Genomic DNA, 120,883 nt, shown 5'->3' with positions numbered 1-120,883 from the left:
CCTGACCCCCTCCTCAGACCTGCCCAGACTCCAGTGGGCCTCAACCCTGGCTGCCCTCAGGGGCAGGAGGCAGGGAGGTCATCGGCTCTCCACGTGGGTCCCCTCTAGTCCACACAGGAGCGGGTCTAGCCTGGGACAGCAGCCCAGCGGGCTTAGCCTGCTGCCCCTCCCCCCACCACGCCACCATCTGTCTGTCTCTGTCTCTCTGTCCTCTCTCTCTCTCTGACAATACTGGGGCTGGAACTCAGAGCTTTGCACTCTTCCTTGGCTTTTTCAATCAAGGCTGGTGCTCTACCACTTGAGCCAGACCTGCACTTCTAGCTTTTTGCTTGTTAATTGGAGAGAAGGGTTGGATTTTCCTCCCTAGGCTGGCTTTAACTGTGATCCTCAGATCTCAGGCTCCTGAGTAGCTAGGATGCCAGGCCAGAGCTCTCAGTGCCTGGCAGATGCTCTTTGCTCTCTGTCTCCTCTGGACCTGTTAGCTTTGATTCAGAAATGCCAGTTCTGGCAGGGCGCTGCTAGCTCACGCCTGTAATCCCAGCTACCTGGAGGCTGAGGATCTGGAGGATCAGCCCAGTCAGGAAAGTCTGTGAGACTCTTGTCTTCCATGAACCACCAAAAAGCCAGACCTGGAGTTGTGGCTCAAGTGGAAGAATGCTAGCCTTGAGTGAAAGAGCTCAGGGACAGTTCCCAGGCCCCAAGTTCACCACAGACACACAGACAGACAGACACACATACACAGACAGAGAGAAAGACAGACAGACAGACAGACACACACACACACAGAGGCACACATGTCAGTTCTGGAAAGAGCTCCTATCTAAGGTGTCCAGCTTTTCATGGAACAGATGAAAACCCTGACCTTGGGGAGAAGGCTTGACCTTGTCCCCAAGGTTGGCCAGCATTGGCCTTACAGGGCCCCGGCCTGACACCACGCCGGCATCTGCACACCTCCTTGTCCCTGATCAATGGAGCACTGAGTGACGGCCACTGGAGATGTCAAGCCTGTCCCTTCCAGAGACACAGACAAACCAGGTCTGACAGACACGATTCCACTTAGGGCAGGTATTTAGCAGGTGGAAAATTCCAGACTCCCCCCATCCCCTCCCTTTTGGAGGCTGTTGGTTTCTTGAGACAGGGTCTTGTTATAAAGTCAAGCCTGGTGTGGAACGCAATGAGTCCTCTTGCGTCCATGCCCCACGCCTGTTTGGCTCACAGCTGGCGCTCTACCACTTGAGCCACAATTCCATTCCTGGCTTTTTTTTGGTAGTTGTGGGCCTTGAACTCTGGGCCTGGGCGCTTTCCCTCAGCTCTTCAGCTCAAAGCTAGCATTCTACCACTTGAGCCACAGCCCCACTTCCAGCTTTTTCTGCTTATGTGGTGCTGAGGAATTGAACCCAGGGCCTCACACATGCAGGGCAAGCGCTCTATCACTGAGCCACCTTCCCAGCTCCAATTTCCGGCTTTTTGCTGGTTCACCGGGAAACAATGTCTCACAGACTTTCCTGCCTGGGCTGGTTTTGAACTGTGATCCTCCATATCTCAGCCTCCTGAGTAGCTAGCAGACTTTACTGCCTGGGCTGGTTTTGAACCGTGATCCTCCATATCTCAGCCTCCTGAGTAGCTAGGATGTGAGCCCCGCTCCCCCCCTAGCCCCCTTCCCCTCCCTCCCATTTGCCATGCCCTGGGCCCCTGCGGCCTCAGGCTTTTCAGAGCTGGCAGGACTGCGCAGGAGGCGTTGGTGATGCGCGATGGTGTTTAATAGAGTCATCTTGCGCAGACTCAGGCATGAGGCCGCTCAGGTGTGGGGCGAGTCGGCCGCTTCCTTCGGGGAGGCCGCCGGCTTGCCCGGCTGCTGGGGTTCCAGCTTTGGGGGCCGCTGGGGGTCCGTGGAGGAGATGAAGACATTCTGCGGAATGCAAGGTGACTCAGACGAGGACGGTGCCCCATGTCCAGGGACCCAAGGATCCACAGCCGAGGCCTCCTGACTTCTGACAGATTCCCAGGCTTGTGATGCCACAGGGCTGAGCAGGTCCCCGATGGGGCGTCTGGGGTTGGGAGGCGCCCAGGGTTAGGTGGGAGGAGCACGCACAGGAGAGTGTCAGACAGAGGAAGGGTTTGGGGTGGAAGTGGGGGACACACTGGGAGGGTGCTGAGCGCCGGCGCGCACGCCTGTCATCCCAGCCACTCGGAGGCTGAGAGCTGAGCATCGCGGTTCCAAGGCCGGCCGGGAAGGAAAGTCCATGAGACTCCTATGTCCAGTGAACCAGCCAAAAGCCAGACAAAGCAAAAGAGCTCAGGGACAGCAGCCAGGCCCTGTGTTCAAGACCCAGCACCGGCACAGAACATAATTAAAAAGAGTCCACAGTACTTTCTATCATGAGCGAAGGATGGAAGGCCCTGGAGCAGGAGAATCCAGGACCGAGGCTGAGCCTGGGGGGGAGTGTGTGCGGCTTCCTGACGTGGGAGCTCAGCCCTGCGCTGCCTGGACAACGTAGCCACGCTGTCACTGGGAACTGGGCTCGAACTCAGAGCCTTGCGTGTTCATATGGCTGGTGCTCGACCATTTGAACCACAGCTCCACTTCTAGCCTTTTGCTGGTTCATTGAAGAATCTCATGGATCTGTCTGCCTGGGCTGGCTTTGAACTTTGGTCCTCAGATCTCCGCCTGTGCGGAGCTGGGATTACAGGTGTGAGCACAGGACCTGGCCACAGTCACCTTGAAGCAATCCTTGGGGGAGTGAGGGGGGGTGGGAGAGAGCAGGGACAGAGCTCCCTCTCCAGGAGCTGCCCCCATGTTCCTCCAGGCCCCGGTCACCTGAACCTCTGGACTTCTCCTCTGGGCCTGACTCACAGCCGGGTCTGTGAGGACAAGGCTGGAGGCATGCCGAAAGCCGTGTTCCTGCTCCTGCAGCCGCGTGGCCAGGTCCTGCTTCTCCCGTCCCCAGCGCCGCGCCGAGTCCTCCAGCTGCACACACCAGACAGGCGCTGCAGAGGCCCTGGCAGTGCGGCCCATGGCACACAGGGCCGGGCCTGCGCCCACACCTGCGCCACCCCAGCACACCCATGGGAAGCCGGACAGAGGCCATTCAGCCAGGGCTCCAACACACAGACAGACCGTCTCTACAGCCCACAGCATACTGAACCCTCAGCCCAACTCTGATCACAGACAGCCTGGAGAGGGCTCACACACTAAGCCCTGACCCTGGTCACACACTGAGCTCTGATTGTGGTCACACACTGTGCCTTGATCAAGGTCATTCACTGAGCCTGATCTTGGTCATTCACAGAGTCCTGATCCTGACTACATACTAAGCCTTGACCCTGGTCATACACGAAGCCTTGAGAGTGCTCACACACTGAGCTTTGATCCGTGTCACACACTGCACCTTGATCCTGGTCACAGACTGCGCCTCAATCCTGGTCACATACTGAACCTTGACCCTGGTCACCGACGAGCCTGGATCCTAGTCACATACGAAGCCCTGGTCCTGGTCACCTACTCAGCCCTGACCCTACTTGTGTACTGAGCCTCCATCTTGGTGGCAGGCTGAGCAGTGAGCCAAGGCTCACCTCACCCACCAGGTTTTCCAGGGCCAAGATCCGATTCTGAGCGCGTTCCAGCTTGGCCAGCAGGTTAAACTTGTCTGAAGAGCTGCTGCCCAGGAGATCCTGTGGACAACGCAGAAAGTCAGCTGTGCAGCCGCGGCGGCCGGGGGCCAGGCCAGCTCCTGTGAGCTCTGGCGGTGCTGAGACAGCCGGCTCTGAGTTCTAAACTCAGCCTTCTCCACACAAGCACAGGCTCTGGCCTGTACCGAGATTCTCTCACAGATCGGCACCTTCCCAAGTTGTTGGCTGTTTTTGATGTGGTGCCAGTACTCAGAGCCTGAGCATTCTCCCTTGGCTCTTGTCTGCTCCAGGCTGAGGCTCTACCCCTTGACCCACACTCCACCTCTGGCTTTTGGCTGCTTATTGGAGAGAAGAGTCTCTTAGACCTTCCCGACTGGGCTCAGCTGTCAGCCCCGTGAGTAGCCTGGATGGCAGGCGTGAGCCACGGGTGCCTGGCTGGCCTCTGAAGTTGCACACATGCATGTTTGCATGTAAACAACAGGTATGAGGGAGCTTTCTTTCATGCCCACAAGGGACTATGTGGAGAACGTTCTGGAAGATCCTGTGAAGAAGCCAAAACGCCCGTCCCTATGGGGCAGCTGGGTAGGCATCTGGAAGTGTTTTCCAGGCAGTGAGCCCAGAGTGTCCCAGCCCTGGCTGTCATCCCGGGCCCCGCCCTGAGCTTGCGCAGAGCTGAGGCCTGGCCCTGGGCCCACCTGTGTGGACAGGGTCTCTGGCCATCCATCTCCCGCAGCCTCTCTGCGGCGTCTCCACCTGCTCCCAACTCCCCAGGGTCCACCTGGCATGGGGGGGGGGGGGGGAAGGGCTCTCCAAGGCTGTACCAATCCCAGGGAAGGTTCTAGAAGGGAGTTCTGGGCGGCCTGGGTGGGGTCCAGGTAGAAGTTGGAGGAGGGTCAGGGGTCCTGTGGGGCTGGCTCGGAACCTGGAAGTTCAAGGCGAGTGAAGGAGGAAAGTTCCGATGCACACGTGTACCCCCTGTACCCCGGGATCAAAAGCACGGTGTGCAAGTTCACATCCCAGGGGACACCTAGAACCCCACTGAACCCAGAGCCTAGCATGGATGTTTTTCCCTCTGGTCCTGGGGCTTGAACTCAGGGCCCAGGTGCTATTCCTGAGTTTCTTTAGCTGAAGGCTAGCGCTCTACCACTTGAGCCACAGCGCCCCTTCCTGCCCCGCCCCCTCCTGGGGAGTCTGCCTGAGAGATGGCCTTAGACAAAGTGCTTCAAGGAATCATGCCTGCAGGAAGAGGGTGTTAGTTCAGACTTCCCACTCACTTGGCTGCACCTTTTTTTTTTTTTTATTGTAAAGATACTATACAGAGGGTTACAGTTACATGAGTGAGGTAATGAGTACACTTCCTCTTGAACATTGTTACCCCCTCCATTGTTTTCCCCCTACCATCCCCTCCCTCCCTCCCTTCCCCGAGGTTCTTTTTTTTTTTTTTTGTGATTGTGATTAAGTGATTACATAATTTCCGGAATTTCACAGTATTGTGGAATAATGATGCTCATTTAAAGTCACAAGCTCATTCTAACTTTCCTGGAGCAAATTGTCTATCACAGTCTGTAACATATAACGGTGTTCACATGTTATACACCATACATGCGATCAGCAGCATGGGGATATTTAGTAGTGGTTGGACCAGATGAGTGGGAGTTCTTTGTTTCTTAAATCCTGATAATTTTGTCGTATCACCTAACATTTTGGATTTAGCATCCACTTATCAGGGAGACCATGTACCGTTAGTCTCTTCGCTCTTGGCTTACCTCGCTCAACATGATTCCTTCTAGCTCCATCCATTTCCCTGCAAATGCCATTATTTTGTCATTTCTAATGGCTGCATAATATTCCATTGTGTATAGATACCACAATTTTTGGATCCATTCATCTGTGGTGGGGCATCTGGGTTGTTTCCATATCCTAGCTATTGCGAACGGTGCTGCAATAAACATGGAGGTGCACGTGTCCTTGTATATTGGTTCCTGTTGTTCAGGGTAGATGCCTAGAAGTGGTATGACTGGGTTGTAAGGGAGGTCAATCTTTAGCTTTCTAAGGACCCTCCAGACTGCTTTCCAAAGTGGTTGTATGAGTGTACATTCCCACCAGCAGTGTAATAGGGTTCCTCCTTCTCCACATCCCCTCCAGCATTTGTCGTTGGCTGATTTGTGGATGTGGGCCATTCTGACTGGGATAAGGTGGTATCTCAGGGTTGTCTTTATTTGCATTTCCTTCACCACCAGGGATGATGAACATTTTCTCATGTGTTTCTTTGCCATTTTTATCTCTTCTTCTGAGAAGTCCCTCTTTAGTTCCCTTGCCATTTTGGAATTGGTTTGTTAGGTTTGGGAGGGATTAGTTTCTTGAGTTCCCTGTATATATAGGATGTTAACCCCTTGTCTGATATATTGCTGGTAAATATTTTTTCCCAGTTAGTCGGTTGTCTTTCTAGCTTGGTTGCGATAGATTTAGCTGTGCAGAAGCTTTTTATTTTAAGGTAGTCCCATTTGTCGAGTCTCTCTCCAACTTGTTGTGACCCTGGGACTCTGTTCAGGAAGTTCCTGCCTGTGCCTATTAGTTCAAGTGTTTCTCCTACTCTGTCCTGCAGTAGTTTCAGAGATTCAGGTTTAATGTTAAGGTCTTTAATCCATTTTGAGTTGATGTTGGTGCATGGTGATAGGCTGGGGTCCACTTTTAGTCTTCTGCATGTGGCCGCCCAGTTTTCCCAGCACCAGTGGTTGAAGAGGCTGTGTTTCTTCCATTGTATGTCTTTGGCTCCTTTGTCGAATATCAGCTGGCTGTAGGCCTGTGGATTTATTTCTGGATCTTCTATTCTGTTCCATTGGTCTTCGGGTCTGCTTTTGTGCCAGTACCATGCTGTCTTTGTTATTATAGCTCTGTAGTAGAGTTTGAAGTTCGGCATGGATAGCCCTCCCATATTGTCTTTATCCCCTAGAATTGTTTTGGCTCTTCTAGGTCTTTTGTTGTTCCATATGAATTTTTGGACTGTTTTCTGTATTTCAGTGATGTACGTCATTGGGGTTTTAATAGGAATTGCATTGAGTTTGTATATTAGTTTTGGAAGTATTACCATCTTTACTATATTAAGTCGGCCTATCCAAGAGCATGGCAGGGATTTCCATTTCCTAGTGTCTTCTGCAATTTCTTTCTTTAACTTTTTATAGTTTTCATTAAATAGTCCTTTTACATCTTTGGTTAGGAAAATTCCAAAATATTTTATTTTGGGGGAGGTTATTGTGAATGGGGTTGCTCCCTTTATTTCCCTCTCTTCTTGTACATTGTCAGTGTACAGGAAGGCAACTGATTTTTGTGGGTTTATTTTGTATCCTGCTATTTTGCCGAAGTGATTTATGATTTCTAAGAGTTTGGGGATGGAGTTTTTGGGATTGTGAAGGTATAGTATCATGTCGTCTGCAAAACGGGATAGTTTAACTTCCGTTCCCTATTTGGCTGCACCTTTATAGCCTCTACCTTTATTCTTACTATCTTCTTGTTGGCTGTACATTCGTTGCCTTTATTCTCGTTTTGGCAATTTCTCTATTGATCCGCCAACAGAGCATGTTGCATCTTTCCAGTGCAATAGAGACAGGCTTCTCTAAGTGGTAAAGACTAAGGCCAAAGATTAAATGTGGCAATACTCCAATCAATCTATCATCTGAGGTGACCCTGCCTCCAGAAACTCCTACAACTTCACAAGCAGTTTTGCAGCTCACGCATAGTAAATATAGAGACTTAAAATTTCCAGATATGTCCATTAGACAAAATCAATGAATTAAACTAAGTTAGAAAGAGTTATCCCAGTAGTTCAGAGAGTTCTAAAAAAAAAAGGGACCTCTGATTATAAAAGAAAAAGAAAGATTCTCCCAACAGTTATGATTAAGTTTAGTCCAACTTACGTTATAGGGAAGAGATGGTGGTTTCCCACAAAATATCAAGTTAGTAATGTCATATTTCCTGAACCAACCGAAGAACCATTTCCTTATACAGGAGCTTATAAAGATCAAAATAGTTGGATAAAAATAAAAATAAAAACAGTACAATATAAGTACAGCCCTGTCTTAGGTGTATTAATTATTAAACATAAAAAGGCCGAATAGATGATGCATTCTATTAAACAATGAGCTAGACTCGGTTCACACCACTTCGCTTAAACCGTTGGTGGGAGAGTCATCAATTTTCATGTAATTCATCAATGCTCTGCCTTTTTAAAAATTGATTACATGCTTAAATAAACAAAGGATCTATGTCACAATCACACACTGTATAAAAATATTAATTCTCCTCAATGAAGATACACTCAGACGCAACTCTTTGGAGTCTGTGTCTGTCTGTCACTTGGCCGACTCCTTGCCCACCTATCCCGAGATCCCTGTCCCGTCGGTCCCAGTGCTCCGGCTGAGCTGGTCCGTTGCAACTTCCAGCTCTTTCTACTTTCCGTGGAGCTGAGGAATCCAACCCAGGGCCTCATGCATGTGAGGCAAGCACTTTACCACTGAGCCATCTTCCCAGCCCTTATTATTATTTTTAACCCCAGGACTGAAGATAGAACTCAGGGCCTAGATGCTGTTCCTTGGCTTTTCCACTCAGGCCTGGAGCTCTACCACTTGAGCCACAAGTGCCACGTGTGGCTTTTTGGTGGCTCTTTGGAGATAAGAAGTCTCCCCGCAACTCTGGACTGGCCTCCAACCATGATCCCCAGGTCTCAGCCTCCTGAGTGGCTGGGAGGAAAGGCACAGGCCGAGGATGCTCAGCTTGGACCTTAAGCTTGGCTGGTGCTCCTGGCCGTGGCTGGTACCTACGTAGGCAGGTCCAGGCCAGCCTTGCAGGAGGCTCTTACCGGCAGGGCCTGTTGCTGCAGGATCCTGGGGGCCGACTGGTGGTGGTTCTTCTCCAGCTCTGCCCGCAGCCTGGTGTTTTCAGCCAGCAGCACGGAGGAGAGGTCCGCCGGCAGGTTCTCGCCTGTGGGCAGCAGGTGACCACAGATGCGGGATATGGAGGAGGCTGCCAACGTGGCCAGGGGTGTGTGGGCCTGGGCCTTCCTGCCCCCATGTGTCTGCCCTGCTCTGCCTTGAATGAGCTTCCATTGCACTCCTCCTCGGCTCCACACCCTAGGCAAACACCCAGGACAGGTGTGTTGGTGGTTGTGATGTCTTGGTGTGGGAGGGGCCTGCAGAGGACGAGGCGGAGGAGCCGGCCTTGAGCTAGCCTTTATAAGCACAGCCCTGAGGCCCGAGGCCGCTGCAGCGCACCTCATGTTTCCCAAAGGCTTTCCTGGGCGCTTGGTCCTGGTGCAAAGCTGCCAGCCCGCCTGGGGCACGCGCCGCCAGAGCCCCGGGCATCCCGGCGTGCCAGGCCGAGGCACGGCCACCCTGTCCACGCCCTGGCCGCGTCCCTTCCACGAGATCCCGTCCCCCGGGGACAATGGCTGGCTGAACCTATTCCGCTTCTGGAGGGAGGAAGGCGCCCAGGGCATCCACCACCACCACGTGCGAAGCTTCCAGAAGTATGGGACCATCTACAGGTGAGCCCGGCCCGCGGGGCTCAGCGCTGTGCTCCTCTCCTCACAAGGATCTGCCCTGGGTCCCCCCACACTGCCTTCTCGTTTACAGAAGGAAAAGGCCTCTGGGTTTCAGGCACTGAAGACTCAGCCTCACCCTGCGCACCCATGCTAGAGATGGGGTGCCCTCCCTTCTTTCCTCCCTCCCTCCCTCCTTACCTTCCTTCCTTCCTCCCATCCTTCCTTCCTTCCTTCCTTCCTTTCTTTGTTCCTTCCTTCCTTCCTTCCTTCCTTCCTTCCTTCCTTCCTTCCTTCCTTCCTTCCTTCCTTCCTTCCTTCCTCCCTTCCTTCCTTCCATCCATCCTATACTGGGGCTTCAATTCAGGGTCTGGGCACTGTCCCTTAACTTTTTCACTCAAGGTTGGCCACTCTGCCCCTTGAGCCACACCTCCACTCTGGCTTTTTGTTGGTAAACTGAGAGATAAGAGTCTCGTGGAGTTTCCTTCCCTGAGCTGGTTTTTTTTCTCAGCTGGTTCTGATCCTCAGATCTCAGCCTCCTGAGTTTCTAGGATTCCAGGCGTGTGCCACCAGACCCGGCCAAGGACAATCTCTCCGCTTTTTTTTTTTTTTTTGATGGGTCATAGGGCTTGAACTCTGAACCTGGGCGCTGTCCCTGAGCTCTTTTGCTCAAGGCGAGCGCTCTACCACTTTTAGCCACAGCACCACTTCCGGTTTTCTGGTGGTTCATTGGAGATAAGAGTCTCACGGATTTTCCTGCCCAGGCTGGCTTTGAACTGTGATCCTCAGATCTCAGCCTCCTGAGTTTCTAGGATTCCAGGCGTGAGCCACTAATCCTGGCTGAGGACACGCTCTCTTAATACTTCTTCTGCACTCTGGTCTTCAGAACGGCTGTAAATGAAGTTTGTGAAATCCCACAGTCAGGGAGAAGACCCTGGCTCTGTTCCCTCTTCCCCTCTGGGCCAGTTACACTCCTCGGCTGTGGGGTGGGGTGCTGGCTCCCCTTCCGTACACCAGCAGCTGCTTCTGCTCCTGTCTTTGCAGGGTCTGGAGCCTCTGCTGTGCAGCCTTAGGCGGTGAGGCCTCAGGGTCTATGGCTTGTTCTGGTGTAGCAGGGTCTAAGGTCGGCCATCTTCAAGCTCTGTGTGTGTGTGTGTGTGTGTGTGTGTGTGTGTGTGTGTGTGTGTGTGTGTGTGTGCCAGTCCTGGGGCTTGAACTCAGGGCCTGGGTACTGTCCCTGAGCTTCTTTTGCTCAAGGCTGGGCACTCTACCACTTGAGCCAGAGCACCACATCTGGCCTCTTCTGTGTATGTGGCACTGAGGAATCGAACCCAGGGCTTCATGCATGCTAGGAGAGCACTCTACCACTGAGCCACCTTCCCAGCCCAGGGCGCCATGTTTGGAGGCTGTGCGTTCACAGAACAGGGTGGAGGTTCTGTTCGCAGGCCAGCATGCTGCCTCCTCTCCACCATGAGGCCCGCTGGTCACCAGAGCCTTGGGTTGTGGCCCAGGGACTGGGGAGCTAGTTCTAATCTACTTGGAAAAGCATGGAGAGAATTTTCTGGAAGGTTGTAGGCAAGCCGAAGACAAGACTGGTGGAGGCAGGTCCCAGGCTCTGGGTGACACAGCACAGTGAGCATGGAGAAAAAGCCGGGCGCCGGTGCTCACGCCTGTCATCCCAGCTCCTCAGCAGGCTGAGATCTGAGGATGGTGGTTCACATCCAGCGTGGGCAGGCACGCTCCCTGGAGATGAGACTCTCTCCTGTCCCTCCAGGGAGAAGCTTGGGAACATAGAGTCTGTGTATATCATGGACCCCGAGGACGTGGCGGTGTTGTTTAAGGGGGAAGGGCGTCACCCGGAGCGCTACCTCATCCCGCCCTGGGTGGCCTATCACCAGTGCTACCAGAAACCCACCGGCGTGCTGCTCAAGTGAGTGCGGGGGGGAGGGTGATCAGGGGGCTGAGAGGGGGGGCTGAGACTCACTCTGATTGAGGGGGGGACAGAGGGGGGCCTTGACTCCCTGGCTGAGCTGACCAGAGACTGTTCATGGATAATGTGTGCGTGGAAGACTCTACTTCCAAACCAACCAGGAAGAAGCTGGGCTGGAGGCGTGGCTCAAGTGGCAGAGCCTCAGCTGAGCAAGGAAGCTGAGAGCGCACGGGGCCCTGAGTTCGAACTTCAGTACCAGCCCACGGGCACACAGGCACACGCGTGCACGCGCACATGCACACACACTCCATTTCCCGCTTGCAGTGCGCACAGCAGAGTTGGGAGGCAGTGCACTTGGGTTATTATAATCATAATTATTATTATTATTTTATTCTCTCTCTTATTGGCCAGTCTTGGGGCTTGAACTCAGGGCCTGGATGCTGAGCTCTTCAGCTCAAGGTGAGCGCTCTACCACTCGAGCCACAGCTCCACTTCCAGTTTTCTAGTGGTTGATTGGAGATACAGACTTGTCCCATGGCCGGGCGCTGGTGGCTCCCGCCTGTAATCCTAGCTACTCAGGAGGCTGATATCTGAGGATCGCAGTTCAAAGCCAGCCCGGGCAGGAGAGACCATGAGACTCCTATCTCCAATAAACCACCAGAAAGCTGGAAGTGGCGCTGTAGCTCAAGTGGTAGAGTGCTAGCCTAGAGCTGAAGAGCTGAGGGACAGCGCCCAGTCCCAGAGTTCAAGCCCCAGAGACAAAAAAAAAAAAAAAAAAAGACTTGTCCCATGGACTTTCCTGCCCAGGCTGGCCTCGAACCGTGATCTTCAGATCTCAGCCTCCTGAGGAGCTGGGATGACAGGCGTGAGCCGCAGCGTTCGGCTGTCTCCTCCTCTTGCTCTCGGGGCCTGGCCCAGTCTGGGGGTGAGGGGTGGGGGTCAGGCCCAGAGTCTCTGATTCTGGGGCCCTGGGGGTGGGCTGTCCTGCTTCTTCAGGAAGTCGGAGGCCTGGAAGACAGACCGCATGGTCCTGAACCAGGAGGTGATGTCTCCGGAGGCCATCAAGAACTTCGTGCCCATGATGGAGGCCGTGTCTCAGGACTTTGTCAGACTGCTGAACAGACGCGTGAAGCAGCAGTGCTCCGGAACCTTCTCAGGGGACCTCAGTCACGACTTGTTCCGCTTTGCCTTCGAGTGTAAGGGGCTGGGCTGGGGAGGGGTGGGGTCCCCTCTCCCCGGGACCTCGCTCATCTTACCCTGAGTCCCTGCTCAGACCCCGCAGGACCTGTATCTGCATGGCTTTCTAGAGATTGTGTGGTCAGGGGCTGGGGGAGGGGGGTAAAGGCGGGGTGCTCTGAGCTTGGTATAATTCACACTCTTTCCCAGTCAGACTGAGTCTTGGAAAATGGATTACCCAAGGATTTGGGCCCTTAGTCTCCCTTCCCACTTATGGAGAAAGTGTATAGCTAATCTAGTCAATCAATAAGGCACTCTCCTAGCTGGGTGCTGGTAGCTCATGCCTGAGATCTGAGGATCGCCATTCTAAGCCAGCCCAGGCAGGAAAAATCTGTGAGACTCTTTTTTTTCTGTCTGTCCTGGGGCTTGAACTCTGGGCCTGGGCGCTGTCCCTCAGCTCTTCAGATCAAGGTGAGTGCTCTACCACTTGAGCCACAGCGCCACATCTGGTTTTCTGAGTGGTTTATTGGAGGTAAGGATCTTAAGGACTTTTCCGGCCCAGGCTGGCTTTGAACCCCGATCTTCAGATCTCAGCCTCCTGAGCAGCTAGGATGACAGGCGTGAGCCACCGGCGCCCAGTGTCTGTGAGGCTCTTATCTCCAATAAACTACCAAAAAGCCGGATGTAGATCTGTGGCTCAAGTGGTGGAGCCTGAGCCTTGAATGAAAAATCTCCAGGGACAGCGCCCAGGCCCCGAGTTCCAGGCCAGGCGCCGTGGGAGGGCTGCGGTGGAGGCTGGTGGATAGGAGGCCAGGGGCTCCCCTCACCTCGGCCTCCGCCGTCCCTTCCCCGCAGCGATCACCTCCGTCATATTCGGGGAGCGGCTGGGCATGCTGGAGGAGATAGTCGACCCGGACAACCAGAGGTTCATCGACGCCATTGAACACATGTTCCACAGCAGCGTGCCCATGCTGCACCTGCCGCCCGGCCTCTTCCGCCTCCTCCGCACCAAGATCTGGAAGGATCACAAGGAAGCCTGGGACACGATTTTCAACAAAGGTGGGGGCTCGCGCTGCTCCCCTCCCTGGGACACACAGGGAGGCTGGGGGGAGGGGCTGCTGGGGCCTGGAGGAATCTAAGGTCCCTTGGGTCCCTTCTGCCCACGTGACCACGGGCAACCCTGTCCTCCCCCCAAGATGCCATCAAGGCTGTAAAGATGGGGTGGTGGGGAGGCAGACGCCCTTGGCCTCACGCCTATCATCCTGGCTACTCAGGAGGCTGAGATCTGAGGATTGAGGTGCAAAGCCAGCCCAGGTAGGAGAGTCCATGAGACTCTTTATCTTCAATGACCCATGAGAAAACCGGAAGTGGCGCTGTGGCTCAGAGTAGGTGAGCACTGGTCTGGAGCTGAAGAGCTCAGGGACAGCGCCTAGGCCCTGAGTTCAAGCCCCACAATGGACAAAACATAAGGGAGGAGGGAACTCTCCTAGAAAGATCAAAGGACTGGCTCAGGTGGTAGAGCACCTGCAAGGGGGAACGCAAGGAAGAGAATTAAACGATAGCTACGAAGGCTCAGCACAAAGTAGCAGCTCAGTGACACGGCCGCCCCTGCCCCGGCCCTCCCCTGTCATCCGCAGCCAGCAACTACACTCAGAACTTCTACCTGGACCTGAGACGGAGAAGGAAGGTGGACAGGTACCCAGGCGTGCTCCACAGCCTCCTGGAGCAGAACAAGCTCCCGCAGGAGAACATCGAGGCCAATGTCACGGAGATGCTGGCGGGGGGCGTGGACACGGTGAGTCAGGCCCGGCAGCCACCGGGGCCTCCTCAGCCAGGCGCCTCCCCTCCAGCCGTGGGCCCTGAATCTTCCACCAGATCCCCCCCAGCTGCCTCCCTCTCCTGGCTCCAATCTCCTTGAAGAGTGAGGCCCAAGGGTCTGAGGCTCATCAGCCTTCTTATTTCCTGTGTTGGGACCCAACGTGGACAGGGAGGTGCAGGCTCTCTGTGTGTGGGTGTGTCTCTGTACTGAGACTTGAACTCAGGATCTGGCGCTCTACCACTTGAGCCACATCTTCATTTCCAGCTTTTTGCTGGTTCCCTGGAGTGAAGAGTCTCATGGGCTTTCCTGCCCCGGCTGGCTCTGAACTGGGATCCTCAGATCTCAGCCTCTTGAGGCATGTATACTAGGTGTGAATGGGAGTTCAGAAGGAGGGCCTAGGGGCTCTCCAGAACATTCCAGCCTTTGGAAGTTTTTTGTTGTTGTTGTTGTTTTTTGTCGGTCCTGGGACTTGAACTCTGGACCTGGGCGCTGTCCCACAGCTCTTCAGCTCAAGGCGAGTGCTCTACCGTGCTCTACCACTTGAGCCACAACACCACTGCCGCTTTTCTAGCGGTTTATTGGAGATAAGAGTCTCAGGGACTTTGCTGCCTGGGCTGGCTTTGTTCGGGGATCCTCAGATCTCAGCCTCCTGAGTAGCTAGGATGACAGGCTTGAGCCACCATGCCCGGCCTTGGTAGAATTTTTTTTCTTTTTGTACATTTGCTCTTGGGCTGTAGGCTTTGCCTTTGCAGATGGTGGGAAAAAGTGAAAATGTGAGCCAGGTGCCGTGGCTCACGCCTGCCATCCCATCTACTCGGGAGGCTGAGATGGGAGGATCTGAATTTGAAGCCAGCCTGGGCAGGGAAAGCTGTGAGACTCTGATCTCCAGCAGAACCAGCAGAAAGCCCCGAGTTGAAGCCCCAGGATGGGCTTGTGTGTGCACACACGCGCGCACACACGCACGCACACTCATCCCATGTCTCCTGGCAGACCTCCATGACGCTGCAGTGGCAGCTGTACGAGATGGGCCGCCACCCGAAGGTGCAGGAGCAGCTGCGGAGAGAGGTGCTGGCCGCGCGGCGCCAGGCCGGGGGCAGCATGGCCGCCATGCTCCACCTGGTCCCGCTCCTCAAAGCCAGCATCAAGGAGACGCTGAGGTGAGCCCCGCGGGCCCCTCAGGCCCTGATCCTGGGCCTGGAAGGGATTTCCAAGCCCCAAGTTCAACACCAGCGCCAGCACAGAGTCTGGAAGGGGGAGGGAGACACAGTCCTGCCTCTGTTTACCCCAGGGGTCCTCCCCGGGGGCGGAGGGGAGGAGCAGTCTGCGTCCAGGCTCTGTGTGAGTGTGGGGTGGGGGGGGTCTGTCAGTGTCTGGTGTCTTCTTCCTGCAGGCTGCACCCCATCTCTGTAACCGTGCAGAGATACCCGGAGAACGACTTAGTGCTCCAGAACTACAAGATCCCTGCCAAGGTCGGGGTGCTGGGAACTGGGGCGCTGCCTGTTGTGGGTGGCGGGTGTGATTGGGGACAGATGGGGTGAGGGGGTGGTGGGTGACCCCGAGTGTCATGGAAATCCAAGGAAGGGCCGGACAGGGGGGCTGGGGAGGGAAGTCCTTCCTGTGATCTGCCCAGCTGCTTGGGCCTTCCCAAGGGCTGTGAAGGACAGGGCCTCGTGCAAGGTCACAGGGCCCCCTTCAAGGTCACGCCGTGGCCAGCGAGTCCTCCCCTGGGTCTCGGGGGTGCTGTCAGGCGAGGCCAGCCCCCCTGTGACCTGTGCCCTCTGACCGCCTGGGTCCCCAGACGCTGGTGCAGGTGGCCAACTACGCCATGGGCCGGGATCCCAGCGTCTTCCCCAACCCCAGCAACTTCCAGCCCGCGCGCTGGCTGGAGAAAGACAAGGCGGCCACGCACTTCCGGTTCCTCAGCTTCGGCTGGGGCGTGCGCCAGTGCCTGGGCCGCAGGATCGCAGAGCTGGAGATGGCGGTGCTGCTCATGCACGTGAGTGTGCGCCAGGCCTGCTCCTCCTCCTCCTCCTCCTCCTCCTCCTCCTGCTCCTCCTCCTCCTGCTCCTCCTCCTCCTCCTGCTCCTGCTCCTCCTCCTCCTGCTCCTCCTCCTCCTCCTGCTCCTGCTCCTCCTCCTCCTGCTCCTCCTCCTCCTCCTGCTCCTCCTCCTCCTCCTGCTCCTCCTCCTTGCTCCTCCTCCTCCTGCTCCTCCTCCTCCTCCTGCTCCTCCTCCTCCTCCTTCTCCTCCTCCTGCTCCTCCTCCTGCTCCTCCTCCTCCTCCTGCTCCTCCTCCTCCTGCTGCTCCTCCTCTTGCTCCTCCTCCTCCTGCTCCTCCTCCTCCTGCTCCTCCTCCTCCTCTTTCCCTCCTCCCCCTCCAGCTCCTCCCCTCCCCTCCAGCTCCTCCTCTTCCATCTCCTCCTCTTCCATCTCCTCCTCCTCCTCCTGCTCCTCCTCCTGCTCCTCTTCCTCCTGCTCCTCCTGCTCCTCCTCCTGCTCCTCATCCTCCTCCTGCTCCTCCTCCTCCTGCTGCTCCTCCTCCTCCTCCTCCTGCTCCTCCCCTCCTCCTCCTGCTCCTCCAGCTCCTCCTCCTCCTGCTGCTCCTCCTCCTCCTCCTCCTGCTCCTCCCCTCCTTCTGCTCCTGCTCCTCCTCTCCTCCTGCTCCTGCTCCTCCCCTCCTCCTCATGCTCCTCCAGCTCCTCCCCTCCTGCTGCTACTCCTCCTCCTCCCCATCTCCTCCCCTCCTCCTCCTGCTTCTCCTCCTCCAGCTCCTCCCTCCTCCTGCTCCTCCTGCTGCTGCTGCTGCTCCTCCCCTCCTCTTGCTGCTGCTCCTACTCCTGCTGCTCCTCTCCTCCTGCTCCACCTCCCATCTTCCTGCTGCTCCTGCTCCTCCTTCTGCTCCTCCCCTCCTCTTTCTTCTCGCCTCCTCCTCCTCCTGCTCCACCTCCTCCTTTCCTCCAGTTCCTCCCCTCCTCTTCCTCCTCCTGCTCCTCCTCCAGCTCCTCCCCTCCTCCTCCTCCAGCTCCTCCCCTCCTCCTCCTGCTGCTGCTCCTCCTCTTCCTCCTCCTGCTCCTCCTCCAGCTCCTCCCCTTCTCCTCCTCCTCTGTTCCTCCTCCTCCTCCTCCTGCAGCTCCTCCAGCTCCTCTTCCTCCTCCTGCTCTCCCTCCTCCTGCTCCTCCTCCACCTGCTCCTCCTCTTTCTCCATCTCCTCCTCCATCCTCCTCCATCTCCCCCTCTTCTTCTTCCATCTCCCCCTCCTTCTCTCTCTCCCTCTCCTCCTCTATCTTCCCCTCCTCCAGCTCCCCCTCCTCCTTCTCCATCTCCTCCTCCTCTTCCATCTCTCTTGCTCTCCCTCCTCCATCTCCCCCTCCTCCAGAGCTGCAGATGACTGTGCTCATTGATGTGTGGCTGGGCTGGGCCTGGCCCTGAGGAGTCATCCAGCCATCTCCCAGTTCATCATTCCTCTCTTCTATCTCTTCCCCCTCCCCTCCCCCTCCTGCTCTTCCTCCACCTCCTCCTCCTCTGCCCCAGGAGTACAGGGCCAAGGACATCTGTTTATTTTTATTGTCTGGGTTGGTCATGGAGCTTGGACTGAGGGCCTGGGCAAAGTCCCTGAGCTCTTTCACTCAAGGCCAGCGCTCCACTACTTGAGCCAAGCTCCACGTGTTTTCTGGTGGTTCACTGCAGATAAGAGTCTCACAGAGTTTCCTGCCCCGGCTGGCTTTGAAGTGTATCCTCAGATCTTTGCCTCCTGAATAGCTTGGGATTCCAGGCATGAGCTACTGGTGCTGTCTGTGTGTGTGTGTGTGTGTGTGTGTGTGTGTGCATGTGTGTGTGTGTGTGCACGAGCATGTGTGCATCTGTGTGTGTGAGGGGGCTGTTCACCCCCCTCTGTGGGGACGGGCAGGGTTAAGGTGTGTGGGGGTCCAGGCTTAGGTTCAGCCAACCCAGCAGCCAGCAGCAATCATCTGGGACCCAGGGTGGGGGGCTGGTTTTGGGGTGGTGACCCACTCTTTGGAGCTGGCCCCTGCCTGTGGCTGAGTGGGTGACTGGCTCCCAGGAGAGACACCCCTTCCCTCCCCAGCCCACGCTGTTCCCCCCTCACCCCGTCCCTCGCCCCCAGGTGCTGGAGAACTTCCGCATCGAACTGCAGCAGCTCAGCGAGGTGGGGACCAAATTCAGCCTCATCCTGGTGCCGGACAAGCCCATCCTCCTCACCCTCCTGCCCCTCGCCCCGGCCCCCGCCCCGCCGATGGCCCAGGGGGACCCCTGAATCTCCAATCCCCCCACCCCAAGCTCAGCTCCGCCTTCTGCCCTGCCCCCTCTGCCCTGACCCCAGGAAGCCAATAAACAGTAGACCTCCACTTGGGATGTTCATTTCCAGCACATTCTATCCTGGGGCCCACAGAGGCTCAGGAAGCTGCAGGGCTGACCCCCAGGCTCCCCCAGGGCTGGGGGTGAGGCTGGCCTCCATGTCACTGGCCAGGGCCAGCCCTGCCTCGTGGGTAGGACCACCCCCCCGTGGAGTGAGGCCAGCTCTGGGCTCTGCTCCATCCTGGGGTGTAGCCAGGACTGTGGTCCCTGGGGGTGAGGGGCTGGTGTGGGGTGATCTGCTCAGAAGAGCTGCAGGCTTCTCCTCCCACCTGCCTGGCCTCCAGCGGGCCTGGCCTGGTCCCCCTCCCCCTGACCCCCTCCTCAGACCTGCCCAGACTCCAGTGGGCCTCAACCCTGGCTGCCCTCAGGGGCAGGAGGCAGGGAGGTCATCGGCTCTCCACGTGGGTCCCCTCTAGTCCACACAGGAGCGGGTCTAGCCTGGGACAGCAGCCCAGCGGGCTTAGCCTGCTGCCCCTCCCCCCACCACGCCACCATCTGTCTGTCTCTGTCTCTCTGTCCTCTCTCTCTCTCTGACAATACTGGGGCTGGAACTCAGAGCTTTGCACTCTTCCTTGGCTTTTTCAATCAAGGCTGGTGCTCTACCACTTGAGCCAGACCTGCACTTCTAGCTTTTTGCTCGTTAATTGGAGAGAAGGGTTGGATTTTCCTCCCTAGGCTGGCTTTAACTGTGATCCTCAGATCTCAGGCTCCTGAGTAGCTAGGATGCCAGGCCAGAGCTCTCAGTGCCTGGCGGATGCTCTTTGCTCTCTCTCTCCTCTGGACCTGTTAGCTTTGATTCAGAAATGCCAGTTCTGGCAGGGCGCTGCTAGCTCACGCCTGTAATCCCAGCTACCTGGAGGCTGAGGATCTGGAGGATCAGCCCAGTCAGGAAAGTCTGTGAGACTCTTGTCTTCCATGAACCACCAAAAAGCCAGACCTGGAGTTGTGGCTCAAGTGGAAGAATGCTAGCCTTGAGTGAAAGAGCTCAGGGACAGTTCCCAGGCCCCAAGTTCACCACAGACACACAGACAGACAGACACACATACACAGACAGAGAGAAAGACAGACAGACAGACAGACACACACACACACACACAGAGGCACACATGTCAGTTCTGGAAAGAGCTCCTATCTAAGGTGTCCAGCTTTTCATGGAACAGATGAAAACCCTGACCTTGGGGAGAAGGCTTGACCTTGTCCCCAAGGTTGGCCAGCATTGGCCTTACAGGGCCCCGGCCTGACACCACGCCGGCATCTGCACACCTCCTTGTCCCTGATCAATGGAGCACTGAGTGACGGCCACTGGAGATGTCAAGCCTGTGCCTTCCAGAGACACAGACAAACTAGGTCTGACAGACACGATTCCAGTTAGGGCAGGTATTTAGCAGGTGGAAAATTCCAGACTGCCCCCTATCTTCCCCCCCTTTTGGTGGCTGTTGGTTTCTTGAGACAGGGTCTTGTTATAAAGCCAAGCCTGGTGTGGAACGCAATGAGTCCTCTTGCGTCCATGCCCCACGCCTGTTTGGCTCACAGCTGGCGCTCTACCACTTGAGCCACAATTCCATTCCTGGCCTTTTTTGGCGGTTGTGGGCCTTGAACTCTGGGCCTGGGCGCTGTCCCTTGGCTCTGCAGTTTTTAGCGCTCTACCACTTGAGCCACAGTCCCACTTCCAGCTTTTTCTGCTTATGTGTTGCTGAGGAATTGAACCCAGGGCCTCATGCATGCAAGGCAAGCACTCTATCACTGAGCCACCTTCCCAGCCCCAATTTCCGGCTTTTTGCTGGTTACCTGGACCAATGTCTCATGGACTTTTCTGCTTGGGCTGGTTTTGAACCGTGATCCTCCAGATCTCAGCCTCCTGGCACCCCCCCCCCCCGTACCCCCATCCCCCCTTCCCCTCCCTCCCATTTGCCATGCCCTGGGCCCCTGCGGCCTCAGGCTTTTCAGAGCTGGCAGGACCGCGCAGGAGGCGTTGGTGATGCGCGATGGTGTTTAATAGAGTCATCTTGCGCAGACTCAGGCATGAGGCCGTTCAGGTGTGGGGGAGTCGGCCGCTTCCTTCGGGGAGGCCGCCGGCTTGCCCGGCTGCTGGGGTTCCAGCTTTGGGGGCCGCTGGGGGTCCGTGGAGGAGATGAAGACATTCTGCGGAATGCAAGGTGACTCAGGTGAGGACAGTGCCCCATGTCCAGGGACCCAGCGATCCACAGCCCGAGGCCTCCTGACTTCTGACAGATTCCCAGGCTTGTGATGCCACAGGGCTGAGCAGGTCCCCGATGGGGCGTCTGGGGTTGGGAGGCGCCCAGGGTTAGGTGGGAGGAGCACGCACAGGAGAGTGTCAGACAGAGGAAGGGTTTGGGGTGGAAGTGGGGGACACACTGGGAGGGTGCTGAGCGCCGGCGCGCACGCCTGTCATCCCAGCCACTCGGAGGCTGAGAGCTGAGCATCGCGGTTCCAAGGCCGGCCGGGAAGGAAAGTCCATGAGACTCCTATGTCCAGTGAACCAGCCAAAAGCCAGACAAAGCAAAAGAGCTCAGGGACAGCAGCCAGGCCCTGTGTTCAAGACCCAGCACCGGCACAGAACATAATTAAAAAGAGTCCACAGTACTTTCTATCATGAGCGAAGGATGGAAGGCCCTGGAGCAGGAGAATCCAGGACCGAGGCTGAGCCTGGGGGGGAGTGTGTGCGGCTTCCTGACGTGGTAGCTCAGCCCTGCGCTGCCTGGACAACGTAGCCACGCTGTCACTGGGAACTGGGCTCGAACTCAGAGCCTTGCGTGTTCATATGGCTGGTGCTCGACCATTTGAACCACAGCTCCACTTCTAGCCTTTTGCTGGTTCATTGAAGAATCTCATGGATCTGTCTGCCTGGGCTGGCTTTGAACTTTGGTCCTCAGATCTCCGCCTGTGCGGAGCTGGGATTACAGGTGTGAGCACAGGACCTGGCCACAGTCACCTTGAAGCAATCCTTGGGGGAGTGAGGGGGGGTGGGAGAGAGCAGGGACAGAGCTCCCTCTCCAGGAGCTGCCCCCATGTTCCTCCAGGCCCCGGTCACCTGAACCTCTGGACTTCTCCTCTGGGCCTGACTCACAGCCGGGTCTGTGAGGACAAGGCTGGAGGCATGCCGAAAGCCGTGTTCCTGCTCCTGCAGCCGCGTGGCCAGGTCCTGCTTCTCCCGTCCCCAGCGCCGCGCCGAGTCCTCCAGCTGCACACACCAGACAGGCGCTGCAGAGGCCCTGGCAGTGCGGCCCATGGCACACAGGGCCGGTCCTGCGCCCACACCTGCGCCACCCCAGCACACCCATGGGAAGCCGGACAGAGGCCATTCAGCCAGGGCTCCAACACACAGACAGACCGTCTCTACAGCCCACAGCATACTGAGCCCTCAGCCCAACTCTGATCACAGACTGAGCCTGCAGAGGGCTCACACACTAAGCCCTGACCCTGGTCACACACTGAGCTCTGATCATGGACACACACTGAGCCTTGATCCCGGTCACACACAGCTCTGATTGTGGTCACACACTGAGCCTTGATCAAGGTCATTCACTGAGCCTGATCTTGGTCATTCACAGAGTCCTGATCCTGACTACATACTAAGCCTTGACCCTGGTCATACACAAAGCCTTGAGAGTGCTCACACACTGAGCTTTGATCCGTGTCACACACTGCACCTTGATCCTGGTCACAGACTGGGCCTCAATCCTGGTCACACACTGAGCCTTGACTCTGGTCACTGACGAGCCTGGATCCTAGTCACATACTAAGCCCTGGTCCTGGTCACCTACTTAGCCCTGAAACTATTTGTGTACTGAGCCTCCATCTTGGTGGCAGGCTGAGCAGTGAGCCAAGGCTCACCTCACCCACCAGGTTTTCCAGGGCCAAGATCCGATTCTGAGCGCGTTCCAGCTTGGCTAGCAGGTTAAACTTGTCTGAAGAGCTGCTGCCCAGGAGATCCTGTGGACAACGCAGAAAGTCAGCTGTGCAGCCGCGGCGGCCGGGGGCCAGGCCAGCTCCTGTGAGCTCCGGCGGTGCTGAGACAGCCGGCTCTGAGTTCTAAACTCAGCCTTCCTCCACACAAGCACAGGCTCTGGCCTGCACTGAGATTCTCTCACAGATCGGAACCTTCCCAAGTTGTGGGCTGTTTTTGATGTGGTGCCAGTACTCAGGGCCTGAGCATTCTCCCTTGGCTCTTGTCTGCTCCAGGCTGAGGCTCTACCCCTTGACCCACACTCCACCTCTGGCTTTTGGCTGCTTATTGGAGAGAAGAGTCTCTTAGACCTTCCCGACTGGGCTCAGCTCTCAGCCCCGTGAGTAGCCTGGATGGCAGGCGTGAGCCACGGGTGCCTGGCTGGCCTCTGAAGTTGCACGCATGCATGTTTGCATGTAAACAACAGGTGTGAGGGAGCTTTCTTTCATGCCCACAAGGGACTATATGGAGAACGTTCTGGAAGATCCTGTGAAGAAGCCAAAACGCCCGTCCCTATGGGGCAGCTGGCTAGGCATCTGGAAGTGTTTTCCAGGCAGTGAGCCCAGAGTGTCCCAGCCCTGGCTGTCATCCGGGCCCCGCCCTGAGCTTGCACGGAGCTGAGGCCTGGCCCTGGGCCCACCTGTGTGGACAGGGTCTCTGGCCATCCATCTCCCGCAGCCTCTCTGCGGCGTCTCCACCTGCTCCCAACTCCCCAGGGTCCACCTGGCATGGGGGGTGGGGGAGGGCCTCTCCAAGGCTGTACCAATCCCAGGGAAGGTTCTAGAAGGGAGTTCTGGGCAGCCTGGGTGGGGTCCAGGTAGAAGTTGGAGGAGGGTCACGGTAATGTGGGGCTGGCTCGGAACCTGGAAGTTCAAGGCGAGTGGAGGAGGAGAGTTTGGATGCACACGTGTACCCCCTGTACCCCGGGATCAAAAGCACGGTGTGCAAGTTCACATCCCAGGGGACACCTAGAACCCCACTGAACCCAGGTGCCTAGCATGGATGTTTTTCCCTCTGGTCCTGGGGCTTGAACTCAGGGCCCAGGTGCTATTCCTGAGTTTCTTTAGCTGAAGGCTAGTGCTCTACCACTTGAGCCACAGTGCCACTGGCAGCTTTTCTGAGTAATTCATGGGAGATAAAACTCTCACTGGGCTGGGAAGTTGGCTCAGTGCTAGAGCGCTTGCCTTGCATGCATGAGGCCCTGGGTTCGATTCCTCAGCACCACATAAGCAAAAAGAAAAAAGCCGTAAGTGAAGCTGTGGCTCAAGTGGTAGAGCGCTAGCCTTGAGCTGAAGAGCTGAGGGACAGCTCAAGCCCAGAGTTCAGGCCCCATGACTGGACCCCCCCCCCCCAAAAAAAAAATACTCTCACTGACTTTCCTGCCCATGCTGGCCTCAAACCATGATCCTCAGATCTCAGCCTCCTGAGTAGCTAGGATGACAGGCATGAGCTACCAGCTCCTGGCTGCATTTTTCTTTTTTGTCAGTAATGGGACTTGAACTCTAGGCCTGGGCACAGTGGTTCCTCAGCTCTTCAGCTCAAGGCGAGTGCTCTACCACTTGGGCCACAGCACTACTTCTGGTTTTCTGGTGGTTTACTGGAGATAGGAGTTTCACGGACTTTTCTGCCCAGGCTGGCTTTGAACTGTGATCCTCAGATCTCATCCTCCTGAGTATTAGGATGACAGGTGTGAACCACCAGCACCCAGCTTTCATTATTATTATTTTTTATTGTTATTTTTGTTGGTCGTGGGGTCTGGGCGCTGTCCCTCAGCTCTTCAGCTCAAGGCTAGTGCTCTACCACTTGAACCACAGGACCACTTCCAGCTATTTCTACTTTCCATGGTGCTGAGGAATCCAACCCAGGGCCTCATGCATGTGAGGCAAGCACTTTACCACTGAGCCATCTTCCCAGCTCTTATTATTATTTTTAACCCCAGTACTGAAGATAGAACTCAGGGCCTAGATGCTGTTCCTTGGCTTTTCCACTCAGGCCTGGAGCTCTACCACTTGAACCACAAGTGCCACTTGTGACTTTTTGGTGGCTCTTTGGAGATAAGAAGTCTCCCTGAAACTCTGGACTGGCCTCAAACCATGATCCTCAGGTCTCAGCCTCCTGAGTGGCGGGGATAAAAGGCACAAACAGAGGATGCTCAGCTCTAGCTTGGACCTTAAGCTTGGCTGGTGCTCCTGGCCGTGGCTGGTACCTACGTAGGCAGGTCCAGGCCAGCCTTGCAGGAGGCTCTTACCGGCAGGGCCTGTTGCTGCAGGATAATGGGGGCCGACTGGTGGTGGTTCTTCTCCAGCTCTGCCCGCAGCCTGGTGTTTTCAGCCAGCAGCACGGAGTAGAGGTTGGCCGGCAGGTTCTCAACTGTGGGCAGGCGGGGGATATGGAGAAGGCTGCCAACGTGGCCAGGGGTGTGTGGGCCTGGGCCTTCCTGCCTCCATGTCTCTGCCCTGCTCTGCCTTGAATGCGCTTCCATTGCACTCCTCCTCGGCTCCACAGCCACCAATGGCTCTGTGTGTGTGTGTGTGCGTGCGTGTGTGTGTGTGTGTGTGTGTGTGTGTGCGTGCGTGTGTGTGTGTGTGTGTGTGTGTATGTGTGTGTGTGTGTCCTGAGTCTTGAACTCAGGACTGGAGCACTCTCCCTGAGCTTTGTCACTTAAGGCTGGTGCTCTACCAATTGAACCACACCTCTATTTCTGGATTTTTTTTTGCTGTTTCATTGGACAGAAAAGTCTCATAGCCTTTCCTACCCTGGCTGGCTTCAAAAGACAATCCTCAGCCCTCAGCCTCCTGAGTGTCTGGGATTTCAGGTGTGAGCCCCTGGCCCCCGGCCGTGGCTTTCCATTGCTGGTGGCAATCTGTCTGTCCTGCTGGGCTGTTTAGAATCTGACTCTGTTGTTTCTCCTTGTACTGTCCATCCCATCTTTCCTGTGTGCCACAGACAGCTCAGCTCCTCTTCCTGGGTTCCTGTATAACTGGGGCGTTGGGGCATCCAGAAGGCAGGGCAAAAGCTGGGAAGGGGCTGGACACCCGTCATCCTAGCTACTCGGGAGGCTGAGATCTGAGGATCACAGTTCAAACCCAGCTGGGGGAAGGAAAGTCCATGAGACTCTTATCTCCAAGGAACCACCAGAAAACCGTAAGTGGCGCTGTGGCTCAAGTGCTAGAGTGCTCACCTTGAGCTGAAGCGCTCAGGGTCAGCGCCCAGGCCCAGAGTTCAAGCTGGGGCGGGGACAGGGGGGTCCATTCATTCCTCTCTGCTTCAGGGGGTGGACCCACCTGCAGTGGGCTTTCCTGGTGGCCAGCTTGAAGGAGGCGGCTCGCTCCTCTCGTGGAGCCTGTCCTCCAGCACCCGCTCCATCTTCTCGATCACCTGGCAGCACCAAGGCGGGGGCTGGCCTGGGACCCCTACCCCCTCTCTCCCGCCCCCCCACGTCCCCGGGGATCGCCTCCTCCCCCCAGCACCTGCCTTCTCCTGGTGCCGCACGGTGTCCTCCAGGCCCTTCATCTTCTGCATCTTGTCCTGGTAGTGCCTCAGCAGGGCGGCCTGCGGCAGCTGGGCCTGGCATAAGCGCAGCAGCTCCTTCTCCCGGTCGTTCTTCTGTGGGGGGGTGGGGGGGTCACCTTGGGCCTCCAGGGGCTCTGCTGCTGCCTGCAGGGCGGCTCCCCCTCCCCGCTCCACGTTCTGCCCCAGCACCCCCCTGCCCCCCTGGGCCTTGCTCACCCGGATCAGCTCATTCTGTAAGTGCTGCACCTTATCCCTCAGTTTCCTCAGGTCCAGCTCGCTCAGGAGCAATTTCTGCTTCATGGAGGCTGCTGGGGTGGGGGAGGAGGCTGAGGGGGGGGCAGCTCCTGGGGCTGCAGGCGGGAGCCCCCCTGGCCCTGCGTCTCCGGGGTGGGGCTCGGCTCTGGAGCATGCCTGCTGGGCAGGGACTGCGCATGCGTGCCTGTGTACACACACGCACGCGCATGCGTGCGTGCCTGTGTAGGCACGTGCTCGCATGCGTGCGTGCCTGTGCCCGCACGTGCGCGCATGCGTGTGTGCCTGTGCCCGCACGTGCGCGCATGCGTGTGTGCCTGTGTAGGCCCGTATGACGCGCGCGCATGCGTGCGTGCCTGTGTCCGCGCGTGCGCGCATGTGTGCGTGCCTGTGTCCGCGCGTGCGCGCATGCGTGCGTGTCTGTGCCCGCGCGTGCGCGCATGCGTGCGTGCCTGTGCCCTTGCGCACGCGCGAGCTCCCGCCAGGCCCCGCCCCCCGCCCCCGCCTCACCCAGGGCCTCCTCGGCCTCCTCCGGGCTGGACTCCTCTTCGGCCTCCGGCGGGGCCACCTGACCCCTGAGCACGCGGTTCTCGCTCTGCAGGATGCCGACCTGCCTCCGCAGGGACAGGATGTCCTCCGCCATCTTCTGCATGGCCCGCCGGTAGTTGTTCATCTCCTGAGGGTCCAGAGCCCAGGGTTTGCCCCCTCACCCCTGGGCAGCTCACCCCCCAGATCAGCGGGTCACCCCCCCACTCACCCCCCAGATCAGCGGGTCACCCCCCCCAGCTCACCCCCCAGCTCAGCGGGTCACCCCCCAGATCAGCGGGTCACCCCCCAGCTCAGCGGGTCACCCCCCAGATCAGCGGGTCATCCCCCCCACTCATCCCCCAGATCAGCGGGTCACCCCCCAGCTCACCCCCCAGCTCAGCGGGCACCCCCCCACTAACCCCCCAGATCAGCGGGTCACCCCCCCACTCACCCCCCAGATCAGCGGGTCACCCCCCCAGCTCACCCCCCAGATCAGCGGGTCACCCCCCCAGCTCACCCCCCAGCTCAGCGGGTCACCCCCCCAGCTCACCCCCCAGATCAGCGGGTCACCCCCCCCAGCTCACCCCCCAGATCAGCGGGTCACCCCCCCCAGCTCACCCCCCAGATCAGCAGGTCACCCCCCCAGCTCACCCCCCAGATCAGCGGGTCACCCCCCCCTCAGCTCACCCCCCAGATCAGCGGGTCACCCCCCCAGCTCACCCCCCAGATCAGCGGGTCACCCCCCCAGCTCACCCCCCAGATCAGCGGGTCACCCCCCACTCACCCCCCAGATCAGCGGGTCACCCCCCCAGCTCACCCCCCAGATCAGCGGGTCACCCCCAGGGCCCAGGTGCCCCAGGAGCCCCAGCTGTGGCCCCTAAAATCCAGACCGGCACCGGTGGCTCAGGCCTGTCATCCTAGCTGCTCAGGAGGCTGAGATCTGAGGATCTCGGTTCGAGGCCAGCCTGGGCAGGAAAGTCCGTGAGACTCTCATCTCCAATAAACCACTCAGAAAACCCGAAGTGGCACTGTGACTCAAGTGGTAGGGCGCTCACCTTGAGCTCAAGAGCTGAGGGACAGCGCACAGGCCCAGAGTTCAAGCCCCACAACCGACCAAAACTAAGTAAAAAATAAATTTAAAAAAGCCAGCAAAAGCATGAGACCCCGAGTTTAAGCTCCAGTACCGGCCATGTGCACACGGGCACACACACACACACACACAGCCCAGACCCCATCTGTCCAGGCTGCGTTTGGCTTATCTAGACATATTCCCGACATTCCTGTGAGCACCAGGGCCAGCCTTGCACTACGATCCTCCCAATCCCTGCCTCCTGTGTGGCTGGGGTTACAGGTGTATGCACCATGTCAGGCCTGAGACTTTTCTTAAGCCGTGTGATCCAGCCATGACTCCCCTCCTTCCCCCCCATACAAAATGCAAACAGGACACAAAGAATGATTAATACCCATGTGACCCAAGTTTGGCAAACATAATAGGTCTGCTTGTAAATGCACAGGGCGATGAATAAACTGTGCTCACAGGCTTTCTTTGGTGTGTGTGTACAGATACTGGGGAGTCCTTGATCTCAGATGGGGTCCCAAGAAGAAGAGCTCAGTCCTCAGCATCCACCTGGGCCCCTCCCGCTGGGTGGTTCAGCCTCTATGAGGCATTGACCTCTACAAGGGGGCACTGGCTTCTGAGGGAGGGGGTCCCACACACCAGGCTTGAATTCCCCAGCACCCACCCCGGCTTCACCAGACCTCAGATTTCAGCCTCCTGAGTAGCTGGGATTACAGGCATGTGCACCAGCACCCAGCTTCTCTGGGGGCCTTGACCTCAGCACCGACCCTGATGCCCATCTAGTATCCTCAGATCGCTAGTCCTGGGGCTTGAAGTCAGGGTCTGGGTGCTGTCCCTGGGCTTTTTGCTCCAAGCTAGTGCTCTGCCACTTGAGACACAGCTCCACTTCCAACCTTGTGGTTCACTGGAGAAGAGACTCTCATACCCCTCATCCCTAGGGCTGGTAAAGAAAGCGAAGGCCCCACTGGAGAGTCTCTTTGGAGAGAGGGGACGGACAGTCTTTATCCCAGCCCCAATGTGGTTACCCTCTCTGAGGCGTTATAGGGGAGGGGTGAGTGGGTCCTTGGCCTCCATTTACCCCCTCCCCCACCCCCCTCCTGACCATCACCACCACAGAGCTGTGGCCTTGGCTGCACAGCTGGGCTGAGAGGGCTCAGACTACAGGCGGCAGCGGCTTCATGTTCAGGGTCGCAGTCTGCGTCACAGCTGAGCCTTGAGGGCCAGGGGTGTGTGTGTGTGTGTGTGTGTGTACATGTGGTACAGCACACCACATTCTCCTGGGGTCCCGCCCCCCTCTACTGCCTGCTCCAGGGCCAGGAGGGGCTGGCTGCTCTCAGAGATTTTTTTCCCCCTCCATTCTGTGTTTCCTCTGCTCCATAGCTAGCAATGGCTACCCCCCCCCCCTTTTTTTTTCATTTTAAATTTAAACCAGTATGGTGGCTCCAACTCAGGGCCTGGACGCTGTCCCTGAGCTTATTTATTTATTTATTGCTCCAGGCTGGTGCTCTACCACTTGAGCCACTGCTCCTACTTCTGGGTTTTTGCTGGCTCATTGGCGATCAGGGTGGCTTGGAACCGTGATCCTCCAATCTCAGCCTCCTGAGTGGCTGGGATGACAGGTGTGAGCCACCAGGCACAGCCTTTCTGGAGACATTGGTCTCAGTGCGCGGGGCAGGGCCTGGGCACCCTCCTCGCCCCATCGATACCCCTTCCCCCAGCACTGTGGGGAGGGAGGGATCTGAGGTGGGCCAGGCCTCAGGCACTGGCAAGAACTGCTCCCTTCTCTGCATGCCTGGCAGTGGCCTAGTGGGCAGTGGGCATGGGGGGGGGGTGGAATCCTCTATGGTTCTCCAGTGTTAAAGGGGTAGACGCCCATTTTCATAAAGAAGTTGGGGGGTGGTCTCCCAAGAGCCTGGGATGAGTGTCCCACAGTGGAGTCCGGGCCATCATCTAAGTGGGGGCTTCTTGGTCCACTTGTGGCTACCCCCACTACACTGATCGGGGAGGGGGGGGGTCTTGGGCCTTCCCACACCCAGGGGGAGGCTGAGGCTGTACCTGGAGCGGCCCAGCCCCACGGGAGCTGTCAACACCCCTGCCTTTGTGTGCTGTGCCACTGGGGCGGGCACACTGCCACTCTGGGCCATAGGCATGGTTGAGCCCCCCCCCCCCACACACACCATGGTCTCCTCTTGCCACTGGGGAGACAGGAGGAACAAACTGGGACAGGAGGGGTGTGGCAGGAGGCAAAGGGCCCTGGAGATGGTGATTGCCGGATACGGTGGCTCACACCTGTCATCCTAGCTACTCAGGAGGCTGAGATCTGAGGATTGTGGTTCAAAGCCAGCCTGGGCAGGAAAGTCCGTGAGACATTTTTTTTTTTTTTGGTCGGTCGTAAGGCTTGAACTCTGGGCCTGGGCGCTGTCCCTCAGCTCTTTAGCTCAAGGTGAGTGCTCTATCACTTGAGCCACAGCGCCACTTCTAGTTTTCTGGTGGTTTATTGGAGATCAGAGTCTCCTGGACTTTCCTGCCCGGGCTGGCTTTGAACCATGATCCTCAGATCTCAGCCTCCTGAGTAGCTAGGATGAGGAGGCGTGCCCAGCTTAATTCTGAGACTCTTCTCTTCAATTAACCAGCAGATTAAAACAAAACAAAACAGAAGTGGTGCTGTGGCTCAAGTGGTAGAGTGCTTTCCTTGAACTGAAGAGTTCAAGGACAGCGTTCAGGCCCAGAGTTCAAGCCCCACGCCAGACCAAAAAAACAAAAAAAGCTTTGGGACAACACTCAGGCCCTGAGTCCAAATCCCAGTACACAGACACACACAGACACACACAGACACACACACACACACAGACACACACACACACACACACACAGTGCCAATTGCCAGAAAGTGGGGAGGGAGGGAAGGGTGGTGGGGGAGGGTGGGGGGGAGGGATCAGAGCCTCTGTCCTCTCCTGCTCTACCCCCTCTGCCCCGTTGCTGCTAAACCTCCAGTTCCGGCCCCCAAGGTTCCTGGCTCCCAGGCCCAGGCCACTTGCATGTGATTTGTCATTACAGTCACCAGGGGGCAGCCTCGTCCCACAGACGCTTGGCTCCAGCCTGAGTCAGTGGGGACAGGAGGGAGGTGTGTAAGGGGGATGGGGTGAGGTAGTGTGTGCGTGTGCGTGTGCGTGCCTGTGTGTCCAGCCCTCAGCGCACACGTGTGCCGGTCCTACAGGCCTTCCTGGAACTTCCGTCTCAAAGGTTCTGATGGGCCCCCTGTGCCCGGAAGGTGTCACAGGGCAAGTCCTCAGTTGGCTCCCCGCTTCCTGGGCCTGTCCAGGGGAGGATGCAAGGCTGGGGGGGTGGGACTTGAGGGGACCCCAACCCTTTCCACTTGTGCAGCTGTAGACACCTGAGGCTGAACCTCATGTAGACAGACAGTTGCAAGACAGACAGACAGACAGACAGACAGACACACACACACACACACACACACGTGCACACTTCTCCATTGCAGAAGGGAGAGGAAGAAGAGGAGGAGGAGGCAGTGGCGGTGACTGCATCAAATCAATGGTGGCTTTTCTAGTCTTAGATGACGTGGCCAGGCCTCTTCCTGGTTGCCATAGCTCACAGGACAGGACCAAGAGGCCATTTTACTCCCTCTGAGTGAAGGGGGTAGACCCACCCTGGAAGGGGGCATCTCAGGGAGACCCCCAAGAGAGGCAGCTCTCTACCCACAATTCCTGACTATCTAGTTCCATGGATCCGTGCGGCCTCCTCCTTCAGGCAGTCTTCCTAGCTTGCCATCTATCTCCCTTCTGGGCAGCCTTCCTCTTGGGAGCCAAGGTGAGTAGGAACCATAGAGAGGGTTCTAGAACCAGGGTCCGGCTCACCGCAGATTCTGTTTCCTGAAAAATTCCAGCTCTAGGCCAGGTGCCAGTACCTTATACCTGTCATCCTAGCTACTCAGGAGGCTGAGATCTGAGGATCGCAGTTCAAAGCCAGCCCAGGCAGGAAAGTCCAGGAGACTCTGATCTCCAATGAACCACCAAAAAAAAAAACCCCCAAAAGTGGCAGTGTGATTCCAAGTGGCAGAGCGCTAGCCTTGAGGGAAAGAGCTCAGGGACAGCGCCCAGGCCCTGAGTTCAAGCCCCACGGCCGACAAAAGAAAGAAAGAAAAAGAAATTCCAGCTGCCGCTTTTCCTTTCGTCATCTCCTTGGAGAATGATCGGCCGGGCTTCGCAATCAGCACAAATCAGCACAAACCACCGCTCTAACCAGGGTCCCCGCTTTATGGAGGCGGGCTTCATTGTTCAGCCCAAGGTTGCCAATGAAGAAACAAAAGGCGTGCATTTCCCCTTTCTCCCGCTCTTTCTTTCCCTCCCACCAGCAGCAGTGGAGAGAAACCTGGGTCTGGGAGCTTTTGTATTTGACTTTCCCCACCTCAGAGGGGCAGCGGCAGGGCCTTGGCCAGCTCCTGACCTCTCTCCTGTCTAATTGGCCCCTGCAGGAAGCAGGGCTGGCTAATTGGGCCTGGTGCGCACAATGAACAGGGGGCAGGGCCCCGGGCAGGCTTGGGGGCGGGGCTTCCAGGAGGATGTTGGCTTTTCTTCCTCATCCTCGGCTCCAAGGCCTCCCTGGGCCTTGTCCCCCACCTGGTCCCTTCTTCCTTCCTCCAGGAAGACCCCTGGGGTCACCCCCAAACCTTAGATTTCCAATCACATGGCTCAGGGTCCTGCCCCTGCTGATAGCAACTTGGGGCTGGCACTTAAGAGGGCTGGGGAGGGGACAGAGCTAGGGGCCAGTGGCTCACTCCTGTAATCCCAGCTACGCAGGAGGCTGAGGTTGGAGGTCATGGTTTCAAGGCATTCTGTGAAGACTCTTGGCTTCAATTAAACACACACTCGAGCGCACGCGTATACACACACACACACACACACACACACACATTGTCTTCCCCGTGAGCTGTCCCCACCCCAGGCCCAGATTGAGGGGAGAGGGTGATGCTGGGGGTCTACAGCCAAGCTGCCTGGGCCACAGCTGTCCCCGGGGGATGGGGTCCCTGCCCCTTCTGGAACCCCTCAACCATCCCGGTGTGCAGGACCCAAACCTTCCCAGGCTAGCCCAGGCTGGAGTCTGGGGCTGCGTTTCTAGGGGGAGGTATTTTCGCAGAGGCCCCGGCCAGCTCCCTCGTGGGTTGGGGTGGGGTGGGCCTGGGCTCGGCCGGTGGCCCTCCCCCACTCACCTCCCACTCAGTACCAACGCTGCAAGTGAGGCTGCCATTGCCTAGCAACACAGCCCTAACACACCTGCTGCCAGCAGGTGAGCGCCACAGACCCATCCTCCAGAGCCAGCGGGCTGGGTCAGGGGACTTACAGAGGGGGACTTACAGTTCGACCCAGGGCAGCCTGGGGGGGCGGAGAGGGCGGGGCCCCAGGCTCCCCCATCCATGCGTGTGGCCAGAGGTCCCTGTCCCCAAGCTGGGTCCCTGGAGACAGTTGCTACCACAAGTACCTGCCAGGCAACAGGCCTGGCCCCGTGTGGGGAGCAGGCAGGGGCTGCGGGCTGAGGCTTTTATGTTCCAGGGTGGGATGGTAAATCAGGGCCGGGGGAGGGGGTCCTGGATTTCTGGCAGACCCTCCCCCTTCCCTCTGTCAGACACCCCATCCCTCCGTCCCTCACCAGACAGCCCACTCCCACTTATTTTGTGTATGTATACCAGAACTGGGGTTTGAACTCAGGGCCTGGGGGCTGTCCCTGGGCTTTTTCACTCAAGGTTGATGCTCTACCCCCTTGAGTCACAACTCCACTTCTGGCCTTTTGCTGGTTCATTGGAGATAGGAGTCTCATCGACTTGCCTGCCCAGGCTGGCTTGGAACCGCAACCCTCAGGTCTCAGCCTCCTGAGTCGCTGGGATGACAGGCGTGAGCCACCGGCACTCAGCACCCCTCCTAATTTGTCCTCCACTTCCACCCCTCACCCCTTCCTAGATCTGAGACTCTCCCCATGTGTATTCCTCCAACCCCACTCTCTGGACTCCCCTGAGCCCCAGCTGCCCGATCTGGGACCCTGTAGCTTCACAGGGTGGGGTGTGCTCAGTGCACCCCGCCTGGCCCCCTGGGACCCAGCCCTGCTTTCCTAACATCTGGAATCATGCTTTCCTAATATCTGGAAAGATCTGGAAACAGCGGAGGTACGCGAGGAGGTTTTCTAAAAACAAATCCAAACACACAACCCACAGCTTAGAGACGTCCTGGTGGGGGAAGGGCAGAGCCCGTGGCCCCTCTGCGTGGATTGGATGAGGGTCCCAGAGGTGAGGGAGGGGCTTGCCTGGCCCAGAGTCTTCCAGAAAGTCTACCATCAGGACCAGCATGATGTCTGCCCAGAGGCGGGGTGTCATACATATTTGGTCACTTGTCCCTGCTCCCCCCACCATTTTAAATTTATTTTTTGCCAATCTTAGGGCTTGAACTCAGGCCTGGGCTCTGGTCCCTGAGCTTCTTTTGCTCAAGGCTAGCACTCTACCACTTTGAGCCACAGCGCCACTTCCAGTGTTCTGGTGGCTAATTGGAGATAAAAGTCTCACAGACTTTCCTGTCCGGGCTGGCTTTGAACTGCGATCCTCAGATCTCAGCCTCCTGAGTAGCTAGGATGACAGGCGTGAGCCACCGGTGCCTTTTCTTTGGGCATTCTCCCCACAAGGAAGAGGTGTTGGGGGGGGGCTGGGCTGGGCCCCCCTCACCCAGCTCTGGAGCTCACATTCAAGCTGGCCTGGTGCAGTCAACCCGGTGGGCTTTGCTGCTCAGGAACCTGTGCACCTTGGACCACTTGCTTCCAGTCTCTGAGCCCGGGCCTCCCACTCTGTAACCTGGGGCACATCCTTGTGCTCATTTTGTGGAGATGGCATGGGGGAGTATGAATGTGAATCCGTTCCCCACCCCCCAACCCCAGAGACGGGCCCTCAGCTACCCCATCCTTCAGATTCTCCACCAGGGATGGGAGCTGCTGCCCCCTGCTGTAGGATCCTCCCCTCCCCCAGACCCTGAGCCCCAGAATGAGGGCACGTGCCACAGAAGGAGGCTCCCCCACCTGCCCAGCCTTCAGCCAGCCCTCTCTGCAAGCCATCCAGACCTCCCTCGCCTACTCGGCCTCCAATCGATTGAATACGCTCCCGTCCTCGGGCAGGCCATGAATTTTTCATCAAAGGTCTGTAGACTTTGGGAAACGTACAATTAGAGGCAGCATCAATAATGCACCACGTGTTAGCATCTGAGGCGCACAGCAGGGGGGAGGCAGGCTGGGCACGCCACCAGCCTGTGTGCCCAGAGGCAGGGAGCACCCCAGTGCCCTGCCCCAGTGCCCCCCGAGAGGCTCATCCCTGGACATCGGGTGAGTATGGAAGGCCAAGCGGGGTACGGGGCACCCTCCAGCTGCCTGAGCCTGTCTGTGGGCCCAGCCAGGTCTTGGGCAGTTCATCTGTGAAATGGGTGCTAAAGAGCCCTCTCCTAGCCTGGTGTTGGTGGCTCACCCCAGCTACTCGGGAGGCCGAGGTCTGAGGATCACGGTTTGAAGCCAGCGTGCACAGGAAAGTCCGTAAGACTCTTACCTCTAATTAACTAAGCAAAATGCTAGAAGTGGAGCTGTGGCTCAAGTGGTTGAGTGCCAGCCTGGAGGGATAAAGCTCAGGAACAGCGCCCAGGCCCTGAGTTCAAGTCCCAAGACAGGCACCAAAAAAAAAAAAAAATCCCCAAAACCAAAGCACGGTGGATTTACAACACCAGAAAGCCGGGGTTCTGAGAAGAGGGCCGGGCGCCAGGCTGGGATGAGGGAGAGGAAAGGCACAGGGAGCCCAGGGACCGTCCATGCTGCTCAGGGTCTTCAACTGGCCTGGCTGGAGACTTCCCACCCGCGCAAGCCACGCCCCCACGCAGCCTCGCAGGGAGCCACGCCCCCAGTGTCCCCAGGAAGCCACGCCCCTGCCTAATTAGAAAGCCACGCCCCCACTCCACCTCACTGGGAAGCCCCACCCCTACCTTATCAGTAAGCCCCACCCCTGCCTCATAGGGAAGTCCCGCCCTGACTCAGCCACCTCCAGTTCCTGGGAACTTTGGTGCCCTCCCAGGCCCTGCCTCTCCACCCAACACTCTCTTCCTTGCCATCTCTTCTGTAGTCTGAGCCAGCAGGTGACGCTGCCTCACGGTGGTCTGGGCATCATTCCCAATGGCTTTTGTCTGATTTATTATTATTATTATTATCATCATCATCATCAGAGCTTGAACTCCAGGCCTTGTACTCTCAATTTAGCCTTTCCTGCTCATGGCTGCCACTCTACCACTTAAACCACTCCTCCAGGCCAGCATTTTTGGGTGTTTTTTCTTTTTGCTGATGAATTGGAGATGAGTCTCTGAGAATCGGGGCACTGTGGGTCACACCTGCCATCCTAGCTACTCAGGGGGCTGAGATCTCAGGATCACTGTCCAAAGCCAGTCCTAATCCATGAGCTGCCTCTGCAATAAGCCACCAGAAAACTGGAAGTGGTACTGTGGCTCAAAGTGGCAGAGCACCAGCCTTGAACAACAGAGCTCAGGGACAGTACCCAGGCCCTGAATTCAAGCCCCACGACCACCACCACCAACAAAAGTCTCTGAGGTTTGTCTGCCCTGCCTGGCTTGGCACCAGGATCCTCTGATCTTAGCCTCCTGAGTAGCTGGGCGGAGGGGGGTAGGGCGGGGGTTATGAGAGCCTCAGCCCATGCGTGGCTCACCAGGGTGAGGGGCTGCAGTGGGAAAGGAGATGAGCAAGACTCTGTCTTCAGAAGTCCTGGATGGAGGGAGGAGGCAGTGTCTGGCCTCCAGGAGGCCCAATCTGGGGTGAGGGGCAGTATGACCTTGTGGAAGGAGTAATATGACCTTGCCCTGGCATCTTTAATGGATACCCTGAGAGAGAGAGGACCCGTTCACTCCTGTGAGGACACATGAAAAGAACAGATGGTAACAAGTGGGAATTAATTGAGCACGGCCTGTGTACACAGGCTGTGTGAGCAGGCGGGCTGACAGGCTGGTGGGGGGAGCGGGGGGGGGGGGGGGAAGGAGCGGGGGGGGGGGGCGGAACCGGAGGGGCGAAGCCATAACGAGCACTTATTGATGTCTCCTCGTCTGCAACCCCAAGCAGTTATCGACAGCGCCTGTCTATAAATCTCCTGCATTAGAAGGCCTCATTACCCTCTGCACCTCTAGTTGTGGGGGCCACCTGCCTGAGCCCCAGCTTAGGGACACAGGGACATAATTTGGAGCAGGCAAAAGACTCAACCTCCAGACTCAGCTTCTAGGCCAAGAGATCTCTGGGTTTATGGTTTAGTTGTGCCAGTTACTCTGTGAGTGTGTGTGTGTGTGTGTGTGTGTGTGTAAAAGGAGGCTTGATCTCAGGGTGTTTAGGTTCATGCCTCTGTTATAAGGGCCTGGGTCTGGGGAGCTGCAGAGGAAATTCTGGGGTCTTTCTTGAGGGAGGCTGGCATGCTGGCTTGTTTAGGGGTACTGTGCCCTTTTTAGATTGTCTCTTAGGAGTCATGGCTCTCTACCCTTGCTGTCACCAGCCCCGATCACAGCTGCCCCACCCCCACCACCCCCAGTGTTGCTGGAAACTTCCATATCTGCCAAGTTCCACCTCACCCCATAGCTTCACAGAATGCTTTTAGCTTTTGGCATCAAGAACTAAGCCAGCCCAGAAAAAAAAGTTTGTCTGAGATTCTTCTCTCTAATGAACCAGCCAAAACAAAACCCCCCCAAAACAAAAAAAAAAACCAACAACCCCCCCCCACCACCACCAAAAGTGGAGGTTTGGCTCAAATGATAGAGCACCAACGCTGAGTAAAAAAGGCAAAGGAAGAACTCACAGGCTCTGAGTTCAAGCCCCAATACCGGCACACAAAAGAAAGAACAATAAGAAGATGGATGTGGTGAACTGCGATCTTTGAGCCGTGAGCCGCTCTGGTGGGCTGGGTGTGAGTGGAAGGTTCTGGATTCTAGTGAGGGCTCTGGGTGAAGGATTCACAGGTCCCCAGAGGTTCAGCCACAGGTGGAAGAGCCAAGGAAAGATACAGAGCAGGGCTGTCCATCTGTCCGTGTCAGTCTGGGCTCTGGCAATCCTGCACTCCTCCACCCAGTCCCCATGTCCTGGCAGGAAGCCAGTGCTGGTGGCTTACATCTGTCATCCTGGCCACTCAGGAGGTTGAGATCTAAAGATCGCAGTTTGAAGCCAGCCCGGGCAGAAAGGTCTGCCTCTTCTCTCCAATAAACTAGGCACGAAAAGCCAGAAGTGGCGCTGTGGCTCAAGTGGTAGAGTGCTAGCCTTGAGCACAAAGAGGATCAGGGACAGAGCCCAGGCCTTGAGTACTGGTATACACACACACACACACACACACACACACACACACACACACACACACACACACACACACACACACACACGAGGCGGGAGGGGGGGGTTCCTCACCCTCATTACCAGCAGAGCGGGGCTCAGAGCTGGGAAGGGGCTCTCTACTCAGCCTGCGGAGGAAGTGTGAGACGGCTCCAGTCACCAGCCCCCCCCTCCGGCCCCCCCCAAATGGGCCCTACGCCAAGTGTGGCCCACAGAACCCCTTCAGCCACGATTCAGCCATCCTGTGCATTTGCATATCTGAAAAAAAGATTGTGCTCCAAGGCTGAGCATCCAGGCTGGGGACCCCTTTTGTCTGTTTGAGCAGGAGCTGGCTGAGGGCGAAGGATAATTAGTCCCCTGTGGACAGTGCGGAGCCCCCCTCCCCTCCTGGAAGATTTAAAGGCACAGCTCCCACACCCAAGATGGCCCAGACACCGGAGCCGGCAGCCGCCGCTCTGCGCAAAGGAGCCGCTCATCTGATTAAACGGGGAGCGAGCCGGCAATTCTCTATTATCAGTGGCTTGATTGGATGTTTAGCACGTGTGTGTGTGTGTGTGTGTGTGTGTGTGTGTGTGTGTGTCTGCAGCCTGGGATCTTCTAATGTATGTCAGGAGGAAATTGGGTTGTCTTAAAAAGCATTTAATCTGAGTTGGGGGGTGGGGAGCACCCTCATAGACTCAGCAGAGCTGGGGGGGAGGCTGGGCCGCGGGGCAATATGGTCTGTGACTCCCCCCCTCCTCCCTCCTCCCCCCCCCCCCCTCCCCGCACTCCAGAACCCCTGCTCAGGGCTTCTTTTGTTAGTAGGTCTTCTTGTGCTGGTCTCCCAGGGATTTAGTCCTCTTCACTCATGGGGTGAAGAGAGGGGAGACCATGAGAAGGGGCTGGGGGTGGGGGACAGAGGCTCCCCAGAGCCTGTGCCCCTTCCAGAGAGATCCAGAGTGCCCCCTCTTTGCTGCTCTCATGGGCTTGGACGTGCCCGTGCGAACCAACACCAGCCGCTCATGCTTGTCATCCTAAGCTGCTCAGAGGCTGAGATCGGAGGGTTCAAAGCCAGCCCGGGCAGGAAATTCCATGAACCAGCAAAAAAATAGTCATAAATGGAGCTGTGGCTCAAATGGTAGAGCCTTGGGTAGAAGAAGCTCAAGGACAGCACCCAAGCCTTAAGTTCAAGCCTCAGGACTAGCACAACAAACCAAGTCTCAGGGTGGACTGAACCGAAGCTCAGGGGACTAGGAGAAGGGCAGGGGGAGGAGAGGAAGGGGGAGGAGAGGAAGGGGGAGGAGGGAGGGAAGGAGTGACGGGAGGAGGGGTGGGGAAGAGGGATGCAGGACGGGGGGGGGGGGGGAGGGGGGGGGGAGGAGGTCTGGGGAAGGAGGGGCAGGGTACAGAGCTACTTTCACATAACCAGGCTTAAATGCCCAACTGGAACCCCAGATCTGGGGTGGTCGAATTTGGGGATTGGCTCCAAGGCCAGTGGGGCCCGTGGGTTCCCTCCCTAAGCTGGACAGTCCTGTTTTCCTTCCTAGGTTGATTGAAAAGTAAATGAGGCTGGCACAGTTGCTCACACCTGTAATCCTAGCTTCTCTGGAGGCTGAGATCTGAGGATCACAGTTCAAAGCCAGCAGGGCCATAAGAATCCACGAGGCTCCTCCTTCTCTCGCGAACCAGCAAAAAGCTGGAAGTGGAGCTAAGGCTCAAGTGGTAGAGCGCTAGCCATGGACAGCACCCAGGCCCCGAATTTAAGCCCCAGGACTGGTGCACCCACCCCTACACATCCACCTGTACATATACATGTGCATGCACCCACACACGCACGCACACGCGCGCGCGCCACACACACACACACACACACACACACGATAAAACAAGAGGATAAGTTCCTTCAGGCCAGGCTTCCTGGGGAGGGGAGCCAGCCCCCCCTTCCCCCCCAGCTCCAGGGCTGTGGATGTGTGGGGTGGGGGAAGAGCTGGCTCAGCCCTGCGCCCCCTGCAGAGAAACAATAAATCGACAAACACTTAATCTCTCTGCAAATTGAAACCGAAGCCATAAATATCCAGCGCACCCCGCCGCTGAGTTATGAGTCTGGTTTATTAATCTCTTTAGTCTCAGGTGATGGATGGAGGAGGAGAATGGCCGCCTGGGAGGTGGGGGGGGGCGGGTGAGGGGGAAGGGAGAGGAGGGGTCAGGGGTCAGAGGGAGGGGTCTCCTCCAAGGGCAGCAGCGAAGTGGATGGCATTGGCCACCCATCTCCCCAGGGGTCTTCCCTGTCACGAGGACAGTATTCAGAGATGTGGAATGATTTCTCCCGGGTCACACAGCTCCATGGGGTGTGTGTGTGTTAGAGAGAGAGAGAGAGAGAGAGAGAGAAGTTGGGGGAGGGGGGCTTGAATTCAGGGCCTAGGCATTGTCCTTGAGCTTTTTCATTCAGGGCTAGCAAGCGCTCAACCACTTGAGGCACACCTCCACTCCTGTCTTTTTGCTGGTTCATTGGAGATCAGAGTCTGAGTTTTGTTTTCTCCCCCTGGGCTGGCTTTGAACCACCATCCTCAGCTCTCAGCCTCCTGAGGAGCTAGGATTACAGATGTGAGCACCGGTGGGTGGCCGGCCTCTCCCTGTCTCTTAATCTTGAGGGCATTAGCAACCATTCATTCTCTGGGGTTACTGATGGGAAAATGAAGGGACAGGGACATGGGTGAGTGCAGGGAGGCACTTGGGCTGGGAGGCTGGCCTTCTGAGGCTCATCTTCCACCTCCAAGGCTGTGTCTCCCAGAAGCCACAGCTCCTGGGTCTTTGTGCACACTCACAGGACTTAATGGGGTCAACACAGCACCCCCCTCCCCCGCCAAGTTCCACAGAAGATCCTTAGAAGATCCACAGGGTCATGAAAGGAAAAGAAACAAAAGCGGCTCTAGGTGGGGAGGGGAGGGGAGGGGAAGTGTGTATGTGGGGGGGGGGGGGGGAGCTTTCAAAGAAAGAAGGAAAGAAATGAGTTATTTCAGCCACGCGGGCAAGGCAGGAAAACTCTGCTGAATCTTTAAACAACCCTTGTCAATTATTCATCTTCTGGTATGAGGGCCTGCTGGTCTGCCACACATCTCTGAACAAGGCAGTGGGAGAGAGGGAAAAGGAGAGAGGGAGGAAGGAAGGGAGAGAGGGGGAGAGAGGAGAGGAGAGGGGAGGAGAGAAGAGTCTCACAAACTTCCCTGCCCTGGGCTGGCTCTGAATTAGGATCTTTCCAATTTCAGCCTCCTTGAGCAGCTAGGATTGCAGAAGTGAGCCATCGGCGCCCGATATACATTGGTATTATTATTATTATTATTAGGGACTGGGGATTGAACCCCAATGTGACACTTGCCAGGCAATTACCCCCGAGCTACATCCCGGCCCAACATTGTTTCCGTTCTGAAGACAAAGTCAAGGCGAACTGACCCACACCCCACAGATCAGAACCTTATTTGAGAAACGTCTTAAAGAACTTTCCACCAGAGCTGCCCCGTAAATAAAGCCCTTCACCCCCTCCCAGCCCCATTTCACCATGACAGGATGATCACACAGAATTCTCTCTATGGTCCAGACCCTTAGACCCTGGGTCCTTTGCCCAGCTAAGACACGTGACTGCCGTGCCCAGCTCCTGCAGCGAACACAGGGTCTGGGCCCAGGAGGGCAGATGTGCAGCCCATCTGCTCCCAGAGCTCGGGTGGGGTGCAAAGGGGTCCTCAGACTTCAGGCTGAGGTCTGAGGCCTGGTCAGTGGTCCCATCCTGGTTGGACTGAAGTCAAGGCTGCCCTAAGCTGGGGGCGGGTGATGGTGGAAATGTCCTCATTTTCCCTCCAGTCTTCCCTTAGTCCTTTGGCTTTATTCCTTGCCTTCCCTGCCCCCCCCCTTTTTTTTCTTTTGTCAGTCATGGTGCTTGAATTCAGGGCCTAGGCGCTGTCCCTGAGCTCTTGTTGCTCATAGTGCTCTACCACTTCAAGCCACAGCACCACTTCTGGTTTTCTGGTGGTTCACTGGAATAAGAGTCTCATGAAATGGGATCCTTAGATCTCAGCCTCCTGAGTAGCTAGGATGACAGTTGTGAGCCCCCGGCGCCCGGCTTCCTTGGCATTTTGAATAACCTCCTCCCTTTTCTCCTACACTATCCTGCTTCTAGGCACAAGAAGAGTTCTCAGGCCAGGCTGCAGAGGGCTGAGCAATCAATAGATCACTGCTATCAATTCCCAAAAGTTCTCAGGACATGTGTGTGTGTGTGTGTGTGTGTGTGTGTTGGTACTGAGACTCAAACTCAGAACCCGGGTGCTGGTATTCATGTCTGTACTCATAGCTAGTCAGGAAGCTGAGATCTGAAAAATCATGGTTCAAAACCAGCCTGGGCAGGAAAATTCTTACAACCCTTACCTCCAATTAACCCTAAAGTGGAGGTGTAGCTCGAGTGGCAGAGCGCCAGCCGTGAGCGGAAGTTAAGGGACAGCACCCAAGCTCTGAGTTCAAGCCTTAGTACCAGCACTCTATATACACACACACCACACACACACACACACACACACACACTCTCTCACACACACACACTCACACACACACACACACTCACATGCAAGTTGCCAAAGGGGTATGTTTCAAAAAGAAATCATGCAGGGCTCCATTCCAAAGAGAAGAAGCAGAGAAGAAAGAATCCAGACCAGCCATTGGTGGGTGGCCTTGGTGTCCCACCCCCTCAGGCAACCACTCACCGTGTCCTGGGGCAGCTCCAGCACCTGGGGCTCCTCTTCCAACTCCTGGATCGCGGATGGACTGGCTACGTTGACTGACAGCTTGGACCAGGACTCACGGATGGAGCCCAGTTTCTCGTCGAGGATCTTCAAGTCCAGGATGGGTAGATTCTTGACGATGCCAGGTGTCAAGAAGTGTTCTGGCCTCTAGGAGAAGACACAGAGAGTCTCAAGACAAGGACTTTCTCTACCAGCCTCCGGTCCTCCTGGCTGTGGACCTTGGCCTTCCCGCCTGGGTCCTGGGTCTTAGCCATGCTCTTCTGCTGCTCCGATCATCCCAGCTCCTCCCTTGCTTCAAGGCCTTGACATCTTTCTCTGCGCTTCTGATGATGCCTTTCTCCTTCTGTCTCCTCCTCCTGCTCCTCCTCTTCTTCTTTCTCTTCCTCCGCCTCTTCAGTCCCTCGCTTCCATTCTCATCTCTGTGTGTCTAAATCCTCACCCCACTCCAGCCCCTCCCCCAGGAAACCCAGCCACCTAAGTCCACACTTGCTGACAATTTTTGTCACCAAACCAATTTCTTTGTTTCCCCCCAGCCCAGCAGTTTGGCTGTCTGTCTGTGCTTTCTGATAAAACCTTAAGTTCCTTAGGCCTAGACATATGTCTGGGCTCCTGCTGAGGAGGAGTCACTATAAAACTTTTTCTTTTAGCTGAGTGCTGGTGGCTCATGCTTGTAATCCTAGCTACTCGGGAGGCTGAGATCTGAGGATCCAGCCAGCCTGGACAGGAAAGTCCGTGAGACTCTTATCTCTAATAAACCACCAGAAAATTGGAAGTGGTGCTGTGGCTCAAGTGGTAGAGCGCTCACCTTGAGTTGAAATGCTCAGGGACAGTGCCTAGGCCCAGAGTTCAAGCCCCTTGATGGTCAAAAAAAAAAAAAAACAACCAAACAACAAAACCTTTTTCTTTTATCCTGTGGTATTGGGTACTAGGGTCTTGAACTCAGGGCTCAGGAACCACAAACATCTGACTAAACTCTCTGTCTCTGGTTAGCTGCAGAAGGACTGATACTAAGTGCTATACTGGATGAATGGATGGATGGATGGATAGAAAGATGTATGGACCAATGGACAGACAACTGCACAGATGGATGAATGGATGGATGGACCAGTGGACAGATGGATGAATAGAGGAAAGATGGATGGAGGAGTAGATGGATAGGTGGAAGATGGATGGACAGGCAGACCAACCAATGGATGGACGGATGGGTGGACCAATGGCTGGATAAATGGACAAATGGATTGAAGGATGGACAGATGGAAGACTGGAAGGACAGACAGATCAACAAACAGCTTGGATAGATGGGTAAATGGACAAACAGATGGAAGGATGGATGAATGGACAGAGAGCCAACAGACAGATGGACAGGTGGACAGAGGAAAGCATGAAGGCAAAGGCCACCTTCCCCATGTCCAGGTGTCTCCCGGGGCTTGGATGAGATGGTAATTCAAAGCACGTAATGACATTTCTCCTCATTTCCAGGCGGAAGGCCAGTCTTGATGCTCTGGATTTCATAGACTGCCGTCTAATCCAGTTAGGGGAGGAAGCAGAGGTAATGCAATCAGGGGAAGTGGCTGCCGCCAAGACAGCACGGCAAACTGTTACTGAGAACAACCCTGAGAGCAGGCCTCTGGTGGGCAGAGGTCTGCGTGGAGGAGGAGGGGAGGGGGAGGAAGAAGAAGGGGAGGGAGCAGGTGGCTGGGGTGGGGTGGGGTACAGACCCACCCCACGGGCCTGTTTGCTTTTCTAGTTGACTGCCAAATGGCCTTGTCCGTGGCTACAGCCCACCCTGCTTCATTAAGACCATCACTGGAGATGGATTTTGAACGCTCAAAGCTATGCACAGCCATGAACATGTTTAGACCGGGCAGGGCCTTTGTGCGGTGGCTGCTGTCCACGTGGATGCCCTCCCTTCCCCTCCCCTCCCTTCCCCTTCCCACCTTTTCCCTCTTTCTCCCCTGCTGACCCTCTGAGCTCCCAGCCCAGAGCTGGGGTCTCTTTGGAGACTGATCAGGGCCAATAGCGTTCCAAGCTTGTGGCTTTTCAGATCATCTGTTTCTTCCCTACCCACCCCCCACCTCTCCACATGCTCCCCCCCCCCCATCCTGCTGTAGCCTCTCATCATGTAAAATGCAACACCTCCCTCCAAAGCAAGCCTGCCCGGGCAATTACAGGCTAGCCAGGCCACTGCCGCCGCTGTCCTTGGTGCTGAAAAAGAAGTCCTGCCCGCCCCTCGCATCCCTCCCCAGCCTTCCAGCCGGGGTTCTTAATTCAATTAGCCGGCCCAGAGCCCTCCCCAGGGAGCCGGGAGCGGAAGCTGACAAATTCTGTTTAACAAAGACATTTGTCCCCCCACACACCCATCGGCTTTGGGCTCTGTTCCGTATCTCTCACTCATTAGGTATCTAACAAAGTGAGTCCCTGGATCTGCTTCCAATCGCTAGTAATTCAGGAGGCCTGACACAATTTTCTCCCTGATAAAGGGAGGTAATGAGGCCCTGGACAGCGGGTTCCTCGATTAGTCTCGGCTTTGTCATTTCCTGGGGCCTCCACCACCGCCCTTGTGGGTTCTTATCGCTTTCTGCGGTAGGCGAGGCTCAGACAAACCTCCTCCCCTGCCCGCCCACCGCCCCAAGCCGCCTGGCTGGTGCTCTGCAGGCTGCTTTTATGGCAGAAGCTAGGGAGCATTGGAGCCCTGTCTCCCAGCCCAAGGTCCCAGGGTCATTACTTGGTGAGGCCATACTTTCATTTCCTGGAATAGGGTGTCAAAAGCTTAATCCAAAAGCAACCTGTGGGGTCAGGGGAGGGGGAAAGGTGAAGTTTTGTTTTGTCAGCCATGGGGCTGGAACTCAGGACCTGGGTGCTGTTCCTCAGTTCTTTTTACTCAAGGCTAGCGCTCTACCACTTTGAGCCAATACAGCTCCATTTCTAGTTTTCTGGTGGTTCACTGGAGATCAGAGTCTCTCAGAATGTCCTGCTCAGGCTGGCTTTGAACCGTGATCCTCAGATCTCAGCCCTCTGAGTAGCTAGGATGACAGGCGTGAGCCACTGGCATCTTTATTTTTGTATTTCCTCCCTGACCCGGCCAGCTCTGGTCAAGACACAGTGGGCCTTTTCAACAGATCTGGCATCCAGAGAGATTAATCACCTGTCTCTTTATTTCTCCATTGTCTGAAAAATCGCTGAGAAATCAAATGGGCTGCGGGTGACTTGGTTTCTCCGTGGCGCATGATGAGGTCTGGGGGCCTGTCTGGGGCGGATATGAAGCGGCAGAGCAGCTGTCGGGAGCGGAGAGCTCTGAGTGATGGATTGGGGGCTCCACAGGAGCCCCAGAGCCTGTGCAAGGCCCTGGGGGGCACAGCATGCTTTGTCAGCAGCTAAGGTGAACCATATGAAGAACCTCCTGACTGACGGACAGCCAGTCCCTGCCACCTTCCTGGCTGGTGGGGATGTGAACCCCTTTTGTGGATGAAGAAATTGAGGGGAGGTCCAGGATGCAAACCCAAGTCTGGGGTCTCCTCAGAGGGGCCTCAGGGGCTGCTCGGCCCCTCCCTCCAGGAGGGTGGCATGGACTGAAAGTGGTCACTACTCCACCCTTAATCTCAGCCCCTCAATTTCACCTCCCTGGAGCAAACCCCAGGATGGTGCTTGGTTTCTGGTTTTCCTGGGGGACTGGGGGTGTCAACCAGATCCAGGTGGACCAGACTTTGGAGAAGCTGGAGATGAAGCCGCTCTTGGGTGTTTATTCAATAGCTAACAAGTCAGCAGAGCTCATGGATGCACTGTTCATCTTATCCAAGTCATGGCATCAGCCAGAGGCCTCTCGATGGACCAGTGGATCAAGAAAATGTGGAAGAAGCTGGGGCCAATGGCTCATGCCTGTCATCCTAGCTACTCAGGAGGCTGAGATATGAGGATCATGGTTCAAAGCCAGCCTGGGCAGGAAAGCCTGTGAGACTCATCTCCAGTGAACCACCAGAAAGCCAGATGTGGAGCTATGGCTCAAGTAGTAGAGCATCAACCTTGAGTAAAGAAAAGCTCAGAGACAGCACCCAGACCCTAAGTTTAGGCTCCAGACCTGCTTCAAATAAGAAAGAAAGAAAGAGAGAGAGAGAGAGAGAAGGAAGGAAGGAAGGAAGGAAGGAAGGAAGGAAGGAAGGAAGGAAGGAAGGAAATGTGGAGTAGATACACAATGGAATTTTACTCCTCCATCAGGAAGAATAATCTTATGTCACTTTCAGGGAAATGGATGGACTGGGAAGAAATTCTATTAGGTGAAGTGAGTCAGGCTCTGAGAACAAAAGCACCTGTGTCCTTTCCTAGGTGGAAATTAGATCTAATTTATACATGCATATGTAAGCATGCAGAAAGTGACATGCACGCAGACTCTAACCTATTGACTCCAGTATGTGTTCCACGGCAGAGGAGTTCAAAGGTGTAAGTCCTTTGAATGACTAACTTAGAGTAGAACAAAAATGAACCCCAGGAAGCGGGAAACTGAGGGGTGTGTGTGTGTGTGTGTGTGTGTGTGTGTGTGTGTGTTGGGGGGGAGTTAGATGAATGGAGAGAGGAAGGGTTGGTGAGCGCAGTTGTAATTTTCAGTGCACATCTGTGTAAGTGGAACCAGGAAAATTGCAGGGAGGGGCGGGGCTGGGGAGACCCAGGAGTCTGCTGGGAGGGGTGGCATTGATCAGGATGCGCTGCCCTGGTAAACTGACATGTTGAATTGAAACCCCTTTGTACAACTAAAGATAATAAAATAAAGAATTAAAAATAAATATATACGATACACAGCAGAAGCTGGAGGGCACCCAGACCGCCAGATCATTAAGAGAGGCTGCTGAGCCAGGAGCAACAGAGCCTCCCAGAGGACCAGACTCCTCCCTTCAAAGAGAAGAGGCTGAGATCAGAGGCACAAAGGAGATCGGAGGCCGGCCAGGCTTGCGCTCGGGTGGGCTAGACATGGCCTCAGGCTCCTGGATTCTCAATGTGTAAAGATCTGTGAAGGCCAAACCTCCACTGGCTGCCAGGGAGAGAGATCTTTCTGTACCTGTGTAATTCTAGCTATTCATGAGGCTGAGATCTGAGGATCCTGGTTCAAAACCAACCCCGTGCAAGAAAGTCAGTGAGACTCTTTATCTCCAAATAAACCAGCAAAGGCATGAAAGAAAAAGAAAGCCAGCTGGGAGCCAATGGTTCATACCTATAATCCTAACTATTCAGGAGGCTGAGATCTGAGGACTGCGATTCGAAGCCAGCCTGGGCAGGAAAGTCCATGAGACTTATCTCCCATGAACCACCAGAAAACTGCAAGTGGCGTTGTGGCTCAAGTGGTAGAGCGCTCGCCTTGAACTAAAGAGCTCAGCAACAGTGCCCAGGCCCAGAATTCAAGCCCCATGACTGACCAAAATAAAAAAAGCCAGAAGTAGAGCTGTGACTCAAGTGGTAGAGCGCCAGCTTCGAGAGACATAGAAGATGAGGGACAATGCCCAGGCCCTGAGTTCCCTAGCAGGAGCCGCATAAAACAAGACAAACAAACCCAAAAAATCAGAATTATCAACATAAGCCAATTCTCAGGCAGAATTCCCATGCAACAGCTGAGCCACAAAGAGATCTGCATGTGCCAAGCGAAGTGTGAAGCCGCCTGTCACTTTACACACGTGTGAGCACGCATGCTTGGATGCATGTACAGATGTGTGTGTGTGTGCACGCGCATGCGTGGATGATCAGCTAGTCCTTGTGCGGAATCTGCATGTACAATGAATTCTTGGCTGTTGGTTTTGAATTTCCCCTAGTGCCATTTTCCTGGCGCCCCCCCCCCATGCCCTGCCCCCCAATCTTCAGCTCTCGTTCTCTTTCTTGGAAATCCATGTTCTAAAAGGTGTTCCCCAACCCCCCCGCCCTTCCCTGCCACGAGGGGAGGAGGCTGAGGAGAAGGTGGAGGCTCCAATCACCAGCCCCAGATCAAACCCCTCACTGGGGGAAATGAATTCAGGGGAGCGCTCCCGCATGACTCCCACAGATAATTTATTGCAGCCGCCAGCTGCAAAGGGAAAGAATTAATCCTGCACTTAGCACAGATCCGTGAATAATTCATCACGAGGCCCAGCGCCAAGCCCTGGGTGTGGGGAAGGGCTCTGCCTGCCCGCCTGTTGCCGGCCAGGCTCTCAGTCGGACCATCATTCGAGCCTTATGGAGGTCCAGGGAGGTAAGGAAGGGCCCGGAGAGGCCAGGGAGGTTGAGCTCTGATCTGGGAGATGTGGGGGGAGATTCTTCTCGAAGGACCCACTTTTTTGGGAGCCTGTCTGCTTCTCTGGTGACCTTTTCCCAGGCAGGAAGTTCCTGTGTGGCTCCTGTTTTTGGCCTGTGGTAAAGAACCAACCAAGGCCCGGCACTCGGAGCTACTCAGGAGATCTGAGGATCATGGTTCAAAGCCAGCCGGGGCAGGAAAACCTATGACTCTTATCTCCAATGAACCACCAAAAAGCTGGAAGTGTCACGTGGTTATACCTCCTCCAGCCTTTTTTTAGGGGGTTATATTTTCAGTGTCTTGGGCTTTTTGTTTTTGTTTTGCCATGTTCGTCTTCCTGAGTGGCTGAGATTACAGGCTTGCACCACCACACCTGGCTTGTTTGTTGAGATGGGGTAGCCCCGCCTCACCTGAACAGAACCCAGGACAGTGGCCCAGGATGGAAGGCCCTAGTCTAGAAGATTCTCTGCCCTCAGCTCTCTCTCTCTCTCTCTCTCTCCCTAATCTCTGCTGCCTGGAGCCTTCAATCACCTTCAGACATTTCCACCCAACGCAGCAGACTCCCCCCACCCCCCACCCCACTTTCTGGAGTCCTCTTGCCCCGACTCTGAAAGTGAAGGGCTGCGGTTGGCCTTGACCAAGCCCCGCTTGAAGCCTTACCTCGGAGGAGATCAGCTGCAGGGAGAAATCCACTGTGGGGGCTTCGCCTGTGATGGTCTTCAAGCCGGTGTCCTGGGGGGAGGAGGGGCTGTCAAGGCTCCACCCCTGCTCTGGCCCCTCCCACCCCAAGGTGGAGAGGGAGGGAGGGAGGAGGCAGGAGCTCAACTTCCTCCCCGACTCCGCCCTTCCCAACCCCACTCTACACCCGACCTCCAGGCTCATCTGCTGATGGCGCGGGAACTCTCCCGCTTCCCCCACCCCTCCATCCCTGTGTGAGTCCTGGGGTTTGAACTCAGGGCCTGCTCATCCCCAGACCATGACTCTAATGACACATCCTAGCCATGTTCTTCCCTTCTCTTCTCCTTCAGCCTCTTGACAGCCGGGACTACAGGTGTTTGTTGCCACACCCGGCCCGTCTTAAAAATGACTGAGCTCAGAGAGATGGTGCAACGGGACCCCCTGGAATTGTTTTTCCCTGTGCTTTGTAGTCATTATCTCCAGGACCCATCGGAGCAGGGGGTCTCTGGGTCTTTAACCCCAGGGGGCCAGACTGGTGTTTGGTATTGTGGCATTCCCTGACATATACAAGGGTTGGGACCCAGCCAGGGTCAGGACCATCTCCGATGGCCTCCAGGGGACAAGCACACGGGCAGCCCCCCCAGGGGACAAATCACTCCATCTCTGTGACCTGAGTCCTGACTTTGAAGACAGAAGTGCAGTGTCAGGGCCGGGCATGGTTGGATCCACCTGTAGTCCTGGCCTTCAAGGATGAAGCAGTTAACCATGCTGTGTTCTCTGGGGTGTGCTGAGGTGGAGTGGGGGGGCAGGGCTGGGCTGGGGGGGGTGACCCGTTGGGAGGGAGGTGGGGGGGGACTCACACTGATGGGAAGCCGTTCCACGTGCAGCCCACTCAGGCCTCGGCCTGTCAACATCTTGCGGTACAGACGGTTGTTCAGCGGCAGCACAGAGATGCCCAGAGGGGGGCCGAGGGCCCAGGGCTCCCCGCTTTTCGCTGAGGGAGAAGAGCCAGCTTCGGGGGGGGTCCCCACTTGATACGCCACCCACCCTGCTTCTCAACGCCAACCTCGGACTCCCTACCCTCCACCCCGGACCTACATCTTTGCATCTGGTTCTGGTCCCCACTAACTTACATCAAGCCCTGCTCCCCCCCCACACCCCCTCCCTGTCTTCAGGGCTTTGGGAACTCAAAGCCAACTCTGATTCTGGCCGAGTGTGGTAGCGCACGCCTTTCATCCCAGCGACTCAGCAGGTTGAGATCTGAGGATTGAGGTTCAAAGTCAGCCTGGGCAAGAAAATCTGCGAGAGACTCTCTCTCCAATAAGCCACTGGAAAAGGCAGAAGGGGCGCTGTGGCTCAAGTGGTCGAGTGCCAGCCTTGAGCAGAAAAGCTCAGGGACAGCGCCCAGGCCTTGAGACCAAGCCCCAGGACTGGACACAACAAGCAGATTCTGTATCTGTGGGTGTTCCTGGACGGCCCTGTCTGTGTGGATTGGCTGAATTGTCGCCTGCTATCACTGCAGTTCACTCTGGGAGCTGTGAGGTCCCGCCCCCACCGCACTGTACCCTGGGAGGCCCTGACCCCACTGCAGTGCATCCTGGGAGCTGGGTGAATGAAGACCCCTGTGTTGGGCATGGGCCCACGGGTCTTGCAGCTCCATGGACAAGGAAGCCAGCCGGTTCTTCTCAACTCCTCTGCCTTCTGCCTGGCACCTGGGAGCCAATGAACCTAGCCCTGCAGGCAGGAGGCAGGGCGGGGCCCGTAGCCCCAGACACGTACTGGAGATGGCGCTGTAGAACTCCAGGACCAATGCCCTGTCCTCCGAGAAGCTGGTGGCTCCATCACGGCCTTGGAAGAGGAAGGACTGGTTCCATTCGGGCTGCTCCAGAGAACTCCCAGGCCTGGACAGCTGCAAGGAGAGGGTGGAGGCCCAGCTATGGAGGCGCGGCTATGGAGGCCTGAATCAAGCCAGAAACAATCTCTATAGCCGGGCGCTGGTGGCTGAGCCCTGTCTTCCTAGCTCCACAGCAGGCTGAAATCTGAGGACTGTGGCTCAAAGCCAGCCTGGACCGGAAAGTCCGTGAGACTCTTATCTCCAATGAACCAGCAAAAAGCTGGGAATGGAGGCATGGCTCCAAGTGGTAGAGCGCCAGCCTTAAATGCAATAAGCTAAGGTCCTGAGTTTTGGTATTGGTGGACTTCCATGAACGGAGCAGGAAAGGACTCAGCAGGATGGAGGGGAGAAGGGGAGATGGGAGGGGGCGCAGAGGTTAAAACATGGGCAGGGCCTGCAGTGACCAGTACCGATGCCACGTTGCTGGGCTGAGCACCAGGGCATCAGAATAGCGGCTCCCACCTCCCCGGGCCCTGGAGCATCCGTCCTCTCTGAGAGCGCTCGCTGCTGCTGTAGGAGCCATGGTTGGGAGATCAAGGATTATCATCAATGGGGGGGGGGGGGTAGGGGGCCAGGGAATGGGGTGGGGGGTAGCCACTGAAGCCTGTCCTACTAATGTGTCCACCCTGGTCCTCCCGGGCCTGCCCTAGGCTCGGCGTGGTGTCAGCCTCTGTCCCCAGGGAGCTTGGCCATGCTAAGTGCCGGGCATGGGGGCGTGGGGCGGGGAGGGGGTGTGTGACACTGCTAGAAATTCAGGGATGGCCCCTGCCTAGGTTCTGTGGAGCTTGAGGGGGGAGCCCCCCAAGCCACATCCCTTCTCAGAGCCACTTCCTTCCCCTGGGTGCCAGAGGCCAGCTGTCTAGGCACCAGGGTGCTGGGGGGAGGCATGTGCCGGTCCTTCAGCAGGTCTAGCCTCCATCCTGGAAGATGGAGCCGGTGTAATGCGTGTTCCCCGCGTGTGCTCTGCAGGTGAGGGGCTGGGCCTGGGGAGGACAGGGGGGGTTCCCTGAGGGGCTTCTCAGAGCAGGTGTCCCCTCCCCCAGGAGAGAGCCCCTCACCCCGAGAATGGAGGAATGGGCGGGGTCCCTGCCCTGGTGTGTGTGAGCTCACGCTTGGAGGACCGAAGGCTAAACAGCCTGCAGCCTGCCTCCAGACGCCTGGTGGGAGGTTCTAGAAGCTGAAGTGGAGGCCAGGGGTGGGGTTGGGGTGCAGATGCTAAGGTTAGGAACTGTGGCGGGCTGCGGGATTAAGGAATCCGATTAACCTTTAACTGTGATCTTCAGAAAAGCCATTACCCTTGAGGGTCACTGAGGCACAGCGGCCTTCCCTGGGGACGGCCCCTCTCCTCCCCCCCTCTCCTCTGGGCTCCACACCCACCCCTACCATGCTGGGAGGAGTCAGGCCCCATCTTGGGCCGGTCTCAATCTTGTCATGTGACCTTCATTGAGGGCCCCCCCGGCCCGCCCCCCCGCTTCTCATGGCTCAGTGGGGAAACCTGTCTTGTGCTCCACACCCCGAAAGCCCTCCCTGTCATGAGGCTGAAGGAAGGAGAATGGGCATGTTGCCATGTAAAGGGGGAGGCATCACGGCTGGGCACTGGTGCTCACACCTATAATCCCAGCTAGACTCCTATCAGCCCTGAACCACCAGAAACTCCAGAAGTGGTGCTATATGGTTCAACGTGGTAGAGCGCTCGCCTTGAACTCAGGGACGACCAACCAAAACAAAAGAAAACAACAACAAAAACACAAGTAAAAGCATGGAGGCCCCAAGTTCAAGTCCTAGTTACCAGCAGCACCGAAAAGAGAAGCAAAGCCCCAGGCCCACCTCTACCTCTGTAGAGATGGAACTGACACACAGGGGGACAGGGCGTGTGTGTGTGTGTGTGTGTGTGTGTGTGTGTGTGTGTCTATGTGTGTGTGAGCTCTGAGCCCAGTGCTTGGGGCGGGGGGGGGGAGGGAAGGAGGGGAAGATTCCACCCCTCACACCCCACTCCTCCACTTCAGCCTCTACTTTTCCTGCTGGTTCTGGGCGCCAGCCAGCTCCCCTCCTCCCCACCCCTGCCCAGATGCCACAGTGTCCAGTGACGCTGCCACACCTCCGGCCTGGAGTGTCCCACATGGGGGAGGGGTGGGGGGCTGGGGTAGGGAGGGGCTGACAGGCAGGGAGCAGCCAAGAAGGGGAGGAAGAGGAGGGCGGGGGAAGGGCTCCCTCATTAACACAGGCCATGTCCCCCCCCCCCCCCCAGGGACGGCCACTGATTGGTTTATAATTTCCTGGGCAAATGCAGAGCGGTGTGTGAGATGGCTCTGGGGAAATCAAGGCTGGGATTGGTTTGGGTTGGAAGCTTCTGTCCCAGGACGCCCTCACTCCTGTCTGTGTCTGAGCTTTCTTCAAGTGTCTTTGCCCTGAAATGAGAGGCTGGGGCTCCATAGGGGTGTCTTGTCCTAGTTTTCCTTGTCAGACATGTACCTTGGTGGACACACAACAAGAGGAACTTCCAAGATCAGCCTTGCGCAGGACAAGCTCACACCGAAGTGGGGGCCCTCCCCGGAGTGGGGGTGGGGACCAACCTCACCATACCTCTGAACCCTGGTCAGGATCTGTATACCCCTCCCCAACCCTTCTCCCCTCCAGGCTCCCCAGCCCACCCTCCCAACTGGCTCTTCCCCAACTCACCCAGCCACAACCCCTCTGACTTAAAACGGTACCAGTGGCTCACACCTGTAATCCTAGCTACTTGGGAGGCTGAGTTGTGAGGGCGTGGACGCTGTCCCTGAGTTTTGTTTTGTTTTGTTTTCCCACTCATGGCTGGTGTTCTACCACTTAAAACACAGTGCCACTTCCAGATTTTTTTTGGGGGGGTGAGGAGGGGGGCAGGTTGGTTCATTGGAGATGAGTCTCATGGACTTTCCTGCCCAGGCTGGCTTTGAACCTGGATCCTCAGATCTCAGCCTCCTGAGTAGCTGGGATGTGGGGCGTGAGCAGCAGCACTCGGCTGTGACTCAGTGATGTATGATCTGGGTTGGTGCTTGGTATTTCCATACATGGGGACCCCATCTTTACTGGGAGCTCCCCACAAGCAGGTCAGCTGGGCCTCTGTGGCAGAGGGAGCTGCTGAGGGGTTGATGGGAGGGGGAAAGGGGGAGATGGGGGGCAGTCGTACCTGGGGGCACCCATTCGGGCTGGCCCGAGGGACGTCAAGGTTCATCATGGAGGAGATGGGGAAGGAGAGGGAGGTGATGGGGAGACCCATGAAGCTGTGATCCTGGCTGGCCCGGCTGTTCCTGGAGGGGTGAAGAGACAGGGGTCGGCACAGGGGTCCCATGACCCACTTGGAGCAGAGGGGAGAGGCTCGGGGCCGCCTGGGCCAGGCCTGGGCTGGGGCACGGCCGCTGTCCATGGTCCTGGCTGCCGCAGAGACACGGCCCCCACACCTGGGGTCCTGGAGACCGCCTGGGCGCATGCATGTACACACATGCACACATGTCAGTGCATGCACACACACGCGTGCGTGCACACACGCACATTTGATGCACGTGCAGGCTTGTGCAGTGCCATGCATGCACGTGCACACCTGTGTGTATGTATGTGTCCATGTATGGGGGCATGTGTGTGGGGCAAGCCCATGTGCACACGCACGTGTGCACACACATTCATCAGATGGAGGACATGGGGGTGCAGGGTGCGGGAGGATGTGGGGGTTGGAGTCCCTGCTGCATCTTTTGGGGGCCCGCAGCCACTGGGGTCCCACACAGAGCGGGGGAGGGGAGGGTTGAGGCGGCCCCGGGAGGGAAGGTTCCAGATCACCTGAAACCACACCCCACTCACTTAAACTCATTGTAGTCAGGCACCACGCGTGCGACCACCATGATCGGGCTGGTGTTGTTGGCCAGGGGCTCGTTGATGCCCCGGAGAAAGACCTGAAAAAGAAACGATCTCATTGGTCACCTCCTGAGTCCTCCCTGATCCCCCCCTGCACCCCACCACGGCCGCCCCTCCTCCGCTGGGCTCTGGGTGGCTTTGCTCCCATTCTCCATAGCCGCTCAGAAGGCAAGGCGCAGCGAGACACCCCCCCCCCCCCACACACACACTTCCCCAAAGAACCCAGGCAAAAAAAAGGGACTCCAATTCCACCGCTACACACGGACTCGGCTGAGATCCACATTCACCATCTCCCTCGTTTGGCTCCAGTCTCTTTTCTCCCCTCAGTCTCTCATGCCTCAGGGCCTTTGCACATGCTGATCCCTCGATTTGGATTCTCCATCTCCCACAACCCGTCATGGTATCATGGCTGGTGCTTTGCCTCTGAGCCACCTTCTGTCTTTGTCACTATCTCAGCCCACCACTGTCTCTTCTCAGCACTTCTGCGTCTTCTACTTTCCTTCTTTTTCTTTTTGGTAGGTAATAGGTCTTGAACTCGGGGCCTGGGTGCTGTCCCTGAGTTTTGTGTTTGCTCAAGGCTAGTGCTCTACCACTTTGAGCCACTTCCTTCACTTATTTCTTGTTTCTTTTTAGTTTGGCTAGAAACCAAGCTCTGCTTTTTGTTCTGGTACTGGGGCCAGAACTCAGGGCTTGTGCACTATCCCTTAGCTTTCCAAGGTTGAAGCTTTACCATTTGAACCACACACAGCTCCATCTTGCAGCATTTACTTATTTATTTATTTTATTCATTCATTCATTCATTCATTCATTTATTGCTGGTTAACTGGAGACGAGAGTCTTACAAATTTTCCTGGGCTGGATTTGAACCTCCATCCTCAGATCTCAGCCTTCCTGAGTAGCTGGGATTACAGGCGTGAGCCACAGCACCCACCTGATTTTTCCACTCTTGATCCTTTTCCCCCACACCCCACTGGCTCATGCACACGGGTCAGCCAGAGGTGTGTGGGGGGAGGAATCTGGGGTTTGTTCAAAGTTAGGCCCCTTCCCAGTCCACCTGCCCACCCCAGAGGTCCCCGGGGGTGGGCAGCTACCTCCAGGGCGGTGTGGTCACAGCCAATGTAGCGAGGAAGAAAGCTGCTTTTCCGAATGATGGTGGCGTAGAGTCGCGTCTTGTCAGCATCTTCATTGGGTTTTCCGGGCTGAGTGGGCTGCAGGCCAGGCGGGCGAAGAAGATACACAAGAAAGACAAGAGTCTCAGGGCCAAGCTTGGCCATAAATCCACTGATCATTGGGCATTGCTCCACCGGGGCTCACAGCTGATAATTAAGGCTCATGGTCCCCTCGAGCCCTTCCAAGATCAATAGAATAAATCTTTGCTTTTCCATTTGAATGTTTCATTGCCCTTAGAAGGACCCTGGCCGGGCGGAAGGAAACAGGGCCTTGGCTGATGCTGCCCATCTCCAGTGCCATGGGGCAGGGCCCGAGTCAGGAATCCAGACAACCTCATCTCCTTGGTGTGTGTGTGTGTGTGTGTGTGTGTGTGTGTGTGTGTGTGCGCCAGTCCTGGACACTGTCCCTGGGCTTTTGTGCTCAAGTCTGGAGCGCTACCACTTGAGCCACAGCTCCACTTTTGGGCTTTTCTGCTGGTTCATTGGAGATAAGAGTAAGTATGTCATGGACTTTCCTGCCCAGAGTTGGCTTCAAACCTCTCAGCCTCCTGAGTGGCTAAGTGTGAGCCACCAGGGCCCGGCTGGCCTCATTGTCCCTTCTCCCAACCACTCTAGGGGAGAGGGAAGAGCAGACAATGGTGCTCATATGTGGCCCGATGCCTAACACTTAGCAGGTGCTTAATTAAAAACCTGAACAATGCCAGACGGGCCTAATGTCCAGCCATTAGCACCAGCAGGGGACAGGGAGCTAACCTGGTTGTTCAGGCCAGTGGCAGAGAGGCCCCAAAGCGTTTGTACATCAGGCCAGTGGTCAGCTGCATTCTGGGAAGGGTGTGTTCCCACAATGCCTTGCAGATGCATCCCCACAATGCTTCGAAGCTGCATTCACACAATGTCTTGCAGGTGCATACCCACAATGCCTTGCAGGTGCATCTCCACAATGTTCCCAAAATGTCTTGTCTGCCACACCCCAACTCCCCTGGGCCTCCCTCCACCCATAAGCCATGCAGAGACAGCACAGAAAGACCCAGCCTGCAGACAGGCGTCACTGGATGCTCCCTCAGTTCTGCCATCGGAGGATATTCGCGCTTCCCATCAGATCTGCACACCTCACCGAGGTTGGGGGCTGGGGCCTGCGGTCTGACTCACCTTCACCAGCTCAAAGTGGTAGGGGTGGAAGATGCATAAGTACTTGATGGGGATCTCGTAGGACACCAGCTCCTTCTTCTTCTTCGTGTCTATCACCTTGATGACCAGATCTAGAGGCAGCAAAGGAAGAGTACAAGGCCTGGCACCGGTGCTCATGCCTGTGATCCCAGCGACTCAAGAGGCTGAGGTCTGAGGGTCGCAGTCTGAGGACAGTCCTGGGCAGAGAAGTCCTTGATACTCTTATCTCCAATTAGCCAGCAAAAGAAAGCCAGAAGTGGAGGTGTGGCTCAAATGGTAGAGCACCAGCTTTGAGTAGAAAAAGCTCAGGGACAGTAGCTCAGGCCCCAAGATCAAGCCCCAAGACCTGTGCATACACACACACACACACACACACACACACACACACACCTTAACAAGCCTTCAGCTTCCTTCTTCACCCCCCCTCCTCCCCCCTCCCATCCAACTGACCCATCTGTATTCAAGTCACCAGGGAACTGGTTGGGGGGGGGGGGGGGGGCGCTGTCCACGGTGCTGAAATATTCTTCCTCCCATTCAGCCCCATTATCTGTCATTCATTTCTCCTTGCCTCCATCTCCCTCAGCCCTTGTCCGCCCCTCCCTCACTTCCTCTCCTCCCTCCCTCTCCTCCAATCACAGACTTCCAAGAACAAGGGGGGAGGGGAGGTGGCCTCTCCTGACTGCTTCCCGGCTGTGCCGCGTTGACCTACTTAGGACTCCGCGCCCCCCCCCCCCCCCCCCCCGCTCCCAGGTCCACCTTGTTCTAACCCCAGAACAAGGATTTGTTGCCATCAGAGACGAGTGGTTCCCATCTCTAGGCCTGGCAAGGAGCCGGTGGTCACTAAGTACATGCAGCGCCATTGCTTCCAGGATTATTCCCCCCTGCATGTGCATGCATGCCAGTAGTGGGGAATCTTGAACTCAGGGCCTGGGTTTTGTTTAGTCAAGACTGGTACTCTACCCCTTGCACCACAGCCCCACTTCTGGCTTTTTTTTTTTTTTTGCTGATTCATTGGAGACTCCACATAGAGCTTCCCTATGACCCAGCAATCCCACATTGGGCATTTACCTGAATGATCACAAACAAGACCATAATAAAGCTACCAGCACAAGTATGTTTATTGCAACATTATTTACCATAGCTAAGATATGGAACCAACCAAGATGCCCCTCAGTAGATGAATGGGTCAAGAAAATGTGATATGTATACACACACACACACACACACACACACACACACACACACACACACACACAATGGAATTCTATGCCTCCATCAGAGATCTTCATTATAGCAATTCTAACTGGGGTGAGGTGGATTCTCAATGCTGTTCTCATTTGCAGTTTCACAGACGTTCCCGACCTGAAGAGATCTGAAGTCAGTGCATTTGGGGTTCCAGCAAAGACATGAACTCTGCTCTGTGTCCTTCGCGAGTCACTTAGCCTCTCTGAGCCTCACCTACCTGCTCTGCAGAAGTGTTAATGCTTTAAACAAACACATACCAGGTGCAGATAAAAAGCCCTGCCTTACCCCTAGGATTGATCGGGCAAGAAGCTTGGGCTTCCAGCTAGAAAATTCTGTGCCAGGGGACTCGGCTGGACCTATGTTTCCCCTTGCTGACCACGAGACCACTCCGCTGGAGGAGCCCAGCCCTCTCAGCTTAGACTCCGGTCACTATGGAGGCTGCAGCTGCTCCCGCCCTCTCCCCATAGACCCAGAGTGCTCACATCCTAGGCGGATCTGAGGCCCCTGTATCTCCTCCAGTTCCCTGCCTGGGGCAGGCAGCAGGGAGCTGTAATGAGGGGCCCCAGCAGTTGTGGGGGGGGGGGGGGTCCCTCCCTGCTGCTGTCGGCAGACCGCAAGCACGCTTCATCAGCTCCCAGGCTGGGCATTGTGCCCTTCCGGCCTCCCAGGGCTCCCTTTGTGTGTGGCCAACAAGCCATTTCTGCCGCCTGCCCTGCTCTGGCCCTGACCCAAGGCTGAAACACCCCTTTGCTTTTCATTAACACGTCCCCTTCCCGCCTCCTGTCCCAGCCTTGCCCCCCCGCCCCCGTGCCCCTCCCACACTGCACATCACCACAGCAACCGGTTCCAACTGGGTTCAACACCAGCCCTTCAATCCGGGCTTGCTCAGGCTGTCTCCTCAGCTGCATGTCCCTCCTACGGTCAAGACCTACTTCCTGCCTGGCCTGCTGCCCGCCTGACCTGCTGCCCGCCTCCTGCACGGGGCCACCGACCCCGGAGCATCCTCTCTCTCGATCTAGGTGTGCCCAGCCCGCACGAGCCAGTGTGTAGGCACGCACAAGCACATAAACACACATACACACACATGCCTGCGTCCATTTTCCCTTTTCTTCGGCATCTTCTCAAGCCATTTTCATAATTTCATCTGTTTAACCTCGATCTGGCCTCCGCCCTCTCCGCCCCGTGTCCTCTCTCCCAACAAGGCTAATGCTCCTCATGGAAGTTCCAGAAGAGAAATAAGAGCTGGGCACCAGTGGCTCAGGCCTGTCATCCTAGCTACTCAGGAGGCTGAAATCTGAGGATCTCAGTTCAAAGCCAGCCAAGGCAGGAAAGTCTGCGAGACTCTCCAACGAAACACAAAAAGCCCGAAGTGAGGGAGTGGCTCAAATGGTAGAGCACTAGCTTCGAGAAAAAAAAAAAAAAAGCTAAAGGACAGAACCCAGGCCTCGGGTTCAGTATGGGCACACACCCCCCAACAAACAAACAACAGCAACAAAAACCCAGTGCTGGAGGCATGGTTCAGGGATAGAGCTCCTACCAAGCCAAGTTTGAGAGGTACTGAGTTCAAACTCTACTATTACAAATCAATCAAATCCCCAATACTCAAATGGAAGCAGCTAGAACCCTAGATTTCCAGGGAGAAGACGAATGGCGGAGTCCTGGGCTATCTGATAGGTGATCAGAGCTTGGACCGAGCCTCAGTACCAGAGCTTGGACCGAGCCTCAGTACTGGAGCTTGGACTGAGCCTCAGTATTGGAGCTTGGACTGAGCCTCAGTACCGAAGCTAGGACTGAGCCTCAGTACTGGAGCTAGGACTGAGCCTCAGTACCGGAGCTAGGACTGAGCCTCAGTACTGGAGCTAGGACTGAGCCTCAGTACTGGAGCTTGGACTGAGCCTCAGTACCAGGGTTTGGACTGAGCCTCAGTACCACAACTTGACTGAGCTTCAGTCTTCTCTCCCAAGCAGTGGGCAAGGCCTGGTTCCTCCCAGAAGGAAATTGTCTCAGCCATCAAATCAAATCAAGCTTCGCTATTTCGGTGAGAGACAGCGGTAATAACCCCCGTGAAAATAGCAAGCACGGTCGTAAAAAAACATAAGCTAGCATTATGTGGAAGGCTCATTTATGTGGAACGATTCATTTTTCCAGCAGGCTGGGACATGAGGCGTGAAGGTATTATGGTTTTTTTTTGTTAAGTGCTTTTAGCGGAGTCTGGGGAGGCGATCAGGTGGCCTCCAGCTGTGCTGAAAGGGGGGGTCGCCCCAGCCCTCACCCCATCTGCCTTGCCTGGCTGTCAGGGTCTGTGCCCACGGCTGCTCCCCCTCCCCCAGTCGCCTCAGCCCCCTCCCCCCTCCTCCCTCCCCCCTCCTCCCTCCCGCCGCCCCCCCCCAGCCTCACCCTTCTGCCCTGCATCCTCTTCTGGGATTTCCACCTCCACGGTCTCCTCCCACATGGGGGTTCTGGTGGGTTCCGAGGCCACAGAGCTCATGGCTTGGGGGCTCTGGCTGTCTGCTTCCTCTGGGGTGGTTTTTCTGGGAAGGGAGAGAGGGTGTGGGGTGAGTGGCAAGGAAAGTGTGCTGCCTACTGGCAGCGGTGGGGGGGAGGGACCCCATAAATCCCACCCCAGACTCCTCTGGGGAGGAAAGATGGACACAGCACCCCTGTTGTACCAGCCCTGATCCCCCCCCTCCCCCGCCGCTCCTGTCTGGTGACCACTAGTCAGAAACAAAAAAATAAATACAAAGAAGCCGGGGGTCAGTGGCTAGTGGGTCACACTTGTCATTCTGGCTACTCAGGAGGCTGAGAGCTGAGGATCAGGGGTTGAGACCACAGCCTGGGCGGGAAAGTCCGAAAGTCTGTGAGACTCTGATCTCCCATGAACCATCAGAAAACCAGAAGCGGAGCTGCGGGGCTCAAAGTGGTAGAGCGCTAGCCTTGAGCAGAAGAACTCAGGGACAGTGCCTAGGCCCTGAGTTCAAGCCCCAGGACTGACAATAATAATAATAATAACAATAACAATATAGAGGGCAGGCTGACAGGACAAGGCCGAAGATTGACTAGCTCCAGGCTCAGAAAGAGTTAATCTCTGATCTCTGCAAGTCCTCCACCCCCACCCAGAGGTCGGGGCCAGGTGTGTGAAATGAGGGGGGGAGGGGAGGCCCTGGGGGAGGTGGAGGCTTTTAGCAGGTGGAGGCCGCCAGAGGGCGGTGGGGGCGGGTAATGGCTTTTCCTGGCACCGCTTGCCCCTCTGGGCCTTGATGTGATGTGGATCTAGAAACTGGAGAGGGAGGTTCAGATTCCGCACAGAACACCAGCCGGAGCTGGGGGTGGCAGCCAGGTCTCACTTCCTGTCCCTCCCCGCCCACCCCCCCCAGCCACAGGGAAGACAGTGCTGGGGTTGTGTTCACAGGTGGAAGTGAGCCACAGAAAAGCACCCATGCATGCTCACACACACACACACACAGGTGTACACATGCACACGCACAGACAGCCTCAGGGTCTTCTTCTAGTCACAGCCGGGCTCACATCCCCTATGCCCCCTGCTAGTTCTCCGGCCTCTCCTCCCTCCAGCAGCCAAGGGGCCCGGCCAGGACGCCAATCCCAGGACAGCCACGGGCAGAGACAAGAGAAGAACCCCAAGTTCTGGTCTGTTCTGACTGCTGTGGTCCCAGCAGGCTCCCCTCAAGGCTGAGGAGGACCCGAGGGAGTTTCCCAGAAGCCCCTGGGAGGATGGAGACAGGGGGGTCTGAGGAGGACAGATAAAGGTGGACCTTCAGGTGGATGGGTTGAGGACTGTGACCTTTTGTCCTGGTCCCTCAGGGCCATCTGCTGGCCCTGGAAGCTGAGCAGAGAACAAGGTCACATGGCCGGGGGGTCTGAATCAGTCTTCGTGGGTCTGTCCTGAAAAACCAGACCGTTTTCCTTGGTTTCTATCCACTATGCCAGCGTCCGAGCCTGAGGGAGAGCCAGACCCTCAGGCCATGGGCCCCCCTCTTTTCTGGAAGGTACTGTGTCCAGTCTCATGTCCTGTCCCCGGTCCCCCCAACAACAGGCAGCAGGAATGGGGGGGCTGGTCTTTGTAGAGAGAGTTATTTGAATAGTGTGGACATGGACTTCATTGTTCTTTTGCTTCTGAGCCTTGCTGGTTCTGGAAGGTTCTGGAAGAAGTTGGGCTCACAGAGAAAAAGAAGGCCACTGTTCTTCCTGGGGAACTGGGAGAGGTGGTTGGGGAAAGGATGGGCTGGTAGATACAAGGTCAGCTAGTTGGGGTTCCTTGAATGAGTTCCCCTCTGTGCTCTGTTTTGTTTTCCAGTTCTATCTGAAGCCAGATTTGGGGGGGCAGTTGGGGAGGGGGTTCCACATCCCTGGCTTTGGCCAAGCCCCTCACCCACATTGGGAATGTGGGCAAGAACTTGTACCCAGCGCCCTTCAGAGTGGAGGAGAACTCTTCTCGTCCCTCTCCTACTTTACCAGCTGCAGCCCTTGGGCTGTGGCCCATGCTGCCTCCTCCAGCTTAGAAAGCAGACAGACAGCCATTTCTGGGTTCCAAACTCTCCTCCTACCACCCAGACCATGGCTTGAGCCGACCGTTAGTCCTCACAAAGACATCGGCCCTCATCCTGGCTTTTATTTATTAATTGGAGTCTAATGTACCATGGCTAATTGCTGATGGTTTACACACTCCAGGCGGTCTTCCAGCCACACCATGGCTGCTGTCTGGAAAAGATGGTGTGTGTGTGTGTGTGTGTGTGTGTGTGTGCATGTGTGATCATGCAGGCCAATCCTGGGGCTGTATCTCAGGACCTTGAGCTTTTGTGCTGAAGGCTAATGCTCTACCACATCAACCATGGCTCCACTTCTGGTTTTCTAGTGGTTCACTGAAGTGGTAAGAGTTTCATGGACTTTCCTGCCCAGGCTGGCCTTGAACCTCAATCCTCAGATCTCAGCCTCCTGAGTAGCAAGGATGACAGACCTGAGCCAGTGGTACCCAGCATCAGGTGCTTTTCTTTTTTCTCTCTTTCTTTTTTTTTTTCTTTGTTTCTTTCTCTTTCTCTCTTTCTTTCTTCTTTCTTCCTTTCTTTCTGCCAGTCCTGGGGCTTGAACTCAGGGTCTGGCCACTGTTCCTAAGCTGCTTTTGCTCAAGGCTAGCACTCTACCACTGGAGCCACAGCGCCACTTCTGACTTTTTCTGCGTATGTGGTGCTGAGGAATCGAACCCAGGGCTTCATGCATGCTATTGCCTAGCACTCTACCACTAGGCCACATTCCCAGCCTCCCTCTTTGCCAGGACCTTCAACTCTCCACATTCAATACCTTCTCCAACCAGCCAGCAGGCTCGGTGCGCGGTCTGTGGCCAGAGTCAGGCATAGAACCAAAACCTGAAGGGCTCTTGAGTCTGACTCTGATGGGTGCCTGGCCTGGGCCTCACTCTACCCATGAACCTGCAGGGCAGGGCCGGTGCCCTCCTCATCCCCACCCCATTGGCTCTCCTGCCTTGCTTATTAGCTTGGGGCAGCAGGCAGCCAAAGAAGCAACTGCCAACACTGGCAGCCCTTCACCAGCCTTTGGCCAGGGATCAGAAGCACTGGGCCATCTCCTGGAGTGCCCCGCCCCGCGCATCCCGCCCACCGGGCCGGCCTCCACCTGTCCTGACCACTGCCTTCCTGGGGCCCTGCTGGGTACTGACTGACAGATCTCTCCATGCCAGGCTGGGGGACAGGTGCTGGGTACTGGTCAAGCCCTAGGGCTTTAAGCCATGCCCAGAGCAATCAGGGGGAAAATGGAGAGCCGGGCACTGCCAGGGGACCTGGATATAGACTCCATTTCAGGCAGCAAGAGCGGACAATGTTTGCCAGGCCTCAGCCAATCAGCCAGGCCTGCACCAGCATGGAGGCAAGAGCACCGTCAGAGAAAAACGGGCTCAGAGAGGGACAGGGATTGGGCTGTGGTCACACAGGCAGTCGGGAACCATGGGCTGGACTCTGAGTCTTCTGATTTCCATCCAGCTTCATTCTGCTGCCCTGGAAGTTCTTCCATTGGCTCTCACGTGCCCATGGGGCGTGGCTGAAGACTCCTCTCTACCCCTGTACTGCCCACCAAGACCCACCAGCGTGGCCCACACTGGCTCTGAGCCCTCTGCCAGGTGCAACATGCAGTCACCAAGAGGTGAAGTGACATCGGGCCGGATTCACTCAATCATTCAGTCATGCATGTGTTCCTCCACAAATGCATGCCTCCATCCATTCACAAATGCATGCATGTATGTATCCACAAATTCATTCATTCATTCATTTATAAACTCCATCATTCATTCATGCATGCATACCTCACAAACCATTCATTCATTCTTCATTCACAAACACATGCATGTATGCATCCACAAATTCATTCATTCATGCTTGTATGCATACATCCACAAACCATTCACAAACTCATTCACGCATTCATCCACAAATTCATTCGTTCATTTATTAACTCCATCATTCATTCATGCATGCATACCTCCACAAACCATTCATTCATTCTTCATTCAAACGCATGCATGTATGCATCCACAAATTCATTCATTCATTTATAAACTCCATCATTCACTCATGCATGCATCCATCCACAAACCATTCATTCATTCTTCAGTCACAAACTCATTCATGCATTCATCCACAAATTCATTCATTCATTTACTAACTCCATCATTCATTCATGCATGACCCATAAATTCACTTCTTTCTTTTTCCTTCCTTCCTTCTCCCCCCACTCCTTTTCCGCGTGTTTTTGCTCAAAGCTGATACTCTACCAGCCAACACCTCTCCTTCTGGCTTTTAGCTGGTTCACTGGAGCTAAGGGTCTCACAGCCTTTCCTGTCAGAGCTGGCTTCAAACCCTGAACCTCAGATCTCAGCCTCAGATGACAGGTGTGAGCCACTGCCACCCAGCTTGAAGACACACTTTAAGCCACGTGTGTGTTTTGTCCCTGTGTTTTCTACTTAGAAGTTGGAAGACATCAGACATTGTTTCCTCCCCCCCCCACCCCCGTCCTGGGGGCCCCCACTGGGGGGGTCCTGTCTGGGGCTCCTGGCCATCCCTGACAAGCACTTTTAGGCCCCGCTTGCTGGGCCTTGCTTCTCAGAGGTGTGCCTCCTCCTTCCGTGTGCATCTCATTAACACCACCCGGAGCTGGTGGCAGCTCTGGGATCCAGCGCCCCTCACACCTCCCCCCCCCCCCAGCCTGGAGAGGAGTGAAGACGCCCGCGCATGCGCCCTCCCTTCCCTGTCCCCGCCAGCCGGTCGCCGGCAGGACGCAGGGGGACCGGGGCTGCCCCAGCTCGGGTCTCTAAGGCCCACACCGAGCGTTTCCATGGCAACGGGGGGGGGGAGCTCTCCCACCCCCCGCCCTGCCACCTCCCAGGCTGGATTGGTGACAGGCCAGGCCTCCATCTCCAGAGATGATCGGCGATAATGGGTTTATGGAAATGGCTGGGAGAAGGCGGCCACCTGTGCCCCCGACCCCGGGCCTGGGCCTGGCGGCTCCAAGAGAGCTTCCTGGCGAGCCAGGCAAGCAGTTCACTCCACTCCAGTGTGTGTGCGTATGCGTGTGTGCACACGTGCCAGTCCTGGGGGCTTGAACTCAAGGCCAGGGTGGTGACTTCTTGGTGCTCTACTACTTGAGCCACAGCTCCCCTTTCTGGCTTTTTTTGGTGGGTCATTGGAGATCAGAGTCTCACGGACTTCCCTGCTCCTGGGCTGGCTTTGAACCTAGATCCTCAGATCTCAGCCTCTGGAGTAGCTGGGATGACAGGTGTGCACCGCTGGGCGCTCTGGTCCCAAGTCACTAAGCCTCACTCCCACCGGAGTCCAGATGCTACAGACCAGGGTCCTGTGGGTTCAAGAGTTCATTGCCCCCCCCCCAACCCCACCCCCGGACTGTTCCCACACCACAGAGCCCACAGCCCTTGGCAGGACTTCCCCGGGTAATCACAGTTCTAGTCTTGAACCTTTAGGGGCTCATTTCCTAGATACCTACCCCGACCTGGGTTTCTGCTCAAAGCGCCGACCCCACAGCAGCCCTCCCCTTCCCACCCCCCACCCCCCCAGCCTGCTCACCCCTGGCTACTTACACAATCACGAAAGGCCACGGCTCCGAGCCGTCTCTGCAGAGAGGAAGGTCAGCAGCTCCATGGAGAGTGATCGCCACAGTCTCCTTATTAGAAGGGGCCAGATGGAAGGGGTTCCAAGGTTCCTTAGGGCCCTCGGTGCCCTGTGGGAAGAGCCAAGGCTGAGTAACTCCTCTTCCTCCTCCTCTTCCTCCCCCCCCCCCGCCCCCACTTGCCACCCTATAACCCCTAGGTCCCTCTACAGCTTCCCTGCACATGGCTGCCAACTTTGGGCTCCCCTACAACTTCCCTTCTGGCCACCTGTCACCAGTGAACGGCTCATACCTGTCATCCCAGCTACTAGGAGGCTGAGATCTGAGGATCGAGGGTGAAAGCCAGCCGGGGGAAGGGAAGTTGGTGAGACTCTTATCTCCAATGAATCGCCAGAAAATGGGAAGTGGCGCTGTGGCTCAAACTGGTAGAGGGCTAGCCTTGAGCAGAAAGAGTTGAGGGACAGCGCCCAGGCTCTGAGTTCAAGCCCCGTGTGTACTCATTTTCTGATTTATGAAATGGTAACCCCTCTGTACAATACCTTAACAATAATAAAACTTTATATATACATGTATATATTTAAAAGCTGGGAGTTTTCAGTTCTGCGTCTCCCTGGGTACTTGTGGAAAACAGAACAGTGGTCACACTGTTCCCTTTGGGTGACAGCAGCTGCTCTGTCAACAGCCTGAGGCCGATCCTTGAGTCTTCCTCTCTAAACGGGGTCCAGTGATATTCCAGTGCCTCTATTCTTCCTGGAGCCCCACGCCTTGGGGGGGGGGGTACTCTCGCTCCACATGCGGTCAGTTTGGCCGCACATATTTCTAGAACCTGACCCTTTCTTCACATTTCCTCTGCTTCACCTCCAGATTTCTCTCCAGGTCTCCCAATGGCTTAAGAACCTCCATGATGGCCTTCTCGCTCCTCCCTGCCACCCCCCTACCCCCCCCCCCCCCCGCCCCTGCTGCACCCTGTCCTCGCCCCTTGAACCTGGATTGCATCTCCAGGATAGTCTTGTCCCTCGGGCTAGCTCACTTGCTCAAAGCCAAACAAGATGTGTTATTAGCAGGTGACAATTCCAGCTACGGAGGGACCCTCCCCTTCTTCCCCTTCTTCCACTGAGACTCCCCCTTCCCTCCCCCAGGCCTCAGCGGGGTCCTCGTCACCATCTGCAGAGGTGTTGATGAATATCTCCAGGCCGAGGTGAGAAGAAGGGAGGGGAACCTCAGCCAGATGGAGGGGCGTGGCCAGCCGCTGGCCACGCCTTCCCACAAGCCCCAGTCCCCAGCAGGTTTGCTGTTTTGGTTTAGAGGCTTAAGAGCAAAACCAGCAGCCTGGAAGTCAAGAGGCCTAGGTTATGGTGGGGTGCTGATGGCTCACACCTGTCACAACGCAAGAGGCTGAGATCTGCGGATTGCACGTTTGAAGCCAGCCCCCTGGCAGGAAAGACGGTGAGACTCTAATCTCCTATTAACCAGCAACATGCTGGAAGTGGATGGTGGCGCAGAGTGGCAGAGAGCTGCCAGCCTGAAGCACAAAAGCTCAGAGACAGGGACTAGGCCCTGAGTTCAAACCCCAGGAAACACAAACACACACTCACACACACACACACACAGGACTGTAGGCCTGGGCCCCTTGTGCAGGCTGGGCCCAGGGCCAGGACCTGGGACCAAGGGCAAAGGCTGCAGAGGGCACTGGTGGGCCAGGACTGCCAACCTCTGCCTTCTCTTCTTTCCTTCCTACCCAGATGGAAATCCATTGACAGGTAGAACCTGCCTCAGGACTGGTGTCCCTGCCTGTGCTCCACCCCCAGCAGCCCCGCAGAGCTTATCAGGGAATTCAGAATACACGTGTTGGGCCCAAGTGTCATCCTAGCTACTCAGGAGGCTGAGAGCTGAGGATCGCTGTTCGAAGCCAGGCAGGACAGGAAAGTCCCTAAGACGCTTATCTTCAAGTAACCAGCAAGAAAGCTGGAAGTAGAGCTGTGGCTCAAATAGTAAGAATGCTAGCTAGAGAGAGAGAGAAAAAGCTAAGGGACAATGTCTAAGCCCTGAGTTCAAGCCCCAGTAGCAGAAAAATACAAATGAAAATCTGTAACTGCCCTGAATCCATCAGAATTTTAAACAGTAGTCATTTACTGTAAGTTTTTTTTTTTTAAAAAAAGATTAATATCCTTAATATCCAAAGAACACTGAAATCTATCATTAATTTAAAAAGGGATCCAGGAAAGAAGAGATATGGATACATAAAGCTATACACACAGCATGGCCATTAGTGGAGATGTGGCTCCAGTGGTAGAGGGCCAGTCTTAAGAGGAAAGAAGCTAAGCCAGGAGCATGAGGCCCTAAGTTCAAGTCCGAGTACTGGCATTAAACACACACACACACACACACACACACACAACTAAGGCTGACCGTCCCTTACAGAGGATATTTCCCAGCTATGAAAATGTTCACATAAACCATCTTGGCTCCTCCCCAGCTTGGACCACCCAGCTTGGGAGAGCAGGCGGGAGCCAGCTGGCTGTTTTAGGTTCCCTGGTTAGGCCAGCCTGTGCCTGGGCCTGTTGTGTGACAGTCTACCAGCAAGCTTGAAGAGGAAGCCGGCACCTGGGCAAAGGCCAGGGCATAGGCACAAAATAGATTTAAAATAAAAAGGCCAGGCACCCATGGCTCATGCCTGTAATCCTAGCTACTCAGGAGGCTGAGATCTGAGGATCACAGTTCAAAGCCAGCCCGGGCAGGAAAGGCCATGAGACTCATCTCCACTGAACCACCAAAAAACTGGAAGTAGCACTGTGGCTCAAAGTGGTAGAGTGCTAGCCTTGGGCAGAAAGAGCTCAGGGACAGCGTCCAGGCCCTGAGTTCAAGTCCTACAACTAACACTAAAGAAGAAAATACAACCCTCTCCTGGGGTTCAAACGCTTGTGTCCCTGCTGTGGACCTGAGCAGGGAAGGTGGGAGGTGGGGAGGGTTGGGGATTGTGGGGTATCAGGGTTCTTGAAGGGAGGGATGAATATTTTTGGGGGGGACAATCTGAGCTTGTGCCCCAGCAGCCAGAGGACAGAAGCAAACACTTAGCACTACCCTAGAGCAAGCACACTGTCTCCTTTCATTTGTGCCAGTCCTGGGACTCGAACTCATGGCCTCGTACTCTTGCTTGACTTTTTCAAGGCTGGCGTTCTACTACTCTGGCCACACCTCCACTTCCAACCTTTTGCTGGTTAACTGGAGAGTTCAAAGCCAAGCGCCCCTTGGCTTTATCTGCCTGGGCTGGCTTTGAACCATGATCTCAGCCTCCTGAGTGGTTCAGATTCTAGCCACGAGCCCCGGCCTACAGTGCCTTTCAACTCCCAAGAAAACAGAATATCTCACCCCGCAGAGCCACGGTGAGCAGGTCATCTTCCCATTTCACAGCTGGGAAAACTGAGACCCCCGAGAAGATTTAGGAACAAATCACACGCAGAACCCTGGGCCTCAGCCCCAGGCTGCTCACCTTTGTCTTTTTCTGCCCCATCCTTAGGCACAGGCGGCAGGGCCTCGCTTAGCGGTCTCTGGCCAGGCCTCCGTACCTGGTCTGGGTGAGCGATCGCTCATGGGAGGAGGTCAGGCTCCCCCTGCTTCTGAGACTTAGACTGCGGGAAGGGGGCGGTGGGCGGGAGGGACCCGGGTCTGGCTCTTTCTCAGCGGTTTCTGGTGGCACGGGTGCCAGCGGGGAGGTGGACCATGTCTAGTGGAGGAGAGGCTGGGAGGGGAGAATGGGGGATGCTTCCCCACGGGTCTGGGTCACCCGGGCAATGCTGTGTGACATCACAGGTCAGGGCGGAAGCCGCCCAGGGGCTGGCAGTGGCGTGGAAGCCGAAGCCCTCCCTTCTTCCTGGCATCTCTATCTCCAGCTCTGGCTGTCCAGTCAGGATCCCTCCATGCCTCTCACTGGTTGACCCTCTTCCTGGAGCAAGGAATCCTGCGATCAGGGCTCCTGGGTCCCCCATCCTCTCCCCAGCTTTGACTCTGGGAGCCTTGGGATGACTGGGACTGACTCTTTGGCCAATATTGGGGCTTGAACTCACGACCTGAGTGCTGCCCCTTAGCTTTTTCCACTCAAGGCTGGCGCTCTACCACTTGAGCCACCGCTCCACTCCCAGGGTGTGGTTCATGGCAGATGGGTCTCTCAGACCTTCCTGCCTGGGTTGGCTCCAAACCCGGGATCCTCAGACCTCAGCTTCCAGAGTTGCCGGGATTACAGGCGTGAGCCACAGCGCCTGAAGGCAGACAGGGTCTGCAAGGGCTGGGCAGGCGTGTGGCTTGATTGCTCTTGCTGAGCTGAGCTGTTGCTGGCTGTGTTTGGGAGCTCAGGTGGGAGGTAGCCGGGAATCACTTTGCTAAAGAAGTGGCCCCGGCTGGGGGATTACCTTTGCTTTTCAAAAATCAATAACTCGTTAACCAGGGGCTGAGGACAGAGCCGGGCATGATGCCTGCCAGCCCTGCCCCCCACGAGGGAGCAGATGCAGTTGGAGAGGGCCGCACTGGCCGGGCAGAAAAGGAGGCTCAGGTAGGGGGAGTTGACTCCAACCCAGCCGCCCACTCCATCCTAGCCTTCCCCCACAAGTCAAACCACCCTCCTCTAGCTCTTGTATTTCTTTGGCCGGTTGTGAGACTTGAACTCAGGGCCTAGACTCTAGAACTGTCCCCTGAGCTCTTTCGCTAGGGCTCTACCACTTGAGCCACAGCACCACTTCCTGTTTTCTGGTGGTTCATTGGAGATAAAAGAGTCTCACAGACTTTCCTGCCAGGGCTGGATTTGAACCATGATCCTCAGATCTCAGCCTCCTGAGTAGCTTGGATGACAGATGCTAGCCACAGACATCCGGCTTGCTTTCTCTGTTTTAATAAGCCATTTAGCAGGGCCTGCATCCTCAAGAGACACCCCCTATCCCCGACCAGGCCTCCAGATCTGTTTTCTCTAGGATCTGCATCTCATCTCTCTGACCCCTTGCCTCACAGGACACTGGTAGCTTCCCCTCAGTGAGCAGCAGGTTCTCGGCTTTGGGGCTTTTATGTCTGCCATCTTGTATGCCTAGACTGCTTTCCAGCCAGCCAAGATAATCCATAATGTACCTTCAAGATTCAAATAAGGGGTGGGTTTGGTAGCACTCGCCTGGAATCCTAGGTGCAGATCGAGAGGATCATAGTTCAAGACCAGACAGGACAAAAAGTCAACAAGATCTTCATCTCAACAAGCAAGCAACTGCCCAGCTACAGGAGAGATGTTTAAGTAGACATGCTACTGTCATTTCCATTGTGTGTGTATGCACATGCGTGTGCATGTGTGTGTGCATGTGTGTGTGTGTGCCAGAGTGCCGATCCTGGGGCTTGAACACATGGCCTCGTGCTCTTCCTTAGCTTTTCCACTCAAGGTTGGCACTCTACTCCTTGAGCCACACACCTCTACTTCTGGCTTTTTGTTAGTCCAATGGAAATAAGAGCCTCAGACTCCCCCACCCCCACCTCCTCTGCCCCCAGGCTGGCTTTGAACCTCAATCCTCAGATGTCCACCTCTGAGTTGCTGGGATTACAGGTGTGAGCCATAGGTGGCCTGGCTCATTCAAAGATGAGAGGACCCAAGTAGAATCAGCAGCAGAAGAGGCCAGCTTTCAATGTAGAATGCTGAACTGCTCTTTTTGTTGGTGGTGGTGGTCGTGGGGCTTGAACTCTGAGCTTGGGCGCTGTCCCTGAGCTCTTCAGCTCAAGGTGAGTGCTCTACCACTTGAGCCACAGCACCACTTCCGGTTTTCTGGTGGTTTATTGGAGATAAAAGTCTCAGAGACTTTTCCTGCCCCCGGCTGGCTTTGAACTTTGATCCTCAGATCTCTGCTACCTGAGTAGCTAGGATGACAGGGGTGAGCCACCAGTGCCCAGCTTGGAATGCTCTTTTAAAGTAACACCCCTCCTCTCTGGAGTGTTGGGGTAAGGGGCAGGGGGGGGTGCTAAGGTACGAGGTGGGTTGCCCTGAAACTTCCCTCTAGCCAGAGCCTCTGGATGGGCTCTGTGGCCAGGATGAAGGAGCTGATCTAAGGGGCTCTGGTTACAGGAACCTGCTTACTCAGCCCCCCTGGGTCTGGGGGCCTCTGTCCCAGCGCCGGCCAGCCTGGACCCCGCCACCCGAGCAGAGAGCAGAGCCTCTGGCCCTAATCTTGTTTGAGGCCATGAAATCGCATTTGCAGAGTATTAATGCAGCCCAGTCGCCCCGCCTGTCTCCTGGAAGAGAGGAGAGAGCCTGGAAAGCAATCTCGCAGGAACACCAGCCGACAAAAAGCAATTATGCTTTTAGAGGGAGATTAAAATAATATCCAAACCCCGATAAAAATCCACTGCCACTGAGGGAAAGCCTCAGCTCTGATTCATACACTCAAAAAAAGAGAGAGAGAGAGACTTGGGGGGCAAATTTCCTGCTGTGGGGTGGGGGTGGGGGTCTGCACGGCTGGGTCCTTACCGGGCCTCAGTTTACCATGTCCACTCAAGTTTACCAAAGAAGCCACACTTGCCAGGCCTCAGTGGTCACGCCTGTAATCCCAGCTACTCAGGACGCTGCGATCGATCTGAGGATCGCGATTCAAAGCCAGCCCCGGGGAAGGAAAGTCTGTGAGACTCTTACCTCCAATGAACCAGCAGAAAGACCCAAATGGAGGTGTGGCTCAAGTGGTAGAGCACCAGCTTCGGCTCAGGGCAACTTCACCCCCTATAGGGGGCAGCAGAGAGCTCAGAACGCCCAAGTACCAAAAATAGCACCTACCATCCATTCCCTACAATGTTCTCCCGTCCTGCTAGTCCCTAACACACCTACATCCCATCTCTTGACCTCGCTCCTCTGTCCATTCCCTGTCATCCTGCTGATCCCACCTAACCTGAGGCAGGCTTGTCTGCCTCTCTGACATTGGTGAAGTGGGATTTCATGTACTCTGGAACCTCCCGCCCTCTTCCTCACCCGAGCCTGTCCTGTCAGAGGCGTGAGGCCCAGGGAGGTAAGGTACACACCCACCCCCATGCAACTGGGGAACCAGGTTCTAAGCTACCGTTTCCTGATTCCTAGTCAGAGATGTTTTCCTACCCAGCTTGCCTACAGTCAGCTTAGAAAGTCATTGCACTCAGCTTCTCCTATTTTCTTCCGTTGTCCACCTGGACAGCACCCCAAGGCCAAGGCGTACAGCCACCTAATTTACTGTTTGGGAGAATGAATGGATGGATGGATGAGAGAGTGAGTGGATGGATGCATGCATGGATGCATGGATGGCAGATGGATGCATAGATCAATGGATGCATGCATGGATGCATGGATGGCAGATGGATGCATAGATCAATGGATGCATGCATGCATGGATGCATGGATGGCAGATGGATGCATAGATCAATGGATGCATGCATGGATGGATGGGTAGATACATGTACGGATGGATGGGTGCAGGAATAGATAAGTAAATAGATGGACAAATGGATGGGGTGGATGGATGAATGGGTAGATGGATGAATGTATGGATGGATGGATGGATGGATGGATGGGTAGATACATGTACAGATGGATGGGTACAGGAATAGATAAGTAAATGGATAGATGGACAAATGGATAGATGGATGGATGGATGGGTGGATGGATGGATGGGTAGATGGATGAATGTATGTATGTAGGGATGGATGGATGGATGGATGTATGGTTGGATGGATGGATGGGTAGATGGATGGATGGGTGGATGGATGGATGGGTGGACAGAGAATGGATGGATGGATAGGTAGATGAATGAATGGATGGATGGAGTATGGATGGATGGATGTGTGGATAGATGAATGGGTGAGAAGATGGATAGATGGATGGATGCATGGATGGACAGATGGATGCATAGATAAATGGATGCATGCATGGATGAATGGGTAGATACATGGATGGATGGATGGGTGCAAGAATGGACAAGTAAATGGATGGATGGACAAATGGATGGATGGTTAGATGGATGGATGGATGGATGAATAGATGGATGAATGTATGGATGGATGGATGGGTAGATGGATGGGTGGATGAATGAATGGATGGATGGATGGAGTGTGGATGGATGGATGTGTGGATGGATGAATGGGTGAGTGGATGGATGGGTGGATGGTAGATAGATGGGTGGATGGATGAATGGATAAAGGTCACGCTTTGCCAAGGGGGGGTTGGACCATGGTAGCCCAGAGCTTGCTGCGGGGTGCAGATGGGAACGTGGCCTCTTCCATCTTTCCTGAGCAGGAAGCTGTTCCCAGCAGGTTTGGCTCAAACCCCGGGACCCCGTAGATCCAGCCCAGGCTGGGGGTGACTGGCTGACTCAGGGGACAGAACTGGGGCAGGTGACTGAGATTGTCGCCCTGCCTGGTATTACAGATGGTTTCACACGGTCTCAGCTCATACGTCACTCCTGCGCTGTCCCTGAGTGGAGCGTTCACATTTCCACTCCTGGCTGGAGGTGGGGATGGGGGGGGCACACTGCTGGTCCTCTCTGTCTCTCCTGTGCCGAGCACACAGAGGCGGGATGAGTCAGTCGGGCCGGCTGGGGTGGGGGAGGGGGGAGCTGGCCATCTGCTGTGTTCCCTTGTGACAATCTGCTAATGGAGCCACTTCTCATCCTCACACCCCACGGGCCCAGCGTGTAGCCCCGAGACAGTGGACTCTCAGTGTTCCCAGGGGACACTCGGCAACGCGATTTTCTAAGGTGCAGGGCCTGAGCCCCAGGCCTTTTGTGCCACCCAGACTTTCTGAGACAACCCTTGAATAGAACAGCGCCTGCGTTCATCAAGCACGGGGTGGATGTCTTAATGTAACCTTCCCAGCAAGAGGAGGAGGAGGGAGCCAGCCCGGCACGGGGGGCTCACGCCTGTCATCCCAGCAACCCAGGAGGCTGCGATCTGAGGATCGTAGCTTGAGGCCAGCCCAGGTTGGAAAAGTCCATGAGACTCTTATCTCCAATGAACCAGCAAAAAAAAAAAAAAAAGCTAAATGTGGTGATGTGGCTCAAGTGGTAGAGCACCAGCCTCGAGCAAATAAAACCATCAGGGACAATGCCCAGGCCCTGAGTTCAAGCCCCAGGGCTGGCACAAAGAAAGAGCCTCATCTGCTCTGGGATCCCTGTGCATTTGTGGAGATCTCCCCTAAGCCATTTGCACCCCCCAAGTCCCTTCCCGACACCGGCCTGTGAGAGTCCAAGGTAGGAACACATCCAGGACCCCTGGGCTGTCCCGGGGGGGGGTGGGCAGGGGGCAGGAAGTACCCTCCTCCACTCCACCTTCCCTGGGGCGGGTGAGTGCTGAGGCCCCACCCCTCTCTTGGAGAGCTTGGGGTGTGTGTGTGTGTGACAGCTTCTGAGAATACCCTGACAGCGCCTTTGTTCCCTAGAAATGAAAGAAAATGGAGCTACAAAGAGAGACCCATCGGGCGGTTAGTGGGGGCGCAGCTGCCTGGGGCAGAGTATGTTTAAACTAGAGGTACTTGTCACCAGAGCAGCACCCCCTCTCCGTGTCCCGCCCCCCCTTCTCCGGGGGAGGGGGGCCCTGTGTGATTGCTGTTACTCAGGGAAAGAAAAAAAAGCTCTTTGAAATAGTGGCGGGGGGGGGGGGGGGGGGAAATCAATGGAAATGGATAGAGAAACGTAGGGAAGCGATCTGCGGCCGTGTGTGCGCATAGGTGCATGTGCATGCGTGTAATTGTGTGTGTGTGTGTGTGTAACAGAAGCCACTCCCCGTGTGGACCAAGCAGGCCAGCCCGGGCTCCTGGCTGTGAAGGTTGGGGGCTGGGCACTGTGGGCACGTGCCTGTGGAGGGGGCTGGCGGCTGGGGGAGGGGGCGGGGGGGGGGAGGGGATACAGACCTCCAGTTAAGAGAGAGATTAATATATTCAATCTGCTCGGGGTAATTGAGGGAACAATTGGAGTGGTTTTTTCTAAAGCCCATAAAAGCTCCCCATTTAAGCAGGAGAAAGCCCTGCCTTGGGGAGGGGGTCCTCTGGTATTTGAGTGGGTGGGGGAGGTGGAGGTGGGCAGCTCTGGGTGTGTGGGGGGGGGAGCCAGTGCCTAGGACGGGGGTGTCACATGGAGGGGGGAGGGAAACGTGCCCTCATCTTCCTCCCCAGGCCTCTGAGGCCCGCTCCCAGCCTCCCCCCACCCCCTCCCTTAGCCTCCACCACCCTGGGCCGTGGCGGGCCATGAACGTGCCCGCCATGAGAAAGAGGGGAGCGGCTGGCCACCAAGCTGGGGGGGAGCCCCAGCTGGGATCCAGGACCCCGGGACAGACAGGAGGTGGGGGGGGGGGGTAGAGAGGAACAAAGGGACAGGAATCCAGCCACAGAAGCCCAAGGGACAGCGGGCAGAGGGGACATGAGGCCGGCGAGAAGCGCACCATGGCGGCTCTCCACCCATCTCTCCTTCTGCAGCCTGTGGCTGCCAAAGCCACAAGCCACGGGCTGCCTGCCAGCTGCCAAGGATTTGGTGATTGCTTTAATGCCTCTCTCTCTCTCTCTCTCTCTCTCTCTGCCTTTCTTCCCCCACCCCCAGGGGCCAAAAAATAAAAAGAGTATGTTTTAAATGGAAAGAATTAAAAAAAAAAAAAATTGAAAGCGCCATTTAAAAGGCTCCTGGGACACAGAAACCATTTTCATGAAACAAAACTGTGATTGTCTGGAAAGAGGTAACTGGGGAGAATCCTGCCCTCTCCTCCTCCTCCTGCCTGTACCCCCCAAAAGCTGTGGGTGGGTGGGGGGAAAAACCAGGTGGGGAGCCCTCTTGTGGTGACTGTACCCCTACAGTGACCTCCCAGCATGGCATTGCCAAGCCCAGGCTTCCGGAAACCAGCGACCCTCTCATGGTGGATCCCTCATGGCTCTCGAGGCTGCAGCGGCTCCAGGCGTCCCAACCCCCATCCCATTTGTCCTAATAGCGGCTCAGGCATCACCCAAACCTCAGGGACCACCCCTGCTGGTCGGATCACTGCCTTCACCTTGCGCAAGGAAAAACAGAGCTGCCAGAGGGGGGGATGGTGGACATCAGCAGGTGTGGGCTGAGGGCCGGGGAGCCTCCACAATTCTCTCCACAAGGGGCTCAGGGTCTGGGGGACCTGGAGCCCCAAGGTTAAGGGTCCTGCAGCTGTCTGAGCTGTTGGGCCCATTGTCTCCCTTTGTGGGGCAGGGACTTGGGCTGACAGATGTGGGTGGCCAAGACCATCCATGCTGGAAGTGTTTGGGGGTCTTTACCCCTCCCCCCCAGCCCCCCATAAGAAGGACTCAAGAGCTGGAGCACTGGTGTTAACACACTCAGAGTCGCATTAGGGCTCAGCCATCCAGACCGGAAGTTCAAGTTCACACTGAGCCTTGGCTCAGCCATCCAGACCGGAAGTTCAAGTTCACACTGAGCCTTGGCTCCCAGAGGTTCTTTCTTTACTTTTCTCTTTCTGGCAGTACTGGGGTTTGAACTTAAGGTTTCACACTTGCTAGGCAGGTGCTGTACCACTTGAGCCACACCTTCGGTTCTCCCTGTTCTGTGTGTGTGTGTGTGTGTGTGTGTGTGTGTGTGTGCATACCCGTACTGGGACTTGAACTCGGCCTGGGCGCTTATCCCTGAGCTTTTTCACTCACATCTATAGCGCTCTACCGCTTTGAGCCGCAGCTCCACTTCCAGCCTTTTGGTGATGAACTGGAGTCTCACGGACCTGCCCGCCCGGGCTGGCTTTGAACCAGCGATCCTCAGATCTCAGCCTCCTGAGTAGCCAGGACGGCAGGCGTGAGCCCTGACGGCCGGCTCCCTGCTCAATCTTGAGCATCCTGGCCATTGCGTCTCCCGTCTCCTGCCCCCCCCCCCCGACATCCGCCCCGGAAACCCCCATCTGGCCCTGCATCGGTTCTGGTTATAAATAAGACCGCACAGTACGCAGATGGCAGAGAACAAGCCGTCTGCCTGCAGCGGGAGTGGTCCATCACAGAGACGGGATTGGTTCCGCACCTGGGGTTCCAGGCCTGAGCCATCTCTTGGAAAGGGTGAACCCCGTGCTTGGAAGGCTTCCTGGAGGAGGGGATCCTGCGCTGTCTGCATCCGGGGGGAACCCAGACATCCATTCCTGGACGTGAACCCGATAAAGCTGAAGTTGGAGTTCAGCCCAGGCAGATGGAGTTTCTGGTCTTCACCTCCCCTCCCCCACGCCTTCCAGATCTTTCTCCTCATCTGCAACCAAGACCCAAAGAGGGGAGGGGGGGATGGGTCCACAGGGGGAGGGCACTTTCAGGGGGGAGGGGGTCCCTGTATTCTCTAGGGAGCCCAAACACAGGCCACGGGGCCATGGGGCAGTGGGGTCGGCAGGGACTGAGCCTCTCTGATTCATTCTTTGCTCCTGCATTTCTGATGGGGCTGTGATTACAGGCACACACACACGTGCACACACACACATGCACACACACGCACACACACACATGCACACACGCACACCCCCCTGGAGGGAACCGATTTTCCTCTCCCTCGAAAACCATTTTCTTGTCGCGGTGGACACTTTCAGAGAGGGAGCGGCGCAGAGATGATGACTCTAAATAACAGAAATTAGAGCGGCCCGGGTCGCTGTGGCCACGATGCCCGCCCCTTCCCCCCTCCCGTCCTTCCCACCCCCTCTTTCTCCCTCTCTCTTTCTGTCCTCTTTCTCTCCCAGACATTCCAGATTGCAGCTCAACGCATGTTGAAGAACGGGAGCGCGGGGAGAGCTGTCCCTCAGCTCTGTTCCTCTGCTGTCATAGGAGGGGGTGGGTGGCGCTCCGCAGCCAGCAGTCCCCAGAGACCGACTGTCACCTAGGAGCCCAGGGACCAGTGATCTCATTCACTAGCTCAGGACAGGGAGGGGTGTTGGAAATGTGCATTGGAGCCAGCCAGCTGCTCAGGAGGCTGAGCTGTTCCATGGATTCCAGTTCAAGTCAGTTCCAGGGCAGGAAAGTCTGTGAGATTCTTATCCTCCAATGAGCCAGCAAAAAGCCAGAAGTAGAGGAGGTGTGGCTCAAGGGGTAGAGCGCCAACTTTGAATGGAAAAGCTCTAGGACAGCGCACAGGCCCTGAGTTCAAATCCCAGTACAGGGACATACACACACACCACACACACACACCCCGCTTCCTGCCATCTTGGAACCAGGCTTGTGTCTTGCATTTAAGGACTGACCTGGGTCAAGGGAGGCCCCCAGGAAATGTTCATGTTAAATAGAACTTAACATCCCTGAGCCTCAGTTTCTCCAATCAATGAAATGGGTTGCTGCCCATGGCTGGGAGATGGACTGGATGCCCAGAGGAGGGAAACCATCTTTCAGTGTGGGTCAGGACTGGGTGCCTTCCTTACCTGGGCCTGGGGTGGCCAGGATCCTGGCTCAGGGCTGAGCCTCTGCTGGTCATCATGGGAGCTGGGCGGGGCCTGAGCTGGGCCCCGGCAGGAAGCCTCTACCTCATGATCTGTTGGAGCTTTCCTTGAAACCTGGAGAGAATGGTGGAGATCAGAGTCTCAGAGACTTTTACTTGCCCCTGGCTGGCTTAGAACCGAGATCCTCAGATCTCAGGCTCCTGAGTAGCTGGGATGACAGGCGTGAGCACCGGCGCTGGGCTCTTCTGCCCTCTACACTGGGGCTCCCAGGCTCCCCCTCACCCCTTCCATGCATGCCATGGCTGTACTACTTAACGAAGTAGAGATGCAAGGGGCAAGCTGGGCCCCACCTGAGTCCTGGGGCTCTGGGGCTGGGCCTGAGGTGCCCTCTGCGCCCGGTGCTCGTGGAAGGCCACGCTGTAGGACAGCGCCCCGCAGTGCCGTGCGCTGGGGTCCTGGCTGGACCGGAGCAGGGGCAGGTTGCCGTGGTAACGGTAGAGGTCCTCGTGCTGCTGGGCGGCCGGGTTCATGCGGGGCTGGTCCGGGCGCGGGTAGATGGGGAAGATGGCCTCCCCTACTCTCCGGGGTGCCCCTCCCAAGCCCCCTCCGTCCAGCCGCAGAGCCTCGACACGCAGCCGTGCGTCATGCTGGCCGTCATTTTTGCAGAACCCTGCGTGGGGAGATGGGGGTGTTAGTACAACACTTAGGGTTCCTTCCACCTCGGGGGGGGGGGGGGCTTGGGGCGGTCAGGACCGGCTAGCTTTGTGTGCCTATGGTTGTGCTGGTCCTGGGGCTTGAACTCAGGGCCTGGGTGCTGTCTGTTAGCTTTTTCTACTCACAGCCCTATGCCTGGCTTTTTGGGGGATATTTTTTGGTGGTTTATTGGGGATAAGAGGCTCAAGGGATTTTCCTGGGTTGGCTTCCCACCAATCTCAGTCTCCCGGTGTGGCTGGGATTACAGGCGTGAGCACCGACATTGGGCCACACCAGCCTTCCCTTTCCTCCTCACTCGGTTCTGGGTGACAGCATCCTGTGTTCACCCTGGAGGGAACGGGACTAGGGCCTCAGGACCCTGGTTTGTGAGCCTCACACAAGCAGAGCCACTCTGATTCTCCCAGATCACACCCCAAGGCCCATCAGGGGTCAGGGCTGAGGTCCCCAGGCTCCCCCGACGTCCCCTTGTTTGGTATACCTTTGGGCAAAGTGAAGGTAAACTTGTTCCTGCTGAGGGCCAGGCTCTGTCCAGGATCCTGCTGCTCCAGGACCTCGGTGACCACTGAGCATGCTGGGAGAGGGTCCCCGTCATTCACCTGCAGCCGCACCCCGGCCCCAGAGCAGGCTTGCAGGGGGTTCTCCGCGGAGAGCCGCAGGGCGTACCTGCCCTCCTCGTTAAAGCCCACGCTCAGGACCTCGAACTCCAGGTCCAAGGTCTTCTCCTCCACTTTTAGCCTCTGAGCTGCCAGCAATGCTGGGAGCCAGGGCTCCGGCCCGGTGAAGGTCATGGCCAAGGTCAAGGAGGGATTTCCCAGGCTGAGCACTGCCTCTCGGGCCCACAGTCCCAGTTTGGGACTAAAGTCTGGGTGCTTGAGGCCACACCCCCCACTATTCTCCGTTTGTTTGAGAAACCAAGTAACAAGGAAGTTGGGCCTGGCTTAGGATACAAAGGCAGATGGCCAGGAATCCCTCCCACAGCCTTTTAGCATTTATTCCTGTAATAAACATTTATTGAGCATCTACTGTGTGCTCAGTTGTGTGTGTGTGTGTGTGTGTGTGTGTGTGTGTGTGTGTGTGTGTGTCTATACTAAGGCTTGACTCAGGGCCTGGGTGCTGTTCATGAGCTTTTGTGCTTAAGGTTGAGGCTCTACCACTTGAGCCACAGCTCCACTTTCATTTTTTTTTTTTTTTGGTAGTTTGGGGGAATAGGATTCTCAAGGACTTTCTTGTCCAGGCTGGCTTTGAACTGTGATCCTCAGATCTCAGCCTTCTGAGTAGCTAGGATCATGGGCATGAGCCACCGGTGCCCGGCTCCGTGAGACTCTTATCTCCAATGAACCACCAGAAAACTGGAAGTGACACTGTGGCTCAAGTGGTAGAGTGCTAGCCTTGAGCAAAAGAAGCTCAGGGACAGCGCCCAGGCCCTGAGTTCAAGCCCCAGGACTGACCAAAAATAAACCCAAAACAAGTAAACAAAAACTGTAACAGGCACCAGAATGGAAAGAAAGATTGATAGACAGACAGGCACACAGAGGCCCATGAGACGGACAGACAGACAGAATCTGAGGAGGCAGGCTATACCCCGTTCTCATTAGGTGCTGGGCTGAAAGTTGTGGTCGTGGGCTGCCATCTTAGTTTTAGGGGCTCCCCAGCCCCAGCATAGAGCAGCGTTAGGACTCAAGGAAGGGGGAGTTGTGGGGGAAAAGGTGGGAGCAGAGTCCAGCGCTGTGTGTGTAGGAGGATGGGGTGCAGGACTGGGTCACTGAGTGACCCCGTCCAGTCTGACTGTGATGGAGGGCTGGTGCAGCAGGCCTCTCTGAGGCCTCCTCCCGGCTTCCGATCTGCTCTTAGCTCAGGCTCTGTCTCTGCGGCCAACTTACTGCTCTTTTTTTGGTATGTAATTCGTGAGCTCTGCCTCAGAGCCCAAAATGGCTTCTCAAGACCAGCCGTTAGGACTGCATCTCAGTCAGCTGGAAAGGGCAAAGAAAACACTCACATTTCTTTTTTGTTTTGGATGGGAGAGAGGACAGCACCAGGTCTTGGACTCAAGGGCCTGCTGCTCGCAGGGATGATACTCTACTACTTGAGCCATACCTCCAGCCTTCCTTTTTGCTGATAAATTAGAGGTGGAGCCTCATAGATGTTCCTAGCTAGCGTTGAATCTCCATTCTCCAAAATCTTAGTTTCTTGAATGGTTAGGATTTTACAAGTGTAAGCCACTGGCATCAATGCCTGTTATTTATTAATTTTTTTTAGAATACATGTTCTTTTTTCCATCTTGCTGGTTAATATTTAATATTTAGTCTTGGGCTACTCACAGGCAATGTAAATTGTTGTTTTGGTGCCAATCTTGGGGCTTGAACTTAGGCCCTGGATGCTGTCTCTTATGTAGCTTGTTTGCTCAAGGCTAGCACTCTACCGCTTGAGCCACAGCTTTGCTTCTGGCTTTTTTTTTTGGAGGGGGGGATGCTTAATTAGAGATAAGAGAGCCTCACCAGAATCTCCAGCCTGCGCAGGAAAGTCCGTGAGACTCTTATCTCCAATTAAACACCCACCAAAAATAAAGCCAGAAATGGTACTGTGGCTCACGCGGTAGAGTGTTAGCCTTGACCAAGCTCAGGGACAGCGGCTCAGGAGTTCAAGCTCAAGAAAAGAAAGAGAGAGAGGCAGACTGAGAGGGAAAGAGGAAGAAGAAAGAGGAGGAAGAGGAGGAGGAGGAAAAAGAGGAGGAGGAGGAGGAAGAAGAGGAGGAGGAGGAGGAGGAGGAGGAGGAGGAGGGGGAGGAGGAGGAGGAGGGGGAGGAGGGGGAGGAGGAGGAGGAGGAGGAGGGGGGGGGGAGGAGGAGGAGGAGGAGGAGGGGGAGGAGGAGGAGGAGGAGGAGGAGGAGGGAAGGCAGGAAGGCAGGAAGGTAGGAAGGCCGGCAGGCCCAGTACCTCTGTCTTTACTGCGAGGAGAGGAAGAGGCAGTCCTGGAGAGGCCCTGGAATCTGGGCCTCAGGGAAGCCCCCGCCCCCCTTCCCTCCCTCCCCCCCCCGCCCCCCCCCCCCCCCCCCCCCCCCCGTCAGGACTCTTCAGCTGGTGCCCACCGGGTACCCGATGGGTTATTAAAAGCTGAGCTGGTGGCTGGATTGGGGACCATTCATCAGGCCCCAGGCCCCCCTGGGAGTGATGGATGGTGACAAATGGGGGGGGGGGGTTCCCTGGGCCACAGTATCCCCACCACAGCTGGGAAAGCCAGCCATCAAAGCTCACCGGCTTCTCCCCACCGAGGTGATTCAGAGGACCAAAGCGATCAAGTTTCTCGGGCAAATGGCCGCCCCTGTGGCTGTGAGGGGCCCAGCCCTGTGGGCTGGAGCTGCAGAGGAAGGGGAGGGGGTGGGCTGCTCACAGATGCTGGGACCCCAGGCGGGGGAGGGGGGAGAGGCGGGGCCAAACAGGGGGAATGGAGCCGGAGCGCCTTTTAAAGCAGGTGCTGGGCCATCTCTGGGCCTGAGATCCCAACCCAGACCCTTGGCTCCACTCAGAGGAGGAAGCCCAGCTGTGGGGGAGCGTCCAGAGTGTCCCCCCCTCCCCGTGTGACCGGTAAAGGACAGGGAGGGGACAGCCTGGACAGGCATTGGGGAGGGTGGGCAGGTGGGAAAAGGCTGAGTGAACTACCCTAAAGCAGAGCTGCTGCCTGGAACAGCGATCCTCCGGATTACCAGGGAGGAATGGGAGCTCACAGGACAGGGTGGTGTAGGATCTCCTGGGAGCCTGGCCCCAGTGTTTGTGGGCAAGAGGGTGATGGAGAGCCCGGCTCCATGGCCCAAGTCTGGTCCGGCACCATTTTGGGGCCACGTGGGGCAAACACGCTGGCGGGGAAATTCCAGGCCTCCGACAGCCGGGCCGTCGCCATGGGCTTTGGGCCAGGACAATTCCCTGTCTTGTCTTTTCTTGTGCCTCTACTGAGGCTTGAACTTGGGGCCTGGGCGTTGTCCCCGAGATTCTTTTCACTCAAGGTTGGCGCCCTACCACTTGAACCATACCTCTGTTTTCTGGGTTTTTTTTTTTGCTGGTTCGCTGTTGATAAGAGTCTCAAGAATGCTCCTGCTCAGGCTGGCTTCAAACTTCAATCCTCAGATCTTGGCCTCCTGAGTAGCCCAAAGGTCAGGCGTGAGCCACTGGTGCCAGGCTGAGTTTGGTTTAAACAGTTGGGGGCTGGAGGGGAGGAGGGAGGGGGGAAGATTGAAGCTCTAGGGGTTCCTGGAATGGCTGATGTCCAAGGGAACGTTCCTGAAGCTTGGGGTGCTGTCCTCCACCCTCATTCCTTCCTGTCTGCTCTTAGCGCCTTCTAAACCTAGCACTTTGCCCTTTGAAGATTTTGATAACTGCAGATGGGTGCTCAGGCCTCCGTCCCTGGACGCAAACATTCCTCAGGTTTAATCAGCTTGAACAAGAAAAACAGACAGAGGAAGGAAGCCCCGGCCACAAGCATTCCAGGGCCAGCTGGGGCCCAAAGAGAGGGTAGCGCCGGCCCTGGGGGGCCCACGCGACCGATGGCCTTCCCCTGGCCAGTGCCACAGGTGTCTGGGGACCCCATCCTTACCTCGTGAGCAGGGGCCTGGATGCCCTCAGGATCTTTGCATCACCCAGGGCCTGGACACTGTCTCTGAGTTTTTGTGCTCATAGCTAACGCTCTACCACTTGAGCCACCGCTCCACTTCCAGTTTTCTGGTGGTTCCTCGGGGATCAGAGTCTCCTGGACTTTCCTGCCTGGGCTGGCTTTGAATCCAGAGCCTCCGATCTCAGATCTCCGGGAGTAGCTGGGATTACAGGTGTGGCCAACGGCGCTCAGCTGATCTCCATCATCTTAATGGTTCAGAAGCCGCCAGAACCCTTCTCGGTTTCTCCATCTTCTACCTGGGCAGAGAGGAGGAACCGGTGGCTTTGTGTCTCTGCCTTGGTTGGCAACTGGTGCCCAGGGCAGGGCAGGGCAGCCAGGGCTGGTGATAGAAAGGCTGGGCTGTGGGAGGAAGCCAGCCAGCCTGCCTGAGCTTGGGCCCTGTGGCCTTGATGGAGCCCTTTCTCTTTTCTGGATCCTGATTCCATCTCTGGGGCACTCAGCCCAGATTCTTCTACTGTGGGTTCACCACCCAGGCCCTCACCCCCTCGTTTCAGTGACTTCATGTCTTGAGAATGTGGGGCCAACACCCCCAGACATTTATAGCTAGATCAAAGCCACAGAGCCTGGCTGGCCTCTAGCACCTTATCGGGAGGGGTAAGAGGCAGACATGGCTGACTGTGGGTGCAGTCAGGGTACCCCCAAGGCTCCAGCCTGATACTAGGGCTTCAGTATGAGGCTAGGGACCAGAACAGCGCCGGGCTCCCACTTGCAGATGGATATGAGGAAGGCCAAATGGTCAGACCATAAGCTGGACCGGAGGCTTAACTAGGGAAATAAAAATGCCGAGATACCCTCCTCACCCTCCTCCTCCTGAAGAATGGCACAGGGCCTGCGGAGTCTGGGCTTGCCTTTGGGGACTGAGTCATCCTTACCAGAAGAGGCGGAGGCCAGCCCGGCCCTCCCAGAACGGAGGCTGGAAAGTGGAGGCTCTTGGGAAAGAATAACATGAATGACATGCAAAGGTTCAGAGGAGCAAAAATGAAACAGGGAACATTCAGCCTTCCTGGGGGGAAGTGAGGAGGGGAATCACACAGGGCCGGAGCCCAGTGAGGACCAGGAAGGAGGGAGTGAGGCACCTCTCCATCCACAGGAGGATGGTAACTTCAAGGAAACTGGCTCAAGAAAGAAAAATAAGAAGCTGGGTGTCCAGATGGCTCACGCCTGTCACCCTAGCTATACAGGAGGCTGAGATCTGAGGATCGCAGTTCGAAGCCAGGCCAGGCAGGAAAGTCTGTGAGACTCTGATCTCCAATAGAAAAAAGAAAAAGCCAAGGATGGAGCTGTGGCTCAGTGGTAGAGCACAGAAGCTCAGAGATTGCTCCCAGGCTCTGAGTTCAAGCCCCAGGAACCAGCACAAAAACGAGAAATAAAAATAAAAGAAGATGGAGCTAGTATTGATGGCAAGGCCTTTGGGGTACAATTCCAGGACGGTGAAGGCTTTGGCCTGTGGTCCCCACCCACACCCAGGCAAGATGGGGTTCAGGCACCGCCAGGGGGTTCCCTCCTGTCTGGTATGAGCCGTGACCTTAGTGAAGCCAACTTTGCCCTTGTATTTTTTCCCCCTCTGCCCTCTCCCCAGGGCTCCCAACTAGCTAGAGGTATGGGCGGGGTTTAAAAAAAGCATTCACTGATCATTGGCTGCTGGGTGGAGGTCTCTGAATGGTGAAGGGCATGCTGGGATTTGTAGTCCAAGCCAAGCCCTCCCCTCCCCACCCCATCCCCCCATAGGCCCCTAGCTATAGGTACCCAGCAGTCTGTGTGACCTATGACCGGCGCACAAGCAGGCAGTGAGGTTGCCAAACTCTGCATCTAGAGTCCCTGTGACTTCAGAGCTGTACACCGTGCCCCAGGGGAAGGAAGGAGGGAGGGAGGGAGGGGAGGAAGGACTGTCTGCCCCAGGGTGCCCACCCCAGGACTGTGGGAGCTGAGATCAGCTGGGCTCAAATAAAACTCGGGTTCAGTGTGAGTCAGCGGAGCAGAGCTTGACTTTGACTTCTCCCTCTGTGGGACGGGGCGGGGGGGGGGGGCAGCTGGGGTTAGACTCCTTGTGCAGTGCTCAGTGCTCCGGTGCTCTGCTTCCAGCCCTGTGGCCTCTAAGCCTTCACCCTGGCTGTTTCCCAGCCTGGGAACAGGGCTTGCTCTGGCTCCTGCCCCGCCTTGCGGGTCTCGCCTCAAAGGTGATTTTCTTCTGGATTCTTCCTCCATCCCCAGTTCCCTGGGGCCCAATTCCGTGCTGTGGGATGGGTCAGGCCACCTGATCCTTTGGCGCTTCAGCTCTCAGAGGTAAGCGCTTCTGGGGGACCTCCCTGGGTCTCATCCAGGGCCCAGAACTTAATAGTTTGTTCAGTAAGTTTCTGTTGAAAGAAAGAATTCTTGCCCTCCCTCCCTCCCTCCCTCCCTTCCTTTCTTTCTATTAATATGCAGGCGCTGGGATTTGACCTCAGGGACTCACCATCTCACAGAGTTGGCACTCTACCACTTGAGCCACACCTCCACTTCCAGGTTTTTGCCACTTAGTTGGAGATCAGAGTCCCATGTGTTTGGTTTTCTACCCAGGCTGGCTTCAAACTGCGATCCTCAGATCTCAGCCTCCAGAGCAGCTAGGAGGAGCCACCCGTGCCAGGTGATTGAATGCTTAAAGAACAAAAGTCCGGTTAGGGAGGGTCCTAGGGAGGTCTCCTGTGGAGTCTTGAGAGGGTGGAAACCCTCAGGGTCTGGGGGTGTGGGGGGTGGCAGACCCCCAACCAGGGGTAATAGCTGAGAACTGTGGTCTGCAGTTTTCTGTCTCTGGCCCCTCCCCTTGGGCTGGGCCCAGGAGAGGTGGGGGGAGGCAGTGGGGGGGGGGGGTCCAGGGAGTGGGGAGGAGAGCTGGAGGAACCCTCACCCCAGATCTGGAGTAGCCTGGGGCAGGCGGGCAGGCAGGCGGGGTGCCGCTTGCCTGCGTGTGGGTCTGCTTTGTGCTTCCGCCTGTGGGGGTGAGTTATCTTGAGAAATCAAGTTGTGGGAACAAAAGTTTTTCACCAGCAAGAGAGACACGTGTGGCCTCCTGTGCGGACATCCTGGCGGACCCCCGGGGCCTGGCCGGGATTCACGAGGGGACTCAGCCAGTTGTCTCTGAACTTCTGAACTCTGCAGGTGTGTGGCCCTCCCCCCCCCCCCGCTGGCTCAGGTGTGGGGGGGGGCTCCGGGTGGGGTGCGGGGTGTGGGTGCCAAACTGTCCCGCCAGATGCCAACCTCTGGGGCGGGGAACAAACCTCTCCAGAATTATTCCATCTTCCCATCATTGAGGCCCAAGGGGTTGGAGGGGGGAGGGGGAGGGGCACGCGCTGGGGGGGGGAGCTTGAGAAAAGTGGGGAGGGGGGCCGGACCCTGAGAGAGGAGGGGTTGGGGGCCCAGCTGGGAGGCCCTGGTGAGGGGCAGACGCCAGACAAGGATTGAGGGGCCAAGGATGAGAGGCGACTTTTGAGCAGGTCCCCCCCCCCAGCCCTCCCCCCTTGTAAGTTCAGCTGTCCCAGACTGGCTTTTCCCAGACAGCAAAACGGTAAGAAAGTAGCCTTCAAGATGAGGAAGAAATGTTTCTTTGTTTGGGTTCTCTCTCTCTCTCTCTCTCTCTTAAGCCTCTTTGCACGTTCACGGTGGCTTTCTCCCCCCCCCCCCCCCTTGTCTGCAAGGAGAAGGGACAAACAATGGCGACCCAGGCCACTGCCCGGAACCAGACATGGCCCGGGAGCGCTGAAGATGACTCCGGCAGCTGGTACATCGATGAGCCCCAGGGGAATGAGGAGCTCCCGCCCCAGGGGTGAGTGTTACCCCTCGGCCCGCCCCCCCCAGCCAAGAAATGGGGTGTTGGCCAAGTTGCCAATGCGTGCCCAGCATGCCTCCTGTGTGCTGTGTGATCCCAGACCAAGCCGCAGCCTCTCTGATCCCTCGGAGCAGCAAACGTTGCCCTGGGGTCAAGAAGTTTCAGATGGGGGTGTGTGTGTGTTGGGGGGGGGGCACCTGGGCCACACAGGCCGATGGGGCGCAAACACCTGTGTGAAGTTGGGTAGATCTAGACCTGGGACATACATTCCCCCAGGGGGGCCTGGAGGTCAGATGGCGAACCAGGGGAGAGGCCTTGGGGCAGATGACCTGGGGGGCGGGGGGGTTGCGGGTTTACAGAGGGGGTGCATAGTGGGTGGGTGGGGGGGACTTAAGAGGAAAGAGAAGGGAAAAAGGAGGCACCCAGGAAACTTGCTGCCCATCCATTTTTCTCCCCGGAGGGAGTCCTGGAGTCAGTAGAAGGGAGGCCCGGGAAGGGAGGCCCAGGAAGGGAGGCCTAGGAGGCCCTGTTCCGTGTATTAAGAAGAGTGTCCAGGTCAGCTCAGGGTGGCTGAGATTTCTGGCTCCAAACTCTTATCTGTGATTAGTCCAGGCACCCTGGTGGAGAAACTAGAACATTCTCGGCGCACAACCCCCACCCCACCCCCACCCACCCACCCACGGCCCGCCATGCCGCCAGCCTCTAGGGGACCCAGAGCTGGGGAATCTGCAGTTGTTCCTGCCCCCCCCCCACCCCCCATCCCGTCTCCATCCCCTGCTCTGTCGTCTGAGGGTCGGGCTGGAAAGGTGAGGCTGGGGGAGGGGCGGGTCCAGATGTGCTCACATCTGTTCTGTATTACCATCTGAAACCCGAGAAGAGAAAATGCTTGCTGCGTGCCTCCCCGCGGGGTGGGGTCAGCCCAGCAGGGACTGAGGCCCCACCCAGGCCCGGGGGAGGGGCCGTGGTTCGCAAGACTGGGGGTTCTGGAACAAACTCTGCTGTCCGTAAGGGTATACCCCCCCCCCTCCCCGCAACTGACCTTCTTTGAGGGAGCTGGGTTTCCTGAGCCTCCAGATTGGGGCTGGGAGAAGGGCCGAGGGGACCAGGGAGGATCAAAATGCCAACCAGAGCCAAGGCCCAAATGGCATTTTCTACTGAGGGGTCCTGGAGTCCTGGGGTTCCTGGTCAGGCAGGCACCCGCAGCCATGTGTGGCTGTGTAATCTAAACGTGAGCTCAGAATACAACAGGGGCCGGGCATGGTGGCTCACACCCGTAATCCCAGCCATGCAGGAGGCTGAGATCTGAGGATCGCCGTTCAGAGCCAGCCCGGGGCAGTACAAGTCTGTGAGACTCATCACCCATGAACCTCCAAAAAGCCAGAGATGGAGCTGTGGTTCAAGTGGTAGAGAGGGTCAGCCTTGAGTGTCCAAACGAAGGGACAGCACCCAGGACTAAGTTCAAGTTCAAGCCCCAGGACTAGGGTGGGGGCAGGAGGTAGAGGGTAGGTACAGGGGGTGCAGGATTTGTGGTTCATTTCTTCCCCCCAGATCACCCAGCTCTAAGGATGCAGGGAACTTAGTTCTCTAGCAAAATGGACAGAAAAGAAAATCTCTCTCCACACAGACATGCTTGCCCAATCCCCCTCCCGGGTGGGACGGGGGGGGGGGGGAGCTGGGTACCCCGGGGCTTCCCAGGGGGGTGAACTTGGGCTCACCTCTCCCCATGAGTCAGACGCCCCAAGGGCACAGCTGCGGTCAAAGTTCTGCAGCTCTGCAGAAGGCTCCCTTGGGAGGCCTCGGGGTACCCTGGCATTGACAGCCACTGCTGGGGGAAGGGAGACTGGGGGGACACTGGGGACAGGGACCAGGGTGGTCTCAGCCACCAGGGGACAAAAGTCCCCTAAGCTGCAGGACACTGTCCTCACTTCCAAGGGTTGTGTGTGTGTTTTATCGTTGGTTTGGTTTTTTGTCGGTCGTGGGGCTTGAACTCAGGGCCTGGGCACTGTCCCTGAGCTCTTTCTGCTTCAGGCGAGCGCTCTACCACTTGAGCCACAGCGCCACTTCCGGTTTTCTGGTGGTTCATTGGAGATAAGAGTCTCATGGTTTTCTGGTGGTTCATTGGAGATAAGAGTCTCATGGCCTTTCCTACCCAGGCTAGGAACTGTGATCCTCAGCTCTCAGCCTCCTGAGTAGCTGGGATGACGGGCGGGAGCCACTGGTGCCTGGCTGTCCTCTGAGATTTCCAGAGAGAAAGTAAGCCAGAGGGAGAAAGCCTGTCCATCAGAGTCCCGGGGCGCTGGGCTCACCCTGGACGGGGGCTTGTCTGGTCTTTTCTGAACAGCAGGCTTGCTGGGTGGAGAGAAAGCAACACACAGCTCCTCTGACCTCTCTGGTTTTGCTCTCACTGGAGTCCAGACTCAAGCCAGAGGGGGCCCCCTCGAATTCCCCCTCAACTCCTGCCCCAAACTCAGTGGCTCCTTGGGCCAATTTCTTTGTCCCAGGACCCAGCTGGGAAAGTTAAGCCTTTCATTATCAACACCAGTGGCTCATACCTGTCATCCTAACCACTCAGGAGGCTGAGATCTGAGGATCGAGGTTCAAAGACAATCCTGCCAGGAAATTCTGGAGAGTCTGATCTCCAACAGAAAGCCACAAGTAGCCAGGTGCCTGTGGCTCACGCCTGTCATCCCAGCTCCTCAGGAGGCTGAGATCTGAGGATCTGGATTCAGAGACAGGCCAGGCAGGAAAGTCCCTGAGACTCTTATCTCCAATAAACCACTAGAAAACCAAAGTGATGCATCAGCTCAAGCGGTAGAGCGCTCACCTTGAGCTGAAGAGCTCAGGGACAGCGCCCAGGCCCAGAGTTCAAGCCCCACAACAACCAACAACAAAAGAGTCACAGGTGGAACTGTGGCTCAGGTGGTAGAGCACCAGCCTTAAGCAACAAAGCTCAGTCCCTGAGTTCAAACCCTAGGACCAACATGCATGTACAGGTGGGCGCATGCGTGCGCGCGCACACACACACACACACACACACACACTGAGCCCCAATGCATGGCATGGGGCAGGCTGGCTGCAGGGGCGCAGGATGGGACATGAGGGGACCCCGGGTGGCCATCCTGAGCCAGCCCTCACTCACCCGGCAGGGCGGAGCCCCCCTGCCAGCCCAGGACGCCCCCCGGCCTGCACCACGCCTGCCTGGCCTCACTGTCGGTGAGTGGGGCTTGGCCTGCATCTTGCTGCCAGCCCGAGGATCTGGGGGGGGAGGAGGACGGGGTCCCAAACAAAGCTCAGGATGAGCTTACAGTCTTTTAGAAATGGTCACCTGGTACGGAAGGGATGGGGGGCGGCTAGGACTGACCAGGGCCAGACGCAGCCCCTTGGGGTGGGGGTGAGGGGCATAAGCTCCGCCCATCCCTCTTTTCTCCAGCTCCTCGTGCTGCTGCTGCTGGCTGCGTTGGTAAGGCGGCGCCGGCCCTGGCCAAGTTGTGGCCACTGGAGACCTGGATTGCCCAGGTTGGTGCTGGGGCGGGGCGGGGGGGCTGGGTACCTCCCTGAGCCCCATGCTGATGTGTAGAGTCCCTCAAAGCCAGCTCTGACTCCTGGGGCTCAGCACACCCCACCAGATCTGACCCCCCAGAGAGGGAACGGGAGACAGGAGGTCTCGAAGACCAGGCTGAGTTGGCTGTACTGATCCAATGCCATCCTTGGCCCTTAGGTGTCACCTGGACCCTGGTTACCAGGTTCCCTTTTGCTGGCAATTTCTTTTTATTTCTCCATCCGTCCTACCACCCTAGAGGCTGGGGCAGGTGTGATCCTGAGCACCTGGGCTGGGACGGAGGGAGGTGGCTGGTGGAGGTGGCTGTAGTATAGATAGGGCAGTTCTGGCTTTGTGGCCAGCCAGCTTGTCATCTCTGGTTGCAGTGCCCGGAGCTGGGGGCAGCAGGGTATGTGTGTGTGTGGGGGGGGTCGAGTGCCGCCCTCTCTCCTCCCCCCGCAAAGGGGCGATGCCTGGGACAGCGGTGACCTCCCTCTGCCCTCTCTTGGCCCGAACCCCGGCCCCAGGGCGTTGGTCTTGCACAAGGATGTTATGACTCTCTGTGTTCTTTGAAGATCCGCCAAGGCCCCGACAGACAGATGCATCGGTGTGGGGGCGGCGGTTTCCTGAAGCTTCCAGAAGCTTCCAGGGTGGGTGGAGGGAGCGGTGCTGGGCCTTGTTCCCACCCCTTGTGGGGTCCCGGCGCCCTAGGGCTCAGCTGCGAAGGTGGTCCCCACACAGATGTGGATGGAAGGAATGATGCCCAGCCGCGAGGCGAGGGGTCTCGGGGTCCGGTCGGGGCGGTGGGGTGCATGGGGCAGCGTTGCTGGGGCACCCCGGCACACAGGCGCTGAGTGAGGCCCTCTTGTCTTCTTGTCACTGCCAGTCCTGTGGACTTCTTGGCCAGGGATGGACCCCGGGCAGTGCCAGCCGCCATCTTCATGGTTCTCTTCAGCAACCTGTGTTTGATGCTCTCCAGCGATGACCCGCTGCCCTTCCTGACCCTCACCCCTGCCCTCAGCCCAGGTACCCAGGGCCCAGGCTAGGGTTCTGGGGTATGAAGCTGGGCTTGAGGATCTGAGTAGACACGAATATCTGGAGGGGCACCAGGTGCCCGTGGCTCACGCCTGTCATCCTAGCTACTCAGGAGGCTGAGATCTGAGGATCCAGGTTCAAAGCCAGCCCGGGCAGGAAAGTCCGTGAGACTCTCATCTCCAATAAACCACCAGAAAACCAGAAGTGGTGCTGTGGCTCAAGTGGTAGAGCACGTGCCTTGAGCTGAAGAGCACAGGGACAGTGCCCAGGCCCAGAGTTCCATCCTTACAACAGACTAAAAACAAAACAAAACAAAAAAGAATAGCCCTCCCTAGAGCTCCCCAGGGCACGAACTCTTTAGATCTTCAGTCTCCCCAAAGCATGAGAGTGTGCGTGTGCGTGTGTGTGTGTGTGTGCGTGTGTGTGTGTGCACCAATGTTGAGATTTGAACTCAAGGCCCAAGCACTGTCCCTTAGCTTTTCATTATTTTTATTTTCTCTTGGTGGGGCTTTAACTTGGGGCCTGGGTGTGTTTGCTATTCCTGAGCTTTTCGGCTCCAGGCTAGCACCCTACCACTTTTGAGCCACAGCTCCATTTCTGGCTTTTTGTGCTTCATTGGAGATGATACTCTCATAGTTTGCTTCTCTGGGTAGGCTTTGAACTGAGATCCTCAGATCTCAGCCTCCTGAGAAGCTAACAGGCATGAGCCACCAATGCCTGGCTCCTCTTAGCTTATTCACTCAAGGCTGGTGCTCTACCCCTTTGAGCTACAGCTCCACTTCCGGTGGAATCTCATGGACTTTCCTCCCAGGCTCCCTTCAAACTGAAATCTTCAGATCTCAGCCTTCAGAGTAGCTAGGATTATAGGCATGAGCCACTGGCACACGTCTTTCCAGAGAGTTTTAAAGAGGAGGATGCTAGGATCAGAAAAGCAGCCAATGAGGAGGGAGTACTTAACTTAGTACTCACTCAGGCACTGTGCTAAGCATCACTTTTATCTCCTCTTATCTTGTCCTTGCTGATAATATACGACGGTTGTTTCTACTTTGCAGATAAGGAAGCTGAGACTTGGAGGGGTAAGTTGTACAAGGTCTCAAGGTGGGTGGTGGTCAGACCCTACTCTTGAACTCAGGACTCTTACACCCACTGGGCCAGCTGAGGGAGGCTTGGATGATGGAGATGGCAGCGAGGCCTGCGTGGGTGTGGCCTTCTCTAGGGACCTCTCCCTCAAAGGTCTATCTCCTGTTTTGTGCCCCAGGACCTTGGAACATGCTGGCGTTGCTCTATTATCCTGCCCTTTACTACCCTCTGGCTGCCTGTGCTGTGGCTGGGCACAGAGCCGCTCACGTGCTGGGTACTGTGCTGTCCTGGGCCCATTTTGGCGTCCAGGTGTGGCAGAATGCGGAGTGTCCCCAGACTCGAAAGGTAAGCATGGATTCCCAGCATCCTTGGCCAGGGGTCCCTAGAGATCTGCCTCAGCCTGCATGGCTCATGTGCGCGTGTGTGCATGTGTGTGTGTGTGCGTGCATGTGTGTGTGTGTGTGTGTGTGTGTGTGTGTGTGTGTGTGTGTCCATCCTAGGGTTTGAACTCAGGGCCGGTGCACTGTCCCTGAACTCCTTTGGGTATAAGGCTGGTGTCCTACCATTTGAGCCACAGTTCCACTTCTGCTTTTTGGTGGATCATCGGAGATCAGAGGCTCACAGACTTTCCTGCCTGGCCTGGCTTTGAACTACGATCCTCAGATCTCAGCCTCCTGAGTAGCTGGGATGACAGGCAGGAGCCACCAGCTCATGTGACTCTTTTTACATCTGCTTGTACGGCGAGTGTCTCTGTCTCTTTCCACCATCCTGCTTTCTCCCCTGACCACATAGGCTGACCCACCAGACCTGGGCCTTGTCGACCTTGGCTCCCAGCTCAGCAGGGCCAGAGCAACAGACTAGGAAGCCCGAAATCCTGGGTGCTGACTCTCCCTGGCCTTCCTTCAGGCCGGAAATGAAGGTTTCAGATTGGAGGCTGATCCCACAGGGCTGAAGGACAATGTGGGCCCTTCAGAAGCTGCTTCACTGGCTGCTAAACGACACTGCAAAGTTGCCTAGTCTAGAGCCAGAGGTGGTGCCAGGGGAGTCCAACATCACTCACTCATTCATTCATTCATTCACAACTTCACTCAATAAATATTCTCCACACCAGGGACATTCCTGCCACCACCCCTCATCTCCCAGACACGAAAAAATAAAGAACCAAGCAGGCATGATTTTGAGGAAACAGTGTCACCTTTCTTTTTTCGTTTTGGTCAGTCATGGGGCTTGAACTCTGGGCCTGAGCGCTGTCCCTCAGCTCTCTAGCTCAAGGCTAGCACTCTACCACTTGAGCCACAGTGCCACTTCCCAGTATCACCTTTCTAGGACTCAGTTTCCCTTCCTATCAGTGGAGCTGGCACTACCAATACCCCCAGGGAGGGGTGAAAATTAGGAGTCGAGCCAGGTGCCTGGGGCTCACGCCTGTCATCCCAGCTACACAGGAGGCTGAGATCTGAGGATGGCGATTTGAGGCCAGTCCAGGCAGAAAAGTCTGTGAGACTCTTTTCTTCTTCTTCTTCTTCTTCTTCCTCTTCCTCTTCCTCTTCTTCCTCTTCTTGTTCCTCTTCCTCTTCTTGTTCCTCCTCCTCCTCCTCCTCCTCCTCCTCCTCCTCTTCTTCTTCTTCTTTTTTGCCAGTCCCGGGGCTTGAACTCAGGGCCTAGACGCTGTTCCTGAAGTTCTTTTGCTCAAGGCTGGTACTCTCCCACTTGAGCCACAGCACCACTTCCGGCTTTTTCTGTGTATGTGGTACTGAGGAATCAAACCCAGGGCTTCATGCATGCTAGGCAAGCACTCTACCACTGATCCACCTTCCCAGCCCTGTGAGACTCTTCAATCCAATGAACTACCCAAAAGTTAGAAGTGGAGGTGCGGCTCCGATGGTAGAGCGTCAATAAAAAGCTAAAGGACAGCACCCAAACCCTGAATTCAAGCTCCAGGATCTGCACATGAAAGAGGAATGAAAAAGGAAGGGAGGGAGGGAGGAGGGCATCCTACTTCAGGCCTTAATGCAGCTCTTGGGGGGTGTCGTGGGGTGCACTGGGGGGGATTGTCCAGGGAGAGCACAGGGCAGCTGCACGCACCCACGCTGGTCCTGCAAAGGTGGATGGAGGGGCAGGAGGCTTTCCAAGGCCTCAGGGCCTGGTATGGGACCCAGTGCTTGGGATGATGGGGATCTGTCTATGAGTGTCTGTTTGTCCACACAGATCTACAAGTACTACTCCTTACTGGCCTCCGCGCCTCTCCTCCTGGGCCTTGGCTTCCTGAGTGTCTGGTATCCATTGCAGCTGGGACACAGCTTCCGCCCCGGGACAGGGGTGAGCTCCCACGTAAAGCAGTTGCAAGGCCTGGGTGGGCGCTTGCTGGCATGCAGAACCCCAGAACCAACATGTCTGCAGTGCAAGTGTCCTGCATTAACCTGAAATGAGGCGCTGTTGGATGATGTCAGAAGCAGGGGCCATCTGGGAGGGCTTCCTGGAGGGGGCCAACTTCAGTGGAGGCCTGCAGGATGGGAGGGGCTGGGGAGAAAATAAGAACAAGGGGTAGAGGTCTCGGATAAAGCCTGGCTAAGGAGTGTAGGGACTGTTTTGTTCAGGTTCACCGTTGCAGCCCTGCTAGACACATACTCAGTGGTTCAGAATGTTTGCATGGATGGATGGATGGACAGATGGCTTTTCTTTTCTTTTTGGTCATGGGGCTTGACCTCTGGGCTTGGGCACTGTCCCTGAACTCTTCAGCTCAAGGCGTGCGCTCTACTACTTGAGCCACAGAACCACTTCTGGTTTTCTAGTGGTTCATTGGAGATAAAGGTCTCATGGACTTTCCTGCCCAGGCCAGCTTTGAACCACGATCCTCAAATTGCTCAGCCTCCTGAGTAGCTAGGATGACAGGTGTGAGCCACCGCCTCCCGCTAGGATGGATGGCTTTATCACAATGAGAGATGTCAGGCTGTGGGTCCTGGATTTCACCCCCTGCCTCCTTGGCCTCCCCTTAATTTCTTGGTTTAGCTGCTGTGCTTGTTATTCTTGCCCTGCTGTTGTTCAGACTCCTCCAGTTAGGCCTCCCCACCTCCCCCTACCCCCCTCTCCACCCCGGGTTCACTGCTGGCTCAGAAAAGGGGAGCTGCTCTCTCTCCTGACCCAGCTGGGCCTTGTCAGGATGTCCCGTGCCTTTGCCTGGCTCTCTCCATCCATGCCAAAGGCTTTGGACTTCGGTCGGAGACATTTAAGCCACAAAGGGCCCAGTCAAGCTTTGAGTTCATCTACTCCGGCCCTGGGTCTCTGGGGTTGCCATGGCAACAGGTAGCCCTTGCCCCTCTCCTCCCAGAGATACACAGAACGGGTTTCCATGGGCCCCGGCCACCGCGCAAGCAGGCGGCTTAAGGCATGTGGTTTAAGCAAATCCAGTCACCTGAGCAGCAGCAAGAAATGCCCCCAGTGAGCCCCTGGCTGGACTGAAGCCATCCTGTGTCTGCCTCAGCCGTATACCCAGGGGGTCCAGCTCCCCCCAGGCCCCAGTCCGAGCTAGGATTTTTCTCTCCCAACAAGAGACTCAAGTAAAGCCGGAGCCAGTCGGAGGTTGATCTTAAGGAAGAACTGCCCAGCCGTGCAGGCGGGTTGATAGGATTGGAGAGACGGACTGATCTTGTATTGGGGAAAGAGAACGAGGCCAGTTTTTCACCCAGATGTGGCCTTTAGTCCTACAGCCTCCCTGCCTCCACCGCTGCTCATGGATTTCATGGAGGCCTGCTTACATGAGACACACTCAGTGCCCTAAGCCAGTGCCCCTTGCGGTCAGCTGGATTCAGGTCTCAGGGCTCTGTCCCTCTCTGCCCCCCCCCCTCCATCTCCTCTTTAGGGGCAGCAGGGCTATTACTCAGAGGAGTACCTGAGGCGCCTTCTTGGCCGGAAGAAGCCGGATGGCGGGTGAGGCCGTGGGGAAGTCATGTGTGGGAGGCCAGGGCATGACGGGCACAGGGAAGGAATAAGCAGGGGTCTGGCTGGGCCTTGGGCACTGCCTTGTCCTGGGGCCTTGCTCAGAGGACCTGTCTCATGCAGTTCATGTCCTGCCTCAAAGCAAGGCCTACTGTCCTGGGCCTGGACCTGCTACCAGCACTCGATCTACACGCCCCAGCGAGGTACAGGGATGGGGGCAGAGGCCCATGGATGGGGGCAGTCTGGGTGGGACCAGGGGAAGCTCCTGGCCTGGGTTTATATAGCATGGGGTCCTGTGCACCCCAGCCTTTTCCTGCACCCCTTGTGAGGATGGGGAGGGGGCCCAAGCTTGGGTAGCATTGCTCACTGGCACTTCTCATGGGGACCACAGGATTCCGTTTACCCTTGAAGCTGGTGATCTCAGCCACGCTGACCGGGACAGCCATCTATCAGGTATGCCCTGTACCCTGTCTCAAACAGCTCAGTTGTGCACACGCTCCACCCACGACTCTGTTCCATTGCTCTGGCCTAAGCTGGAGAAAAGGGGATCACCCCTTTGGGGAGCTCACAAAGTGACAATGGATGAAGTTTTTGTTTTGTGTTGTTCAAGCCACTACTGGGGCTTGAACTCTGGGACCTGCACTCTTGCTTGGTTTACTTTCCCCCTCCAGGCTGGAGTGCTATCATTTGAGCCACAGCTACACTTCTGGCTTTTATTTTGCCGGTCCCGGGGCTTGAACTCAGGGCCTGGACACTGTCCTTGAGCTCTTTTTGTTCTACCACTTTGAGCCACAGCACCACTTCCGGTTTTTGAGGGGATAATTGGAGATAAGAGTCTCACAGGGACTTTTCTACCTGGGCTGGCTTTGAACCACAATTCTCAGATCCCAGCCTCCTGAGTAGCTAGGATGACAGGTGTGAGCCACCGGTGCCCACCCCCCCCCCTTTCTTTTCTGATTGATTGGCAATAAGAATCTCACAGGCTTTTTTACACAGACTGGCTTCAAACTAGGATCCTCAAGTCACAGTCTCCTGGGTGGCTGGGATGACAGGCGTGTGCTACTGGTACCCAGTTTGATGTCTCTCTTGTTTTATAGCTGGGGAATATTATAGAGGTTGGGAGACTGACCTGGCCAAGCTCTTTCAGCGAATACCTCAAGGTAGCTATTTAATGCTGGTGGCTCCGATATGGGAAAGAGAAAAGAAGGAAGCTTTGTACCCTGAAGTTTAGAGAGTAGGAAGGCTCCCAGGACTGTCCGGTCTTCTGAAGGGCTCTGGTTCTGTGTGTAACCTGCTGTTTGTAGTGCACAAGGCCCCTATCTAAGGGGCAGGTGAGCTGATCCCCGATGGCCCCGGGCATCCTGACCACGGGGCTCCTCTAGGTGGCGCTGTTGCTGCTGGCGAGCGTGGTACCCACTATGCAGAAGGTGAGGGCCGGGCTCACCACCGATGTATCCTACCTGATGGCTGGCTTCGGGATTGTGCTCTCCGAGGACAGGCACGAGGTGGTGGATCTGGTGAGGCATCACTTGTGGGCTCTGGAAGGTGAGACGTCTGGGGTTCCCTAAAGTCATGGTGGAAGGACACCAGGAGACCCAAGCTGGTCCCCAGCTCAACTCAGACACATTGAATGCTCTTAGATAGGTCCTTTTGTTTCTTTTTCACTTTTTGTCAGTCCTGAGGCTTGAACTCAGGGCCTGGGTGCTATCCCTCAGCCTCTTTGTGCTCAAGGCTAGTGCTCTGCCTTTTTTTTTTTGTTGGTTGTGGGACTTGAACTCTGGGCCTGGGCGCTGTCCCTCAGCTCTTCAGCTCAAGGCAAGGACTCTACCACTTGAACCACAGCGCCACTTCCTGTTTTCTGGTGGTTTACTGGAGATTGGAGTCTCACGGACTTTCCTGCCTGGGCTGGCTTTGAACTGTGATCCTCAGATCTCAGCCTCCTGAGTAGTTAGGATGACAGTGTGAGCCGCCAGCACCCGGCTCACTCTGCCACTGTGAGCCACAGCACCACTTCTAGTTTTCTGGTGGTTCGTTGGAGAGAAGAGTCCCACGGCCTTTCCTGCCTGGGCTGGCTTCGAACCTTTATCCTCAGATCTCAGCCTCCTGAGTAGCTAGAATGATGCATGAGCCCTGGGCGCCTGGCTGCTAATATTCTTCATTTTTATTTTTTGGTGGTTCCAGGGTTTGAACACGGGGCTTTGCACCCGCTGAGCTGTGCCTTCAGCCCTTTATATTCTCATGTGCATGCTCCTGGCATGTCCAGGCAGCCCTGGCCCCTTCCCTAGTCCCTGCAGGCAGTGCTGTGGACTCACATCCTCTGTGCTCTGAACAAAGGTCGCAGACAAGGTCACCATCGAGGTGCTTCCAGAAGATGGGCAGCTTGGCTGGGCAGCCCATGCTGTGCGCATGCGTGGAGGGGGGTGGGGTGGGGGAGGAGGGAGAACCCTCATGGTGTGCGCATGCGCAGGCGAGACTCACCGGTGCCGGGGTGAGCTGGTGTGAGACTCATGGCGTTCGCCTGTGCAGTGAGACAGTGTGCGCATGCGCAGATGAGCCTCTACACATGCGCGTGGGGCAGCATTCAGTGTGCGCGTGCGCGCAGGTGAGGCGAGCTGGGTTGGGTTGGAAGGAGGTGCGTGGGTAGTGCTGGTTTCTTTTAAAGGCCATGCTGGTGGCAGGTGGCAGGTAGGGTGGAATCACAGCAATCCGTGAAGCAACAAAGGCAAAGCCGGCTGGGGCCCAGAGGTGGCCTCCATCTGTCACAGGATGGAAAAGGATGTCAGCTTCTGCTGGATTTGAGAACTAGGGGATGGGCCTCCACCGGGGGGGGGGGGGGGGGGTGGAGAGACAGCTGCCCCACCCCAGACCCCACCCCGGCAGTGGGCCTGAGGCTCCCCAAGCCCCCAGGTCTTGACTCCTGCTATCCCCCCCCCCCTTAGTGTGCTACGTCTCTGCCTTGGTTTTGTCGTGTTCTCTTACCTTCCTGCTCCTGGCCCGTTCGCTGGTGACACACAGGTCAGTGGGGGGCTCCCACTCACCCCACTCAGAGGTGGATCTGGGGTCAGAGTCCTGGGAGAGTGGGGTGGGGGGGGTCTGGTGGCACAAAGGCACAGGAGAGACTGATCCAGGCATTGAATGTCGGTAAGAGTCTCAAGGACTTTCCTGCCTGGGCTGGCATCGAACCTTGATCCTCAGATCTCAGCCTGCTGGTGTAACAAGGATTACAGGCGTGAGCCTGTACCTTTGGCCATTTCTCTTTCTTTTTTCTTTTTTGGTTATTTGTGGAACTTGAACTCTGGGGCCGGGCGCTCTCCCTGAGTTCTTCCGCTCAAGGCTACCTAGCACTCTACCACTTATGCCACAGCCTACATCCGGTTTTCTGAAGATAAGTCTCATGGACTTTCCTGCCCGGGCTGGCATTGAACTGTGATCGTCAGATCTCAGCTCCTGAGTAGCTAGGATCACAGGCGTGAACCACCAGTGCCCAGCCCAATTTCTCACTTTTTTGACTTGGCTTATGTTGAGCCTTCTGCCTGGATCTGTCTCCCTTGTTTACCCTTTAAGACTCTGCAGACATTGCCTCTTCAAGGAAGACCTTCTTCCCTCTCCTCTCCCTCCACCCCATTGAATTAGTGTTCTCTTCAGTACTTCTGGGCTGTGGCTACAGGGCATGTGGGGGGGGGGGGGCTATCTTGGAGCTTGGGCATTGCTCCCTAAGGGCTCTCCCTCCCCCTTCCCTGCCTTCCCACCTCAGGGCCAATCTTCAAGCTCTGCACCGTGGGGCTGCCCTGGAGATGGGCCCACCGCTCCAGAACACATATCCCTCCCGCCACGCCATCTTCTGCTGGATGAGCTTCAGCGCTTACCAGACGGCCTTCACCTGCCTTGGTGAGCCCGTAGCCCGCCCTGCCCCTGTGGAGGAGGGAAGGGCACCCCGTAGTGCCTGGCTGCCCCTGAGAGTTTTTGCCCATGCTGGGAAGGCCCAGGGATAAGAGTCTCATCTGCCCTCTGGTGGGACCAGACTCTGGATGGGGAGCATGACCCAGGAAAGGGGGCTAGCTCATGGGGGATGGGAGTCCTTGAGGGGGTGGGGAGTTGCTAGCAGGGTTCTGCTGAGCACTGAGCATGGGGTCTAGACTGGATGATGCCTAAAATGTGGGCAGCAGGGTCAAGGCCCAGGGTCCCCCTTCACCTTCTGGTGGGGGGGAGGAAGATGTGGGAGAGAAGGAAGAGAACTAAAAGAACAGAACTGAAAGCTATGATTTCTCATCTCGGCAGGCCTTACCCACCACCCACATATGTGTATGTGTGCGTACACACACACACACACACACACACACACACACACACACACACACACAAACTCCCTTCTGTACACAGCGTATTCATGTACACAGTGTCCTGTGTGATCCGTTAGCCTGGCTATCTCCAGAGACAACTAACTCTCCAGCACCCATCACCATGGGCCAGGCCCTGGCTTGTAGGAATGCAAAACACTCACAGGAAATCTTGTTCTCAAGAAGCAAGGGAAGCTGGGTGCTGGTGGCTCACACCTGTCATCCTAGCTACTCAGGAGGCTGAGATCTGAGGATTGAGATTCAAAGCCAGCCCAGGCAGGAAAGTCCATGAAACTCTAATCTCCAACAAACCACCAGAAAACCGGAAGTGGCACTGTAGCTCAAGTGGTAGAGCACTAGCCTTGAGCTGAAGAGCTGAGGGACAGCGTTCAGGCCCAGAGTTCAAACCCCACGACCGGCAAAAAAAAAAAAAAAAAAGAAACAAGAAATAAGGGCAGCAGAGCCCTTGATTGCTCAGAGATAATGCTGTTCACAGCAGGGATTCCTGCCCCCATATTACAGACAAAAGCAAACCAGGATCAAGAGAGGTAAAACAATCTTCTCAAGGTGGCACAGTGATTAGAAACCAGATCCTGGAAGGGAGGGTGTAGCTCAAGGGGTAGAGTGCCAGCCTTGAGTGAAAAAGCCAAATGAGAGTTCAAGCCCAAGTATTGGCACAAAAAAAAAAAAAAAAAAGAGCCAGGTGTTGATAGCTCATGCCTGTCATCCTAGCTACTCAGGAGGCTGAGATCTGAGGATCGCGGTTCAAAGCCAGCCCGGGCAGGAGAGACCGTGAGACTCCTATCTCCAATAAACCACCAGAAAACCGGAAGTGGCACTGTAGCTCAAGTGGTAGAGCGCTCACCTTGAGCTGAAGAGTTGAGGGACAGTGCCCAGGCCCAGAGTTCAAGCCCCACGACTGACAAAAAAAAAAAAAAAAAAAAAGTGGAAGTGGAGCTGTGGCTCAAATCGGTAGAGCACTAGCCTTAAGCTAAAAGAACTCAGAGACAGTGCTCAGGCCCTGAGTTCAAGACCTCCCTCCCTCCGCCCCGCTCCCCCCCCTGAAAAATTCCTGGGTTCCTGGGAGTTCAGAACAGGCCAGCCTTATAACCTCCTGTCTCCTGTGCTGGGCCCACAGGACTCCTGGTCCAGCAGATCATCTTCTTCCTGGGGACCACGACGTTGACCTTCCTAGTGTTCATTCCAGTGCTCCACGGCAGGAACCTCGTGCTCCTCCGCTCCCTCCAGGCCTCCTGGTGGGTGGGGAAGGTGGTGGATCTGGGGGGCGGGGAAGGGGGCGCACTCTGGGACTCTTTCCCCCAGGGCAGCTGACAGCCACCAATCTTCCCACCCCACCCCAACCACAGGCCCTTCTGGCTGACTCTGGTGCTGGGGGTGGCTCTACAGAATGTAGCAGCCCACTGGGGCTTCCTGAAGCACCTCCATGGACCCCCAGAGTTGACCAACCGGTAAGGTGTCCCCAGAGTCTCTTAGAAGTGTGTGTGTGTTTGTGTGTGTGTGTGTGTGTGCAAGCACATGCATGTGTGCTGGGAATGGAGCTTGAATTTAGGGGCTTACTTGCTTGGCTGTTTTTTTCCCTCTCTTTCTCTTTACCACTTGATCCACACCTCCACTTCCAGCATTTTGCTGGCTCATTGGAGATCAGAGTCTTGCAGACGTTGGCTTCAAACCTCCATCCTCTGATCTCAGCCTCCTGATAGCTGGGATGACAGGCTGAGCCAATAGGACCTGGCCATTGAGTTCTTTTCTGGGCCTTTCTCCCTTCCCCAACTTCCCTCCCACGCTCGAGCCCTGCAGGTCCGTCCGTCCGATGGAGGCCAGCCTGCTCCAGAATTCTCTGTGTGACTATCCTGGGGCCGGAATCACTCCCTTGAGACTTGTTTTTGTTTGCCTGTGTTACTGTTTTGGAATGCTAGGGACTGAGCTAGGGCCTCACATATGCTAGGCAAACCTCATTCCTGGGAGATCGGGGCTGTACTCCCCTTGGTTTTGCAGGGACTTTGTTAATGGTCAAGAGACCCCTAATGGGGCAGTGGGAGACCCTGGGGTTCACAGGTAGAGACATGAACTTAAATATCAACCTTGCCTCCGAGGATCCAGACAGGATCTCTGGGCCTCAGTTTCCTTTCTGCAGAAGGGGGCAAATAACCTGTCTTCCAGGGTTGGGTGGGGGGCAGTCAGGTCTAGAGTGGTACAGAAGATACGCGGTAAACAGTAGGCGCTCACTGTCAGCCTTTCTCCTCCCCTCCAGGCGTGCACTCGCAGCGGCCACCTTCCTACTCTTCCCCATCAACATGCTCGTAGGGGCAGTGGTGGGGGCCTGGCGCATGCTCCTCTCTGCCCTCTACAATGCAGTCCACCTTGGCCAGATGGAACTCAGCCTGCTGCCACCCAGAGCCACCAATCTGGACCCGGGTAAGGTCCCTGGGCAAGGACTGAAGGCTGAGAGGATGAGGCCTAGGGCAAGGGGTTAAGGACTAGAGTCTAGGAGTTGGGGGTTGGGGCCAAGGGCTGGAGTCTAGGTCTAGGTGTTGGGGACTGAGAGTCCTAGCTAGGGCTAGGAGTTGGGGGCTAAGGGCTGGGGCTAGGGGTTGGATATTGGGAGCTAGGGGTTGGGAGCTACAGAATAGGATCTAGGGCTGGGACTGGGGATCTAGGGCTAGGATCTGGGGGCTGGGCCCTGAACTAAGGAGCTGGGGGCTAGGCTGGACCTAGGGGCTAAGATGGCTCAAGCAGGAAAGGTGTGACCGCCCGATTATCTGTGGCCCTGTGTGTGCTATGTGTGTGCTATGAGCTGTGTGTGCTCACTTAGAGCACGTCTCTGTGCTCTCAGCTTTTGTGCACATATGCATGTACATGCACATGGGTGGGCATATGTGCACAGGTGCGTGTGCATGTGTGACCTGCATGTGTGTAAATGTATGTGACCACGCGTGTGTGTGATTGTGTATCCCTGTCACATGGAGTGCATGTGACCCATGCCCAGTATGCCCAGTGTGTGGTCAAGCATGTTTGTGCCCGTGTGCACACGTGTGTGTCCACATTTGTGAATGCGCACACACACATGGTCGGGTGGAGGTATGTGTATGCACGGGCGTGCATGGCGTCAGGTGTGTGCACACGTGTGATCGTGCTTGTGCACGCTTCATCCCGCTGGCCCTTCCTGACGCCGTGCCCCGCCCCTCCGCACCCCAGCGTATCAAACGTATCGAAACTTCCTGAAGATCGAGGCCAGCCAGTCACATCCAGCCGTGGCAGCTTTCTGCACCCTGCTTCTACGAGCTCGGAGCCCTCAGCTCCGACCTCCAGGAAATCTCCCTGGAAGCCTCAGGCTGGGGGAGGAAGAGGAAGGTAGGCCCTGCCTCTGGGTGGACTGTGGCGGTCCTGAACCCTAGCAGCATGGCCTGGCCATGGCTTCCCACGGGGCCCAGCCACGCCCCTCCACACACAGCCACGCCCCTCCCACACACAGCCACGCCCCTCCACACAGAGCCACGCCCTCCCACACACAGCCACGCCCTCCCACATACAGCCACACCATCCCACACACAGCCACGCCATCCCACACACAGCCACGCCCCTCCAACAGGGCCCAGCCACGCCCCTCCCCCCACAGCCACGCCCCTCCCACGCACAGCCCAGCCACGCCCCTCCCACAAGGCCCAGCCAAGCTCCTCCCACATTGCCTGGCCATGCCCCTCCCACAAGACATAGCCAAGCTCCTCCAAACATGGCCCAGCTACGCCCCTCCCACAAGGCCCAGCCAAGCCCCTCCCAGCACGGCCCAGCCAAGCCCCTCCCACACTGCCCAGCCAAGCCCCTCCCAGCACAGCCCAGCCACGCCCCTCCCACAGAGCCCAGCCATACCCCCTCCCACACTGCCCAGCCAAGCCCCTCCCATAAGGCCCAGCCAAGCCCCTCCCACACATCCAGCCACACCCTTCTCACATGACCTAGCCAAGCCCCTCCCAGCACAGTCCAGCCACGCCCCTCCCACAGGGCCCAGCCAAGTACCTCCCACATTGCCTGGCCATGCCCCTCCCACGAGACAGCCAAGCTCCTCCCAGCATGGCCCAGCCACGCCCCTCCCACAAGGCCCAGCCAAGCCCCTCCCAGCACAGTCCAGCCACGCCCCTCCCACAGGGCCCAGCCAAGTACCTCCCACATTGCCTGGCCATGCCCCTCCCACGAGACAGCCAAGCTCCTCCCAGCATGGCCCAGCTACGCCCCTCCCACAAGGCCCAGCCAAGCTCCTCCCACATTGCCTGGCCAAGCCCCTCCCACACATCCAGCCACACCCTTCTCACATGACCTAGCCAAGCCCCTCCCAGCACAGTCCAGCTACGCCCCTCCCACAGGGCCCAGCCAAGTACCTCCCACATTGCCTGGCCATGCCTCTCCCACGAGACAGCTAAGCTCCTCCCAGCACGGCCCAGCCACGCCCCTCCCACAGGGCCCAGCCAAGCCCCTCCTAGCACGGCCCAGCCACGCCCCTCCCACAGGGCCCAGCCAAGCCCCTCCCACACTGCGCAGCCAAGTCCCTCCTACACTGCTCAGCCAAGCCCCTCCCACACTGCCCAGCCACGCCTCTCCTAGCACGGCCCAGCCACGCCCCTCCCACAGGGAATGTCCACCTCGGCTCTCCCTTGGCCGCCTGCCCATTCTCGGGTGATTTTTTTTCTGTACTGTGCATGTTCATACACAGGCCGCAGTGGTTGCTTCCTACGGGGTTCTGTCAACCGTCCAGGCTGCACCCCTCTGCTCTCTCAAAGAGCTTGAGACATCCTTCCTACCGCCCAGGAGATGCGCAGGGGACACTCACCGGTGCCGCCCCTGTGCTGGCCGGGCCCCCACCCCTCTGGCTGCCACTGCCTGGTGACATCTGAGCCTTCCCACCCTCTGCAGCCTCATCTCCTCCTCCCCACTCCCAGCTCACTCGTAGCTGGCTGCGAAGCCCCAAGCTCATCGCTCTTACCATGGCCAGCCTTCTCGGACTGGGCTTGGGTCCAGGGAGAGGGCTTGAGGGGTGACTCACTGAGGGACCCCTCTCCTCAGGGATGCAGCTGCTGCAGACGAAGGATCCTGTGGCCAAGGGAGCTGGACCCCGCGTCTGCCGGAGCAGGGCCCGATGGGGTGTGGCGTATACATTGGTGCAGAACCCATCCCTGCAGGCCTTCCGGAAGATGGCCCTGGCAGGTGCCCGGGCCAATGGTGTCCAGCCCTGAGGGCGAGGAAGATCGAGCTCACCCCAGTCAGGGCCAAGGCAGAGATCTGTCTATACTGTGAGCTGGGGAGAGCCCTGCTCTCTGCCCTGCACACGGGGTTCCCAGGGAGGGCTGGGGGAGGAGGGATTGATGGGCTGGGAGGGGCCTAGGAGATGGTGGAGGCGGAGGGCCAGACACATCCGGGCCTTTTCCCCCCTCCCTTGGCTCAGGCCTTGCCCGGGGGGCCTCCCAGAGGCCTTTCCAGTAATTCAGGGCCTGGACAGGCTAGAGTTCCACCTCAGGCCTGGCACTGCCCCAGGGCGGGTCTTGGCTTTCTCTGCCTCCCTCTCCTGCCCTAGATGGACTGGAAGATTTCCAGGGCCCATGAGGAAAACCTAGGCAGGGGGGCCCCTACCCCAGTGAGCAGCGGGACGGGCACACACTGGGCTGACTGGCCCTTCATTCTCGCAATGTAACTAGGGATCATGAAAGAGATTGAGACGCCCTGGAGAATAAACAGGAACTCTGTCCATCACCGATAAACCCGCACTGCTTCTGGGGTTTGGGTGGGCTGGGGGTATTCCAGCTGCGTGGTGGCTTGGGATGGGTGGGGGGAGAGGGAGAATCCATCACTACGCCATTTTGGATGGTGAAGATTGAAATCCTAATGTCACCAGATGTTGCACCTCTGGATTGTAAAGAATGGACTGCACCCAGCACTGGTGGCTCATGCCTGTCATATTAGCTACTCAGGCTGAGATCTGAGGACTGTGAGTCAAATCAGGGCAGGAGAGACTTTTTTGTCGGTTGTGGGGCTTGAACGCAGGGTCTGGCGCTGTCCATGAGCTCTTCGGCTCAAGGCAAGGCGCTCTACCACTTGAGCCACAGCGCCACTTCTGGTTTTTCTGGTGGCTCATTGGAGATAAGTCTCATGGACTTTCCCACCTGGGCTGGCTCAAACCGTGATTTTCAGATCTCAGCCTCTTGAGTAGCTCAGCACCTGGCTCCAGAAGACTCTTATCTCCGATGAACCACCAAAAGCCGGAAGTGTTGCTGTGGCTCAACGTGGTAGAGCGCTTGCCTTGAGCAAAAATGCTCAGGGACAGCACCCAGGCCCAGAGTTCAAGCCTCACAACTGATTTGAAGAAAGAAAAAGAATAGGCCGTGATGGGAGGTGGGGAAAGTTTGGGAATGAGGGGGGGAGGCGGCATGGCTGAAGGCAGGAGACTTAGCTGCAATCACCCGGGGAGGGGTGTGTGAATTGGGGAGATGGTCTCAGTATGACCCATCCTGAGGTTGGAGGATGCAGGGACAGTGCCCCCCCCCCCACATCAAGGTTAAGGCCCTCGAGAAATGTCTAAACAAGAAAGCGACCCTGCCTGTGGCTCTACTGATGTGGCCTCGTGTGCACACAAAGCCAGAGAGCCCAAGCTAGGCACGGTGGCTCACGCCTGTAATCCCAGCTCCTCAGGAGGCTGAGATCTGCGGATGGTGGTTCAAGGCCAGCCCAGGCTGGGAAAGTCTGTGAGACCCTTACCTTCAGTTAACCACCAGAAAGCCAGAAGTAGAGGTGTAGTTCAAATGGTAAAGCACTAGCCTTGAGCAAAAGAAGCTCAGGGACAGAGCTTAGGCTCTGAGTTCAAGTCCCAGGACCTGCAGCAAAAAAAAAAGAGCTCAAACCCACCTTCCAGGCTGCCCAAGGAGACAGACGGCCCCTCCACGCCTGCCACAGCCCACTGAAAAATACCTTCCTGATCTTGTGGAAGCAACGTGAAGGGTCACAGGGAAGACAGGGAAGAGAGTCCAGATTCCGCCTGTGCCCTTCCCACGGAGACAGAGCCCCACAGGGGTGTGGTCAGGCCGGGCCTGGCATGCCCTGAGCTGTGCAGGGCACCAGGTCCACACTGTGAGAGAAGGAAGTGGGCATCCGGGAAGGCTTCCTGGAGGAGGCCATGTGGGAGCCGTGTCTCAGACCTACTTAGTCAAATGCAGACTGGGGCGAGGTGGTCCACAGAGGAACTTACAGGAGACTGCCACCAGGGAGACACTGGTCCACTCAGGACACAACTCGCGTGCTGCACTGACTCCACACTATTCTGCTTTTTTGCTGGAGGGCGGGGAGGGGGTGTGTAGCACAGAGGGTCGGGCCGGCTGGCCAGCAGCCAGGGCTCACAGCTGCTGGCCGGGGCTCTGGGCGGGGTGCCCCTCCCTCCTCGCTGAGCTCAGCAGTCCTGGGCCCCATGCGGACATGTTGAGCCTCACCTCTGGATGCTGTCCCCCTTCTGTGAATACGCATGATTTCGGGGCTGCCCCTGGCTCTGCACAGGTTCTGTCCCCCATCTGAGACACTGCAGAGGGGGGGGCTGGCTGTCCCCCACAACCGATCTGCATCAGAGCCTTGGGATGCCGGGGAAATTCTCCCAGGCATCTGCACCCTGTCCTAGCCTCCCCCAACATGGTCCCTCCCCCCTCCTTCCTTCCCGCCTCTCCTGCCCTCAGCCTCTCCCCTGCTTGTGTCTCTTGGCCTTCCTTCCTCTGCCCCTCCATTCCTTCACTCTCCTAGCGCTACAGAAGCAGATCAGGGCGGGGGGGGGGGCTCTCCTGGCCTCACTCCATTCCCATGCACCCCCCAAGGCCAGCACTGCCACAGAGCACTGCCCCGCATCACCAGGGACCCTCCTGGAAGACTCTGGAATGTGGACAGCCTCCCTTCCCCTGGGCCCTGTGGGCTGGTTTTGGAGAAGGGAAATGTCTGCCACTCGGCGCATGCGTGGAGGCCCAGCCCCACAGCTAAACCACCCTCCCCCTCCACCTGAAGAGGCTTCCTGTGTCCCCCCCCCCCCCCCCCACGACCTGGCCGGGCATGGGCACAGCGGTCCTGTGCGGCCATCCCCGGCCATCAACAATAAGGACAGAAAACCAACAGAGTGAGCCGGGAGCCGGTGGCTCACGCCTATCATCCCAGCTACTCAGGAGGCTGAGATCTGAGGATCGAGGTTCAAAGCCGGCCTGGGCAGGAAAGGCCATGAGACTCTTCTCTCTAATGAACCACTAGAAAACCAGAAGTGGTGCTGCATCTCAAGTGGTAGAGTGAACATTGAGCTGGAGAGCTCAGGGACTGTGCCCAGGCCCTGAGTTCAAGCCCCAGGGCTGGCACGTGCATGCCCTCATGTACACAGGCATGTGCGCGCACACACATGCCCACAGACACGGGTGGATAGCCTTAGAAATGTTTATTTCTCTGCCACCAACAGGCTGATGGGAACAGAGGGACCGGCTACAGATGCGTGTGTATTTGTAGAGAAAAGAAGGGCAGGTGTCCAGGGTGGAGGGCAAAGGCTGGGGGAGCTAGGGTGGCCGGAGAAGGAGGCCTGGCCTTCCAGGAGCCCCAAGTCTTGGTCAGAAATCACCAGCCAGGGGTCAGCCTTGCGGACCCTCTTGTCCCCACTGCCTTCGCCGTCTTCTCCTTCCTGTGTACCCTGCATCCTTCCCTCCTGGCCACACCCCTGCAGGCCCCAGACATCCAGCCTTCCATCAAGTTAGGACATCACCCTTGTTAGCATGCTGCCCCAGTGAGAGGCAGGGCCCTGGGTTATGCTGGCGGCAGTGGCAGCAGCAGCAGCAGCAAATTTGCACCCTGACACAGTCACTAGCTCTGAGCGGGTGCACGGGTTGGGGTGTGTGTTCCAGAAGAGTTCGGAAGGGGAGGTAGGAGAATGCAGGGCCCACTCCAGCCCCAGTGGCCCTTACTAGAGTGCGGGAGGCCTGCCCGGGGAGGGGGCGGGGCTAGAAGCAGGTGCAGGTGAGGAGGAGGAAAAGCAGGCTTTGGGCCAGCCAGAGCAGGCCGGGGAGCCGTTGCTCAGGGCCCCCCGCTTTGACCACGGCAGCCTCGGGGGTCCCGGCCCGGCTGAGGTAGATGATGACTACGTTGTCTTCAGGCCCTGACGGCTGAACCTCATTATCCACGGTGTAGCAGCCCTTGCCTTCCACCGCTTTGCCATTAAACCTGCGCCCCAAAGCGTCCTCACCCCCCTCGCCCGGGGTGGCCAGGGCCACGTTCACCGAGCTCTCGGCGCTGCCCAGCTCGTTGGTGGCCAGGCAGCTATAGGTGCCCTCCTCCGGCTTGCCGAAGTCAGGGATGAGCAGGCTGCCGTTGGCAAAGGCCTGGAAGCGGGGCTGGCCGTCGGCCGCCAGGGCGCTGGGCAGGACACGTCCATCGGCGTCCACGTTGGGGCTGGCGATCTCCACGGAGCCCCGCGGGGTCTGGATGTGCCATCGGAGCTGAGGGGCCGGCTGACCATCCACGTCACAGTGCAGGGCCAGCACAAAGCCCGGCCGCAGCTCGGCCCCGTCCTGGCTGGGCTGGTAGCTGAGCTGGACGGACGGGGCGGAGCAGGGCAGGGGGGGCAGGCGGCCCAGCGGGGTGCCCTTGAGCACGTGCGGGGAGCTGCAGGCGATGTTGTCCTGTTCGGGGATGGACACGGCCGTGGCCAGCGCCCAGGCCTTAAACCACAGGATGCCACAGGTGCAGTCAAAGGGGTTGTCGTTGATCTGCAGGTGGGAGAGCGCGGCCAGGGGCGCGAAGGTGCCCTCGGCCAGCGTGTGCAGGCGGTTGTGGTTGAGCTGCAGCGAGCGCAGGGCGCCCAGGCTGCGGAAGGCATCGCGGGGGATGAAGTCCAGCTCGTTGCTGTCCATCTTGAGCAGCTGCAGGGCGTGCAGGGCGTGCAGGTCGGCCCACGCGAAGTCCGAGATGAGGTTGTGGCTGAGATCCAGGCTCTTCAGGTGACCCAGGGGGGCCAGGGCGCCGGCGGCCACCACGCGGATCTGGTTGTGGGCCAGCCACAGGGACTGCAGCAGCGGGGCCTCCCGGAAGGCGCCCTCCGGCAGCGCGGGCAGCCGATTGGCCGACAGGCTCAGGGTGGTCACGTTGGCTGGGAAGCCCGGCGGCACGGCCTCCAGGTCTCGGTAGGCGCAGTCGGCGATCTGGAAGCCATATTTCTCTCCACAGTCGCAGGCCTCTGGACAGGCCTGTGCCAGGCCCAGGAGGAGCGCCCAACAGACGAGACACAGCTCAGGCATGGTACCTTCTAGAAGGATGAACAGATCACCGAGATAAACTGGAGGACCCACAGCTACTTAAAGGCCCTTGTCTCTCCCAGGACCCCCCCACACACACCCCTAACAGTTAGCTCTGTCCCCTCATGACCCCCACATCACCCAGGCCCCCCATCTCCACCCTGCAGAAGGGGAAACTGATGTCTGTCATCCTAGCTACTCAAGACACTGAGATCTGAGGATCACGGTTCAAACCCAGCCCTGGCAGGAAAGTCCGTGAGACTCTTATCTCCAATAAACCACTAGAAAACTGGAAGTGGCGCTGTGGCTCAAGCGGTAGAGTGCCAACCTTGAGCAAGAGAGCTCAGGGACAGTGCCCAGGTCCTGAGTTCAAGCCCCATGACCAGCACAAAATAAAAGGAGGGAGAAGGGAGAAACTGAGGCCCAGAGAAGGGCCTAAACTTGCCAGGCAGAGTGAAGACAGGATGGCAGAAGATCCGGCTTCTCCTCTGGGGAGGGGGGGGCTGCTTTCCCCGCCTCCCGACTTTACAACTGGCCATCTGTATTCCAGCCGCCCCCTCCCCCAGTGCTCCCTGTCCCTCCCTCCTGCCCTCCCCCAGCCCCTAGGGGTTGGCTCTGCCCTGTCCTGCCCACACAAGGCCCCTTCTACCACCTCCACGCCCTCCACTCCCCGGCCTTGACCGCAGCAGACACCAGGCCCTTTTTATAGCACGGCAGCCTGGCTGATGCTAGTGAAGCAGCTACTAAGCAGCTGCCTAAAATCAACCCCTCCAGGACCTCTCAGCTGACTGGGGGAGCCAGAGATGAGCCCTAATAAAGCTGGGGTGTTAGCAGGGTGGCCAACCCAGAGAGCTGCTGCCCCAAGTGTCCCAAAGGCCCAGGTTTGACCCACCGCCCTTCTCCATGGCCTCCGCCACCGGGCCTCCACCCCCCCCCCCCCCAGCCCTGGCCTCTGCTCCCTCCCTTCCTTACCTCCAAAATGCTCTTCTTCCTTAGCCAAAGAAGCCACAAGGAATCAGATTGCCAGAAAGTTCGCAAGGCCCCGGGAGGCCAAGGCAGGGTGAGGTGGGGCGGGGGCAGCCTGGTGCCCACCCTGTCCAGACAGGGGGCCGTGGGGGGAAGCCAGATGGCAGGCCGCTGCCTTCTAGAAAAAAAGGGGGAAAATGGAGCTGTTCTGTAAAAGCTGCGGCCCGTGTTTCATAAGGGACACCAGCAAACTTGGGAGGGGGAAGAGGCCAAAGTTTTCTTAGGTTGTGTTCTCTCTCTCTCTCTCTCTCTCTCTCTCTCTCTCTCTCTTCCTCCTCCTCTCCTCTCCTCTCCAGCGTCAACTTCCTTAAAGACACAGCAACAGTCTGGACAAGACCCAAGAGGAGATGAGGCCAGAGGGGGCGGTGGGGGAGGGGGAGAAACTGGATCTCCTGCAAAGTGAGAAACTTCTAGTCTCCCTCCAGCCAGGAGAGCTGGGCGAGGGTGAGGTCTGGCTCCCCACCCCGCGGAGGGGCGCTCGGGCAGGGTTTGTGGGGGGCTTTGTGAGCGTTAGGCAGACCGTGGGTGGGAGACGCTGCTTGCATTTGTGGGGTGGGGGGGCAGCCCGCATGTCTGTCTGTCTGTCTGGTGGGTGTGGGGGGGAGTGGCGGCGGGGTGTCTCCGGGAAAATCTGAGAAGGCCCCAAGTCTGCGAACCGCTGGCTCTAACCCCGAGGTGGGAGCCAAAATGTTCCCTGTGCGCCTTAAGCAAACACATTCTGCTTCCCGAGCTGAGTCCTGCAGCTGTCCAGGGAGCCCCCGCCCCAAACTGGGGGGGGCAAGGAGGCAGGGGGAGGAGCAGGGAGGGGAGCAGGGAGGGAGGCAGGGAGAGGAGCGGGGAGGGAGGCAGGGGGAGGAGTGGGGAGGGAGGCAGGGGAGGAGCAGGGGGAGGACTAAGGAGGGAGGCGGGGGGAGGAGCAGGGAGGGAGGGAGGGGGAGGACTAAGGAGGGAGGCAGGGGAGGAGCGGGGAGGGAGGCAGGGGGAGGAGCAGGGAGGGAGGGAGGGGGAAGACTAAGGAGGGAGGCAGGGAGGGGAGCAGGGAGGGAGGCAGGGGAGGAGCAGGGAGGGAGGGAGGGGGAGGACTAAGGAGGGAAACAGGGGGAGGAGCAGGGAGGGAGGGGGAGGACTAAGGAGGCAGGCAGGGGAGGAGCAGGGAGGGAGGCAGGGGAGGAGCAGGGGGAGGACTAAGGAGGGAGGCGGGGGGAGGAGCAGGGAGGGAGGGAGGGGAGGAGCAGGGAGGGAGGCAGGGGAGGAGCAGGGAGGGAGGCAGGGGAGGAGCAGGGAGGGAGGCAGGAGGAGGACTAGGGAGGGAAACAGGGGGAGGAGCAGGGAGGGAGGGGGAGGACTAGGAAGGGAGGCAGGGGAGGACCAGGGGGAGGAGCAGGGGGAGGAGCAGGGAGGAAGGGGGAGGAGCAGGGAGGGAGTAGGGGGAGGAGCAGGGGGAGGGGGAGGACTGGGGAGGGAGGCAGGGGGAGGACCAAGGGGAGGAGCAGGGAGGGAGGGGGAGGAGCAGGGAGGGAGGCAGGGGAGGAGCAGGGAGGGAGAGGGAGGAGCAGGGAGGGGGCAGGGGGAGGAGCAGGGAGGCAGGGGGAGGAGCAGGGAGGGAGAGGGAGGAGCAGGGAGGCAGGGGGAGGAGCAGGGGGGAGGGGGAGGAGCAGGGGGGAGGGGGAGGACTGGGGAGGGAGGGGGAGGAGCAGGAGGGAGGGGGAGGGCTGGGGAGGGAGGGGGAGGAGCAGGGGGAGGGGGAGGACTGGGGAGGGAGGGGGAGGAGCAGGGGGGAGGGGGAGGACTGGGGAGGGAGGGGGAGGAGCAGGGGGGAGGGGGAGGGCTGGGGAGGGGGGAGGAGCAGGGGGAGGGAGAGGGCTGGGGAGGGAGGGGGGAGGAGCAGGGGGAGGGGGAGGGCTGGGGAGGGAGGGGGAGGAGCAGGGGGAGGGGGAGGGCTGGGGAGGGAGGGGGGAGGAGCAGGGGGAGGGGGAGGACTGGGGAGGGAGGGGGGAGGAGCAGGGGGAGGGGGAGGACTGGGGAGGGAGGGGGAGGAGCAGGGGGAGGGGGAGGGCTGGGGAGGGAGGGGGAGGAGCAGGGGGAGGGGGAGGACTGGGGAGGGAGGGGGGAGGAGCAGGGGGAGGGGGAGGGCTGGGGAGGGGGGGGGAGGAGCAGGGCAGCTGGCATCTCCCTGCCATATCAGCTTTTCCTGGAAGGAAATAACAATGATGGGGGTGAGGAGGAGGAGCTGGAGAGAAGGGGAGGGGAGGGAGGATGGACGAGGACCAGCACCCTGGAGAAGGAGGGCAAAAGCAGAGTCAAGGCCAGCCAGGAAGGGCAAACCCACAGAGGGCCCAGCCGGAGTGGGACCATGGACACATGGGCAGCGGGCCTGCAGCGGCCGCGTGAGTGTGTTTGCACACGTGAGTGGAAGAGAGACATCAGAGGATCTGCGGACCAGCAAGTGATGAGATTTTTCCAGTTTCCTTTTGGGCGGGGAAGGAGGGCGGTGGGTCGGTCCTGGGGCTTGAACCCAGAGCCTGGGCGCTATTCCTCGGCGTTGGCACTCCAGCCCAGCGCTCTGCCACTTGAACCACAGCTCCACTTTGGCTTTGGCTTTTGTGGTTCATTGAAAATAAGTCTTAAAGACCGTTCCTGCCCAGATTGGCTCTGAACCATGATCCTCAGGTCTTAGCTCCCCGAACAGCTAGGATTACAGGCGTGAACCTCTGGCGCCCGGCCTGTGGGTTCCATTTTAGCTGTAAATAGTCCATCTTCCTTCCTGCTCGGTACAGTGGAGATACGATCTAATGAAATCCCTCTTCTAAAGAGGAGAAACTTAATCCTTTTTCCCTCCTCCTCCTCCTCCTCCTCCTCCTCCTCCTCTCTCCTCCTCCTTCTTTTTTCGCTTCTCTGCTTGACAACTTCAATCTTTCATAGTCTAACTTTTATATTTTAAAAGATGATACTAAGTGTATATTGTCCTGGAAGTCATCATTTGGATGATGGCGTGTTATGCATGGATTGCCTCTAAAAGTTAAAGAGTATCAATAAACCAGTGTGGCATTTCCCTGTCTGGGTGAGTTCCATTCCCTACCCCGGCTGAGCCAAAGCATATGCAAAGATTTTTATTTCTTTCCCTCCAGATCTAGGCCTGACAGACAGAAGCATTACTTCACCTCAAGGTCGAAGGCATTGGGGTTTTTGTATTTACTATTTCTTACCCAGGGGTGTGCCACGTCTCATTGGCTTTATAGATGTGTCATGGCTTTTTTTTTTTTTTTGTATAGCTTTTGATTTTCCTGGAGTTCGTAATTGCTTTCTTTATTCTCATTGTCAAACGTATAATGTGTCTCCGTGAAGATTAAAAAATAACCGGGCTTTGTGTGCAAATCCTCACGCAGGTGGCTGCCAAAAAAGCACCCACTTTCCTTAATTGCTCACTGGATAGACCCATCAGCGGCTTCTTTCTTTCTTTCTTTTCCAGCAACCCTGAGGCCTTTAAAAACTCCCAAAGCTCTCACTTGTAGGACCCAAAATGAGGCTGGAGTTCAGAAGTATACTATTTCATTAAAGAGTCTATGTGAAGCTTCCAGGTCCTTTCTGCTGGGAGGCTGAGATCGGAGGATTGCGGTTAGAGGCCAGCGGAGGCAGGAAAGTCCGTGAGACCCTTCCTCTCCAATGAACCACCAAAAAGCTGCAAGTAGAGCTGTGGCTCAAGTGGTAGAGCACCAGCCCTGGTGTGAATAAAGCTAAGGAACAAAACCCAGGCCTGGAGTTCAAACCCCAAGGCCGGCACGAAACAAACAACCCCCCCCCCAAAAAAAAAAAAACAAAAAAGGCCTTGGCACAGGAGTTCTTTCCCTCACATATTTTTTTTTCTTTCTTTCCCCCTTTTGAAACAACACTTAACAAGAGAATTTTCGGGTTCTGGGGTGAGGCTGGGGGAGGGGAGAGAAGCAGGTAGTGATCCCCAGGCTGCTGGTTGCTCAGCTAGAGCCTGCTCTTTATCCAGAATGTTCCCCGATGTCACTCCTGCCCCCTGGGGGGGGCCTTTTAACACCTGTCCCCCCTTCTTTGATTTCATGGCAGGAATTCTTTCTTGCCTTGTTTCCTTTTGTCTCGGGGCGGGGCCTCGGGGAGCAGTTGTGGCTGTCCATCAAAACAGCTCCCCCGGAATTGCTTTTCCAAGCGTTTTTAATTTTTTTTTTTTATTTATTTTAGGAGCTCATCTTCGTGGGACAAAGGAGGAAGAGGTTCACGGTGACATTTCCATTCATACAACGCACCCTGCTCACCCCACCCTCACCCTTCCCTTCTCTCCCCGCCTCCCCCCTGCCCGGCCAACAGGTTGCTATTTGCACACATGCCAAACGAAAAGAAGAAGAAAAGCCACCGTATTTGGCATCTCTTCCTCCTGAGCCCTCCCTCCCCATCACCCCCGGCCAGCCCTCCCTCCAAGGCTGGTGCCCCCCCCTCCAACTGAGCCTGTCTACTTCCCTGACATCCTTTTGTGTGGGTGTTAATTTGCACGAAGGTTATTACACATGTGCATCTATTATATTTTAGTCCCCCAACGACGCTCTCCCTTGCTCTCCTCTGCCCCCATCCCCCAACCCTATATTATTTAACAGCTCTTACCGGAGTTCCTTTCTTTCTTTCTTCTTTCTTCCTTCTGTTGGTCGTGGGGCTTGAACTCAGAGCCTGAGTGCTGTCCCTGAGCTCTTTGCCACTCAAGGCTAGCTCTCTACCACGTTGAGCCACAGCACCACTTCCAGTTTTTCTGGGTGGTTAATAGGAGCTAAGAGTCTCACAGACTTTCTTGCCCAGGCCGGCTTTGAACTGCGATCCTTAGATCTCAGCCTCCTGAGTAGCTGGGATAACGGGTACGAGCCACTGGCACTGTGCTTCTCTAGATTATCTTACACCATCTTCTTGTTTTTTGGGGGAAGGGGTGACAGTCTTGGGCCTAGAACTCAGGGCCTGGGCGCTATCCCTGAGCTCTTGTGCTCAAGGCTTGTGCTCTGCCACTTGAGCCACAGCCCCACTTCCAGCTTTTTGCTGGTTCATTGGACTTAAAAGTTTCAAGAACTTCTCTGCCTGGGCTGGCTTCAGACCTCGATCCTCAGATTTCAGCCTCCTGAGTAGCTGGGATTGCAGACATGAGCCACCATAGCCCCTCCAGCGCTTTTGGGGGAAAGGTTTCCAGACTCCTTAGCCACTGCTGATAAACCCATGTCAATGGGAGCATTGCCTGTAGCCAAATCCTAACCAGAGCGGGGTGGGATGAGGGGACTGGGCCTTGGCCCTGGCATCTTGATTTTTTATATAGCTATTATAGATTTTTTTTTTCTTTTGGTGGGTTGTGGGGCTTGAACTCTGGGCCTGGATGCTGTTCCTCAGTGAGCGCTCTACCACATGAGCCACAGCGCCACTTCTGGTTTTCTGGTGGTTCACTGGAGATAAGAGTCTCATGGACTTTCCTGCCTGGGCTGGCTTTGAACTGTGATCCTCAGATCTCAGCCTCCTGAGTAGCTAGGATGACAGGCGTGAGCCACCTGTACCGAGCTAGAAGCAGATCTTAATAATTTCTTAACGAAAGTAAAAAAGAAAATCAGACCATGAGAATACCTCAAGAAGCCAGGCATTGGGGCTCACGCCTGTCATCCTAGCTACGCAGGAGGCTGAGATCTGA

At 56.8% G+C, this 120,883-nt stretch overlaps 4 protein-coding genes across 5 annotated transcripts; 2 read left to right on the top strand and 2 right to left on the bottom strand.

The window, feature by feature from the left end:
- Positions 1–8,900: 8,900 nt before the first annotated feature.
- Positions 8,901–18,359, top strand: LOC122098454 (cholesterol side-chain cleavage enzyme, mitochondrial-like). Its single transcript, XM_042668883.1, has 9 exons — positions 8,901–9,169; positions 10,938–11,093; positions 12,090–12,289; positions 13,125–13,328; positions 13,907–14,064; positions 15,079–15,245; positions 15,479–15,557; positions 15,887–16,084; positions 18,210–18,359. Exons 1-9 carry the CDS (start codon positions 8,901–8,903, stop codon positions 18,357–18,359), a joined length of 1,581 nt encoding a protein of 526 aa, XP_042524817.1.
- Positions 18,360–20,476: 2,117 nt separating this feature from the next.
- On the bottom strand, positions 20,477–82,280 carry Ccdc33 (coiled-coil domain containing 33). The gene is made up of 22 exons (XM_042668826.1): positions 81,971–82,280; positions 81,129–81,448; positions 80,761–80,892; positions 78,358–78,417; positions 67,361–67,500; positions 61,645–61,778; positions 57,985–58,094; positions 56,758–56,874; positions 55,613–55,704; positions 54,948–55,068; positions 51,667–51,796; positions 50,748–50,881; positions 49,870–49,941; positions 42,924–43,109; positions 26,703–26,868; positions 26,157–26,248; positions 25,902–26,033; positions 25,708–25,805; positions 24,676–24,826; positions 22,325–22,414; positions 21,549–21,662; positions 20,477–20,602 (listed from the first exon to the last, which is right to left on the bottom strand). Exons 1-22 carry the CDS (start codon positions 82,278–82,280, stop codon positions 20,477–20,479), a joined length of 3,027 nt encoding a protein of 1,008 aa, XP_042524760.1.
- A 6,801-nt stretch (positions 82,281–89,081) lies between these two features.
- Positions 89,082–109,207, top strand: Stra6 (signaling receptor and transporter of retinol STRA6). Of its 2 annotated transcripts, none has more exons than XM_042668879.1 (19): positions 89,082–89,289; positions 89,826–89,953; positions 93,103–93,169; positions 93,387–93,472; positions 94,381–94,520; positions 95,582–95,605; positions 95,788–95,954; positions 97,815–97,925; positions 99,466–99,533; positions 99,666–99,745; positions 99,934–99,995; positions 100,925–101,087; positions 102,482–102,557; positions 103,297–103,430; positions 105,018–105,135; positions 105,247–105,348; positions 106,152–106,315; positions 107,096–107,251; positions 108,956–109,207. In XM_042668879.1, exons 2-19 carry the CDS (start codon positions 89,841–89,843, stop codon positions 109,123–109,125), a joined length of 2,001 nt encoding a protein of 666 aa, XP_042524813.1. In that variant the 5' UTR covers positions 89,082–89,289; positions 89,826–89,840; the 3' UTR covers positions 109,126–109,207. The 2 variants fall into 2 exon arrangements, with proteins under 2 accessions (XP_042524813.1, XP_042524812.1); XM_042668878.1 differs by having other exon boundaries at positions 97,815–97,937.
- Positions 109,208–112,336: 3,129 nt separating this feature from the next.
- Islr (immunoglobulin superfamily containing leucine rich repeat) lies at positions 112,337–115,430 on the bottom strand. Its single transcript, XM_042668849.1, has 2 exons — positions 115,153–115,430; positions 112,337–114,191 (listed from the first exon to the last, which is right to left on the bottom strand). Exon 2 carries the CDS (start codon positions 114,181–114,183, stop codon positions 112,891–112,893), a length of 1,293 nt encoding a protein of 430 aa, XP_042524783.1. The 5' UTR covers positions 114,184–114,191; positions 115,153–115,430; the 3' UTR covers positions 112,337–112,890.
- Between the last annotated feature and the right edge of the window lie 5,453 nt (positions 115,431–120,883).

This window comes from Dipodomys spectabilis, unplaced genomic scaffold (genome assembly GCF_019054845.1).
Source record: "Dipodomys spectabilis isolate Male_0828 unplaced genomic scaffold, ASM1905484v1 ptg000478l, whole genome shotgun sequence".
NCBI lineage: Eukaryota > Metazoa > Chordata > Mammalia > Rodentia > Heteromyidae > Dipodomys > Dipodomys spectabilis.
Note: the sequence above shows the minus strand (reverse complement) of the source record. Positions and strands in the feature narration are given on the sequence as shown.

Bases quoted from the DNA above. Each gene is read 5' to 3' on its own strand.
- LOC122098454 (XM_042668883.1), top strand. From the start codon at position 8,901: ATGTTTCCCAAAGGCTTTCCTGGGCGCTTGGTCCTGGTGCAAAGCTGC. The intron at 12,290-13,124 runs GTAAGGGGCTGG...CCTTCCCCGCAG, and splicing joins GTTCCGCTTTGCCTTCGAGT to CGATCACCTCCGTCATATTC. The intron at 15,246-15,478 runs GTGAGCCCCGCG...TTCTTCCTGCAG, and splicing joins AGCATCAAGGAGACGCTGAG to GCTGCACCCCATCTCTGTAA.
- Ccdc33 (XM_042668826.1), bottom strand. From the start codon at position 82,280: ATGACCTTCACCGGGCCGGAGCCCTGGCTCCCAGCATTGCTGGCAGCT. The intron at 43,110-49,869 runs GTAAGGCTTCAA...GTCTTCTCCTAG, and splicing joins TGCAGCTGATCTCCTCCGAG to AGGCCAGAACACTTCTTGAC. The intron at 26,034-26,156 runs GTGAGCAAGGCC...ACCCCCCCACAG, and splicing joins TACAGAATGAGCTGATCCGG to AAGAACGACCGGGAGAAGGA.
- Stra6 (XM_042668878.1), top strand. From the start codon at position 89,841: ATGGCGACCCAGGCCACTGCCCGGAACCAGACATGGCCCGGGAGCGCT. The intron at 105,349-106,151 runs GTAAGGTGTCCC...CCTCCCCTCCAG, and splicing joins CCCCCAGAGTTGACCAACCG to GCGTGCACTCGCAGCGGCCA. The intron at 106,316-107,095 runs GTAAGGTCCCTG...TCCGCACCCCAG, and splicing joins AGCCACCAATCTGGACCCGG to CGTATCAAACGTATCGAAAC.
- Islr (XM_042668849.1), bottom strand. From the start codon at position 114,183: ATGCCTGAGCTGTGTCTCGTCTGTTGGGCGCTCCTCCTGGGCCTGGCA.